This window comes from Lepidothrix coronata, unplaced genomic scaffold (genome assembly GCF_001604755.1).
Source record: "Lepidothrix coronata isolate B3197 unplaced genomic scaffold, Lepidothrix_coronata-1.0 Scaffold80, whole genome shotgun sequence".
Lineage (NCBI taxonomy): Eukaryota > Metazoa > Chordata > Aves > Passeriformes > Pipridae > Lepidothrix > Lepidothrix coronata.
The window spans coordinates 2,199,885-2,344,063 of NW_016690260.1; the positions used below are offsets into that span (position 1 = coordinate 2,199,885).

At 40.4% G+C, this 144,179-nt stretch overlaps 1 protein-coding gene across 15 annotated transcripts; it reads left to right on the plus strand.

Annotated features, from left to right (window-relative positions):
• Positions 1–19,157: 19,157 nt before the first annotated feature.
• Positions 19,158–95,229, plus strand: ARHGAP12 (Rho GTPase activating protein 12). 15 transcript variants are annotated; one of them, XM_017820272.1, is made up of 20 exons: positions 19,158–19,259; positions 20,211–20,326; positions 25,135–25,883; positions 52,687–52,950; positions 58,171–58,311; positions 59,875–59,955; positions 68,376–68,501; positions 72,060–72,134; positions 74,696–74,757; positions 76,374–76,455; positions 78,471–78,593; positions 82,404–82,508; positions 82,869–82,967; positions 85,472–85,580; positions 86,609–86,728; positions 89,581–89,679; positions 91,733–91,810; positions 92,655–92,789; positions 93,059–93,161; positions 93,587–95,229. In XM_017820272.1, the coding sequence occupies exons 3-20, from the start codon at positions 25,218–25,220 to the stop codon at positions 93,759–93,761; spliced, it is 2,643 nt and encodes an 880-aa protein (XP_017675761.1). In that variant the 5' UTR covers positions 19,158–19,259; positions 20,211–20,326; positions 25,135–25,217; the 3' UTR covers positions 93,762–95,229. The 15 variants fall into 15 exon arrangements, with proteins under 15 accessions (XP_017675761.1, XP_017675765.1, XP_017675766.1 ...); XM_017820276.1 differs by having other exon boundaries at positions 86,612–86,728; XM_017820274.1 differs by having other exon boundaries at positions 19,212–19,259; positions 20,242–20,326.
• The last annotated feature ends 48,950 nt before the right edge of the window (positions 95,230–144,179 follow it).

The window sequence follows — 144,179 nt, forward strand, 5'->3', positions numbered from 1 at the left end:
GAATGAGGATGGGAAAAGGCTTTTCAACCTCTGCTGATGAGTGGTGACCTCTAGGCCAGAGACTCATGCTGACTTGACCTAAGAAATATTTACGGATTCTGTATCAAAAGGGAGAACTTGCAGCAGTGGAGCTGAGAGGGCAACAAGAGCTTGCAACACCTCTGGGAGGAGGAAGGGGCTGGACCAGGGGTTCCCACATCTTGGCTGACTAGTTTAACCACAAAAAAAACTACTAAACCAATTGGTGAAAGTAACAGCAATGAAACCTGAACCCAACACCTAAATGAACCAAAACAGAAAGTAATGACTCATGTATGGGTCTACACAGAGGATTCCCTACTCCTGCTTCCCATATACCTTCAAAGAGCTCAAAAACCTCCCCTCTCTTTCTATTTATTTTTTTTTTTTTGAAGATGAGCTTATAAAGAAAGTGTTTCAGCCCTCATGGGAAGCAGTGCTGGGCTCTACCCTCCTCAGTAGCTATTCCAGTGTCTGCCCAGGGCATGCTGCACTCCCTGTGCTGGCTTTTCATGTTGTGGGTAGGAACCTACTTCTTCTGCATCCCCCATGTAGTTGGGATGTTATGAATGCTATTAAAAAATTTAAATATCACAGGGCACTATTGCAGCCTAAATCATCTCCGTAGCTCTAGTCTGTGTTTGTAGCTAGTCGTGTGTAATGATTGTAGCAGAACTGTTTTCTAGGCTTGGAGCCTCTAAACGCCAGACAGAGAAGGAGAGCAGGGCTGTGCATTTAGCTGAGGAGTTAGATTTGTTTTCTGTATATGTTACTGATATGATCATTTGTATTTGACTCAGCATTCACTTAATGCACAGGCATTAACAAACACTCATTAAAGTCAGATAGAAGCTGTCTAATACACCAAATACCTCAGGCTACTCATAGCACTACAAAAAGGTTACAGTATTTATTCAGGTGCATATATATATATATATATATATACACAGATGTATACGTATGTATATGTATGTACACAAAGATGTGTGTAAATACATGCATGTGTGTGTATGTATGTTTGGATTTCTTATTCCTCAAGACAGTTATGTTCTGCTGATCCTTCAATACCGAGACATCCTTGTGGATGCTCTCTGGTTGAAATGACCTCACTCAGTTTGTGCCGTGAGTGTGGGGCGAGGCAGGGCCGTTCTCACTGTTCATGCAGCCCCAACCCATGCAGCCTGAAGTCAGCAGCAGCCCCACCAGTGCCTGGGGAGGCCGTGGCCGGAGTTCCTCCCACTCCAGGGAGCAGAGCAGCTGAGAATGAGCATCCCTCCACATGGCAGGAAGGGAGCAGCTACTCTGCCCCAGCAGGGCATAAACTACATAAAACAACTTGGTGCAGATTAGGCCTGCTACTATTTATATGTCCGCTTCCACGGCAGAGTCTGAGTTGACAACAATCCTGCATGGTGGGCTCCTTGCTGCCCACTCCACGGAGCAGAGTGGACATTCACCAAGTAGCACACAGCACCCTGGAAATGCAGTGTGTCTTTCTAATGCTGTGGTCACACCAGAAGTGCTGGCAGCAGCAAGGCAGTGGCTGCTCCACTGAGGAGGCACCTCGCTGTCAGGTACCGGCAGTGGCTGCTGCCGCTTCTGCACCAGGAGGGTGGTAGGAAGCTTCTTGCTATCACCTCTCTTTCTGCACAAGCATCCCCAGAGCATCAGTAAAGATCTTGTTCTGTACTCCGATTCACTTGGAAAAAGATATCTCACTAAATATTGACTCACTCTGCAGAGACTAATACTTTCCAAACAGCTGCATGTCTCTCCTACCCTCTGAAATATTCTTGTGGGGGAGTGACGTGGAATATGTTCCTCTCTGAAATATTATTTTCATTTGATGTGTGTGCTAATGCGTGTGCAATACTGTCAGTGAGATTATCCCAGACTGTCACGTGTTGGAGACTCTGTACAGTTTGTTTTCTCTGACTCTTACTGCTGAACATTTTAAATTTTTTTTAAACGAAAAGCCGACATATAAATATTGGGAAAGTCTTGCTTCAGATAGAGAAAACAGCTCCCATGGGAAAACCATTTTTATTGTTCTTGGTTTATGAAACACTTCACAGAGGTCAGACTTCTTTTCTGTATAAAGATCATACATGGGGGTGCAGAATGATTTTTTGAGTCTGACAGTATATTAGCAGTAGAGGTAGCATATATGTTATTAATTAAGCATTAAATAATTAATGTTAATAACTAAGATGCTGATGGAAGGGCTGGGGTGTTAGGGCTGTGTTCAGACTAAAGCTCCTTGCTCCTAGTGTGCCTCTTAAACTGCTCTGAAGCAGGTGTACATGACATCTTGCCTCTGCCTGTGTGATTCAGCTGTCCTAGCTGAGTTCTGTCCTAGCTGAGCTCTGTCCTGGCCCTCCCTATCTCACCTTGCAGGCTTTTTCCCAAAGGAAAGGGTATATTAAAAGGAAAAAAAACAAAACCAAAACCAAAACCAATGCCCAAACATCAGGAAAGGGCATTGTGCTTTGAAGGAAACCAGCCTGCTCACCCGCTCCCTGGTGACTCACGTCCTTGGTGGCTGTGAGCAGCAGCCATGGCATGAACCGGAACCAGGATGTTGATGGATACCAGGGACAGCTGTGGGCATGTTTAGACTAAAGGGGAAGTTTGGGTCTTGGGTAGCAAGGCCGTGGCACACATTGCCATTTCTGCCACAAAACAGCCTTGTACCAGACTCAACACAGGTGCTTGGGGATACTGTACTTGCTTTGCAGGCACTTTTTGAGCACCTCTGGCTGTTTGTGACAGTGTCCACAGTGTCACCTGTGCTGGAGCCATCGCCTGTAATTGCTGGATGATTCAGTACCTTCAGAGGTGCAGGAGGCAGCATGAGGGAGGTGTTTAGCAGGGAGGAGCCAGGGCAGTGCTGCCCAAGGAGCAGTGACTCAGTGGAGCGTGCTGCCAGCCCTGAGGCACCCGGCTGGCACTGAGCTGCCCCATGGCAGGCGTGGGTGTGCGCCAGCTGCCACATTGCTTCCTGGAAGGAGCCTCTGCTGCTGCTCCACTTTAAAAGTTATGAAACTAGCTTGTTTGGAAAAGTATTATTTACAGTCGTATTTCACCTGATAAACCTCTGAGTTGGGTGTGATGCCAGAAAAGGTCTGAGGTCAACAAACCAGGGAGTCAAAATCCACTCTTTCCACTTGATGGAAGAGTGTGTGAATTTCACCCTCACACCATGACTTGGGAATGTACCTCCAGCTGGTCCTCAGCCTTTTGCTGGCACTACTTGCCTAAGATTCATTGCAGTTTTATACTTCTTGAATGACTGGCTTGGGTAGAGCAAAATATGTTCCTACCAACACTGTGTGTGTGAACAGGATGAAGTATAGAAACACTCATCAGGACAATAGTAATTAGTTGCAGCTTCTGATTCAAAATGCATAATTAATGCTGTGTCACATACTGAGTATCAGTCATGCAATGAGATGGTTGTGATGGCAATTATAAATTCCTGAGTTTTAAGGCCATTGCTGTGTCAAAAATCCTACTCAACTTGTACAAATTGTCTAGGCAGTATCAATCCTTTGTGCAGCATCCAGCAGAGAGGCTGCTTGCACCTCACAGTAACCCTATTGCAACCCCACCTCTGAAGAAATGGCAGTTCCTCTGTCCTGGAGCACATTTCTGGGTAATAAAATAAGCCTGAGCCCAAGTGAGAAGCCAGCTCTCTCCTTGCAAAAAACAGTCAGTGAATATTGAAGTCCTCCTGCTCACCTTTCTTTGCCTAAAGTCTCCTCCTATGCAAATTCCAAGAGCTCTGTCCCTCCTGCACGAGCTTCTTCCCTTCCACAGAGTGTGGGGAGTGGTCGTGCCACAGGCAGCTCATGGTTCCATCAAAGAGCAGGGGCACAATGATGGCAGCACCTGAGCAGCACTTCCCTGCACCACAGTCACCACCAGGTTTCATGAATTGCACACACCACACTGATGGTATCTCTCCCTGACAGCACCTGGGAGGAGACTTGTCACCTGTCCTATGAATAGGGAGCATGGAGAACCCCCAGGTTCTGTGCTCTGATGTGCTGGAGGGACTCAAAGACTAAAAGCTTCACAAAACCATGCTTTCTTGCTCTAAACATGCCAGTTTTACAAGTGCCAGCAGCCTTTACCTGCCACCTACTGGTTTGGGGAACAGCTCTCAGACTTGTGCATGCCATCAGAGATGTGTGAACAAAACTGAGCTGTGCCTGTTCAACAATGCTGTCACTGAAAACTCCAGGATATGCAGCTTGTCCATGTGTATCCTACCTCCAATGCTGGATGTCCTACACATCCAAAATACCTGTCCAAGGTCTGAGACACCTTTGCAATAACTAATCTCAGGAGCTGCCTACCAATAACATCTGCTGTTGCAAAAGACATCCTGGGCTGATGCCACCGTGTTTGTCCTCTGGTCCTGTCGAAGGCTTCTGACATCACAGAGGCACTGCCAGACACATTTAATCTGGGGATTCAACCTAATATTTCACAGTATTGGGGTTTTCTCAGTCACCGTGAATGTTGGGGCATTTTCACGGTCATCTCTGAATACAGGGAAAGGATGGACCAGCTTCCCTAATGAACAAAGGGGGGACAAAGAAGTGGTGTCCCCACTGAGGCTGAAATTTAAAGTCACATTGCTTATAATATGCTAAGGCATTTAATAAGAGAGGGAGCTCGGTGCTGGTGCAGACAGCAGAGCATGTCCTGTGCCTGTCAGAGGGAGGAGGCGGAGGGGATTAGTGATCTCCCCAGAGTCCCCATTACCATCTCTCCAATTCTTTCTTCTTGATTTTCTAGAAAGAAAACTTGCTTTTGCATCAAGTGTCTCCCTCTTCTATACCCCAAAATCCTCATGGCCTGTTACTGTTTTTCCTAAAGCATTTTGAACTAAATGCTGCTTTCAAATCTGTCCTGAAGCCCTGCTGGTGCTGCTGGATCATCTGTTTTAGCCTTCCACCCCTTAATGGTCCTTTTACAATATTTATGGTTCACACTTTCAATAATGTGAGATTAATCTAACTCTGTACCTTTTTCACATAGTAATTGTAATTAAATCTCCGAATCCTGATGAAATATTATTGAGCAGCTTCTACCAGCTGCTACAGTGGTAGGGCTGGATCCACAGACCACTGATTTCCTTAATTTTGTGGAAGCCATACAGGACTCAAGAAGAATTAAATATTATTTTTGCTGCAGCCTTTCCACAGGTCACTAAACCGATGCCTGTACTAACCAGACTGACATTATTATTCTGAACAGGGAGGCAGCCCCATCCCAGCATTATGAACTGGTTTGAGAAAATTACTGATTTTTTTTCAGTTCAGCAGCTGAACCAAAATGTTACTAAAAGAAACAAAGAGGTAATTATCAGAGTGAGCAGTATATAACATTTGCAGGTGTTTTTTTTAGCTAAAAAAAGCCTTGTCCACAAAACCTATCCTGTTTGACCCAAGGCAAAACACTTTCTTTCCTTGTATTTATTAAAAAAAAAAAAAAAAGAAAAAAAAAGAGAAAAGAGAGACTCCATACACAGATTTCTTCCTACACATTCAAGATGCCAGCCAGCACCACGCTGACAAATCCTCCCTCAGAAAGCAGCTGTGCCCCCACTGCACTGGGTGAATGACAAGGCTCTGCCAGGATGTCATGCTGACCCAAAACGTTGCTGCTGTGTCCAATTGACCAGTAAATAATGTCTTGTTCAGGGATGCTCTCCTGAATAGCCGGGTAATCGCTATTCCGCGGCTAAATGGTCCCTAATGGGTGAGGTTTCCTTTGGAGTGGATGTGAGTCTCTGATGCCTGCGGATGAGGGTTTTTCAGTGGTGCAAACTGAAAGAGCCTCCAAGGGAGTGAGGCCAAGAGCATCCTGCAGAATCCTCGCTCTGTACTGGGGAAAATTGTCACCAACAATTAATCATGGTTTTGTTTGTTTGTTATTTTTCCCTACAAATAACTATTTGGGTCAAAATTTTACAGTTTTTGGATAACTGAATTTCTTTAGGGGGAGAATTTGCAATTTCCTTCTAATTAACTGCTGAGATCTACCTCAGCAGTTAATTATTATTGGCAGCTCTGAGGATCCTTTGGGCAGGTGGAGACAGTGCGGAAGAGACAGAAGTGAGACAAAATATTTTCCAAGCAAAGATATAATTAGGGATTAGACAGACTGATCCTACTGCACAGTATAATTAGGAGATTATGGCGTGGCATTGGCTGGGATTAGAGTTGACAGGAAAATCTCTACCCTGCTATATAAGACCTTCCAGATTTTGAACTGGAAACCTGTTAAAAAAAGTCCTGACTGCCTTAAACCTGTGTCCTGCTGCTGCTAAGGCTTGCATGTTGAGGAATGAATGGAACCTTGTATGGTCTCCTGGGCAGAGGTGGAGAAACTGCTGATGGGAGGTGACCATCAGCTCTGTCTGCATCAGCCAAGCCAGATCCTAAATCAAATGAACATGAATAAAACTGTGAGAATCAGCTACATGGATCACATTTCCTTGTCTCCTACTCTAAAGCATTTCTAAAATCAGTAACTCAAAAAAAAAATAATTAAACTATACCTCTAAATGAATCAGTAGCAGGATAGGCTTGGTGTGCTTTTGGTACACTAGTTGATTAGTTCTTGTTAAAATTCAATAAAACACTCCAGTGAAGCATCCCCCAAAACAAGCAATAAGACCAATGCTGCCATCCAACAGCAGTATTTTTTGTGGTGTCCAGAGATGTAGATTCCCTGAGAAGAAGGAAGTGGAGAACTGTAGTGGCCCCCTGCAGCTCTGAGCACTTTGCCATGGGTTCGTCATGCTCTGTGGTTGCAGCATCAAGGCTGTCCAGTTCTCACAGCATCTTCTTCTCTCTACCACTTTTTTTTAAAATTTTATATAGTATTAATTCTTCAGCACTGGAGCCACCTTTTTACTTTGTTGTATTTACTACCAGCTACTCATGGCAGTGTAGACTGTAAATGTGAACAACTCTGAGTACTTAATTTCCCTCATATTCACCAGCACAGGAGGTGGATAATAAAATAATAACTTCATCCTCTGGTCAATTAACATGAATAAATCTGGGTATGAGATACAGGTGACAAAATCCCAGTGTGAGAAGGTTCTTCAAGCCTCTGCAGATCCATTTTTTGGGTTTTCTTTCTGAAGTTCAAAAATCAATGTATAGTAAAATTTCAACAGCCTTCACAAGAAGATTTTAACCAAATCAAAGACTCTTTTACTTTTAGGAGCATTGATTTTAACAAGGTCAGATGTCTTTCTCTTGCTGTGCAATCACAGAATGAAAAATGGCAGAGTTTACAGAAAATAGAGAGTCATCAGCACATCATCTTGTCAGACTTGTCAGATTTGTCTGGAGACAAATGACTGTCAGATTTCCTCAGCCTAGGAAGTTAATCTGAACACTATCTGTCATCTAGTAATTGTGTTAAACTTCCCAATACTCACATCAAGCCAAATATTCAGGGCACTAAAATGAAGATTAAACATTGATTTTAATCAGAAATTATTCCAGAGCAAATGCTTGGATTCTTAAACCTTTTAAGATATTATTTTGTATTGTTTTGCAATTTTATCCAGCATATGAACTAAATCCTTGTGGCATACCATAGGCTTGTCTAGTAAATGTAATTGTCTCTCCTCTACATTGTATTTTCCTTGGCCAAGATTATTACCCTCTGGAGTACTTCACTTAGCCTTTTTGCTGCCTGACAAGCTAATTAAAAAGGCACTTAAAGTTGCAAATAAAGAAGTAAAAGAAGATTTAGAACTATAAAAGTAATCTGTATGCTTCTATAAAAGCACCTATCTGGGGGATATTAAATTACTACAATGTACAGTCAGGAATAAAAGGTAACACAGTAAATTGGAGCTGTAATTTCATCTCCCATTAAGAGATTAATTAATTTTCTTTTGACAATGACAGCAATTGAACTTCGACATAAGGACACATGATATGAAATCCTAAAAGCTTGTTTTAAAAGTGTGTATTGACAGTCATCTGTCTGAGATCCTACAGAATACAGTATATTTTTCTCCCATGTTTGGCCCAGCAGGACCATTAGGTGTTTTGTCATAGGCTAAAGAAAGTTTCAGGAGCTCCTGAAATCGGAATGCATCTCTGTATCCAGAGTGGGTTTTTTGTTTTGCAAGATGTTGAAGTTTTTACTGACTAAAATACCTGCTTTCTTAGGGGAATTTTAAACGTGAGTCTTCTCACTTGTGCTTGAGATCAATTCACCCCTGGGAGAAAGAAGACTTCTTGCATGTCTAACAAAATGGCCTGAAAAGATCTGTGTTTAAAGCAAGCCTACCAACCTGCCTGACAGCCCAGTTTTGAGGAATAATCCTGTTGCTTGGGGTTCCCCCAGAGCCCCAGGGGCAGCTTGGTCCCCCAAAACTCCCAAAGATGCCACTTGTACTGCAGTGAGCACATCAACCACTGAATTTAAGGGGCCTGACCTTACTTCCTGGATGAGTTTCCCTGTCAGTCCCCCCTGGTTTTCCAGCAGATGGCAATAACCCATAATGGGTTAGTAGGAGGAGGGGGGGCCTGCACAGAGTCGGGGCAGGAGCCCCCCCAGCAGCCCTGCCAAATCCCTACGGTGTGGGGAGAGGGGGAAAGCAGGGAAGAGAGAGCAAGCCAATGAATAATAGATTACTAAGATCTAGCCAGCAAGAAAGTGCATACACAGGAGAGGGGAAGAGTGCATAATTCATCTATAATTGCTCGGGGGGGGATTTTAAATAAAGAAGAGGGACGGGTTGCACATTCCTTTTGTTTCTTTTTTAAGTTTTCCAGCAGTAGAAATGTGTTTTTATTCACCTGTTTTGGCCTTAGGGCTCAAAGGTGACCCAGCTACCATCCTACCATCTGTCAGGTGATGTGGCTGGTCACACATGGGATACCGAGGCGTGACTGAAGCATGACCTAAAAATGACTGTAGGCACAAAGTGGTGAGCGTAGTGTATGCACCTTTAAAAAGACTGGGTCAAAGTTCTGATAGCATCTTGTCAATGGCTATATCACAGCTCCCTGGAGGAATTTCTACCTTGTGATTCATCCTGCTCATTTTGCAAACCATAGAATTTATGTGGGGTTGGCTTTTGTCACACCCGTTTAACTTTATTGTGTTTCTGCAAAATAAACAAGGAAACAGGAGAGAACAACACTGGTTGACTAACCTGGAGTCTATAAAGGATGTTTCCTAGGGAATTGAGCATGTTTGTATCTGAAAGTGATGATTTTATGTGACAACTTACACCCTACATTTGTCAAGATTAAACACTTCAAAATTCTTATTTTTTTTACAGAAAGTCACATAAATATAAGCCCATAGTCTCAGCTCAGGGCTCTGTTTGTGCCAGTATCCTGTCTCTGAATGTTAAAAAAATTCAAGCTCTTCTGGAGAAATAACAAATGAGACAACATGCCCTGGTTTCCTATTCACTGTGGGGAGGAACAAAAGGCTGGTGTCTGCTGTAAAACCTGAGCATTTGTGACTGCTCGCAGCTACCTGTGAAAAATGCCTTTTGTTTTCTCATCTTGCTGCACTCCTGGCCTCAGTGAAAGACTTCGGCAATAAGTTCCATGTTCTAGTTTGTGTGAAAACCTTTCTCAATTTCTGCTTTGTAACATTTCGGTATCATCGAATGTTCCCTTCTTTTTTCTTTTCTTTTTATGAAAAAGTTTACTTAGAATCTTTTGATCTGATTTGTCCTTGCCATGATGATATATTTTGTTCTTAAAGGATGTCCTTGTACTGGTCTCTTCCAAAGATGAATGTTTTCGATGTCTTTTAAAAAAAAAGGTGTAATAAAATGGGAATAATGGGTAATGCCCACTCGTGAAACATGCAAAAAAATACAGAATTACTCTTACAAGAGAAGACGACTCTTCAAATTTCACGTCTCCCTTGCCCTCTTTCAAGAAGAAAATGCAAAGGCTGAGGAAGGCAATTGTTTTGGGTGGGTATGTGATTACAAGAGCAATAGTTGAAGACCTGTAACTGTTAAATATTAGTGACTGTTTATTATTTCCCCACTACTGTATCAGCAGATTTATTTTAACTTCTGCTGGCATGACAGCTTCTCAGCCTCCACAACAACCTGTTTCATGCTTGTTCTTGAATTACTGTGCATCCAGCACCTAACAAGATACTCAATTTGTGGCATGCATGGAGTATGTGGTCCAGACTACCAGCTCTGTGTTTATGTTACTATTCTATTAAGATGATGCAGGGAGGTGAGCACCAGCTCATTTAGTGCCGGATGGACTGGCACAGAAAACTGCACTTTGAGAGACCTGCTCAAAAATAACTGTCTCGCCCTTTATTTTCTAACTAAGAGTTAGAACTTTTAAGGAAAACTTGAGGTTATTATAGCACAAAACAATGTCCATTAAACAGGAGTGGAAACGGATTATGTATTCGCCACTCAATAGTAAAATCACAACAAATATGGCCTCATTCATTCAAAAAGATTTAGATTTGATCTGAATTCATTTGAACGGTGCTGCCTAGGGAGAGCAAAGGAAAAGGGGTGTCACTGCATTCCCATCACAGAGCTGGGGGGGGGAGGTGCCTCTCTTTGAACATTCACACTTGGCATGAAAAATGCAGGTTTAGTGTCTGCTTGAAGGGATTTAAGCCCCCTCTACCGCCGCTTTCTCAGTCCTTCACCGCTAATCGCCACACCATTAAGTATTCTGGGGTGCCTGCAATCCTGTTGCTGCTGTTCCACTTAGCATTAATAATTAAATTTTCACTGCAGAGGGACTGAGCTTCAAATATCTTCCATCCTCAAGGAGTGCTCCAGGCTGAGAGGCATTCACACCCTTTGTTGAAACTGCTTATATATTTTCCACACACCAGAACTGTGGCAGTCAGAGGAACTGAAGGTGGCCCATTTAGAGTGACTTTTATGGTTAGGATGCTAATCTGGAAGAGATTATAAACATGATTTTAAATCCAGTTTCTGCTTAATTTGAACTAAACTACAAGGTCTTTGTTTTGCTATAAAAACTATCACATCCAAATTTGTTTTGACCCAAGTTGGGGCCTGTTTTTAATTTTGCTTTTCCACCCCCCACCCTCCCTTGCTTTTTTTTGTCTCAGCAGGAAGCCTGAGAACTCTCCCTCCCTTTTCATTAATTGCAAACATAATGCTAACAAAACTCTGAGCCAGTGAACATCTCTCATTTGGCTTTGGAGTTTATTCATCCCTAAGGTAGGAGCTATTATTTCATAATTGGAAGCACCTTCTAGGGACTCTTTTATCAGTAGTTTAATAGATACTTACAGCTCTGCCACTACTTCCTCGGGAATCTGCCTTGGTGTTAACAGTTTTTATCTTGGCTCAGCTGTTTGCAACTGCTCTGGGGCCCCTCCCTTCCAGGACATAGTTTCATCCTGACCGAAACCAACATCCTACACAGCATCACTCTGTCATGGGGGCAGACAGGTGCTGCATCATATTTCTTCCCACTCTGCAGGAAGAGATCATGACCTCAGTTATGTAAAACAGCGGATGGAGGGAATATATTATGTACTGGTAATGTCATGACCTAGTATACACAAGGCTTCTAGACTTTCTAATTAGGGACTGAGCTAATTAGAACTGGCTAAAATGCCCATATACTGCACAGGCTTTTATTTTATGGGCTTCAAAAGAGCTATAAGCCTCTAAAAATTTAGCATCTATTAAATTGAAACCTGACTTTTCAAATGAAGTCTGTGATTACATGAATCAAGGATTTTGGTGAAAATAAAGAGTTTGGGGATTGGCTTAATGACTTTGATAAGGGTAAGATGTTTCCATGAATACTTTAGGGAGTGCCAGCTCAGTGAATGGTGGAAAAGGCAGTAGACAACAACTATGGTAAAGAGGTGCAAAACAATGTCACAGATAACACAGTCTTTGATTTCTCCCTTTCTTTATCACAGAGCAACTGTAAGGTCAACCTATGATCTACCAGAAACGTTCCAGGGGATCCTTCATGTCAGTTTGGGGGGGAAACCTATGCTGGTCCAGCCAAAATACAAAAAGAAAATCCATTCTTTCTAATCAATCTTCTATTTTACTATTTAAAAACCACATGCAAATAACAAAGACCCATCCAATCCGTTTTTATCACTTTCTCCCATGGTTGCCTTTCTAGTGAAAAGCTGGAATGACTCATTTCTGGCTAGAAGCAGGTGAGACAGCAGAACTAACAGCAGCATTGACTGTGTCACCTATGGCATTATTGCCACGCCAGCCTTCAAGCAATGAAATACTTTATAAGGGTTTCTTTTTGATTTTCAATGGAAAACAATTGGCCAAACAGAAAGAGCAAGGAAAACCAGTAGAGAACCTTGCAGGAAAGCAAACATGAGACAAAATGTGGACTTGGATTCTTGAGGATATCCCTATTTGAAGAAGGAGTGACTGGATTGGAAAGTGTTTGGGCTCTGAACTCCAGTGACTCCTTGGGAATGGCTACAATATACTGAAATTACTAAGAACTCTGAGCCAGCACATAGTTTCCTTCATACCAGCCCACTCAGGAACTTGAAATAACTTTTTTTGTCAGAAGCAAAACACAGAAATGAAAGCTAGAAATGCAGCTTGTCATGGAAATGTCATGACCTTCTACCTGACTCTTTCTACAGTAGCTATTAGGATACAAGGATTGGGTTTTTTTCCCTTCATGAAGCAGAATTAAATAGAGAAGAGTTGGTGCAGGGGCTATAATGGAACAGAGGAACCGGAGAAGGAAGAACAAAAGGTGACATCTGTACTAGTCAATTAAACATGGTGACAGGCACTGGAACTTGATCATCTATACTGTGAAGTTGTTTGAGCAATGGCTTTGGTCAGAGACCAGCTTGCTGTCTCCCACACATGTCCTGCGATGGGACCTTTCCCAATAAGTAGTTTAGATGTGAACATCTGATTTTGAAGAGGAAGAGCTCTATGACTGGGCTGGTTGGCCTCCCTGTCTGAGAGATGCTCAGGCCTGTTTAACTCATTGGTTTAAGCATAGCCTTAGAGAATTCAGGGACCTTCACTTCCTTCTTTCTTGGACCAAACCACATCTTTTGTCTAAATGTATCTAACAGCATCTTGAAATAAGTTAAGATTTTTTCTGATTCCAGTATTCTCTCTGAAGCCATTCAAAATCTACACTCTACTGTTGACAAGGAGTTAAAAAAAAAGGGTCTCTTCCATGCTGAATGATAAAAAGAGTATTTTTTACCCTTGCTACCACTGGCTACCCTAGTTATTACTTCTATTATAGGTAGAAGGCACCTCCTAATTTCCAACTCAGGTCTATTCACAGCTCAAATAGGAGAGCCACCCTGCACATACAGTACTTTGTGCAGGAGCAGGTTACCCAGTCACATAGACAGCCCTAGGCACTAAAGCTGTGTCTGCACTAGTAAATAGAACTGGCTAAGACTGTCCTCTGGCCATGGTGAACTGGCAGCATCTGTCAGCTACACTCTTCCATCCTCAAAACCAGGGTGGACGTATCCAAAAAGCCTAATGGGAACAGTCTCCGGCGTGTGCTAATTCTCAAACTGCTTGAACATGAACTTATTTGTTTTGGCCAAAAACCATGTGCCAAAAACATGTCAGGGAGCATGATAACAGTTTAACATGGTGGGTGGCCCAGTTTGTTTACCAGCACGGCCGTAGTCTTAGACTGTCATCTGTGAGAATGTTTACCAAGTTGATTATCACAGTTATCAGATGAAATATTTTTCTGAATCACTGGGATCCCTAAAGTGAAACCTCTTCCACCAGGATTGCTCTCTAGCTCAGTTTTCTTCAAGACCAACACCATGGTGACCAAGCAATACCATTTCAGAGAAAATAGCATGCCTATATAAGAAAAGGTTTCAGAGAAAAACTGAAATATAACACGTGAGTGTCTATTTTTCTGGTGATAGGTAGGATTAAATTAATTTTGGGCAGCTGAAAATTAAAATCTAAGTCACTCTTTTTTTTCCCCCATGAATTTGTCTAATTCTTTTTGAACATGAAAACTTCTGACATTTACCAATTCCAGTGATAGTGATTTCCACTAAGTATCTGAACAGACTCTAGAGTGCAATTGCTCTGACCAGAAATGGGAGCCTACTTTAAAATGAGATTAATTACTCTCCAGACTCCTTTTACTGTAACGAATAAAGCTCCACTGAGTCCGAAGGGAGCTTAGACACCTATCTTTGATGCAGATACACACTAACAGACACTCAAAAAACCTTGGGCAGGATGAACCTCTCCCCTGACTCTTATCTATGCCTGTTAAGCTGAGGTGAACCCCACCCAGTCTATCAATTTTTGCTGTTCCTCATAAAAAATATTCAGTATTAACCAGACAACCTCACGTAACTTCACTTTAACTGCCCACTGGGAACTTCACTGGACATTGAGAAGCCTCTGGGGTTGCATGGGTCTAGAAACTTGCAGTATGAGTTGGAGCTTCCAGTTTCAGACCACCCATCAGCAAGCGGGTTGTTTACCAAGTCATGCTGGGCCCTTGCACTGGAGCAGATTCTGAACTTGTGTGATTTGGGGAACCAGAAACTCTCTCTTGTATCTTCCTTAAGCCTGAATTTGGAGCAGTACAATAAAATGAACTTAAAAATGAAAAAAATTTAACACGCAAGGTTTTGTTAAATTTTTTTTTTTGCACAGCTATGTAACATCTTTATTCTGCTTATCAGTGGTTCATAGACATATTTCCTTCCTTTCCACTGGACAAAAATTAATGTATTTAGAAATGAAAGACACTGATGCAGGACTATCCTTAATTTTCAAGGTATAAACAGACATTTACATAGTGCTTTTTTGAATATCAGCATTTTTCATTATAGGTTTATGCCAGGAAAGAGATGTCATTATTTAATGGATTAATTGTGCCTTTTGTATGTTTTGCCTGATTGCTCAGATCATGATGAAATCAAGACACAACTGGCTGTGCAGAGCAGACTAAGATTTAGCTTAGGCAAAGGTCTTAAGTCAAGGTAGCACAAAGAAAATGTCCCACTTCAGCCACTGTCAGCTTTAGCTATTCTGTCAGGAACTTATCCACTACTGTTCTCCACTTTTAATTCTGTGCTGTGACTCAGAGGTATATTTTTGTGCTCAACACACAAGTGATATAGTTTGGAACACCATGCTCAAGGAGACATAAACAGTTTAACTTCACAGGTAAGCAGTGAGCCAGGTCCTGGCAAGAGTAGAATTAAAGGATCAGTTTTACCAAAACAAACCCCGCTTTGTTCTTTAGTAATGCTGACAATCAGATAGTTGTAAAAAACTGTCCTTTACTTGCAAACTGAGACTGCTAATACAAACAATAGGCATGTTTGAATTTTTGTCACAGCTTCCACTGGATGATGTGAGAGAGATGTAAATGCTGAACACCGTAAAAGCCATGTGGCTAATGAACAGAGCAAAGTAAAGAAAACATGTGTTGGACACTGTCCACTCTGGTTAATACGATTTGCAAAAATAATCTGCTGGTAAAATGGAAAAATTTTACAAATTCCTTGCTGATTTTTCACAGTAAAACAAGTAATTTTCTCTGAACTGTGGATAAAAGTTCCTCCTTAAGGCAGAGAACATTCCTTTGTAGTGTCATGGTGAAAGAAGTTCTTTGCCGAACTTCAGAGGAATCTGGGTTCCTTTTTCTATGTTCTTTACTTTAGTTGTTCCCTTGTCAACTGATTTTCCATATAATGCACAGTTATATAAATAAAAATGGCTCATCTGTTAGTTGAGTCAGGAGATGGAGAGTAAATTGTCAAGTTCATGCAAAAAGCCCACAGCATCTGCACTTTGTGAAAAAGTGCTTTTGTAGTACTGAGAAAGAACTGAAAGGAGGGATTGATTGTATGTCTATGTGTAGGTGGTAAAAGTATTTTTAGATAGAGGTGAGAGGCTGGAAGCTGTAAAAAAACCCGAGAGTAGGAGCAGAGTAGACAGGAGATGTCACAGGTAATGTGCTTTATATCAGGCAAATTGAGCCATTTAATAAAATAAATTTTTGAACAGTATTAGAAGTAAAATAAAAATATTTTCTATTTATATCAGAACTGTTTGCTGAGTTAAGTGCATTTGTCTAAATTCAGAATGGTTTCTCTAGTGCATATCACTGCTGAGATTATAGGATCAAATAGAGAAAAAGTCTCTAAAAAGGAATGAAAACCCAGGGAATCATCAAATGAACAAGGTGGATATTTGCAGTATCTGCCTTTTAGATGTGACAAAGCTTCTTGTATTTGCTTTCTCGGTCACTTCCGAAAGAAAGAATCAACATAGTTCATAATGAGATTAGTCTGTTTGGTGAGGAGGGGTGGCAAACAATGAATAAACAACCCGGGTTTAATACTGATCACGTTTTAAGCAGCACATTTCTGCTGGTTACCTAACATCAGTCCTGGCACTATGAGTAATAGGATAGCAACAGGCACTCTCAGATATGCGTTTCAAATTAATTAAAACATGACACACATCTAGAATTACTGAACTGAGGCATAAAATAATGGACAGCTGAACTTGCAGAGATTTGAAACAGAATCAGAAGAAAAAGAACAGAAAAAAAGTAAAATGGGAATTTGCCCTTCAAAATTAGTAGCTCATCTTTTTAGCCATATGACCCTGGTACTTCAGAACTTTGAATCTAATGAAAGAAAGTAACATTTCTATGTCTAATTCAAACACCAGAAATGGATTTTTCCAAGACCGGATTTTCAGAACTATGAAGATTGTTTTCTGTGGATTTGTGTTTTATGATAGATTGTAAGTATCAACTTTTTCTCCAGAATTGCAGCATTTACAATGTCACTTTCTTATGTGGCTTCTTCACCTTTGTATGGCTGACTGCTTTAACAGAACGTGTGGGACCTTACCTGCCTTTAGGACAACTCCTTTTGGCAAACATAATTAAATTTGGACAAAGGTTTTGAAAGTCTGGCCTAACAGAATAGACAGGCACAGTTCAAACTCTGACTTTTTGTAAGGAATCTGTTTATAAATACAGAGATTGATATCATTGTGTGGAAGTTGTTATACAGAACATTCAGAATACAACAGATACATGAACTGTAATTTCTACCATAGCTTGCATATGCTACACAAAGCAATTACAGGTGGCAATGTTTCAATCTGAGATTTGTGGGGTCAATATATGTACTGGATGTTTCCAATTAACATATACATATAGTCCCATCTGAGGTGTCAGTATGACAGCACTCCTGCATCTCCAAGAAAAAAAAAGTCGCAGTGAGTAGAGGTGGTGAACTCCAGCTCCTTCTACTGCAGTGAAATGATGGAGAAATCCTTCAAAGGCAGAAAACATAACGGATGCTAAAATTGGAACCTGGACTGGACAGTTTATGTGTAATGTGGAATCTTTCATGACTGCTCTTGGGCAGGGACTCAAAATTACATATCTTCTGGCACCTTTGGCTCTATTATGCATGTTGATATTGTGTGGGACCATTGGTTCAACATTGACTCAGAGGGAAGAGTGCCTCAGACTGAATCACTAATGCCATATCCTGCAGCACTCTAGTAAAGCCTTGGCAGTAAGGAAGGATAATTACAGTGTGGTTACTATGACTGATTTTTGAGATGCTTTTATATATACCTGAGGCATGTCAGTAGATAAAATGCAGTCAGCTTGCTCAGAAATAATCAAATGTCCCAAGTATATTATTCTTTACCACAAGACTGGACATACAGATAGAATCCTACTAGACAAAAACATCCAGCCAAACACCCTACCCTGAATTACTCTATATCTTTTTCATGTATATGTAATTTACAAAAGTGTAAGTATGAATACAAAACTACTGTCCTTTTACATGTTCCTTTTGCCTTTTAATGATAAATAAACATCCATATACAAGATGTTATTTCCCTTACAATAGAAATGCTGGTCTACAGTTTGTTCTTGAAGACTGTGAATAACTGCTGAAGGAGTAGGTGTGACAGTGGTATCAGACTCACAACATCAACAGAATTTTAATAATGTTTTTTTGTAAAAAGACAGCCCAGAGTCAAATGATTCTTGGTGTGTCAAGGAGACATTCTCAAAAGTATTCAGGCTAAGATACACAGAAGCAAAACTATAAGGTATGTGCAGTGTTTACTGCTTGTCTTACATGTTTGTCATATAACACCTGCTATGAGACATCAAGAAAATATCGATAGTGCAAATTCAGTATGAATTGGGGTTCAATATGAAAATAAGTCCACATGTTCAATTACGCCTATTGATGTTATTTTTTACCTTTTCCTCAATAAGAGTCTGTTTCTCTCTATCTCTTGCTGAAATTCATCTGGTTTCTTGCCATTGCCTTTCCTTCCATCAGCAAACCTGTTCTTTCCACCTTCTGATGATTTTACTGTCTCCTTCCTTCTTCCGTGTGTTAAAATAATCAAAAGAAAAAGTCAGGCCAGCATTAGCCTTCATTAGATTAATGGAGTGCAGACGGTTTACAGTCTCCATGCCATTGTTTCAGGATGTTTGCAGATTCATTCAGATACTGCTGTATCAGTTACAGTCAGTTCATGTTTTCAAGGTTATCTTTGCAACCGAGAGAACTAGACACCATTTTATAAAGGAGAAAGATAAGATTACTCATAATTTCAAAACGCTGTGAAGGCCACTTAAATATTCCCAAACAATGTGTGAATACCTTTAACAGTAAGAGACAACAAGTAAGTTGTAACTGACAAGGTATAACAGACAAGGACTAATTATTTACTTTTTTATTTATTTTATTACTCAAAAAATGTAATTTCTTCAGTTATCAACTATTAAACATTCAGATCGACCCTTGCTTGCAGCGAGGAAGGGGTGGGTGCAGTTTTTGTTTTTCATCTGCTGTTCTCACTGGGGACAGAAAGGCCGAGATGTTTCACATGCTTACTTATTAGATGATGATGGTATCACTGCAGCGGTCGCATTGGGTCGGTTTAGGGGGGTGTAGTAGGACGGACGGCGGGACGGACGGAATGCCCAGTGCGATCCCCAATTTCGGGGTCCGGGGCCCCGCCCCCGCCACACCCCCGAGGCCACACCCCCGCGCGGCCCCGCCCCGGCACGTGACGCGGAGCGGTGACGCCGCCGTGCCCGGAGCCGACACTCGGCGGGGCCGCGGCGGGAGCGGAGCGGGAATCGGAGCGACCGCAGGCGGAGCGGGGCCCGGGGTGGCAGGTGAGCAGCGGTGCCGCGCCGCTCGGCCCGGCGCGGGGAGGAGGAGGAGGAAGAGAGCGAGGAGGAGCGCGGAGCCGCCGGCGGGACGATCGGGCAGGACTGGGTGGCCCCGCGGTGGCACCTCCGCGCCCGGGCCGGCGCAGGGCGGCCGCAGCGCCCCCGGCGCGGTGCCGCCCCCCGGTGCGGTGCCGCCCTCTCGGCCGGTCCCGGGGCGCCGGCGGGAGCGCCCCCCGCGCCCGGCGCCCCGCGAGGGGTCCGGGCGGCGCCGCCCCGCAGTGCCCCCGGCGGCGGCAGCGGCTCCGCTCCGCGGGCGGCGCCGGGAGGCAGCTCCGCACCTGGGCAGTGCCGGCGGACCCGCCGTGCCCGGGGGCAGCCGGGCAGGGCCGCCCGAGCCGCCGTGTGCGGGCGGCGCTCGCTCACCTGCGGGAGACAAAGGGAGGCAGCGGCGGCCCCGCGGCCCTTCCCGGGCGCCCCCGCCGGGCCGGGGGTTCTGGCGCCCTTGTGTGAACTTGAGCGCGGCACCTCGGGCGGGTCGGTGCGGGTGTGCCGCGCTATTTGCGGCCGGCCCTCGGAGTCAACAACTTAACAAAAACCCAGACCGAGGAGCCAGCGGGGCCAGGAGGGAGCTCGTGGAGGTGCGGGGTGCTGCAGCCCGGCTGGAAAGTTGTCCTGACAGTTGTTTGAAATGCATCGCTTGTTCCATATCTGAGTCACGGGGAATTATTAAATGCTTACTTATTATGCCATTAGTGTTTAGGGACGTGTGAGCTCCCGGAAGGTAGTTTACTCCCAGGTACTGCTTGATTTCTTAGTATGTTAGTAATCTCTGAGAAAACAGTGAAGGGCTTAGCTTGTTTTCATAAAGCTTGCAAGTTGTATGCGTTTTGGTTATATATGTTGTTTCCATTTGCATGTTTGCATCTATTTTTATACAACTTTTGCATGCTCTAGATGAACACTTTGCAGATGGTGGTTCTTACAGGCACCGGTGAAGGCTGGTCTGCATGAAAATACTGGCTGAGGAGTCAGGTGTGCTCGACAAGGAGTGGTGCCCCTTGGGAAGAAAGGTATGAATAGGGTTGGATTCTGACAAGGTTATTGTAGGACCAGTCTCCCAGGCAGTGGCAGTGCAGAGTACAGTCTGAACCCTTAGGAAAACTGCCCAGGGAGAAGCAGAACCATGGAATCTATTGAGCTGTAGCCAGGGTATCTCATCTGGCCTGAACTGTTAAGAATTTATCTTAATTTAGCCTCTGTAATTGAGTTTATTTCTGTATCAGCACTGTGAAAGGGTTCATTTCAGCAGTGGGTGAAGTTTGATGCTGAAAATGGAAAAAGATTACACAAGTTAACTGCTGCTGCTTTATAGGACACTGTGAACAAGGTCACACAAAGAAACTTAAGGCAATGAGTTAATAGTGGCGTTTTTAACAACTTATCTTCTTGTATTATAAAGTAAGTAACAATTCCATAGCCACAGTGAGTAAGGGGTTTTTTTCCCCAGAGGAAAATAAAAGAAATATCACAAAGTATTTTTAGTATTTCTCAAGTCAATTACCTGGTTCTGGAAGATCAGAAGAAAATACTCTGTGCCTGATAATCTCAAGAGAGAGGTATGAAATACCTATTGCTTAAATCCTGATTTTTTTGGGGATGGTGGGGAGTCTTGAGTTCTAGGATAATGCTGAAGTTAGGAGTGATCATATCTAATACGAGATATGAGCCTACTGTATATATATCATATATGATCATACTTACAAGACTGTGTCTTACGTAAATGGTCTTAAAGGAAACACGGTCTTGTGTTTCAAGGTAATTGAGTGAGCATCATTCTGCAGTTAAGACTGGATGCTGTAGGGAGGTGAGGGTGCTGCTGCAGGGTTTGGGTTGCCCTAGGAAAGGCTCACCTCAGAGCAGCCCTACAGCTCTCTGAACCCTACCTGTCTGGGGGTGGCTGAAGCTGTCACATCGGGTCTAGATAAACAGTGTCGTTTTGTGGGGACACACGAAATCTAGCTAGAGGCAAATGTTAGCATGCAGAATCCCTGGTGCTACGCGTGCACCCGCCTGTGGGGAGAGCTGCCCCCGGGCCCTGAGTGCGGAGCGGGCTGTGCCATCCCGGGAGGAGCGGAGCTGATCGGGCTGTGCCATCCCGGGAGGAGCGGAGCTGATCGGGCTGTGCCATCCCGGGAGGAGCGGAGCTGATCGGGCTGTGCCGCCCAGGGCAGGGGCGCGGCGGCGCCCGCGGGCGGAGTGCTGGGGGAGAGGGAGGAGCTGACCTCTCGAACACCGAGGGTTGCCAGCCTTACTCAGCCTTAGCTGAGTAAGACGTGGGAACAGTTCCATCGGCAGTCGGAGTCCGAAGGGATCTCTGCCTCGAGTGAAAGACCTGCTCGCCTATCGCTTCCCGAACGTGGCCGGGCTGCTGCACCCGGGGCCGTGCGTGTCACCACCCGTGTCCTCTCCCGCGGGACAGCGTGAATGCTCCATGAAAGACGTGGTTCATGTTTCCACATGGGGATGTGGCCCACCTTAGCTACCCTGTAGCGATTGGGTTTTTCCTCACTAGAAGAAAAGTGAGGCCTGAGTCTGTTTTTTGGTGTTCATGAATAAGTTTTCTTAGGTCTTCATTGCTAGTGAGACCATTTGTTATTATTAACCTCTTAATCAGATATTGAGACTGTATTTGAGGTATTAAAGCTTACAGTAAATGATTTTTCATACTTATTGTCCTCTAATTAGGGTTCTTCAACCTTCTTTACTAAATTGGGTGCCATCAGCGTTACAGGTAATTGTAAAGGAAAAAAAATGCAATGAGGTTACAAGGTCTGACCAGCCATATCACTTCAGTTGTTGATTAGTAACACAATGAAGTCAGTACTCCAAATGTCACTATTGTGCATTCACACCTGCTTCACTGTGAACCCCTCGTAGGGGAGGTCTGATCAAGGCTTCCGTGGCTCTTCAGTCTGTGTTCTCTGAGGCAGCTTCATGAAAGGACATTACAATTAGCCATCCTCTGCGCTGTACATAGAGTACATGTGACACAACAGCTGCATTAAAAAAATTCAAGCAAAATAAAAATTAATGCATTTGAATTAAATCAAGGCCATGGTATTTGTTTACAGACCTCCAGGGTTAATTTCCCACCTATACCATAGGTATCTCTTTCTTCTGTGTTGTGGAGGAGAATTAGAGCCTTTCTTGATCCTGATGATGTGATCTCTTTGTATAACTGCTTTGGTGTTCTGGCCAAACACAGAACAGAGCCTGTCTCTTTTGATCCTATGTTCAACATTACCAAATGTTTGCTATTGACTTGATAATTTTGCAGCTTGGATGAAAGAACAAAATTTCTGCTGCTTATTTTTGTTGTTTCTTTTTCTGTTGTTGTTTTGGAAAGGGATGAGACTGCAAAACTAACTTCAGAAGTGGATAGAACTATTTTTGTAGCGGTTCTGTTTTATTTAACTAGTATTTCTTAAAATGTTGTGGTTTTTTTAAACATAAAATGCAACTTGTTGAATCTCTCTGTCTTGAAAAAATTTTAAGCATGCATTCTCAATAAATAATCATATGGAACTGGCAGAAGAGAAATGAAAAATTCAAGCTTTTAAACACTTGTTAGCCCTGTGGGAAATTGGAGGCTTAAGTTCTGTTTTTGGTTTCTGTGTGGGAGAAAGGGCAAGGACCCATTCACTGTTTCTCTATATTTCAACTTTTGAGGTAGCAGAGCTTTGAGGTAGACTGCAACTCGGTAAGACTTGCATTTTTCTGGCATATGACCTGGAAGCCATGAAAAGTGTTGGTAACAACTTTGAAGAAGTGTTGCAAGAAGTCTGGTTTAGTAACAAGAAAAAAATAACGCTTGCATGGCAGAGCTTCCAGAACTAGGAACAGAGTGGGAATGGCTGCAATTTGTTCATGTTTACCTCCTGCTATTGTTGCTAAACAACTGCAGAGCTGCACTTAAAAATATCTATTTATGTAGAGCAGCAGGTAAGCAAGTTGTTTTGTACCGAGGCTGCAAATAGACTGTAATAATATGAATGTCAACGTACTATTTTATGGTAGAGAGTAAACACCAGAATCCTGGCATTCTTTTCTACTGCTTTGTGTTCCTATTGTCAGCTTTGTTGAATGTGGTACCATCATTCCTTCTGCCAAGTCCTCAATAAAATAGTAAATCTGGCTTTGTGAGTCCTGTAAATGGTGGTCGCTTTCTAGTTACCTGTAGGAAACGCTTTCTGGAAGTAAAAGATGATGGACGCAAGAGAGAGAAAGACACAGATTAAAGATGGGCACTTCTGTCTTGGCATCATACTTTAGCTTTTTACCCTCTACTTTTTCTCCTAAGTTATGTGGCAAATGTATTTTTTTCAAGGCTCAGATCAAATAACAGAAGTGGCAAAAGAAAATTGAAGAACTCTCTGTGGTTTCTGCTTTAGCTCTCCCCAGAAGTTCTTTCTTGTTATTTCTGTCCATAGTACTGTTTAGGAACTGAGTTCACTCTGCATGTGTGTGCCTGCATAGAATTGCATTAGTTCCCCTCTGTGGCAGGGTAAATGCTACAAATCTCATCATACTTGCAGAGCTACAAGTTTCTACATAACTTTTTTTATTCATTAAACATGGATTTAAAAATGAAAAGATGTGTTTGTTAATCTTTATAAGATTAAATGTGGCAGCATTTTACTTGAATTTTCCTGTGTTCTATGTGAATGCTGGAGGTCTTTCCGTTTACTTTCATGCGTTGTTTTTCAAGATTAAAAATCACATCTTTCATGTTAATTTACTATGTTTTGTTCAGTGTAAGTTGGCAAGACTGATGCTTATCCACTCATGAATTCTGACATTAATGCTACATGATTAAATAGAGAGAACTTGTAATTCATGGGTGTGGATGCAGTTGTCTGGATTATAAGGTGCTGAAAGTACTTTTAAAAATTTTCATGTATTATTATCCTTTCATTTATTATCCATTTTGGTTTTGGTTCATAGTCCTTTTTTATTACTGTCGAGGTTTTTGTTTGCATTTTCAGTTTTAACCCTTAAATATTTGGTTAGATCAGGTTTTCTATGAGTTAAATATCACAAAAAGCTCTCTTAAGAGCAAACTTAATATACAGAATTTAAACCAATGTAACCAAAGTATTTGGGAAATGTTGAATACTTTTATCTCATACTACCATGATTCTGGGTGTTGCAGTTATAGTAGCAACACCGATAAATGAATAAGAAAAAGTGATTATACCGCTTGTTTAAAAGGCAGCATGACCTGCAGCCTTAGGCAGCAGGGGTCATGCAGCCCCCTGGTCTCCTGCTCCAGTGAGAAGGCGAGCAGGCTCTCTGGGGTGTGTGGGTCAGGGATTGCCAGCACATTCTGAACCTAGTGACTGGGGTGTAGCATTGCAGGAAGATTGAAGGGATTCTGTAAGGAATGCTGAGCACTCTGAAGGGAGTCCTGAATTGAAAGAGGAATCAAAATAAGGGAATAATAGTCGTCTTTTGACTATTTTGATTAAAATCAGTGTAGTAACACAGTTTCATAAAGAAATTAAGCCTGTGTGTGAGCAAGAGATTGACTCAGACCAGTCCTCCCACCAAACTTCTGATGATCAATCAAGCTTATTTAGTAAAAGAAATAACAAGCCATTTGATAGCAGGAGACTTGTGTGAGTAGGAGAGTTAAATCAGTGGCTGCTGTTCTACTGATTTTTCTGTTTCATCACCAGGAGAGATATATGAAAATACTGCACTTTTCCATCAATTAATTAGTCTAAGGTTGACAGAGGCAGGATTATTTTTGAAATTATTTTCTCCTGTAGTTCTCTTAAACAATCACTTTATTGCATATACGCTTTTTGTCTTACAGCTCTGATTATTAACGAGAAAATAATACTGGAACAGAATGTTGCTTACCTTTTGCCTGAAAAGGTGAAATCTTTTCAAACAGAAATGGCTGATAAGGGTGGAAAGATCCTTCCAGGACAATTGTACATTCAAGTGGAGTACGACTATGAGTACGAGGCCAAGGACAAGAAAATTGTGATTAAGCAAGGGGAGAAATACATCTTAGTGAAAAAAACTAATGATGATTGGTGGCAGGTCAAAAGAGACGAAAATTCCAAACCCTTTTATGTGCCAGCACAGTACGTGAAGGAAATACCCCGAAAAGCACTGATGCCACCTGTTAAGCAGGCAAGCATGCTGCCAAATAACACTTTGAAGTTGACACATGGATTACAGAGATCGACAGAAAATGTGAATAAGTCACCAGAGCTTTCTAGTTTTGGAAAATCTCCAGTTCAAGTGTCTTGCTTAGTTCGAGATGCCAATCAAAATCTGGGACCGAACAATACCCCTGGTCAAACTCTTGGTTTGAGTCTGGACCTTACCCAAAACAATGGAAAACTTAACAACGAGTTGCAATCTCCCAAGGTTTCCAATCAGTTTAGAACCATCTCCATGGGTCATTTCCCATGCCCAGAGTTCTTGGAAATAGAGAAGACCAGCTTTTTGCATGAACAATCTTGTGATTCAGCAGGAGAAGGCTCAGAAAAAATTCACCAAGATTCAGAGTCTGGAGATGAACTCAGTAGTAGCTCCACGGAACAAGCACAGGTAAGCTAAAAAATGGCCCCTGTATGTGATTTGTTTTCTGTCATTATTGCCGTGATTGCTTGCTACTGTTTTGAGATTTATTGCTAATAAATTCAGATGAAGTAAAAATGTCTTCTCTCAGCATGAACTTGCTATTGGAATCTGAACAGTTGATGAGTATAGCTCTAGTCCTTGCAGAATTACTGTGCTTTGGGAATTCCATTTACATTATACTGTGATTGAAAGTTACAAAAACGCTATTGTTCTTTCTTTATTAAGATTGTTTTGATATGACACTGAATTTGGGTTATATTTTCTTTCAGAGGAAGGGAGCCTACTGCTGTAACTCCTCACTACTTGGCTTGTTGAAATAACAGTGCTAGTTACTATTAATTTTTCCTAAGTGTGTACAGATAGCATAAGAGCTGTAAATTAATTTATGAGTGGGTTTTATAGTTTTAAAATGTTACACTTAAGATTTTCATGGAGTTTAATTTCTGGCTTGGTTATTTTATTTGTAGACTTTTTTAATGAGTCAGCCCTGCCAATTCCGCTTCTCACAACTTTACTCTAGATTAAAACTCAAAACATGTGAGTTTGTTAATTAGTATGGAAGAATCTCAGGAATGGTGTACTCCTACTTCAGGCTAAAACTGAGCATTGATGGCCTTTGTCCTTAGTAAAGCAGTTTCTCTCAGTCTTTATTGTTTTTTTAACAGGCCTACCCCACCCCCACCAAAAGATTAGAACTCTGACTTAATCAGGTCACTTCTGGTACTGGTAACCAAGTTAATTAGTGTGTTGTAATCCAGGTTTGTTCTTAAACCAGTGATGTATGTGTACATACACATAATTATCTACATACACACACATATATAATTCCCCCACCTCACATCTGCCTCCCCCGTCTTTCTATAGGGAGATGTTAAATTATTTTAAGTTCTTTTAAACGCTCCCTGGTCTTGAACTTTCTTACTCTGTAGTGTGGAACTGTTGCTATTGTTGCTTGGGTAAAACTGATTTGGTTAAATTCCACTTGGCAGCATGTATTCAGAGTACCAGAGGATCTCAAGTCAAACTTGATGCTAACTTTAGAAATTGAAAATCATTGAGAGCTGTGAATCAGTACTTCGCTGATAAGACACAATGAAGACAAATCTGCTTAGGAATGAGTCAGTGTAGGAAGATCTTAAAGATAGAAGATTTATTAGGTGATTTATGTAGTCTTGAACTGTATGAGCTCATATATATATATTTATTGTAATACTCAGAATCATTGGTTTTTCAATATCCTACTGTATTCTTGGCCTCATTCTTGAAATTCAGAGTTTCTCTAGTTATGGGACTATGCCTCTAATATTTGTATATTTCATGATAATTTTATTTCAACTTCACTCCCCTGCCCCCAGATAAGGAATAAATAGGATTGCTGAATTTAATTTCTTTTCTTCAGTAATGTCTTTTGTATGCAATGAGTATACCAATTGTATACCAATGAGCTTTCTTGCACTTTCTTTACAGCACTGTCCTAGCTCAGTGTAGTTGATATGAGCCAGTTGGAACGATAAAATGATAATTAGATATTTATTTTAGAAGCATGTGTTGGCCTGTTGACTGCCACAGTAATCGATTGCCAAACAGATTATGAGAATATTAAGGAATGCTTAGAAAGTATATCCTACTTTAAATAGTTTACCACATTAAAATTTATACTGCATGTTAGGACAGTTCCTTCTTCTGTGTTGATATAATTTGATGCATTTCCTTCTCTAAAGTAGATGGAATTATTATTACATGGGTGTCTTTTGTGAATAATAAATATATGGCCTGCTGCTCAGTTTTCACTGGACTTTGTACCTGTTGATGCAGTGACACTTGATCTTTTCACCTTTTTCCCCTCTCCCACCCTGCCCCACTGTACTCAGCGCTACAACCGATTTATAAGTTTGGATTTAAATGGGGCAGCAATGCACATACTGTAGACTTCACTGGGTTATAGAAGGTCTGAAGAGGGGAGTTTTCACAGTGCTTAAAAATAAATGCTAAAAATGCTAGATTTGGGCTGTGGAAAACTTGTGGCAGTTTCTGACTGATGTTGCTGAAGAACTTGCCGTTATCGCAGTCTAGGGCAAGGAGAGCGTGGGTGCTCGCTGTGCCTTGCAGTTCGTCTTATTTTGTAACTTAATCTCATTGTGCGTAATCACAAGCTCTTTAAATACAATGAAAATGTTTGACATTTAGTAGCCGTGGGGATTAAAGCAGTGGTAGCACTGATGTCACCGTTAGCTCAGTCTAAATATTCGGAGTGCCAGGCTTCTCACTGGAACAGCCTGGCGGTTTTTTAGAATTCTTTCAATAATGAGCATTGTTTAGTAGAAATCAGCTGTGCAGAAATTAATGGCTCAGAAAGCTGTTTTTATTGCTCTTAGTCTGTAGTGAGAACATCAAGTTCCCGGCTTTCACGCATAAACAGGATTTCACTTCACAAGACTTGACTGTGCTTCTCCCTCCCCTGCCTGCTGTAGAGTTCAGTTTTATGCAGTCTGCATTATAATAAACTCTTAAGCTACAGGTGTTTTCTCTTAAATTTGTAAGATTAGAAGCTAGAATGACCTTACTAATAATACCTTTGTGGGGGTAATTTTTTGGGGGGTATTGAGGTGATAGTATTCAGCTTTAGCCCAACCTTCAGTGTGTTTTCAGAGGAATGCTTCTGTTATGAGATTCTTCTAAGAGGTGGTTACATTATTCCCAGAAGATGACTCTCCTTCTCCTTTGCAGTAATGAAGTGCAGGTTCTGCAGCTGTACAGTCTTGAGCTCATGGGCATGCTGGCTGTGGAAATCCTGGAAAATCCAGAGCCTCCAAAGTACTACATAAAAGATTTTTTTTTATTATTTTTTTAGCAGATGAGATATATGAAATGAAGGATAGAGAGGTGGCAGTGTGAGCAGAAGTATTCGCTAATGGAGATGTGGCACAGGAAACCTCAGGACTGGGAAATGAACGTTCTTCATGTTTTATGCAAAGAAATTCCCACTATTGGGTGCAACTGTGGTGCATAAGGCATTGTAAGAGTCGTGTTAGTTTATGGACTAGGAAGGCTGGAGGTAATTAGAGGAAGTAGGGCTTGACAGGAAACAAGTTTCAGTTTAACCAGATTTAAATCTCTGGTGGAGACAGTAACTGCTGGTAGAACTGGAACTGAATGAAATGGTTCAGGAGCGAATGCACAGCTGGGTGTAAGAATCACTGACATGATGGTGTCACTTGAAGGTGTGAGAATCCATGCAATTCAATAAAATTTTAGGAAACTGTTGTCAGGTGTGATGTGTTGATCCCCTAGGAAGGTCAAAAATACTCAGAGATGCTGGGAATGTGAGGGAAAAGAAAATTTTGAAAGAGGAATTCTTTAGCAGATAGGGATAGTACTTGAAAGAAGCAGATGGGAGGTCCCAGCAATATGCAGTAGAAGGAGAGACCTCAGTAATTGTTCTGAAGAAAAAAAAAATTACATGTTCAGGCATGCCTAAACAGGCAGGAAAAGATGAAGCAAAAGTAGAAGACATTTAAAGTGGTCTTGAAATCAGCCTTGGGCAGAGTTTGCAGGTAAAATCTAATAATAAGTTTTGAGAGAGAAGGTGTGCAGACAGGGAGAGAGTTGGGTAAGTTCAGAGATCATGTCCAGGATATTTAGGTGTTATCTTTGAGGATAATACTTTGGAATAAAGTTGTTACAGAAAGAAATTAGAGTCTGCTAATGCATGACCTATGGGAAATAACTTTGTGTCTGATCAGTGCTACCTCCTCTTCTGTCACAGGAGACATAGTATATATTTAAGAGTAAATACATGCCCGGTCTTAATGTTACTTTTTATGCTTATTAAAAGTTACTTTTAGTAGCAGGCTGGTTTTAATCATTATAAATATAGACAGTGACCTATTTGCAAAGATTGTTCTGTCTTTCATCCTCTTTAGTAATTGCCTATTGCATAAACTGTGAAGCACTAAAGGGGATTATCACTAGGATGACTGTTTTGCTTTAATTAATTCTGAATAGTAAAGATCTTAAAGGGCTCTTCCTGTCTTACCTTTGCAATTTCTGTGGGATTGCTGTAACTTTTTAGTCAAGAAAACAAAATATTTTGTGTTTCTGTAGCTGTCAGAGCAGATCTTCTGGAGATATTGGCATTCTTGGCTTTGTCACTTAGTTTAAGGATTGGTGGCAAATGATTAGTGTTAGGCTGCCTTGCTGGTCAAATATTAAACCTCTAAAATAAATGGCTATCACTGTTTTGTGAGGCCCAGAATTAGTTTGCTTCAATGATAGGAAATTTCATGCTGTTTTTTTCTTCATTCACTTGTTCAAGGGATAAATAATTTGACAGTATCAAGGAAGCATACAAGAACTTTTTTCTTAATAAAACTGAGCATATTTGCAGATTCATGGTGTCACATATAATGTAATATTTTGAATTATGCTTTAAGTACCATCCTTTAATCTCTTAACTCCCTAAAATCAGTATTTGTTATTCTAATGGTGCTAAATGCTGAAATAAGACTATTATAATGAGGTGAAGAATAACTTTCAATGACAAGGAACTAAAAGCTTTCTAGTTTGAGTTTTATAAAACATTAATTTAATTTTTTTTGTAATTACAGTAACTTCAGCCAGAACTTTGTAAACAGCTTGAAATGTTTGCTAAGTTACATCAGTAACTCAAAGGTTCTAGGCAGATGACATTAAGGAATACTTTTCCTGGCTGGCTTTGTGTGTCTTTGTTGTTGGTTGGTTTTTTTTTTTCCTACCTAGTGTCAACAGGTCTGGATAGTTTCACTTTACAGTGGTGCTGTTTGTGATCAGCTTGGTCTCAGTATTTTTAATATGTAAGTCAGATAGCAGATAGTTGTCCCTCTCAGTCTGAGTGAGTAATTCTGAATTTAGATGCCCTAAAATGAGAAGCCACCATGTCCCACAAACACTGCCTGCAGCCCGTATCCCATATACCCCTCTGAACATCCCTGCTGCAAATCAGATTTACCTTCTTTTAAAAAAGCCCAACAAACACAGGTATTACCTGTGTCAGGCAGTTGTCAAAAAATTGTGAACTGTGAGACAGGTTGGTTTTAGTTGTTCTAATGCTGGTATTTGAATGCTCAGCTGAGTAAGGTACAGATCTACTTGTTACATGCAGTTTCGTGTTGAGCTTTTAGAATTGAAACAAACATCTAGAGCACGATTAAAATTCTGCAAGTGCCAACACAGTCTTTTGACTTTTCACCCCTATTTACCTTAATTTCATGCAGAAAACGATAAAGTGGAACTTCCAAGACTTCAACTTACATGAATAAACTTCTGCCTTGCATCCTGCTAGAATTACTTACCAGCTCAAATGAAGCTCAAGCTGCACTGCCTAAGGAATAAGGGTCATAATATGGAATTGATTTTTCTCTTTTTATCTAGAAAAGTGTAATTTCGAGTGTGCAATATGAGTCTTGGTGCCTGCTGTCCCACCTGCCTTTACTTTTGAATTAGTGCAAAGTGCCAGCCTCAGCAGGGTGAGGACAGAATCTTTACAGGTGGTGGAGTAAACGCTTAAACAGAAAAGTGGCCCTAGGAAAAGGAATGGGTGTTTTGTCTTGCTGCTTTCTAAATTGAAAGCAGCTGGAGATACTGGGGACTTGCTTGTTCTCCCTTGGCAGTGCTTCTGTCATTTTAAGTTGGGAACCTCCAGACAAAGAAAAGACTTTGTAGCAGATAAAACTCTGTTTGAGGCTGTTTGAGAATATTTGATCATATCTTGCTCTCGCACATAACTCTGGATATAAACAACTGCATTTGGTATGTCTTTACGTAGTTGTGATCTAGGCAGTTGTTTAATATTGCAGTGCTTGCCTATGGAACAAATGTGCTGTTATTCTGTAGAATCCTAAAGAAAGTGTCATTTGTTTCACAGCAGCGTGACAAAACGGTGGGGAACGTATGACTCGGTAGAACAAAATACAGAACACTTTTTTCCTTTTTTTTTAGACAGCTCTCTGGAATAATAGACATTAGTGCTTAAAAAAAAAGAAAGTAAAATCTATGCATATCTAGTATCCAAACAGCTGACATTTCTCTGACGTGCCCTGCCAGGTATGTTTGGTTTAAAAATGATTGAGAGAAATGGGTTTTGTCTTTATGTGGAGTTTGTTCTAATGATAAGAACAATACTTTTGGCCAAAGCAATCTTTTAGGATAGTATGAACTGAAGATTTTCAGATCACTTTTGCGATGGTGAGTAACCGGACAATGTACTGTTAGATTACAGGTATCAATTTTGAATTTAGCCTATCTTAATATGGCTTCTGAGCTAGTTCTTGGGCAAGACAGTAGATTTCTAGTGGATTTTAGTTCTATTGTAGTAGATTCTTTTATGAAAGTGCTAGGTTAGTGCAGAGAAGCAATCAAATAAGCATGGAGAATGTCAGTAGTAGGAAATGGAGCAAAACAGAAATGCAGCATGCTAATTCAATGGTATTTCTGAATTCTAAATAGCATGCAGTTGCCAGCTTCTCTCATCTTGAAAAGGAGATAATAGTGCTGAAAATAGTGTAGAAGGGGTGAAAAGTAGGAGCAGAGACATGGAATAGGTCTGTGAAGGCTTCATAAAAACCTTCTGTGATAGTCAGTACACATTTAGTGCTGCATACAGAGGACTCCCGATTTTTAAGTTGTTAATGTGCTTATTGTTGCTGACAAGGCTGAGAGATTGTTGAGAACTAAAGCAACCTTAATTTTGGTATTTTTTCCTTTCAACGTTTTTTATCTGCTTGTCTTGTCTTTGTAAATTCTTTTGACAGAGATTTGGAGCTTGTGTACAATGATGCTGTGAAGACTGGCATAGGTGTTCAGAGTCTATATTTTAATTCATTCTAGTTCTCTATCTGATAAAAGTTTTGTAAATGAAAGCTAGAAGTTGAAGAGCTGTCTGAGTTAAGGTTATTGCTTATGTTGGGTTTTGATGTTACATTATCTGTCTTCAACTTCTGTTTGTAATCAAAATCATGATTAGAAACTGACTGGCTCCTGTTTTGAATCTGAAATTATATATTACATTTTTAATATAATTAACATAGTTTTAATTGTTCCCTTTTTTAATGGTTTACCTAGGGCTTCTGGATGATCTTCAGATTATCTAGTTAAATTAAGCAACTTCTCTGTGTTTTGTTTAAACATAGTGCTGAAGAGCAGAGTTTTATGTATGATTTCTGGACACGTCTAGTGTACACAGTTGCCATCTTTTGCTTTTTGTGGATTATTGTTCAGTTGAGTCACTTTGTTGCTCTAGTCACCACCTGAAGTAAATAAAAATATTTACTTCAGTACAGCAGTGAGATGGTGGTGCTGGCCTATGTGATGTTGTGATGAGCATGTCCATTGCCCTTTATTGCAACTTAAGCAGTCATAGTCTAATGCCAAGTCAGCAAATCTGATGGACTGACTTTTTAGTGTCATTGATGTGATGGGACACACATGCAACAAATATGCTTATGTAAAGACATACTGTAATAAAATGTTGTGTCTGATAAAACCAAAAATACAGTTAACAAACTTTCTACACTTTCAACTGCTCGTTCAACATATCCAGGAGTATTGTATACGCTTTTCTTTTCCAGAGGCCTTGAAAGATTGCCAGGATATTGTCTAGAAATTATTCATGCTACAACAGAAACTCTATAGTATTGCACTTAGCCATTGTTTATCTTTTAAGTATTTAGAAGAATTATCCTGCCTTAAAGTGTTGTAACAGTAAATATGAGGTTCTTGAACAACTTTGATTTGACTGCTTTTCCTGTTGAAATTGAATAAAGGTGCTTTCCCCTTGCCACTGATGATCTATCAACATGCTTGGCACTATCCATATCAATTCTTGGTTACCTACATCCAATTGAAAAAGCTAATAGATGTTAACATGTCATGTCATATGTCATGCATAGCTGCATTGTGCTTTAGACATAGGGAACTATATATTTGCATGTGTATATATGTATATACATATATTCTCTACATACAATTATATATATGAGATACAAAAAAAATCAGGGGTTGTTGTTCTGTTTCTTGATAGCACTTTGGTCTTGAGATGCACATCATACAGTGTGGCTACCAACTTTAAGCTCCTTCATGAAACTTTTCTGTTCTCCAAGTAAGTCCATTTGTCCTGGCTGTGACTTTGTTCTTATCATCCCTCCCAGGTGCTGCACTCTAACTTTCAGTGGCATTTTCACGCTACCCTGAGGCTCTGTACTTTTCATACTGCATGTAATGTGTTACTCCTTCGCGCTCAAGCCCCCGGGCTTTGCCTGAGGATGGCATTGCCTCCTCCCAGGCGAGCTTTTCACAGCCAGGCTCTGTGGCTGCCTTGCTTTAGGCAGGGAGCTGAATACTGAGCGCTTCAGAAGAGGCAGTGTGGCCCTGCCCGTGGCCCAGGGGTCACACAGCATTGTCCTCCCGACCCTTTGCTCATCTCTCATTCACTCGCTGAGCTCATCTGCTCGCGCTTGTGCCCGTGGCAGCTCCTAAACCCTCGCCCAGTGCAGCCTTCTCAGTAACAAGCTACAGCCTTCAGCTCCACTTGCTTTCCTTCCTCTTGCCTTTGCCAACCTGAAGGTCATGTGACTGCCTAAGAAGACACAACATACAGGATGAGGGAAGTAAAACTTCAGATACTTTTTCCTGTTATTTTTTCGTACTTCAGTCTCAGAGACACCTGTCTCTGTTTCCCAAAGTTGAGAGCACTTGTTCCTATAGCAGGTTGTGGGTTGTGATGCACCAAGGTGTGAGTTTTAATTTTTGTTTACTTTTCAGTTAATTATATATATAAAAACTACATGTACTTGGACTTGGGGTTTTGGTTTGGTTTTTTTTTTTCCTTCGGTTCTTTTATGGAAAAACAGAAAAACCCAAATCCCAAGTGCTGAGGTAAAGATCTAGCTCTAAACTCTTTTATTATTTTCTTCTTATGTAAATCTTCTTATGTAAAGCCTCAGCAGATTGTGTCCAAACTTAAGGTGTGATGATACCCTGTACAGCATTTGTGGGGGCTGTAAGACAGTGCTTTCTAGCTGCTGCAGGTCTTTGGTATGCTCTTTATTAAGACAACTGAAGAGAACGCTGTGGGGTAAGATGATACTACACTGACAAATTCTTTCTTTGCAGTTGATTTTCTGAGGAAAGTTTTTGACTGTAGCGTGAAGAGCTACATTTAAATTCTGTGCCTAGAGGTGGTCTCAGGAATTCTGTATGCTTATCCTGCTCTCACATCATCTTCTCACAGTGGCTTCTTACTCTCTGTGCAGAAACTGCTGCTTTGCTTCTCAAAGTATTATGTTAAACAGCGATTTGAGTGCCAAGCCAGGCCTCTGTGTTGTCCTTGGTATGGCTGGATCTGGGCTTGAGTACAGCCTCAAACTGTAAAGTAAATAAAATTCCACAAATACTAAGTCTTTTTGTGTCTTCTTAACTGTCATCTGAAACAAAAATTGCTGGTTTAATGTCTAATTTCATTGAGGTAAAGTGGTAGTTGCAGACTTACTTTGTTTTAACATCTTTTTTAATGTTGAAACATGAAATAAAGTGACAGAGGGATACTTATTTGCTTTGGATACTGAATTGCAGAAATAGCTGTTCTTAAAAATGAAAGACATTCTTGCTAGTGTAAGGAAAATAAAGGGGAAGAAAAAGTGGAGAAATGCATGGCTGAGTGTTTCATGCTTTCTGCCCTGAAACTGGGTGCCAACAAACTGTCTGCAAGTAGAGAGAAACAGACTGAGAAATACAAAGAACAAATACTTTTTTTAGTTGTAGGGGGGAAAAAAGAGATGAAACCTGGTTGAGATTCCCATAACAATTTTATTGCTTGCTTAGTTCTGCTGCAAGCAGTACGAATAGCCTATGGCTGAGTATTTCTGGGGTTATGAGATGTCTTCAAATGTACAACTGTGTACTTACTTGCCTTCAACATTTAAAAAAACCCTCAGAAGTGATCTTCAAATATCTCTAACTTCTTGAAGTTATGCACAGTAGGTTGGATGTATTTCTAAAAAGATTCATCCTACTATTCGATATACTTTTGTAAAACAGGATCCGAGTGTTGGAAGTAGAGTTATTGTAGCCTATTTTAGCTCAGTTAAAAGCTGAAAATTAAAAAATATCTTAGAAGCACCATGGCATAATTATGTACAGGCTTTTCTTTGCGTGGTCTTAAACAGCTACTAAGGAAAATATTCCTGCTTTGCTCAAAATTTGAAGCACCTCTTATATAAATATATAAATATGATGTATATAAATATGCCAACTGCTGACACTTTGTTCACTGTATTATGTTTTTTAAGGCATAATTTTAAACTGAAGTCTTGATTTAGTGTTCTCTGTATGTCTTCTCTGGCATGAGACTTGGCTTTCTACTTTATCCTTCATTAACAGACAAAAATGTTATACATGATGTGATAGTAGATCTTCTTTGTCCTAAGTCATTAAAATACATGAGTTTGAGGTGGTTCAAGCAGCCCTAACAAAACTTGAAAGTTTTGCTTGTGTGCTGGGGCATATATATTGTGGAGACAATGTCTTGTGAATTTAGAATTACTTGTGACATTTTGTCTTAATTCTTTATATCTCTCTTCCCTCCAGTATAAGTGATAGATGCTAATATATGTGGAATTTTTATGGTTTGTTTAGAAACTTCAACATGCAAACTAAACAGCTGATGTAGGTATGTGTACTGGAGGTGACAATATGTAAAGAGCCTGTTAAAAGCCCAACTTGTAAAGGGAATTTAATTTTTAAATATTTGTCCAGTGGAGCTCTGGACTTAATTTCCATAAGTGCCAAAATCAGAAGTAATTTTTTTTCCTGGTCAGAGGAGTTTTCAACACAAAACACATGTGAAGTATTGAAAAAACAAAAAGTACATTCATTTTAATGTCAGGCATGTTTTCCCTCTATTGCTTTTTGCCTTAAGGTTTGGTTGCTTCAGGGAGCCCGGTGAATGTCCCATTCCAATGTACTGGGAGACAGTGAGGATGTCAAAGAAATGCAGTGTCCTAAAATACCAAAGACTCCTTTGAAAATGAAATTGTAATCTCTTCTCTAAGTTGTTATACAGTGACTGTCTTGCACCTTGTACAAAATCTTGCTGTCTGTCACGGAACCCACTAATTATATTCAGTGTTACACAGTAAACGTGTGAGAGGATACTGGATCTGAATGCAGATTTAATAAAGGATAATCTAGTACAGGGACTGGTGGTTTGTAAAGACAGGAAGGTTTAATGTGTTGACTGTTGGTTGAAAACTGCCAGGTGAAAATGAGTTTTGATTTTAAAATAATGAAATTTTAGATATCTATTTTAATAATGAGCTAAATGAATAAGTGGGAGCATGACATCTAATTTTAATTTAACAATTTAAAAGATTACTTGTTAACTGAAATTATGTATGTTAAAAATGATGAATAGTGTGTGAAAATGTCTTTTTTATCATCTGTAATCTTCACTGTTTCTTGAGCAAAGATTTATGTGGAGAAAGAAGCTTATGAAAACAAGCTGCCGAAACCATCAATCAGCTTCTTGGTCCAAATAATTTGTTGGGGGAATCTTCTCATAAGAGCATATTATGCTAAGAATCTCATTAAGGGCATACTTTGTGACAAGTGACTTTTTTTTTAATTGATATTTGTAACTTCTTGCTGCTACTAGATGCATTTAGTCATGGCATGCCAGCTAGTACAGCCAAAAGCTCTGTGCTGCCATGGCAAAAGGTGGCATAAAACTTCAGTTTCTGCTCAGAAGGGATGAATCCATATTTTAAAATGTGAAGTAGGTGTTCTTAGCGGAGCTTAGCTGTTTAACATCTCGCTGTGTTCCTCTGAGGGGATTGATGGCTGCAAGGGTCATCTTGAAGCTTGAGGCTTCACTGTAGGTTTGTTACCACTGCTGCACTGTGGCTGTGCCAGATTGCTTGCCCGTCCTCTAATCCCCTATTTCAATGGCAATCTAAAAAGCACGCCTATAACACTTCCAGTAAGTGTTATTTAGAAGATACAGCTCATCACCCTCTCTACTCAATTGCTGCTCTTGTGAAGACAAAAGCATTTGGAGTAATCTTAGCCTAAAGCCTATTCAGGTATTTAAATTTTCCCAATAAGCTTTATGTTTTTAATATAACTGTTGTACTAGATGTGAGTGAACAGCAAAATCTTAACAGTCAACAGGAAGAATAAGCTCTATTAATTGACAGCTGTGCTGTAGAAAGCTCTCTGGGCAGTGCACTGATCAGCTTTCAGCACTGTTACTCTACAGGCCCTCATGGGACCTGGAACCCGGAGCTCCTACAATGTCTGCAGTTGCTATAATATACCTTTTGAGAGGAGCTCAAAGGAAATGTTGCTAGAAAACAGCATAGAAGTCAATGACAAAATATTCTTGTATACAGTAATTTTAAATACATTTGTTTTTCTGGTTGTTCTATTCATGGCAAATTAATTGTTTTTCCTGAAATAGAAATGCTTTAAATGTCACTTGTTTGTGATACTCTGTTTTAGCTAAATCATCAAACAATACAACAGATATCTAAAGGTGTGTCATTTACTGATGACCATTGTAGAAAAATAACATGCCCTTTGCCCTAGTATATGTTTCTCTTGGAGATCCCCAGAAATTTCAGCTTCCATTCAACCTGTGTTTTCTGCAGATGAACAGCTGCTTTCTGTCAGCTTTCAAGAACAGCTTCATGTGCTCGACTTTACTATATGCTCTAGGGCAGAGATTTTTAAAACATACATGTCCTTAAAAGCATATTTTTTTTCCAATAGCTTGGCAGATAGTGCTGCCATACTTTATTATACTTGTAGTTTCAATGAGAATGTTCTCTAAAGGCTGGTGGCTCCAGCTGATCCGCTGAATGCTGAGCACAGAATTATAATTCAGCAGCGTGGGGGAGGGCCACACTTGCAGTGGCGAGCACAGGGCACCGCTGACTGCCTGTTGCTTAATCAGCATGAAACTATTAGCAAATTCTTGCTATCTCAGCTATAATGTACTGCTAATAGGTCTGCTTTATTGCATAGGACAGTCAAAAAAGCCTGGAATGTTTTAGTAATTTTGAGTAGCATAACATTCCTCTTAATGAAGTTTGACAGCATTTTCTGAGCTCCCTCATGCTGTATAACAAGTACCATAAATGCATTCCTGTGTACTAAGTGCTGATAACTTGTGTCTTTCCTAATGCAAGTCTTCTTACATGAAAGCTTTTGACATAATTTTAAATTCTAACGTTTTATAAAAATTAGATTCCTGACAACAAAAGCATCTGTATAATTAGTTCATTTAAACGTGCTCTCTAAATTTTGTCAAAAGTTTTACATTTGTCAGAAGACTCTGTAAGGCTTACTTCAGTTGAAAAAATGTCACAGAACTTGTTCCTTTGAGGTTTTTAAATTTAGATTACCTTTCACCCCTGATATTTTAGAATGTGCTTTGTAATCTGGAGTACGCAGTGCACAGGGGATGTATGTGGTGTGTGTGCTACTGTGGCCTCTTTTGCTGGGATCATCAGGAGTAAGTTTCAGAGAGGACTGGTGTCAGGTATCCAAGTCTGACTTTTTCTTTTGCCTCTCTACCTTTTGTTTTAGGGGCAGTATTTTTTTTTTTAATGGCAGTTTAATAACTTCTTCATTTACTGATAAATCAGAATGGATCTTTGATATCTGGGGCTTGGGATGATTTTCAGTTTTAGTTGTCAGCAGTGAAAGATGGTGTTGTGTGGCAGAAAGACAATTCAATTATGTCAGTTTATTTTGCTTTTAGTAAGTTGTGAATTTGTCTTTATAATCATGGGAAAAGTGGGAAGGGTCACTGTTTTCCTGTTTCCCAGCTTGGTACTGGGCAGTCTGCACAGACAGTCTGCATGGTGGGCAGGGATGTGACAGAGATCTCAGTTTCCTATTTTTATTTCAGGGTCTGGTTTGCTTACAGCTGCTCTCAACTCATTTCTCTCTTACATCTGAGAGTCTTATCTCGTTCCTGGAGCCAGAACTCAAGAGGAGTTTTTACAGTCTTAATCCAGCACTGCTGCTCATAGTCAGAATGGCTCTAGCTTGACTACGGTGCCATCCCTGGGAAGACATAAAGATATGATCTTTATGATCAGTGCATCTTTAGCAGACCTTGTCTGGATTGATCTAACTGTGACAGCAGACCTTTGGACACAGAGTCTATTTCAAATATCAAAATACTTGACTCCCTCCCCACACACACCACCTCCTCTTTTCTGGCAGGCTGTACCTCTTTGTTTCAGCTCTTCATAAGAGGTCTTTCATCCTCAGGACCTGCAAACAAGCAGGGGGATTTCTGTTAAACATTTAATTACAGTAGTTGTTGATACTTGTCTGAAGGAATGAAATCCACACAGAAAGCTGGAGTAAGGCTTTTTTTGTGTGTCTGTGTCCCCTGTTACTTACACAGTTGGCTTCTACATCAAACACAGTGTTATATGTCGAATAGATAGTACCAAGCCTTTGAATTGTTTAGTCGTCCATGCAGGACATAAGGGACCATTGGAACGTGTTCTGACACCTGTTTTGTAACACATACCAGTGGACATAATGCAGTAATTTTCTGTGTGAAACCTGTAACTGTTATGTTTAAGAAAGGCTGTTGAAGGACCAGAGATACTCAGATCTAGTTTTGGCTTTTGAGGGTGGATGGCTGTGCTGAGCTTTCGGGGGAATTGTTGAGGAGCCCATCTATTGTTATTCTTTGAATCTGTGGCACACACCGCTTCTCCTTCCCCCCCTTCCTTTTTTTTTTTACCTAAGTTTCTAGACCATGTGACACCCTGCCTTAGTCCCTTCCCAAATTCTTTTATTGAAGATATAATAGACATGCTGTTTGTAGTATGCATTGATACTATTTTGTGGTTCTTTCTCAGTTACTGTAGCATACAATCCACAGAATTTTTTTTATCCTAATGGCCACATAGAAATTATATTTGAACTCCAAAAATTACAACTAACTGCTTCTGAATAGGTAAATATTGAATTTTAGATTGCACTGCAGTTACTCAGAAGTGCAAAGAAGTTTTTGCAAAAGCCCCAAAGCCCAGTTCACTTAGTTTGCAAGACCCCTATTTTGTATTACAAAATGCAACTTGTTTCATCATTTGCTTATTTGCAACTTCTCAAGGAAGACAAGTGACTTGAAAATTTCCTGTCAGTGCTGCAGCTGTATAAGTGAACCAGGAGGAAATGGCCACAGGTGCCAGTAAAACTGCTCTTCATTAAATGTGTGGTTTGCCAGCTCATAACAGTTTGGGGTTATTTTTGCAAATTGTACCTGGAAATTAAGTTACTAGCTCTGATTCTGAGGGCTGTGAAGTGATAATTCACAGTCAAAGCACAAGCATTTCTACTTGTCTGGCACATTTCAGGATATTGCTTTGAGTGACTTAAGTTCTGTGCTGGAAAGCTTCTTAGTATAGAGGTGATTTTACTGCCTTTGTGATCATCTCTGAAGACAGAAGTGGATTTGTCCACTGTTGAACTTTCTTGCTCAGAAAAAAATGTATGTATTATTATAAAAAACATATGTATTAATCCCACAAAGTATAGCACTGTGTATATTTTCTTTGTTTTGCATGTTACTGATTTTTTGGGGGTTAACCACCTCAATGAACAGGACAGGAGCCACTAGAGGGTCAATGTGATTGAGAATGGTGGCATGTCCTTATTTTTTCTGAAATCTGAGAAGCTTGATTCTCCAAATTTCATCCCTCAGATTTGTGGGGATGTCTGAAATTGGAAGAATGAGTGGACCTGGTGGAAATTTCTTGCTTTATCCATGTCAGTTTTGCTACAGGTTGAAGAAAATTGTCCTCAGATTTTTTCTTTTTGGGAAAGCTGTGTGAGGGGAGGGGAGAAAAAAATCTCCCCTTCCCTTACTGGTATGTTTTTATAACAATTCGGGGTTGTAATTTATTTTGAGTGTTGATATACCCTGGTGGTTTGCAGAGGAGAGGAGAATATAGCATCTTTTCTTGCTTAAATTGAGTTAAGATATTCCCACCATTCCTAACCCAGATTTTTCTACTAAAATTAATGTCAGTAATATTTTTTTAATTTTTTCAAGAAGTGACAATAAGCACTCTGAGTAATGCACTGTTCCTATTTTTCTTGAAAATAAAAATTGACAGATGTAGCAGTGCAGCATGTAGTCCTTTGCCTCCATATGTTTTCCATTCCATCTCATTTGATGACACTATGGCAAAAATATCCCTTTTCCTTCTAGTTCTGTAAGGTTATATACTAGATGCAGACTGATGGGCAGTTTTCTTTGCTTGTCCATGCAGACTGGTGGAAGCCCTTCAGCATTGCCAGAATTGGTGAGTGCCTCACTGGTAAGCACTCTCACTCTAGTCTGTGCCACAGCTGAATTCCCTAGATGGGCTTATTTTGCAGTTACCTTGGTTTGTGTGTTTCCTGAAATAGTCATAATGAGTGATGCTTATCATCAGGTTTTATCAGCCATCGGTGGTGTGTCAGCCATGTATGGTACCCTTTTTCTTGTGGTTAGAAGGAAGGGTTTGTGTGGCTGTGAGGAAAACGTTTTATTTTTTAGTGCATATGTAAAGTGTTGCATGTGTTAAATTTTGTGTTGAAATAGTTTTTCTCAAAATGCTAACAGAGTTCAAAATTTTCATTCCAAGTGGGGGACTTAAGCTAGTAAGCAAAATTATCTTTCTCTCTTCGCCTTTCATCCTACTGCTGTGTTCAGTACTCTGAGGTGGCAGGAAGAGCTGTCCTTGTTCATCTTCAGAATCTTTGTTATTCTCTGCATGAGTTACTTGGGTTGCATGGGACCTCTTCAGGTATGTTCTTTAATGCTCCAGTCGCTATGGTACCATATTGCTCGTTCTTACAGACTGTTAATTTTTCATGAGAAAAACCAAGGATTTAAACCCAACCTTTCTGTTGTGCATACTTGTACAACAAATCAGCTTCTTATTATACACTTTTAATAGCTTCTCCATTTGTTTCTAACTTCAAATGTGAATGTGCTGCCTTTCAGGATTAAGGATACAAATGTGTGACATTGTGAGAGTAAGAAAAATAGAACCACAATGGGTTGTTCTCTTTCTCACTCCATAGAGACAGGAGCAAGAATGCCAAAAGTGCTGTTGAAAGGTGTGGACTAAACTGCACTTAAACTTTCAAGGAAAGTTCCCTGTTTTCCTGATCAGGCTGTTGCAAAGTTTATTTCCTTGTTTGCTCTGTATCTTAGTATTTTTTTTTTTTTCAATTTAGCCTTTTTTGCCCTGTCCCTGGGAGAAATAGACAATTATTTACTTATTATTGTTTCTATAACTGATTCTGTTTTAGATACTTGAAGATAATTCCTTCTCTCAGCCACCTTTGGAATTTATTTATGCACCTAAGTCTCCTTAAGAGCTGACAAAGACCTTCTGAAAGAGAAGGTCCTGTTCTCCTGTCACCTTAGTCAGTCAGACACTTAAAAGGTGTCACTGACTGACCTTGCAGTGACCTACAAATACCTAAGGAATCTAAATATGGGGTTTTTTGGTTGTTTGTGGGGGTTTTGTTTGTTTTGTTTTTAAAGTCTCAATGGGGTTAATATATTGCCTCTTCCCTTTCTTCCCTTTCTTCCCTCAGTTTACTGTAGGGTCACATTGGCATCACAGGGGCAGAGGGCAAGAGAGATGGGACTGCTCCTTTTGATGGCCAGTGGCCAGTAGACCAGCTTAGCTAGACACTAAAAACATGTCAATAACCTTTTATTTTCTGAAATAGATAAAATTTGTGGTTTCTCTTGTTTACTAAACCTGGAGTTGTTGCCTGAGTCCATTGAACTATGTGCTTTATTAATCTGGTGACATGAACTGAATTAGCAAAAGCATTTGCTGAACTTCTGGTCTGGTGTAAGCAGAAGTGTCAGTGTGGCTTCTGCCTTTCTGCACAAAAGAAATTCTTTGCTTGTGTGCATGGGTAGTTAGGGTAACTAATTCATTTAAAATGGCAAGTTACTGTTCTCTTGGCTTCCCTTTCTACTAAGATGAGCAAACCAGTTTTTCCAAAAGGAAAAGGAGAAAAAAAGTTTTTATTTTCTTTTTTAATAGTAGGTATTCTGATGTGTTAAAAAGGATAGCTGTGATAAATTTGCCTGAAATTAAAAACATAGATTTTGTTTGTACAGACTTAAGAACATCCTGAGATTCTTATTTCCTTAACTCAAGTTTGTTTTATATTAGAGTATGAATACATTACTTGATGAACAGGTTTTATCATATTTTTTTTTGACTTTGGGTGTGTAATTTGATTTTTGGTTTGTAAAGGTCTAGAGTTAGCATGACAGCATATAAAATGTAATTCTTCAAATCATATATTTTGAAGTTGTATAGCCAGTCGGGATCCCTAGAACACACTCTTCAGGTGTTTTTCTCTGTTTCTAAATCGGGCAGTGTCGAAACTTGTTTCTCAGATTTTTAATGTAATATTTACGGAAGTTAACGTGAATAGCTACAGCTACACTGGCTATTTTCTGGAGTTTATTCCTGAGGGGGACATTCCCGATGGAAATTACCCGATGGAGATTGGGGTGCATGAGTAGTGTAGTACCTTGTGAATGGTAGTTGCAAGTAATAACTCAGGGAATGCTCGGAGAGGCAGATGTAGAGGGGGCAACGAGGTAGAAAGCGACTGGGTGTTCAGGAAAGGATGGAGTCTACCAGTTACACGACAGAATATATTACTTTTAATATATTAGTAAGGCAAACCAACAGATACCATTCCAGTATCTGGTTTGATACTGTACCACAGTTGCTTCCCACACCAGTTAACTGTTCTTCACTGGGATTTGCCACCTTAATTCCATTATGTATTTCCAGTATCCCAGTAAGTTTGCTCATACTTTAGCATTGCTTGCACTGTTTGAATACCGGTGGTGTTCTGCAGCTGCATATGTTATTAAAAACTTCTAAGCACTGCAGTTCATAAGCTCAAGGAGATATTTTGAAATTATTCTAACACCTAACAAAAGAATACTAACATAACAAATGCTTGCAGAATTTGCTGCCACAAGCAACATTTAGTGAAGCAGAGTTTTACACAAGTGAAATTTGCTTTTACAGCAGAGTAAAAGGACAGCAGCTGTAAATTGTGTGGGAGTTCTGCATTTTCTTGTCAAGTATTTGGAATTAAATACCCTTTCTAACAGAACACAGATTTGATGACTGCTCTGTTTTAGAACGGTCTATTGAAAATTGTTATTTTCTCTATTTTTGAAAAAACCTTCAACTATATATTGTGAAAGTGAGCCATTAATATACACATATATAGTTTTAAAATTCTTTATGGCTCTGGCTTTTTCCTTCTCTTTCAAATAGTAGAATATTACAATTTTTCTTCTACTGAACAACCTACATGGTAGTAGTTAGACTTCATTCTGTTTCTCAAGTGGTTCTCAAGCTGTCTTTTTAGGGTTTTGAGCTAGCTCAGTAGTACAACTTAAGTAAGTTTTGAGTAACCTGGGAATTTTATCAGAGGTGATGTTTACTTTCCCATCTGTACTTTTCATGGGCTCCTGGCTTTACACTTCTTTGTGTAAGCACTGGACCCTCAAAAGTACACTTAAAGGCTATGAGATCTGTACTTTTGAAAATGTAAAGTGTAGAAAAAATTGCTATTCAGTTTGAAGTGACTGTAATGGAAACTTTTCCACAACCTTTAAGCTATTATGAGTTCAAATAACAGCATTCTACACTCCCTTCCCACAGTAATATTTTGTAGGAACTAACGTTTTAGATATGCTGTGGTCCTACATGGACACAACATAGAAGTATTCCATGAAGATGTTAGTAATCTGTCTTTAAAAATACTTTGACATCTCTGAGGCAAATGAGATGTACATTAAAGCAGTTAAAACAGTAAATGGCTTGATAAGCGAGGGCTCCCCACTACTTCTGAAACTTAAAGAGATTATTCTGCTGTAACAGTTCTAGAACAACTGAAGGGCATGCTGTGCTCTTGTGATACTTCCTGTCTGAAAAGCAGTATCTATTGGCATATTACAGGACAACTTCCCAATGGAGAAAGCAAGCTAGGCTTTTCTTATGTTTTCTTAGTGTGCTGTCCTAGTTTTTATAGCAAATTATCCTTGAGAGACATCACACATGATTCCCAACAGCTTTATTCTTCACAAATCTGCACTCAAACATGTACTACAGGTTTCACAGAGCTGACGAATTGTCAGCAGAATAAACTTGTTGTTTCTGCTGGTGTTGTTGAAACATCCTTATTAGAGAACCAACTTGAAATGAACTTCCATGAAAGTGGAGGAAAACTAAATGTGTAAATCTCCTTCTCCATGGCACGTCCAGATTCAAGATGCTGACTAAATTTCTGAATTAGATTTCAGATACTACATTATGTGTGTTGAAAGTATCAGTGTTTTATCTGGTGAAGTGGACAGGGTGAAAAAGGAGGGAAGGAAGTTTGCTGTCTGACTTTTCAACATTGTTAAATTTGGCCACTCTTTCCAAATCAGGGTAAGCTTGCTGTGTAAGCATGTATGACGTAAAGTGTTTCATATGGTATTGAAATTTTCTACTATAGGAAAAGCAGCTTTGTCTATATCCTTGGACAAAAGCTTTTTCATGGAAGGGAGAAGCTAGATTGTGCAAGTGGCAAAGTACAAGTACGGTAAACACTGTCATCTTTGTGCATGTTTTACAAAGGATCCCATTGTAAGGTCTTATTTCCGTTTTTTAAAATATTTGACATCACTGTTGCAATCCTTCAATATACTTTCTTTTATTGCTATAAATTTCCTAAGTTCCTACGTAATAGTTTGCTCATGTAGTGAACAACTGCAGAAATGTGAATGGGAAATCTGCACAGCATGCAGGAAAAAAGGTTTTCCATCAACTTTGTTTGATCGGTCGCTTACAATGAATGACCTGGGAGTGGTCCCTGGTACTCTGAGGCTCAGCCAAGTGCTTCCTCCTGTGGCAGGCTGTGTGGTACCAGAGAGCCCTCCTGCTGCTGCAGCCAGTTTCCATTTCTGTTCCCAAGTGCTTGTAAATGTGCCAGAAGCAGCCACCTCTTGGCTTTTTGTGCTGCAGGATTTTATAGTACAATTAAATAAATCATTGTCTTGACTAGTATGAAAATAAGTCACTTCTTTTGGGCTACCGAGGGAAGGGGATGTATTTAGTTTGAGAGGATTTTTTTGCTATGCATTTAGATATTGATAAAGCCTTACAGTAGCACTAGAAAAAGATTTTATATTTTTGTCAACCTTGTTGTTTTGGGTTTTTTTTGTGTGTGTGTCTTATGAGAGAGCTAAAACAGAAGGGAACTCAAATGGCTGAAATAACACAAGCACATTCTGGCAGACTCTCATGCCCTATGTACTAAGACTTTTTGTTCCATAATCTGGTTTCATAAACCAAAATATTAATAGAGGTATATATAAAAATTAATTGTATGCAGCTATTTCCAGTAATAGAAGGGAGTAATATCTCAGTCTATAATTCAGTGCAAGCAAAATGCAAAATTTACTGAAAGATAAAATTAGCAAAGGTGAATCAGATGCTTAATTGTTTCCAGGCTGATGGAAATTTACTGGCTAACCATTAAAAAAAATTACTTGGAGTCTATCTGCTTAGTTTTTAAATGGGACACTTAGAAAATTTAACTGTTGAATGGCTGTTATTAGGCAGATATATTTGAATTACTTGTATGGGATGATTTTAGTTCTGTATTGTTTTATAATGTCATATTTTTGCTTACCACTTTATAATGGCAAATCAACTGAACACCACAAGAATTTCAATGCTGTTAAATAACATTTGCATTACTAGAGCTTATTTGAAATTTATAATCAACTATTAATGGGCTTATATTTACTGTCATTGTTTTATGTGTTCCTTAAACTTACAGAGTGAATTATCCAGCTAAAGTTGGAGAAGGTTAGTGCATAAAAAATTGTTAGGGTTCCCATTTCAATTTGACTTGTTAAATTAGCTTGCTGTTGTCACTTCTGAGGCAGTAGAGGACTTGCTGAAAAATCTTCCTCATGGATTTTTGGGTATTACAATAAATGTTAAATATGCCTGTATCTGTTAGAAAGAAAATAGAGTCCAGAACATGTTTGTAAAAACATAAGCCAAGGGCAGAAAAGGAAGGAGAAGATGAGCTAATTATTCCAGCTGAAGATGTCACTTTGTGAAAATGAAACTGTAGAGTTTTTGAGATTTCTTTTGTATCACTTCTGTTGAATAAAGCTGGTATTGAAGTCCCAGGGCTTCGTAAAAGGACAGCGGCAATTCCTTGGCAAGAAGCTCAGTTGTTGAGGGAACTCGGATGCTTCATTCCCTGGCTCGGGATACTGAGGGATGTGCCTGTTCTCCTTTCTTCAGCTTGCTGCTGCGAAGAGACAGTATTCCCTTGCTCTCCTTCAGTATAATGCTCTTCTTTCGAATGAGTATGGACAATCTGTTACTTGTAACTTCATAAAGAATATTGAGATTTGCCTTTAAATAAGCCAAAAGCATTTTCAGGTGCTGGTTAGGGAAGACATCTATACTTCTCTTTTTCTCCCAGAACTGATGACTTACCCTGCTTAAGTACACTGAACTTTTTTTTTTTTTTTAGTTTACTTTAATTTTGAATGCTTAAATAAATACTGCCATCTGAAAAAAACCATTTGTATAAGGTAACATTAAAATTTAAGGTAACCTCTGTGAAGCTGATAAGCATTTTGGTAACGAAAAGTATGTTTTGAAGAAGGTTTGCTTTTCATTGCACTGAGCTCAGGTTTTCAGAGGCCTGATAGCATATCTGTGGCCTTTGTTGAAAATGTTGACTGTTCATTCATGAATGATTAACAGGTTGTTTTATTTAAAGGCACGTATCTGCTTCCTACTGTGCCAGTAGAAAATCTGTGTTCTGAAAATGCTGTGTGCAGTCTCTGTTTGAAGAATGCTGTGTGTTGATCCCAGAAACTTTGTCCTGCTTGCATGAAACTCTTTTACTTATCAATTTGCAAGGATTTAGTGCTAGCAGACTTTTCTGAGAGACCGAAGTTAAACGTGGCAGATTTCTATAGTATAATAATACAGAGCATTGCTGAGCTCTGGGAGAGGTCCTTATGTTCTTGAAGTTGCCAGATTGCTTAATGGGGTGTACATTTTCATTCATGTTGTAGTGTCATAGAAGTATTTCTGTTTTCTTATTTTTCTTTATCGCTTTTCTAGCAAGAGTGCTTCACTGTTCTTAGCAGAAGAAAGCAACATGAAAAAGTCTGAAATCCATACCAAATAGCAAATGAATGTTGAAATGTTTGGAGTATAAGTCATTTTGTGTGTGCGTGCATGGGCATGTTGAAGGACGTGTTCTTGTGATTCTGATAGTGAGAAGACAAAGAATCTCTTTTGGCAGATTTAATTCCATGTTTATGAGCATTCAGAGTTTGTTAGTGCAAAAAAGAACCTCAGGGGGGTGAAGTTCTAGCTGGAAGTCTTGCTTAGTGTTTAGCATATATTTAAGTTTCCCTTAACTGCGTATGTCTGGTTTTGGGAAAACAGCCATGGAAGTGGTCAGAAACTATTTTGATCTAGGTAATGCTTTGTCTATTTGGATTTATATATTGGCAGTGAGTAATGGTTTAGGTAAATGAAAGGAATACGGTTAAATTAATCCACTTTTTGGCTTGGAACTATTAAATGTTTTTGCAGAACACAGTCTTGAACTCAAAAAATGGTCATCCGAAAGGAAAGGGGGAGGTGATGCAGGGCCCTGGAGCTCTACAGGGACATCTACTGGGACCTGCCCCTCCTGGACTCCCTTCCCAACGTGGGGAGGTGGGGACGAGGGGGAGCTTGACCTTCCTGCCAACACTGGCGTAGAAAGTACACTAAAGTTAATTTCAGAAAACTTTGAACTTTCCAAAAGCTATTTTTCTTATCAATAAATAAGAAATTCTTGACAGAATTGGCCTTGATAAGGTTGGGTGCTGTTGAACTGAGCGTAATTGTAGACACAACAACAAATCTCATCACATGGCTTGACGTATGAGGAAGTATTGTTGTGTGCTACGTGGTTATTTAAAATAGTTCCTGATAAAGTTGTATCTCTCAAAATGTACTTAAGCTATGTGTTGTTTTCGGATTGGTGGTTTTGCTTTTTTTTTTTTTTTTAAATTCTTTGCTGAAAGCAGTAACTTCCAAGGGCCTTTCAAAAATCTTGCAATTCTCCCTTAAAAGTCTGTCAGAAGAGAGAACAATAGGGAATGAAAGTAGCTGGAGGATTGGCTGGATTGTCTTGTTGCTTAGGACAAAAATTCTGGCTTTTCCTTGAAAATCAGAAGTTGGTATATTGAGTTTGGAAGCACTAAGCATTCAGAAGAAAATCCCTCATTACACTTTCGTATCATGTTACTGTTTTAAACATCACTAATATGCTGCTGGAGTCGTGTGGCAGTACACTGGCTGTGAGCTCCCAGTATTGGCTTAGCACATCCACGTCCTGCAGTTTCATCTGGAGTTGTGCTGGTTGTGTTCCTATGTGCTACTTGAGAAAACGTTCCTAAAACTATACCAAGCATTCTGTGTCACAGCCTATATAGAAAACACTTTTATTAATACACAGAACTGTTCTTTTAATGATGGCATCTAATTAAAACAAAAAAAGCAACTGGCAAGTGCGGTCCAGACAGAAAGCCTTCTTATTGTCTTGTGTGGAAGAGGAATTTCAGGAGGAGGTGAGAGTTGTGCAAGCCACCAGCCTGCCACTGCAGCAGCCAGGGTGCTTAGAGGTGCCACTTCCTTGAAAGAGGGGAAGCAGCGGAAGGTTTGTGTGCTCTGTGGTGCAGGTGTGTGGTGTCATTTCAAAGACAAGCCCTGTGCTTGTGTGGCAGGATGATTTACACGGGAAATGCAGCTCTGCAGGCTATTGGGAAACCAAAGCAGGAACTGCAGTCTTGCATGAGGAGACATCTAGGTTTCTGCCCCAGCATCCTGGGAAATCGAGGATCGTCCCTGAAGGATGATGCTTTGTTCATAGTAGTGCTCTTTATGCTGTCAGTGCTCTCAAGATCAACTCTACCAAAGGCAGCCATTCTACCCTCCTCACATTAAAAAAAAAAAAAAAAAAAAAGAAAAAAAGGCAGGCATGTGTGACCTGGATAGTAGAAAAACAGTCTTTTACTGTTCATCAAGTTTTTTAACAGATTTTTCCTTTGAATTAGTTAGAGGAGGGTACTAATTAGTTTTGGGTCTCTGATTTTGCCAGTGCTGCATTTTTATTTTTTTTTTTAGCACTTGTGGTTTGCTTTAAATGTACTGTACTTGCTATATCTAGTAAGCTGTGTTTTCTCTTTTAAAGGCATGCAAAACAAGTCCATGCCCGTTATAATCTCATTAAGTTCCTCTCTAGCTGTTTCCCCCTTTGGTTGTGGATATTGCCCATATTTGGTTCTAGCTGTGGTGCAATCAGTTTATATCTGATTGTGTGGTATGATAAGCTGTCTTGCCTGAGCAAACCCTGATAATTTATGATTAGATGTGGCCTAGATTAGCATCTTATGATTTTAATGTTTAAAAGTACTTTATAAAAGATCTTTTATAATGCAATAGCAACAAGAGGCACAAGGACTTGCCTACAGCAAAGCTTCTCAATTCAAACCAAGGGGATGGTATGAATTATATAGTTTCTTCCTTTAGAGTGCCTAAATAATGTGCCCCAAAGTACGGAGACGCTATTGCATTACCAAGAAACTCTTCAATTTGGTTTAATAATTATCTGCTTTCACGATTTTATAATCACAGCTCTTGTGAAAACACATGCTCTTGAATTCTGAATTGCATGTTTGTATTATACTTTAAAATTTGAACATCTGAAACTTTATTTCTCTCCTAAGCACCTTAGTGGCATATTTAAAAGTACTCATGGTTTCAGAAAGTGCTGTGGACTTCTAACCATGATTTCTGCTGGCTGTTGTGTAATAAAATTATTTATTAATGAGAAATTGTCAATGTAGGTATTTTTTGTTCTTCTTTTGTGCATGTATATCAGGTGGGTAAGAACATCCACTTAATTTCTACAAGAAGAGAGCAGTAATCAAAACATTTGGTAGTGTTGCCTAAAATATTTTTAAACAAGCATCTGTTTGGAAAGGCATACAGGTAAACTGTCCAGGTGTTTTTCAGAGTTTCTTAGTCACAACATTGCGCTCATCTTTCCAGCTGAGCTTCCTGTTTAGATCGTGCTGAGAAAATAAAAGTACTGCTTTACATTCACCATCATTTTATTAGCAGTGAGGAGGAAAGGTTGAGGAACAATCTTTGCCTAACAAGTGGCATCTGAGAAATGCTACGTTTTTGGGTTTTTTTGAACAAGATCACGTTACTTACAGTTTCTAAGCAATACTTGAACTGTAAAGCTGAAGTTTTCCAGCAAGGCAAGCATACAATTTTTTGATGATGACTCCAGTGTATTTCAAATCCACTTTAAGACATAATTATCAGCTGTCATCTGGAAAAATGCTGAGAAATTGGTTCGGCATTAAGTAAAGAGAGCTTGTGATATCTACCTTAGAATTAACAATCTAATGTTCTCCCACCCCAGCATCTTGTGGCTGTTCTTTGTGCTTTTGTACTTAACAACAAAAAGAGGAGTTTGTTGGTTTGTTTTGCTGCTGTATTCTGATTTGTAAGGGAGCATTCAAAAATTCATTTGCTCTTTAACAGTACATTTCTTCTCTCAATAGCCAACTACTCCACCAAGCCAAGGGAGGCCTGATTCACCAGTTTATGCTAATTTACAAGAACTGAAAATATCTCAGTCTGCACTTCCACCACTACCTACAAGTGCTCCGGTCCAAATAAATGGGGAATGGGAAACCCATAAAGATACGACAGGACGCTGTTATTACTACAACAGAGGATCACAGGAGCGAACCTGGAAACCTCCGCGGTGGGCCCGAGATGCAAGCATTAATAAAGGGGATTCCCAGAGCCATGCAGATCATGAGGTAGTTCCTTCCGAGATCACAAGCGTTGAGATTGTAATGCATATGAATGCTCTTTTGTTGTGGAATTTGGTACCTCTGAGTTTCAAGGTGTCAAGGAGTGTCTTAGTTTCTCTTTTTTGCTACGTGTCTTGGTATGAAGTAGTCAACAGTTTCACTCTTCAGTTACTTTTGTGTACAAGAATGTGTACATGAGCTGTGTACAAGAGTACTAAGTTGTAAAAATGCCTGTAAAAACAGCTCCTCAGCAGGTATTGCAGGTTTTGACTAGATTATCTTCAGGCCATAAACATCTTTTTTAGATATATCAATGGATTTCTTTTCATTACATAAACATTTTGCTTTTGGGAAAGCTTTGCTGCCAACCTTGCTTAAGAGAGTTGAAGCTTACTGTGAAGTTATTTGTGTTAAAAGATAATTTGGGATAATATTTGAGGTGTCAATTTATTCTGTGCAACCAGTTGGTAGGGAAAGCCAGACAGTGATGTCTGTTTATCTGAACTGCAATGGTTCAGATTAAGCAAAGGAATAGTTGTGAGATGTATGTTACTATTTAAATATGCTTAAAATAGTGCTCTTGTGTTCAAACAGTACTTAGGTTAACCAGTTTCCTGATTGAAAGAAAAAGCAAATACTTCTCAAGAAATCTTCTGCACACTTCATTTTTATATACCCTTTTCAAATATATATAGTTTAGGTGGATTTTTTCCTGGGCCAATATATTTATATAAACTATATATAGCATATATAGTTTATATATATATATATATATATATATATCCCAACTGTGGACTGATCAAAAGTTTTTGATTGATGGAAGCCTGTCGTAGAAGTCTACCCCTGGAACAGTAGTAACAGAAACAGGAGAGAAAGAGAAAAAGGAAACCTTTCATTGCCTTTGGCGATGGTCTTCATAGTAGCCACAACATCCTCAAGCATTTAAATAGCCAAATTCTCTTGCCACAGGCTAATTGCAGCAACAGGTAAACAGGTGAAATGTTGATGCCTTTCCCTTTGATATCTCTGGTGATGGTCTATTAATTTATCACTGACTGTCCTTTTGCTGGATAAGATTCTGATTTTAGTCTGGATAAGGTGATTACTTTTTTGAGTAGTAATTCTCCTTGTAGTAAATGGTTTTCTCATTGCCGTCATTCTTCCTTCTTTTCATGGAAGGTCTTGTAAGAATTCTTTCTCCCTTCCCATCCGCAAGTGTTTCCTTTGATTCTTCCTCATACCTCTGTACCATGACTTCATCACATGGTTGCATCTTCAGAATGCTTGATTTTGTTAATTTTTTTTTTTTATTGCCCATAACATCTTTCAGCTCAATTCTTCTGTTTATTTGTGATGCTTGAGGTATCACAGATTGGCCTTCAGACTGTTATATCTATCAAGTTTTCAGTCTTTGTGAGACCAGTGGATGATAATACATGTTTTGATTTTTAACTAGACACTAATTTGTATTTCCAGTAGCATAAGCTCCTTAAGTAATTTGTGTCTTGAATGGATTATCAAAGTTTCAGTCTAGGGAGATACATGTTGCGAAGTCGTCTCAATCCACTTACCAGCAGTCATGTGTTGATTTTGAAGCTGTTTTGGTTTTTGGGTTTTTTTGGTTTTCTTTTTTTTTGGGGGGTTTTTTTTTTGATCTCCCTTCCCCCCGCTTGCCTTTTCTGTTCTGCATTTGAGATTGTACATCACACTCCACTGTTTGTGTTCCTTTTTTGTTGTGAAGAATTAGAGTAAATATGTCCTAATAATTAGTAAAAGTAGATTTAATTTCTTATAATAAAGTTAAGTTGATTTTTACACTAGTCTGAGTTATGCTTATTTAGTGATAAAAGAGCACATGCAGGAAGGTAAAATCCTAGTTGTATCTTTACTGGTTTGTCCTCAGAGGAGCTTGTATCATATTAGGTAGCAAAATGTCAAGGTGATGTAAAAATGAGAACTTTGAATGATCACATATTCTAATATATATGTAATATGTTAGAACATGAAATAGTTTATAGTCAGTCTTAGAACTTTATGGTTAGGAAGTTGAATTTTATTGGCTAATTAAGAAGGGACAGAATTGCACCTAATTTGTCAAAGAAGTTGGTAACAGACATGGCACAAACAGTTGTAGCTTATGACAGTTGTATGGTTGTTATATGTTATATGGCAGGGGTGTGGGAAAGCAATGAAGTCCTATCGACAGGGCCTCTAGGAAAATGTATAAGATTTTGGAATTGCAGATAAAATGTATTAGAGGTAGTGACTTGCTAATATATTTGAGGAAGGAGTGCTTAACAGTAATTGGGAGAAATTTGTCAAGTGAAGTGATTTAATTAAGTTGGACTGTAAAAGGAATGAGAATGTCACCATATCAGAGAAAGGCAAACCTCTAATACCCAGCTAGGAGACCATAATGTGAAGCAGACATCAGTAAATTACTCAACAAGCTGTAGAAAAGCAAAGGAATTTCATTTAAATTCAAAACTACATTTAAAACATATGACCAAGGTGCAATTTCATTCCCTGTTTTTTTTTTTCCAAAACAAACAAATGGTAATATAGGGATGCTAGCTTCTTTAGTTAGTGTTCTTTATTATTTTCACTTTTAGAAGTAGTAGTGACTTTAAAAATTAGACTAGTTAAGTGATAGAAGAGAGACAGTAATTGTTCCTATTAAATGCTTGGTGATGAACTGGTCTCCGCCCCCAAGAATTTTCCATGTAAATGGAAAAAAGCAAAGTGATAATGTGGGGGACCTTTTCAGTAATTCCCTTTAGTGTCACAGCAAGTTTCTTACAAGGTGAAAGGCTGGGTAATTATCTGCTTAAGATGGCTTTATTTAAGTGTGGTATAGTATAATTGGGGATGGGAATGGGGAAAAAAAGCATGGATCATACTTAAAAAGCATATAGGCAGATAATACAGAAAAAGTGTTGAAAGTGAAATTGAAAGCTGTTGAATGTGGTTTGGCCAGCATTCTCTAACCCCTGTCGATACAGCTCTAGCAGTTGTTCCTGCTAGCTGAGCGACAAGGAATGTCTTGGCTTGGCAAGCTTTGTAACAGCTCAGGAATTCTGTTGAACTTTAGGTCTGCGAAGGTACAGGACATGAGTTAAACCTTGAAGCATCTAAATATCATTATATGGATGCCTTACAGATAGACACGTTAACAGTCATTCTTTCTGAACAGCAGTGATTTTTGTAGGAGAATTTTCATTTTTAGGTCTTCTGTTTAGTTTTACATGTGTAGAGTGTTTCTTCGGTATCAGGAGTTGCTTGGAAGAGGCAAATACAAATGCAATATATCATTACAATACCAGCTGATAGTAAAAATGTCCAAAGTCTACTAGTTTGACCATATGGCAATGCAATTAATATTTAACCATTAAAACAAGGTAAACAAAATACATGTATACAATATCATTCATTCACCTTTGAACCTGCACAGTGGATTTTTTAGGTGAGACGCAGCATGCGCGGAACTGGACCCACCCTTTAATCCTAAGGTTCATCTGCCAGGGCCAAGCAAGCTTGGATGCTGGCAGCGAGATCCTTAGGACATTAGAGTGACCTTCTCTTAGATGGATGGCCTTAGAGGGCTAAGTGAGCTCCATCTGCCTGGGTTTGGAATTAGAGTTGTCCTTCTCCTGGGATGACTGCCATAAGGCTAGCAAGCTCATCCTGCCCATGTATACAATATAGTTATATTATAAAACAGTAGTTCAAGTGGAGCCAATATCAGCAACTCCTCAGTCTTAATTCTGCAAGTATAAAAATGGGACTGAAGACTCCCCATAGTGGTTAGAAATTGGCACATCAGAATTTCTCATTATCCCATGTGCAAGAGAGGTAGCGTTGGTTAATCCATAGTTTACATGCTCACATTCTGTAAACTGTGGAGGACACTTAAATTTTTTCATGTTCCTTTATTAATGATCTGAAAATGTCCTGTGGGTTTTGCTGTGCTTGTTAAGCTGGCTCGTGTCAGTGGAGGGAGTTTGTCACACAAGTGGTAAGGTACTCAGAAAAGTAACACCAAAAACCTATGTAGAAGTCATTTGGAAATGTCACTAAACGTGTAGTCTCTAAACCCACTGACTTTTAAAAACCATTTCTGATAACTGAATTTTTTTTGTAAGATTTAAGTTTTTAGGAGAGGTTTTTTCCTATTTAAAACTGAAATCCTGTTGTTCTCCTGCAGTCCTCTCCTTACAGTTTTTCTCAAAACTCTTACGCTAGTGTTACTGAACAGTAGTCAGTATTTTACTGCTGTAGTTTCTGAGTAGCAGGATGTTCCCTCTGAAGTGTTAATGCCTCCTGCTAGCTGAGGATCCAAGACACTGTGAAAGGAAATCTACATTGAATTCCTCAGGAGACCATGGCATAGAGATATTATGGGAGATGAAAACAAGGAGATTTTTTTTTTTGATGCACGGAATGGATGCTTAGACTAAGACTACAATACATTAGCAAGGAGACAAACAAGGTTTACAGGGAACAGAAATTATTTGACGTGTGTGCAAAATCTTTTTTTCTGTATTGCGCACGTCAAACTTGTTCCACACATTATAATTCACTTCTATTTTCAGAGAATAATTTTGCATCTCAACTAGCTATGTCTGGTAGAAAGCCTTGCTTTTGCATTGCTCTTTGTCACGTGTGTAAGAGTTGAAAAAAGGATAGTGGAAATTCCTGGTATTTTAGGATGAATGGTTCAAGTACTGTGAAGTGTCGGGGCATAAAAAGGTGCAACTGGAGTTTCAAGTTGGCCTTAATGATAATTGTGTTTCCAAATGTATTTGAGAAACAAGAAAGGATTTAGGTATGAAAGTTGTGATATTGCCAGAAAACCAAGTTAGCAGGTATCCCAGGTTTTTTGAGGCAATGCAGATTACTAAAGCTAACTCTCTTCATCATTCAGTAATGTTAATTTGTAGGAATAAGATTTAGATAAGCAAAAAACCCTGGAGTTTAAATTTGAGTAGATGAAACTTGGTATAGTGGAAATAAAAAAAAAAGATGGATCAGTATAAACCAGTTGTTCTGAATATACTTGGAATTGTCTGTACTGTGAAAATGCATCTCATTCTCTGATGTAAGATATAAAATGTGAACTCCCTGAATTCATTACTATTCTCTTTCTAGTCAAATAATCTTTGATCTTTCAGATTTTAAAGCACTTTCATTCTCAAAACTGCCTTATATGTTTCTGACTACTTGTAGCATCTTTCATCAGAAGAAAACGACCACAGTTCTTGTTACAGCCAGTCAGATAGTCAGTATGGTTCTCCTCCAAAGGGTTGGTCAGAAGAGTTGGATGAACATGGTCAAACCCTATATACCAATGACTATACTAATGAAAAGGTACTTTTTCTTTCTTCTCATCACGTGTTCTAAATCTTTTCCACTAATTCACTTCTAGAAATGAAATCTGCATTTCCAAAAGTAAAAAGCATTCCTCAGGAGTATCTCCTTTTGTTTTCTTAAATATGCATGAAACTTTAGCAACTGAACTGACTTTTTTTTGTATGTATGTTCTTTGCTATCTAAAAAGTTTTCTTATTTTCAGTTGCATATTAGATGTTATTAAATGAACATATTATGTATAGTTGTAATTTCCACCCTCCCCCATCCTCCTGGTTGTACTTCAGGAATGAACTTCTTGCTGTCCTTTCAGAGCTGCTCTTGTCTACATAGACCTTCCAGTCAGGATGGTTTTGAACTGAATATAATATAATACAACTTTATCAGTTTCATGATTTCCTTTATCAGATATTTTCGATACTGCTTTCAGATTTAGACAAACTTTGTAATTAAACTACAGCCTTATCAGCAGATTTGTGCTCTATTCTTATTGTCTAATTGCTACAGACAACTTACTGTTATTCTGGGCATGTCATAAGAAGTTCTCCCACATAGGATAACGAACAGCAGTTGCCTATATTTGCAAAGCAGTCCATTTTTCTAATTGTTGACTAAAGTTGCATTTTGTTTTTTTAAACTTCAAAAGTATTCACTGAAACTGTCCTTTTTAATCGTATTATAGCACCACCTCTTCTCCAGTTGAAGTATGCAAGTTTTATTTGCAAGAAGTTTTTAAATAATTGAGTTTTATCTCAGTTTTGGAATTTTATCCTGTTTAATCTGTTTCTGATAAACATCTGTAGAGAGCATACCTCTGTTTTAGCAAATATGCTGACATTTTTTTAAATTGCACTGGGATTGATAGAGAACAGTGTTTCTTATCACATTTTATTGGAAGATGATTTTGTGAAACTTGCTTGAGCCAAGAGCCTTGCTGTGAGTGTTTCTGTGCGTATTTTTCTGCAATATTCTTGTAGATTTTTGCTCATCACAATTCTTTCCTTTCTGCATGACCAGTCCCAGTTGTCATGGGTTTACCTCTTTGATTGTAGGAGTTGCTTGTAGAGGTTACAGGAATTATATTGTCTTCATGTTTAATCAAGGAACTGCGTCTCATGTTCCCATTAATGTTTTTTAAAAGTTGTTCAACAAATGCATATATCTCTTGAATTATCAGCAGTTACTGGCTGAGCTTCTTGTAATTTTATGTATAAGATTCTGACACGGATGTGATGGAAAGATTGTGCCTCCTTAAATTGAGAACATAATGGTGATGAGAATGATATATGCCATCTTAAAAGAATATCTATTTATCACAATCTCTTGTATGATATTGCAGGACTGTTTTCTGAGGAGTTACAGAAAGAAAAGATGTTAATGAACCCAATTCAGGATGTTGTTCTCATTGCAATCTAACCTTGGTTAATTAATGTAGGTTGTGCATTAGACACTGCTGAAGTGGATGGCACTTTATTAAAAATTAACTTTAAATCTCAGGTCTCAGAGATTTTGTTTCAACTGTCACTCTGATTACATTTTGTATCATCACATTTCTTTCTGCAGTGGATAAAACATGCAGATGAACAAGGTAGACCATACTACTACAGTGCTGATGGTTCCCGATCAGAATGGGAGTTACCTAAGGTGAGTGACCTAAAAAAGAAACTTTAACAACTTGGGGCTTTCCCCTCCTCCTGAATACATGTTCTATGGGGCCTTTAATGGGACTTATTCACCACAAGAGGACTTAAATATTGCACTTTGTTGTTTATTGCATTTTTGTGTAATTTTTGATGGTGAAGAGGAAAACAATATACTCGAGGACATGAAAAATGGATGTTTGTAATTATTCAGATGTCAAAGGAGATCTTGTATCTCTGCTGAACTGAGCTTTTCATGCAAGGCTGCAGAATAATATCTGTGATTTTGCTGTGATAAGGAAACCTTTATAGGAAAAAAGAAATTTTTTTTGCTGAAAAATGTCCCTGAGAAACTGGTCTATTTTTAGTAGCCTTCTAAATGCTTGTAAGACAACTGTTGAAAAACTAAAGTTTCAGCAGAGTTCTGTGGTATCTTTGAGGATGACAGTTTCACAAGATTGTGTTCTGGTATTTATTAATTTTGTAATGAAAATAGAAATTTGTAGGGAAGTGACAGATCTAGGGACACTTGGTAGTCTGAAGGTGTACCTAATACTATTTCATTCTAATTTTCACTTTGAAAAACTATAGGGCATTTGTCATAATGATATTGTTGTATACATCTTTTCTCCTATTAGGATGCTTGTTCAATCCTACATAGTAAGGTGTGGCCAGTAAAAAAATTGTGTTTCACACGGACTTGTGTGCATAAGTGTATGAAAGAGCATGTTTCTCCATTATTGTTTCATCAGTACAAAAATCAGTGTCCTGAGTCACTTTCACTTTTAAAGGAGCAACCTTAATAGATAGTGCTTTCATAATATTTGTGAGAAAATATTTACATTAAAGTTTATGAGTGAAGTTAAATACTAAGCTGTTTTGTTATGTTAGTAGAAGAATTTGTATCTGAGTCACTGAAGAGTTGAGTTGGGTTTGGGAATTCTCCTATGTTAGTCTGACCTTAGATAACTTAAATTTTGTAACATGCATAAATGTAACAATATAATCTGTACCTATTGGTTTTAAAAGCTATGTAGCTATTGCTTTATTATCAGATTTATTAGACGTCTGAAAATCTGATAGACCGGGTTTCACCAGAAGCGATTATTGGTTCAGTATATATAAATGAAGTTAATTTTGGGGAAAAATGTCTTGGGTACTTCTTTCTATGACTTCTGTAATGCAGAATGTTTTGACTTGGAAGAAACTGGTTTTCATTAAAATGGATTGAGTTTGGATTTGAGCTAAATAGCAAATTGCCTTTAATCCAACTAGAATAAGTCACAAAGATAATCTAGTACTGTTACCTGTGTCTTATTAGGATTTATTCTAGTATTTATTAGTGCATGCTATTTTAGTGATTCTAAAAAAATCTGAGTTCTGTTGTATTAACAGCCACCTCCAGAATGAAACATAGCCTTTGTTTTGGAATTAGTGATCTGATATGCTTTAGTTCTTGTTTATATGAAAGTCATCACATATTACTATTACAAATTTTCCTTGAAAATTATTTATTATTATTCATGTGGGCAGAATGTACTTTTTAATTCCTTCTTGAAACTAGTAAATCTTGGCTGGCAGCAAATGTAAGGTTAACAGAAGAAAATGAGCAGTTGACTCTTGGATTCATGATCCAAGAGCCTATGTATTTCCAGAAATCCTTAGATTTTAACTTTAAATGCTGTGGAATAGATTAAATATTTCAAAAAAAGATTTTGGCTAGTTTATATAGCTATATATTTGGAGATGTTATTCTGTAAGTAATTAAGTGTGATTGAAGATTAGTCTCAAAGATCTTGCTGAAGCTGGCTCTAAACATACTTAGAACAAATGAATTGGAAAGACCATGCAGACCACAAAACTGCTTTGAAGAAAAATAATCTATATTGAAAACTCTCATAAGTAATGAAAGAAAACCATAGAAACACTTTGGTGTTATAACTTGCTTAAATGAAAAGTAAGTTACTAGGAAAAAAACCCTACTCTTGGTCAGTTTTAAATCCCAGTGTATTTAGCTCAAACATTGTCTTCCAAAACTTGTGAAATAAAGTGATGGAATAGCGGGTCATGTAGTGCTGTTAAACCAGAAAAAGAAGATAATCCTTTTGTTAGATGGTTCTTAATAATCTGAACTTCTTTAGAACTAAAAATGGTTCAGAGGTTTCTGGAAATAGCACACTAGCTGAGCTAATACTGTGACATTAAAAATCTTCATGGTAATAGCATTAACTGTAAATGTGCACATGCTCGGGAATAACACAGTATTCTTGTACGTGTCTTAAAAATTATGAGGGTATATGTTGGGAAGGGAGGGCAGTTACAAAACAAATTACTTTAGACAGTCTCACAGAAAGCCCTCCAGTCATGTGAATTTAAATAACATCTAGGAATAGCTGAATGCCTCTGGCTGAAAACGATGTTTCAGATGGAGTAGCTTTGACAACTGCTGCAAAGTCTATTAAGGCTCATGATGAGTGTGACCCAGCTTTCTGTAGTGGAAGAGAAGAACATAGTGAATTAATCCTTAAAATGGGTAATAATATTTTAACCATAGTCTCTACTACATCTTGCAAAAGACTTTGAGTTTTCTGCAATGCAGGATTCTGTTGGTTTTTGCCAGTTATTAGAAAAACCCAAAACAGCCAAACAACAAACCAACTAATAAAAGTTCGTTCCTGTGCAGATCACTATGATAAAATATTTTTATTTCCTCTGTAGCGAATGAACAATACCTAAATCATGCTGAGAAGGGCTATAGCCCTATTCCAGAAACCTAGTTTTCTAATATGAGTTTTATGACTTCAGCAAATGAGAAATCTGTATTAAGGGTGGGGGTAATTAAATTGATCTCAGGAGTGAGAACACTCTAATTTCTAAAGTTTTTAAAAAAGTTAATCTATCAAAATGCCAAAAATGTGAGGAAAGCTGTGTAATAAATAATGAAAAATAGCTCAAGGGGGAGTTAGAGAGGACAACCTAATAAAAAGTAGAGATCAAAGATCTCTCTGATTTTTAAAGTGCATTCGTAAGCTGATACCTGCCCTCCTCCGAGTGAGCTTTCTGATCCGAAAGTATCCTTTGAAAGAAAATAAATGTATACTGTAATCCTCTGGAGTGAACTCATAGTTTTGGTGTTGATATTTACAGACTGTGACATTGCAATTGCATGTTTTCTTCTCACAAGTGCCTGCAGCATTAGCTCCCCTTGCTGTATCCACAGAGGAAGCAATAGGTGGAGGAGCTTAATTTTTAGCAGTCTTAATGGACCAACACTCTGTTAATTCACTCTGTGCACTATCAACGTGGGGTATGAGCTCAGGGGCCTCAGTTCTGGTACTTGGGGAATGATTTTCCTGTTGGAGACTCGAATGCTGTCAGACAGAGCATGCTAGCTGAAAAAATGGCAGTAAAACATGATGCAGGTCATATCAGGAAGATATCACGAAATCATATGGTGAAAGGAAATAAAGATGTGAACATGTAAAGAGGGCTTGGTTGTCTTCTGGTAAATTTGTCTTCTTCTGAGCTGTGCTGCTCCTTTTGAGGTTACAAACTGTGTGTGTTGGCAGTTGTATCTACTGCAAGTCGGTGTACTAGACAGTATCATTGGCAATACTGAATCAGCTTCACATTCTTGTCCTAAAATTTTGGACTGCTTGGTGGAAGTTGAGACAATCTAGCTGGTCCTAGGATCTAAATTGTTTTTGGTGACACTAGTGGCACAACAAACCTGCCATAAGTAAGAGAAGACAGATTCTTCCCCCCCCCTTTATTCCTTTCTCTTTAATATGTATATTTGTACTCTCAAAGCCTGGTCTGGTCTTCCTCATTTGTCCTGGTGTTTGGTGGTTCCCACCTGCTTTCCCTCTTCCCAGATAAGATGAGGGAGGAGGGGAAAGTGCCCCCAGCTTTTGCTTAGGCAAACAGCAGGACCTGTGGCAATCAGTGCTGACTTAGAGCTGCTCATCAAAGATGAGCAGTCTTGGCGATCCTGAGGATTAAAAGGTGAAGCAATGGGCATCCAAGACAGCAAAGCAAACAAAGTAGGTTATCCAGAGGTGTCTTTCAGTCACTTGTATGTTAGAACTAGAGCTGCTTGTCCCAGGGGTCTCTTCATTCTGTGTGGGTTCTGTTCCTTCAAGTGCAGCTGATGCCTCCAACTGCTACCACTCAGGTATCCTATGGCATAGAATGAGGAATCACTTTGCCTAGAGAAGGAAAGGGAATGAAGTCCTTAAAAAGATAAAAGTATTTCTTATTTACTTATGTAGGTAAAAAAAAAAGTATTACTGATTTAGTTGATAAGAAAAGCATAAGCTGTAATGTAGGTGTTTATAACAACACAAAAAAAGTTTGTTCAAAGCCAATGACAGTAGTAGCACTAGAAAGTTGTTTTGTTCTGAGGCAACATTTAATTTTTTTGAAAAAAAAAAAAAAGAATCTTCTATTTCAGACAGTGTATTGGGACAACTGCCAATAACATATGAGGTGCTAAAGGGTACTAGGGTAGCACAATAATTTTTTTAATGCTGCTTTTTTGATCACTGATTGCATGAAGGTAAAATACTTGACTTCAGGTCTTTACTGACTTTCAGTACCCATTGCTTCCCAGTCTTTTCTCCCTTCACTCACCCAGTTCCTTTCATCTGACTGAGAATTCATCAACACAAACCAAGAAGAATATTTTTTCTTTCTTAAAGCTGACATATCTGTGTCATCTTTGTAAGAATGGGGACAACTGCTACAAATAACTTGGAGGTGTTACATTTATTTCAGCCACAATTAGGCTGGGACAGAGCCTTGAGCCATGCCACGTATCAGGTTAAAATTAAATATAAATCACTCAGCCAGTTGAGAGGGTTAGTAAATTTTATACCAAGGCAAAGAAAGCCTTTACATAGACAGTGAGGGTATTGAACAAATTCAGCAATGAAAAGAATACTGTGTGACCTAAATTTGTACCACTGATGTCCTTAACCTACACCAAGAGCTGTTACAAGAAGATGTCTGTTTTACTTGGTGTGTACATTCAGAGAATGAATAAATTGCTCATGTGCTCACTTCATGATAGGAGATGCTCCCAATGAAATGGGGAACAAACTGAGGTTATGATGGGTTCGTGTGATGTGACAAAGTTGAGTTTGTGGAGGATTTTCAAGGAGCATAAGTGTGTATATTTGGAGTTGTGTGCCACATTAAAAAAATGCTTTAGAATTTGGAGAATAACATTGCACCCTGAGAAGATGCTATTAAGGCACACGGCTGTAGCAGAGATTATCCTGCCAGTCGATGTGTAGTCTTGGATGGGTCAGTTTTATTGCAGTGTAGGGCCCTTGCCTGATCTAAAGATTACCCCAAGACTTAGGCCTAGAAAGCCTTCTTAGGGTTATGTAAAAACAAGATTTCCTGCGAGGGGAGGCAAGCCCAACCTAGTTGCTTATTTTTGCTGGTAAACAGTGGTAAATATTGTAAAATGCATGTGGGAGAGACAGCAGTTCCTCTGCAGGTAGGTGTCCTGTAGAGGGTCAGTAAGTGAATCAGAACTGAAACTGTTCTGCAAGGGCTTTTTGAACTAAAATTGAGTCAGAGCAGACCAAAGAGTAGAAGGGTGGTGTCATCCAACCTGGTGAGGCTACTGGCTCTGACTGCTTCCCTCTAGCCAGTGGACTCTGCCTGGTCTAGAGTTCTGTTGGACAATGTGGAGTCTGGAGCAGTGTCTGAATCTCACTCTGATTCTCCTTGGAGATAACAGATCAGTTCATGTAATTTAAAAGTGGAGGTTTGTCTTGACCCAGAAATATATAAGGTTTTTATTTCCACATCACTTCCCCCCACAACCTTGCCAGTTTTACTATTTATAATGAATAAAACAAACAAATGAAAAACAAACCCTGCATAAAGATCTGAGCAAAAAATGTTTACTTGAAGTCCCTATTGTGAGAAAATGGGGCAAAAATGTCAAATGTTCACTTTAAAGACTTGTCAGTTTACTAACACTGTTTGTATCACCAATGCAAATTATTTAAGCTGCTAAGATGCATATAGCTCAGTGTTCCAGAGTTTTTAGCAGAGCTTTGTTGATGAGCTCCATATACTGTTGTTTTGCTTTCTTGTTAAGTATGTTTAATAGAACTTGAATTTCGTATTACAAGTCCTTTCTCCTTCAAGATGGTGTTGTCTGTTAGATAAGTTAACTCCTGATGTCTTGTGATAGTATCAAAGGCACCTTTTAAATATAAAACACCTGTAATTAGGCTTGTGCCCATATCCTAACATAATTTAAGTCTATGTTGAGATATGGGCACATATCTGAACATGTGTTAGGATATGTGCCCATATCTTAGCATAGACTTAAATTCAAGATACATTACTTTAAAATACATTTTTGTTTAAACTTCAGTTCCTCAGGTTACTCAAATGAAAAGTGCACTGAGGATTTCCATAAATAATGTACACCAGTGTCACTAAAGTGTAAATCTATTTCTGAAATAAGAAGTTCTGTTTCACAGCAAGAAATGTGTTTGAATTGCCTACTTAAATAGGTTAGAGCTGCTGCAGGGAATAATGTTTGTTGCAGCCATTTGTGACTTAGACATAGTTTCACTGAAAATTGTTTAGGTTTTAGTTGTAGTACTGATGGGCAATTTTGTTGTAGATTGCTCAGCTTGCTGCTACAGTTTGGGCTGTGGGAGCATCTGCAGAGTGGGTATTACCATAACAAGAAAGTAAGCCAGTATTAGGGCCCTTGCAGCATGAATGGTGGTTCAGCTTTTGATTTAACAAGGAGACTAACAGAGAGTTGCTTGAAACCTCACTATTGTAAGGAAGCATGTTGCCATGTGAGTGTAAATGTGCTGAACCCAGTACAAAGGCAGTGCAGGCTCGGAAGTGAATTTCTGCAGTGACAGCCGATACATTTGTCTGTACATGAGCTACCAACTTTTATTCTCAGTACTGCAAGATCCATTCACCAGGGAGTATTTTTCTCTCTTATGCCTATTGAAATAATTTAATGAAACATTGGAGTTATTTAACTTTTAAGCATCTGTTGACTTATTGGAGCATTAACTCTCTTCATAGTGAAATACAAAGCCAACTCAAGCATCGTGACTACCATGGCAGTAGTAATGCTGGTTCTTTATTTGGGCAATAAATATAACTATTATGCAATTTAGCTTAGATTTAGCATTTATGTTGTTTAGGTTAAACCTTGGCATGCTTTGTTGTTATATGGAGGTATAGGTTATTCTGTCTGAAGACCTGAGGCTCTGAGCTTACAGTAGGAATCAGTAGCAAAATCATAGAACTCAGTGTGCTTGCAAAGATTATTGCTTTAGGCTTCTCAGATAAAAGGGGCACTTGACTTTTCCTTGTTACTTCTTCCCTGGTGGATTCTAGTGCTTTACAGGACTCCAAAAATGCTGCCTTAAATTTCTTTCTGTGTGTAGATTTTAGTTTGATAATGACTAGAAAGAATGAGATTTTTTTAATGACTTGAAAACCCCATATGCTGATGTTGTCTTTTCTTGTTTGCATTTTCAGTATTAAACTTTGTTTAAAATATTTTTAGAACTTTTTATAATGTATGGATTGTTATGATGTAAAATGTCAACACTAGTAATGATAAGTATGCTACAGTTCTGAGATCTAATTAAATGCTGTGCTCTTCTGATGACCTTCACATTTTCTCAGTCTCTATATCTTTGCATGAGTTACTAGAAAACCTATGTTATGCTGAATACAGTCTGTCCTTGGCTGTTACAGGTCTAATAAGTCTTAAAATTATTTCCTGCTAAATATTTATTTTCTATGCTTATGGAATGTGTAGATTTGTACGTTGTGTGTACGTTCCAAACCAGAAAATTCTTTTATAAGCACTTTGGTGTGTTTATTCTGAAAAAGCAAGTCTTCACCTTCAAGTTTTCTCTCCTGGACATCCCAAATCTTTGGGTTAAAGAGGGTTATACCCAGGCAATTTTAAGAATTTAAGTACCGTACCGCAGGATAATAGGGTTTTCTTTTTCTTACACATGAACTGGACAGGTGCTATAGTACTGTCAGTGCAATATGAATGATATTGCACTGAATGAATGATTAAATCTTGTATTTATTGTGAATTCTTGGTAGTTCTCAGTACCCTGTTGGGTTGCAAAATCAGCAGTAAGCTCTTGCACAAGAAATCGAATATCTCTCTGCCAATGGAGAGCTATCCCAACAAGCCAGTCTTAGTTACTGCTTCAAAGAGGACTAAAGGAGAACGCAGAGTTCTGAAGATCAAATGCAAAATATAAAACCAAGGCTGTTTTCACATCCTTGGTGACAGTAGGAATATGGAAGTTTGCACTGTTTAGGCATGAGTGATATGTCCAAGTCTTGTTTGCATGAATCAGATTCTACTTACACTTTTATTTTTCTCTTCTTTAGTATAATGCTTCACCACAGCAGCAGAGAGATATAATAAAGAGTAGGAGTCTGGACAGGAGGCTACAGGAACCAATAGTTTTAACAAAATGGAGGCACAGCACAATTGTGCTGGACACCAACGACAAGGTAGGAGCAAGCTCAACAGCATGCTGAAATACCAGCTGTTTCTGATGTGTGAAGTATTTAATGTAACAGAAATGAATAAGCATGAATTCCTGAAATTTCATTTGTATGTTTTCTTGTATCATGTACAATGTTCAGCAAAACCAAGGGCTGTTCAATAACTTTACTACTGTTACTTTGTGAATAGTAGCTCTTTTCTTGTTGTCCTTGAAGTATTATAACTAGTGTTAGTTCAGGGGTTGGCACGTACAGCAATTTTACTTATGACTGGGAATTTCCCAATTCAGTTTAGGCTATGAATTGTAATTAGGGTTTGTATTTGAGAATTATGGAAGTGGGCAAGGCTCTTCTGTAAGGTATAGTGATATTTCAAGCCTGCATGTTTTAATTGTAGGAAACACCAAGTAGAAATACACTTGAAAGATTGCAGACGAATAATTGAAACATACATAGAATTGAAATAAAAGTTGCATTTGCTAAAGTAAAAACCATGACATAAAGATTTAAATAGCAGTGTTATATAGTGTATTTATCTTTTTAATGATGGTTCCATTGAGTGCCACTGTAATATCTGAAGGAAAAAGGAAAAGCTGTGTGTGGTTATTGCAGAGTTTTAATGCTGTTATTGAAGGGCAGATGGTACTGAAAGTGCTGAAATGCTTGGCTTTGATCCTGTCCAGAGCTGAGCTGGTGTTTAGTCTGAAAAGAGCTGTGGGTCAGTAAAAACAAAAGCTGTTTTCGGCCCCTTTTAGATAGTCTGTTTTGGGCTGCACAGTAACAGATTCTGCTTAGGCCAACAAGGAGATGGGGCCTCTCTCTCCCTTGTTTCTCCCTCTGCCTGTCTCTCTTCACTTTGACTTTTGTCCCAGCCATTTCTGCTTGTGCTGGGACATTCTCCTCACCCACAGGCAGAGTTGATGTGAGCTGAGGAGGGAGGAACTGAAATGGGTGGTGTAGGGTGGTGACTTGCTGGTTTCTTTACTTCACTGCAGTCTGTCCCAAGATTCATAGAAAATGAAATACTTTGTGATGCTGAAATATTAGTACAGACTACTCAGAATGAGATACCAGGAAATGGCATTGTAAACTCCATTTTCCTAAAGATACAAGAAAAAATGAAATGAATGCAGATTTGGGAGTGTAAGGAAAAGCCTGTGAGTGGGCTCGTGTAATCGCAGATGTCAAAAGGAAATTTAAATGGACAAAACACAGTAGTTGTAATGAAAAGGGATCTGCTACTCAGAACTTTACTTGCTTGGCTTGTTGTTTCCAGTACATTTTCATGGACTTCGTTTTCAGGAGTTGACTTAGGTCTTCAGAATAGGATTTATTGGATTTGATCTTGAGCTTTTGAGTTGTCAGTTTAGAATATATCCTATGTGGTGTTTAGGAGGCAGTGGACCATGGTTGGCTGGGGAGTTTGCACCTGTACACATTAGTTTAGGTTGAGCGATTCTGAGATCCCGCTACTGCTCCTTTCCCCTCCTCCTCCTCTTCCTCTGCCCTACACATCCTTCTGTACTCAGTGTGTGTTGTGGCATTGCATGAGAGACAGTGTAGATGGAGCCCTGATAAATCAAAACTGAGTAGACACTTCTAGCTTTATGTGCAGTTTATGCCTCACAGGTATGAACAATTTTGTTGGAGGTAGCTTAAAGTTTTGGCTTTGCTTTTAAAGTAAAACTTTTTAGTTCTTGGCATAAGATTTACTTCTGTTTTGAAAAGACCTTCATGTAGTGGTGCACTGAATGAAGAAGCTTTTGTAACACATTGAATAAGTGGAGCTGTTTACATTTCTTCACATTGCAGTGTTCAGGTATAAAGAACTTGAACACAGTGAAGCAAAGATGAATGTGTATAAATCCTAAGTTTAATAACCAAAAGAAATTGTATACATCAGCCTTATTTGTAAAGCCTAAGGCAGTAGGCTTACATTCCTTTAACAGCTTCAAAGCATGTAGGCAGCATGTATTTTTTAATGGTAAGGAGACTTACAGTTCATATAAAGCACAACATTAGTGCTTTGAGAAAGTTAAACATACGTAGCGGAGCATTAAACTGTTTTGTGGAAAGACAAATAATTTTTAGTGCATTAATGTACCTGTTTTATTACCACTAGCGGGCACACTGTTAGTATATTTGCTTTAAATTAGTATGTGGTTTGTTACCATAAATACTGGGTTTCTTGTTCCAGAGTTGCTTAGTGTGTGAAAGCTATCCCACATCCAGAATGAAATAGGAAGGAAAACAACTGGTATTTGTCTGGGTAGGCACATGAACTGCAAGTTTGCTTTTTAGCTGACTCCTAGGGAAGCTATCTTCTTTTTACTTATTTTGTTTTCCTGGAAAAACAGCACAACTCAGTTGTATGAAAATAGACCATTCAAAAGAGTACTTGAAATGTGTCAGAGTGAAAGTATGGGTTGCTATGGCTCATGAGAATTTGATGATACCAAACATACTTATTAACAGTTTATTGGCTGTGGCACATATCTGTGTATACCCATCAGCTAGAAAATTTCATAAGCAGAGGAAAAAATACCTTCCTGGGAGGGACAGTGTTGCTTTTCTTAAACTGAACAATTTTTTTGTCTTTGCAGACATCTGAAAATATGGAACTTTTAGGCTGTTCTCAGGAGTGCTAAAGCTCTCTGTTATTATGCTACTGAAAACTAGTGGGCCACTTCTGTAGGTAGATTTACAAGTGAAGTTTAAAGCACAGGTTTGCAGAGTGTTATGTAATGCTGCAAAAGCAAACTGAATTCGCGAGAGTTATCAAGGGAGTTAAAAAGAGGGAGTGGGGAAAATGTGTTAATGGTGGCAGAGATAGTGATGTTTTTCTTCCATTTGAAATTCTTTAACAGATTTTCAAGCAGCATATTTGTTCAAAGCAATCATTACTTCAGAGGAAATGCACATGCCTTCGGTTTTTTTGCTCCAGATGGGCAATTTTTCTAGTTTTCAGAGATTTAATACTTTATTTTTATAAGTAGTTAACATTTAGTTTAAAACAAAAACCCAAACCTCTAGAGATTTTTAGTGTTATTGATTATAAGGAAATTAATGATCATGACTCACAAAAATTAATAGAGTTGGTATATGTTTTTCTACACATATAATGATTTATTATACTAATCTTATATTTACTAACCACACAGACATATTTTGTTCTTTAAAATATTAGTATTTAGTATGTGATACCCTGTAATAAGTAAATATGCTTCATAATTTGAGAGCAGTGTCATACAAAAGGTCTGCCCCTTAATAAGGATGAAGGCTTTGCTTTAAGCTGATACAGCATGTATTAACTTTTTTTTCAAATGGTTATGTATTAATTAACCCAATGTGAGTGTTGTCTGTAAATCTTGTAAGGACACTGTTTAGTTAGCAAGTTTAGAATATTGCTATCTGAGAATGTCATGAGTGATGAAAAGAAGTACTTTTTTTCCTAATGTATGAATATGTAAAAAGAGAGAGGGAGAAAGTATCTTTAGGTTTAAAAAAAAAAGAAAATAATTGTAAGAAAAATAATAACTTATATTGAATATTTGAATTTTATAGGAATCATCAACTGCTTCTAAGACCAGCTTCCCTGAAAATGAGTCCTCTCCTTCTTCACCAAAGCATCAAGCCACAGTCAGTATGCAAAGTGTTTAAATAGATAAGTAGATGTTGTAGAAACTGGGCTATTCATGACTAGAGAATTGAGGGCAAGCCTTCTTGTTGTTGGGAAAAATAATGGGATAAAACAATTTGAAGGCTTGATATTTTAAAAGGAATGCTTTACATCCAACTCTACTTTCAGGAAAAAATGTGAATTTCTTTGGTTTAAATGCAATTTAGTAATACGAGATTGAATTAGAAATTCACCATGGAATAAAGTTATGTCTAATTATGTAGAACTTGGTTTACTTTCTCCAACAGTCACCTCTTCTCATCTAGCATCTTGAGAGGTAAAAACAGAAACAGATTCCCCCTCTTCACAGTATCCCTCACTGTCAGTAGTCAGTAACAGTTTGTAGTATTTGATATCTCTAATTTTGACTTGATTCAGTCTCCTTAAAGAGACAGAGGACCTGGCATAAATAAACTCTGTCCTTTTGATTTAGTAAAATAATTAGTGGGTGAAAAACCTAAGCCTGTCAAACTCGTTATGAATGTTTAACAGATTTTTTAATATCAGTTTATATTTTAAATGTGATTCCTTTTTTAACAGCAGGGAATAATTAAAAAAAATGAAGGTTTTATCCTTTTTATTTTGGAACTGTACTACAGCAGTATTGAAATAAGTAACTTGATCAATTTTACCAGCCCTTTAGTAGGAACCTCAGGGCATTAAAGGCACAACTTCTCTAGTTTCATTCTTACTCTGCACGCGGGGAAATGGTTCTCTGGCTTATTCATGATAATCCATTCTTAGAACTCTTCAAACAGTTTTTCACAATAAAATAAACATTGTTTATTGAGCAAGCATAGTTGATAGCCTTACACAAAAGGAACTATTGCTACATGTGATCCAATTTCTTTAAATATGGCTCAGACCTTGCATTTCTAAACTTGTGTTTTTCAGAAAAGCTCACTACTATTCTAGATAATAGAAAAAAAAATCCGTATTTTCTTTAACTATCACCTGGGATTTAAATATTCCAAAGAAAGCTGGTAAATTTTTGAGTATTTTCATCCTTAACTTGCTTTCCACTTCTTTTTCCTGATTACATTAATTTTCCCGTTAGTACCCCCTAGTGTTGCTGCTAAGTAGGGCATTATGATACTTTTTCTGAATAGCTCTTCTGTGGAGCATCCCCACTGGTCCCATCATGAGTAATTTATTAAAACCATAATTTATTTTGGAAAGTACAGGTTGCTCAGTCACTGTGAAAGATGGTGAAAGGCTGTTCTGCTTATTAAAGCCAAAGGCCAATGAAGATATTAATTAAGTAAGAGCAATAGTTACCATTGGACTGAAATAACATCTGATCCACCAGCTAAACACCTTTGTCCTTTAACATGTCCTTTTTGTATTTAATGTGCTGGATCTGAAACATGTAGGTAAAATTTTTAAAGTTCATGAAAAACAGATCCGTGTCTCTGGTAAGAGTGTTGTCTTGGTATTCCAGCAAAAAAAGGTTCTTCAATATAGTATTCTGCAGTCAGGGTCCACTTAAATTTGAGATTTAGAGGAGAATGCTGAAGAAGATTTATCTTGTGTTTTCATTTTATCTAGAATTGAAGTAATTTTTTTAAGGATAAAACTAATTTGGATACTTTCAGTAGTTGATTGTTTCAGCTAATAGCTTAGTTCATAAATGAAGTTAGAAGCTGTTACTGAAAAGGAATTGATTAAAAAAATAATGTAATATTCTTTTAGCACCATTGACTGGGATGACAGGAGAAAATGATAGAATGTGATAACTCATCTTGAGATGATGGTATAAATTAATGGTTTTACTTTTTATCCTAGAATGCTTTTTCAAATGTTCCGTTATATTATTATTTTTGCACAGAAACTAGAAATACTCACTCCAGCTATTTGAAACCTGCAAACACCCTTCTTGTTCAGCAGTGTTCTTTTTCCACCCATCACTGACTGATCTCCAAATATTTTAGTAGGCATACTAATATAGATGGTTTTCATCAACAAGACATAACTAAGTAGTTTAAAATTCTAATATTTTCCTTGGGGATAGGAAAAAAAATCAAAGAAATGTTTCTCTCATCTATTTTTAACATGAATATGTTAGTATTTTCATGCACTTCAACCATGTTTTATTTAAAATATGAAATTGTGTTAAAATTACTTGAAGAATTTGTCAGGGAATTTAGGCTGTTTGTCAACCTTTTTTAGTAAAGGACAAAAACACTAATGTGCTATTACACAAATAATTATAAATTTACGTTCATAATTTCTACTGTTTTCTATCACAAATTATTTAGTTTGGCTTGTCCAAATAACCTAGGTCTTGATGAAGGAAAGCTTTTTACCCTCTGAATGGTAATGAGTACTTCCCCAGAGGAATTTTGATTTTGCTCATCTCTGCATATTTAAATATGCTTAAAGACAGCTTCTTGAAGTTATTGCATGGGTAAAGATGGCTCCTTGCCAGCAATTGATTATTTGGGGGATTGAATTTGGTGATGTGATGTTAATAGAATCAGATTTTCTTTTATGTTTCTTATATCTTACTCTTATCTTACAGGGCCAAGAAAAGTATGGTTTATTAAATGTGACAAAAATTACAGAAAATGGGAAGAAAGTTCGGTAAGTCTTGGACTTCTAGAGGTGCACGTGCTTAAGGTTTGTGTAAAGTCTTTTATGTTAGGACAGCATGCTGGGATTTGCAGCTTCTTACTTTTTGTCTGAATTTGCCTTAGAGGCTTTCCTGTAGGACACAGTGTTAATCTTATCCCATGTGTTTCTCCCAGTGAGCTAAAGAAAATGGACTTCAGAGAGCCAGAGGCTCATGTATGCCAGGACTTCACACAAGGCAGGGAATTCATGAAGGTGTATTGAGGAGCTTTTTAAAATGAGATTGATCGACTGATTTAAGAGAAAATCTGTATAGGCTATAGACTGTCTTGTTCCTTGGATAGAATTGGTGTAAGAGGAGCTTTCAGAGTTTCACTCCATGTCCTGTAATTTCCAAGAAGTGTACATGCTATGTGCTCCTTAATTCTTCCTTCACTCTGCATGTGAAGGGTTTGAAGCAGTGTAACACCTGACATCAGTCTCCCTGTAGGTGATGAGTGACCTCATTTCCAACTTCCTTTCTCTGCCTCCCAGGCAGGCATTTGCACTAGAAATCATAATGTGTAATCAGATAGTGCTGGCTAACATACATTTCTGGTGTTTTACAGAGTCAATGAAAAATACTGCATAAGTGTGGCACATCCTCAGATTTAATTTAGGTTTACTTTTTGCCTTTTTTGCCTTTTTTTTTTTAATTTAATCTTTTAGATCTAATATTGTGGTACCTCTAGTTCAGTGTTTCTGAGACTTCTGGTACATGAAGGATGCTTTTCCTGAGGATTAAATAATCAACACCCAGCTGATATTCTAAAGCCACCCTGACCTAGTCCAGTGGAGCTGAACAGCACATCTGACCTCCAGTTTGGTTCCACAGGGATGCTCCTAAGAGCTCAGTAGGACAGAGTGGACAGTGGCTTATGTAAGCTGCCACTGGTGCAATATACTGTCACCATTTCTGTTGCATCTGTTGGAGTCACTGGTCTGGATTACTGCTGCTGTACAGAAAAATGCAACATGTCCACCCTGTCACTTTGAGAGCTGCTGAGTCATAATTTATGTTTGGGTAATGGGGATAGATATTCAGGGCTTGTCAAGACTTTTTTTTTTTTTTAAAATGACCTCAGGAGGACAGATCCTCAGGCATAAAATCAAATAGACAACTGAAACAACTCATTTGTTCTTAATTTTCTTAATTTTTTTTAGATTTTCAGCAAATATTTTGTTGCCAGTGTAAATAAGCTTATTACATAAATATGGGACACTTGCATTTGAGATGTGATCAATGAATTTCAGAATTGTGCAGTACTTTAGCATGATCTGTTAAGTACACATTAGGCTGAGTGGTCCAGATTAGCCCCTTTGAAATTATAATTGCATGGTGTTTCTCCTGGTGAACTGCTTCCACTACTAATTAGCTTTGTTTGATTTAGACTTTGATGGTCAGGCTGGGACTGTTAACATACATTGCCTTCTACAAATATGATAGTAATAAAGACTTACTGATGCCACTAATGACTGTATATGCGCTTAAGTATATTAACATACAGGTCAGCTGGGCAACAATGATGGGCAGTTTAAATATCTACTTTCAAAGTCAATTTATTTTGTTTGTTTACAATTATTTACAGAAAGAATTGGATGTCATCATGGGCAGTGTTACAAGGGTCGTCACTGCTGTTCACTAAAACCCAAGGAAGTGGAACTGGCTGGGTAAGCTCAGGAACAACCCCCACCCTCACTGAAGTGTTAGTCATGTAAAGCACAATAAATTAAACCTCTCTTATTTGTATGGCCTAGATACCAATATATATACACCTAATTTAGAAAAAATAAGAGCGTGTAAGTTGGCAAGAAAATAGTTTAATGTAACAATTATGATGTACCGTAAGAAGGAAAACAGTTGTACTTCTGTGTCTATATTTGACAAGTAAGAAACTGGTGAAGAGGTCTTCAGGTGCCCTGTAGGCTTGAAGTTTTTGCTCCAGAACAGATATTTTTGTGTTCCTTATTAATGTGTTTGTCTGAACAGTTTGTTTGTTTTACCCTTCTTGGATATCTTTTCATAAACTCCAAGTAATTTTGAATGTGACACATGTCATAAAATAGTCTGACACTTGGCTTCTTGTGTTGGCCTATTCGAGCAATGTCATATTGTTGTCTTATAATTTAGTCTTTGTCTTGCTGGATTCCATATCTTGGTTTAGATCTGCTTAGAGCATGGCAAATACTTGTTTCTATTTTGTTGTCTGATGAAGACCTAAAGAGAAACATCATATTGAAGATGATGATTATTCAGTTTTTTATGTCACCTCTAGGGTAATAGCACAATAATTAAATTGGCTATATTTATCCAGCTACATTCCTACAATAATAGGTATAGAAATGGCTTTTTATCTATGCCTTACTTACCTACTTTTGAAGGTCTGACATTAAACTCTGTGGATCTCCTGCAATAACTAAAGACAGGCCAGATTCAGTGTTGGTTATTTTGGTGTATTATCATATGAATTCCAGCAAAATTGCCTGTTACAGATAATGCTATCTTGCTGTTCTTTACTGATTTTTCTACTTGGCTCGCTTTCTTCTGCTCTTCATTTTGGGTAGTGAATTGGAATTGACAATTCTTTTCTATAGCATTGAGTCCATTTCAGAGCTGTAAACATATTCTTTTTCCCCTTCTGCAGAAAGGGTGGTTGAAAAAATTGAGTGAGGATGGATAAATGAAATTTGGAGTAGAAGAGAATAGAAAGGGTAAAGTTGGCCAAGATGGTCAAGCAGAGGGAAAAGAAAGGAAGGAAAAAACGTAAAGATGAAAATCATGTGAGAAGGTAAATTATGCTTTATGGTAGGAAGTGGATTTTGGTGATTTCTGCAATTTACTTTTATAGCTAAGGTTCCAAAAAGTATTTTAGTTTTAGAGGTGTAAATATGCTTGTTTAGAAAGTAAAACATTTTGCCTGAATAACTAGTCAAGTTCCAGAGTCTTGATTACAGCTACTAATAGTCTTCATCCAAATGTAGCTGTAGACCAAAAAACCTTTTTTTCGGCTATGTGTTATTATCATTAAACACACAATGCCAAAGTGTTCATGAAGGTATGGTAATGTTATGGGTGATGTGTGCCCAAATGAATTATCCATAAAAGATAACCAATAATCAGAGTTGCATGGTTTAGGGGCACCAGTGTAAGTTGTATTACACCATCCAAGTGTAGTCATTTGGTGGGAAAAATAAAAAGGCATAAATTCTTTTGATGATTTGAGTGACACAAAAATACCATAGACACAATATTTTTGTGAGACTGTCAGTTATGTGTACTATGAAGTATTAGAGTAGGGTCAGCAAAATGAGTATCAACAGTATAAACAATAAAGTGAAGCTGGAAATATTAAGCGAGAAACTCTTTCAAGGACTGAGTGTTGTGTATCTGCATACTCACAGTTGGCTTTGTAAATAATTAAGTATTCAGCACACACTCTTTTTGCTCTGTAGGAAATTTTTTTAGGGTATTAAAAATTCCACCTCCCCTCTCAAACTTGGTTCTGTGTGCATATTTTAATAAGGTGACGTCAAGTCTAACAGTTTGACATAAAGAATTACATTTCTTATTCATCTTGCAAGCAGAACATTTATTTAGCATTTGTCTAGTGATTGATATAACCATATCTTCTTTTTTTGTGCATTGTTTTGTGACTTCATCACTTTTCTTCCTTTTTCTCATCAAGTCATTTTGCCAAGTGGGCTCAATTCCTGAGCTCTTGCTCTCGCTGCTTTCTTCTTGGAAAAATGCTCTCAGTCGTCGACCTGCTGTCACCTATGTAAACTCTGCCCAAGTTTCAGCTATCACTGTATGTGTTCTTGTTGCATGCCTCGTGTCGCTGTAAGGCTATTTGCCACTAATCCTGAAAGTAAACTTGAATTTTTCCAAGATTTAGTTTTGACACTTCATATAACACCTCACATATCTTGTTTGCTGTTTTTGAAAGTCATCCAAGGTGAAAATTAACACAAGTGTATTGCAATAATCCTGTAATTGTTCTAATGGAACAAAGCAGAAAGTGTATCTGGTTTATTGGTGCCAGAATTATAATCCCAAATTTGCCTACTATTTGAACCACTAGTGCCTTGACTAATAAGTAGCATGATATGGTTAGTTTTTTAACAGATATTTTATGTCTGATTCTTTCTAACACAACTAATTTAGAATCTTTGTATGGTGCCTATGATAACTTTGATACAATGATGTAACTGTTGTTTGATAATTTTAGCTATAATTGGAATATCCAAAAATGTAAATGTTATGCATAAAGAGATGAAAGAAAAAGAACACAGAGACATTTTTGCTATATTCCACATATAGAAAGCTGATGTAAATTTTGTAGGGCTCTTTTTATACATAATTTAAGCATCTGTAGTTATGTTTTGAAGTCTAGATGCCAAGCACAGAAGCGCTGCTTATCAGAAACTCATAAAATGTTGGTAGCTAATATGGTAGCTTGTTGCTCAAGGTGAATGAGGAGGAATTTATATATTAATACTAGTGTGAAAAGTAAGTTCTGAAGCTCCCTTACCAGCCACAAAGGAGTATCTGTCTCCTCAGCTTTCTTTCTGCAGTCCATCCTTGGGTGAGCAGGACTTGGAATTAAAACATTCCACCCAACTCTAATTAGAAACAGAATTACAAGAAAGCCAGGTGTCATTTGCACATCCAAGGTCTTTGCATAAATAACATCCAGTTCTGTTTCCAAAGAATGCTGGAGTATGTCACAGTACAGACTGTGTGGCTTGTCCTGTGCAGGCGTTCAGGACTTAGAGAAAATCCTGAAAATTATCCTATTTATTGATGTCAGTATACATCTGTCCTTAAGCTGCACAGCATCTACTATATGCAAAGCAAAGAAAACACCCTATTCTTTCTGAAAAATAAAAGATATCTCAGCATAAGCACATCCTGTGACTGTTTTTTTCTTTTTAAAAAAGGCTGTCAGAAGTGACTGTAGGGACAGCTTCATATCTAAGACAGCTGGCAGCACCACGTGTAGACTTCTCCCTCTTTCTGCCTCACACTGCTGCCCTTTCCAAACTTTCTAGACAGCTCAGAAGAGAAATCCGGTAAGGATAAGGTGTCTGCCCAGTAAGAACTGAATTTATCCTGACTGGTGCTGACTGGGTAGTACACTCTGTTTTGAGAAAGCAGACTTAATGTCTGTGTGGCAGCAGTTGCAAAGGGAAAGGCTTTTTTTTTTTTACTTCTGTCAGCAGAATCTACTTGCTTCAGGAGGGTTCAATTGCCTGTAGCTGACCTTTGTAACCAGAGTGTCTGAGCAGCCCTGTTCAGGACTTGCTCCTTGAAGCTTTCAAGGAGGGAAAGAGCTGCTGGCATCTCATTTTCATAGACTCACAAACAGAAAAGAGCCTTGACAGTAAAGCTCATAGGAGAGCCTGCGTGGTCAACTTAAAATGTCCTGGAATAGAAAAGTTAAGTTTGTGAATAATTATGTAATATATTGGTATATCAGAAGAGCTTTGCAGTGAGGCTGAATTATTTGCATGGGTTTACCTATCCTTGGATCTCACACAGCAATTTGGCCACCATTTGAGTGAAGAAGTGGGGGGAGACTTCTTCTTTTTTCCTCTTTTTTAGCTTCTAGTTTTTGCTTTCTTCTGTGCTTCTCTGAAATGCTGGAGTCAGGCCAAAATGATGGGTGGAGTGTAAAGGTGTTGGAGGTAGTGCTGCGATCTCTCAGTTGTGGAGTTCAGCAAGCTAAGTATTGGAGGGCTTTCCTTTTGGTCAGAGCAGCAGTGACTCGTATTTTTGTTGTTGTTGTTGTTGTTTGTTCACTTCACCTGCAGCAGGTCCTCTCCTCCTCTCCTGTGCTGCTCACCATCATCTGGGTTGTGTTTTTAACTCATCACACGCAAACCCTCCCCACTCACAGGCCCACAGTGGACTTTGGCACCAACTTCCTGCTCTCTCCAGTGCCAAACTCTATAAATTGATTTGAATTTTTTTCCAACACGCAGCAATATTGATCTAGGCTGCCAGGAAGTGCGTCTGGGACGCTTTTGTTGTGTGTGCAGCAGTTATGTGACATTCTCTTGCAGCTGCTGCAAGAGCCATAGTGGCCCAGAGATTGTTCCTGTGGACTCCGCTGCTGAGCTGGGCCTCTCTCAAAAGTTCTACTATAATTAACAAGAAATGTTCTTAGATGAGGTATCTGAGATTTAAGTTAGAAAGGGAAAAGTGGTGGAATTTTTTTTTCCCAAGTGCTAATTGGCATTGGGTAAATTAGAAATACTCCCCTTCTCTGATATTTCAGGGGTAAAATAAAGAAGTTAAGATGCTACTTTCCATTCAACACTTCATTGCCCTTAGGACTCAAGGCAGGGAGATTTTTCACTGGTAAACAGCCTTTCTAAAACACAATTAGCATTAATTAACATCCATGCTGGGAATTTAATCAGAAGCAGCAGATTAGTCCTGTTTTCTGAACCATTTTTTTTCTCCCCTTGGATATGGCTGTTCTTGTACAGGCTGGAAGCTTGTGTTTGCAACAAGGAGCTTGTCCTGGGGCTTAGGTCCCCCAGAGCTGTCACAGGAGCAGCATTCACACATCAAAGACTTTTGAAAGGAATAGAAAAGAGCCTTTCTGATGGAGCAGATGCTACAAGATTTCCCTGGAACTACAACATTAAATTTCTGTGCTATAACTCAGTGACTTACAGCTTTTCCTGATCCATATTTTACTCACAATTAAAGCTTTTTGTTCGTATGGGCCGCTGAATTGATTTCCTTCAGGAATTGCATTTCAAAGCTATGTGGTGTATGTTGAAATCCTAGTGAAAGTACTTTATTTAAAAAAATTTAGATAGCTAACATAGATGTAAAAGTAGTAGGTAAAAATAGCTCCCTGATGTTTGCTTCCAAATTCTTTGAAGGGTTACTTGTGGGTTAAATGTTTCAGGGGTTTTTTTGTTCATTGCTTTGGTTATTTGCTGTTTATTTGGTTATTTGCTAGTTTAGTAGCTAGACAGTGAGTTCTGTTTACTTGGTAAGATATGCCTCAGTATTGCAATGGAAGCACTACAGAAAAATATAAAAGCATTGGAGTGTAAATGTTTAAAAAAAAATAAATAAAAATGTATAGATAAATGTAAAAACTTATAGTGCTCTTTCAGTGTGGTGGGATGTGATTTCTGTCTAGCAAACCCACTGTCTGGTTTGATTTTTGGTTTGATATACAACCACTGATTAAGTGACAATATTTGGGGTTTTTTTTGTTCAGTTACTTATTAGCTAGTTTTGTTTAAAGCTTGTGACTATCTTGATTGAAATCAAGCTACAATCAAACGCTGTTTGGACTTCTACCATTTCTGATAGGCAAAAAAGCTCTGCTGGAATCTGATCAGCACTTAGTTATGGAATTTTGAAGGCTTTAATTTGAGCAGCTTGTAATAGATATGCTTACAGGGTGTTCGGTGTAAGGTTTTTTGTTTTCCTGGTATTATGCCTGTGGATTTGTGGCAAAGTACTCTATTTGGGGTAAGTTGTATAGACTGTAAATAACAATGTTGTATTTAGGGGATTGCCAGATTGTGTACCTGTAAGGAATTTCTTTGTTTTTAAGTTTGACATCATTGTTCCTGTTTTTTTCCAGAAGTTTGGTGTCAATCAGTCTAAGCCAGAATTTACAGTGGATCTCAAAGGGGCGTTGATTGACTGGGCCTCAAAGGACAAATCCAGCAAAAAGAATGTTATTGAGGTGAATTATTTCATTTAAATGAAGAAATCTATGTACTTCAATTATTGATGTAAGAGGTTTTTCCTAAATTAAAATCAAAACCTCAAAAAAAAATGGTTTTTTTATCCATTTCTACCAGCTTAAATGTATATGGTATCTTTAGTACCTGCAAGAAACGTCCATTTTAAATATTTCTATATGGGATATGCTTTTCAATTTTAAGCAGATTGTTATTTACTGTTTTCACTGGTAAGTGTTCTTGAGTGGCTATGTATTATCTAAGTTATGCCAGGGAGAAGTTTAATTTGATTTGGATAATTTCACTTTTGAATTGTAGTGTGTTTATTAATTCTAATGGTATCTGTTTTTATTTCTTTAAAGCTAAAAACCCGGCAAGGAACTGAGCTCTTAATTCAATCTGATAATGACGGCTTTATTAATGAATGGTATAAGGTTCTTAACTATACCATCAATAATCAGGTATGTATTTGAGTCATGAAGGCTCTATTTTCAAGGTAATATTATTTAGTAAACTGATTGATGTAACAACTTCTGATGCTCCATGTACATCTTCATTTACTGATCTTCTTGAGAGTGAGCAGGAGTTTGAGGATATGGTGACAAGTGAAATATAATTAATAGTGGCAGAGGAAGAACGATGGTCCACTGGATTAAGAAAGAGAAAGTGTGGGCTGACCTCCATCTCAGAAATGAACTTGCTTTTGTGGCCAAACACTTGTCTGTCTCAGTGACCTGAAAGGTTCTGACAGAGAGGGAATGAAGCAGGGAGGATGGCTGAGGGAATGCTTCGTGACACACTTGTCCTCATTTGATAGTGCTGTTCACTTAGTAAGGCTGCACTAAAGTGCAAATTAAAAGCCCTGGCAAAATACTGTATTATCTCTTCCTGTCTGACAGCATAGTGCTAACTACTTAAATATCAGAAAATGCTTGAGCATTTGATCTAGATATTGCCAAATAAGAAGAACATTTTTTTTAATTCAGAAGGAGTTGGAGGAGATTTTGGGAAAAAATTCCTCTCATACCAAGTTTTACTTCATATGTATTCTTATTTTTTAATAGTTACAGTTTGGCTGCTGCCCATTATCTCCGTTTTATGTTGCTTTCAATGCCACTCAGTGGCCTTCATTTCTCTTGGCTCTGATGTTTTTCACATATGGCTGTTTTCCACCAAAACACAGTAGGCTAATATGAGTAGTTCAGTTTCTTTCCGAGTGCTCATGGTTTAGACTTCTAATCTGCTTTCTCGTGGTATGAAAATGTCATGACCCCTTAATAGCCAGGCAAGGCAGTGACTCAGCGACAACCTTCCTTCTGGCCTGTGTAACACCACTGAGGCCACTTCTTTCCTGCTTAAATGCGAATGGAGATGAAAAGGCTGAGATATGCTGAGATGTGAGTGAGATACTACATGTTAGGTTGAGGAAGTGATAGTGGAATAAGAAGAGTTTATCAGCACTCTGGAAGAAATGGTGATGTATTATTACTGCTGGGAGCTGGTAACCAAGAGACCCAAGATAACAGGGCATAAGTTAAAGTACATCAGACTACCTGATAACTTGGAGCACTGAAGCTTTGGGTACAAATATCCATCAGATCTAAAGCCAGCTTTTAATTTTGGAAAGCTTATGGTAATAGTAGCTGTGAATATTTTTCCCATGATCAAGGCACTAGTTCCTAGTGTGATGAGATCTTCCACAAAAGAAGGGGCAGATGAGATTCTGTTCTCTTTGCTCCTTTGCTGTTGTGGCAGTATGCTGTGCAAGAGGAATAACTGCCTACAAAGGATGTGACAGCTCTTTTTTGCATACAGAAATTTCCAAGTTATTAGATTAGATTTGTTACATAATACAAATTAGATTCCAGGTGATTTTTTTTTTCCCAGAGCAGTTACTAGGTTTAAAATGTGTGAATCCTAAAGAGCTTTGAGGCCTCATGAGGAATGGCGGAGGATCCTTGGGGACATGAATTGGGCAGTTGAATAAATTGGTCTTTGTGTAAAAAGGCTATCCAAAGTTTTCAAAAAGGAACAAGAAATGAAGGTGTTTAAAGCCAACACCTGCCCTTTGAGTTAAAATGCAACTTAGTGAAGTCATGCTGCTACTCACTGAATGCTCTGGAGCACACAACTGTCTTATTTTTAAAAGGTCCTTATGGTCAGATTTTGGTAACTGTGTAGGCAGTCTAGTTCACTTCAGTAGAAGTGAAGTAAGGAAAAATGTGGTTTTGAAAGGGAATATGTTGTCCTGAAACCCGAGGAAGTTTCTTTTCCCTTCTGATGTGCAGTCATGCACATAGCATAGGTATGAGGCTGCAGATGTACAGATTACTCACCTCCACACTTCAATGTGATCTACATTTTCACTTGACAGTGTTGAATGAGAATATGCTGAGATAGCAGTAACACAGGACAAGAATTTTAGGCAGGGGTACATTTAGTTTTTCAGAGTGAATTCAGTGTATGTTTTGATGGTAGTGAAATTTTCCAATTGGTAGCCCTAATTTCTATAAAGAAAATTTTACTTACAGAGATAAGAAATTAGGTAAATGCTCTAGAAGTGTTCAACTCTTATCAGTCAGGCATTTTTATAGCATACCATTAAATAGCTGATGTTTATCTATTGGATTTGGAAAATAAACCTAACCAAAAATAATTTTTATTGTTTATTGGTTGATGTAATGAAGTGTTATCGTGAAGGGCTGGTTGTACTTTGTTCAGTGTCCAGCAAAACTTTCTTTATTGAGTCTTATGATGAAACAGTGTTTCTCGAAGTAATTCACTCTGCCAGAAATGGTATCATCTCTGAAGAGACATTTAACACCTAGAGTTCAGGAAAGAACCAACTGAATATCATTATGGGAGGAAAAATTATGTATTGTAGAACTGTCTACAGGAAACCTGTGTGTTAATGCTATATTCTGTGAACTGGCAAACTGATCACTCTGTATCTTAAATCTAATAGGTAATAGAGCCTGATGAACCATTAGAAGATGAGGTACCAGATTCTCCTGGGGTGGAAAAACAAGACAAAGAGAAAGAGAAGGAGAATAAAGACTCTAAGAAACTTCGTTGTGAGTTGAAATTTTTCCATTCATTTTTTCTAGCAGTGCCAGTTTCCATTTTCTGCATCTTCATTATTACGTGTAAATAGGGAAGAATTCAAAAGGACAGATAAAAATGAAACTACTCAAGTTTGGAAACAGATTTTTATGTAGTTCATTCTGCATCCTAATGCCATTTGGTAAATTTTCTTCCATGATTTATTGATCAAATTTTTTAAAAAAAGTGTGAAATGTCTTTATCTTCTACTGTATCACATATTAAAAATGGTAAAATAAGTGGTGGTGAAATGAATTATTTTTGAGGTGGTGTCAAATGCACAGAAGTAATTAGGTGTTTGTTTTATCTGACTTTTATAAATAGTTTTGAATAAGAATTCTTTTGTTGATCTACTGATTATAATAGTTTTACTTGATTTTTATCTGGGGTACAGCATCTATAAATATTTGCACTGTTAGCTTAAACTGCAATTTCACTAAGTTAGTAATGATGTATTGGCTGATTTAGAGAAACTAATCATTTTTAATTACAACTTCAGAATTTTGGAGCTAAATTTCTTTAAAATGCAGAAATTAACTTCCTGTGCACAGAAAAATTAATCAGGCAGACTGGTTTTTTTTCCAGGTCTTACATGTAATTTTCAAGAAAATATTTATTTCTTTCAAAAATAGCTAACCTAGTGAGACGCAAGACAGGTTTGCAAACATAGCTGTATTTTTAAAATCCCACATCGATTCCTTATGTAGGCTACCATTTAGTTGGCTTTGCAGGTTTTTCGTGGCAGGGTTGTCTTAGTGGTTTGAAAACTGGATGCTATTTACAAGGAGTTCCAAAAAGTTAAGGTAAAAATTGTGGATACATTGCAAATTTGAATAGATTTTTTACATATCTTGGAACTTAATTCTTTTTTTTTTTTTTTTTTTTTTTTTTTTTTTTTTTTTTTTTTTTTTTTTTTTTTTTTTTGTAATGTTGGTTTCTTGGCTGATAAATGCAGTGTTGGTTCTGTGGCTAGTAATGCTAAATGTGTTTGTCTTTTCAGCAGTGAAAGCACCTAGCAATATAGATTCCACAGATCAGAAAAAGACCAAAACGAAGCTCAAGAAGTTTCTTACACGGCGCCCTACGTTACAAGCCGTCCGTGAAAAAGGCTACATTAAGGGTAAATGAACCTTTTTAACAGAGGAAATAATTTGGAAAGCTGAGTTTTGTAGTTCGTGTGTAAAATGGGGGTTAAAATGGTCTAGTTCCAGAGTAAAATACATGTGTATAGTTTGTTTAACAAAAGTCTTGGATGTATAGTGGAACTGGTGATTGACTGTTGTACTTCTTGAGCGCTGCTACGAGCCATTAAACTGCACAGGGGTTTATGAGCAGTGAGCTCTCCTTCAGCTCACTGCTGGCAAAACTGCAGTGAAACTTGAGGGCCTAGGAGCCCATTTGGACTTGGACACTCTAGCTAAGAAGCACTGCATTTCACTCTTCTGAGCTGTGCATATAAGGGAAAGAAAAGCCCTTTGGGTACAAAGCTGGGTGCATGTGCTCACCTGTTTCACAAGGGTGTTTTAGTCTGTGTGGAACCAGACAATTGTGCCATCTCATAAGAAATGAGATATTTAGGCAAACCAGGACAAGGTTAAAGGAATCCTAACTTAAAACATTTTTCCCATAACTTTTTTTGAATGTATACATTGTTTTGTTTCACAAACAATGGATCTTACAGATACTCTTGAGTGAAAGTTATGAAAGAATTGATTTCCTTTTGTCACGCTTGTAGAAACTTTCAGAGAACAGTATTTGCACAGGTTTAAGTTGATTTGTTTGTGTAAATTATTGACTTGGTATTCACTGTAAAACTTCATTTATTTATTTATTTGTATGCTTTAGCAGGACTTGTAGATGGTGCTCTACTAGGGTCAAAATAGCATATGGGTAGGCAAATACCAGACCAAATCCTACTGTAATTTGCCTAACTACATACTTTAACAGGTGTGCTTCTGTTGCATGTGGTGTTTGATATATTTGTGTATCTGCAAATATAATATAACTGTAAATGATGGAAATTTTGTTTGGGATAAGGAGGCATTATTCCCAGACTTCGACATATTACTCTGCTTTACAGCTTAGTATTCATGTCATGGCTCAGTGACGTAACTTTTGACATTAGCAACAGTAAACACTAAGCCAAGTTTAATTTGTACATGTGCGTGCTAATGATTGGATTTTTAATAAAGACATTAAGGAATTAAGAGTTTGTTTTTATTTAAAAGCATGGTGTAAATTTTAAAAGTTGAATCTGCACTGTACAGTTTTACATTTGCTGTATGAATGAAGAATACAGAAGTCTTTATTTAAAAGACCAATGTACTTTTGTGACTGCTGCAGAACAAGCTTAGTAAATGGAAAGCTTGGCAAACCCAATATGAGCAGAAAAAATAGTGAAAAGTTCTAGAAAGAAAAGTCCACTTGAAACAGCATGCACTAAGTGGAGAAGCAACTGTGCTAAAGTTTCTTGTCACATGGAAAAGCCAAAGTACAGAAGTTACTTTTGAGATAAGAAGAAAAAATAGTATTCCTGTGTATGTTGAAATTAATAAAGTCAAAGGCAATTGTAGCAAATTACTTTGTTACATGCTACTATTTTCTTCTGCTACCTAATCTGCACTGCTTTACCTGCCACAGCTGCATGCTAACCTGGCTTTCTACTGTGTGCACTTTTTCAGTCCTTTGCTACTGATTCTGCTTATACAGCTGGCTGCGTGAGTAGCTACAGCAGGGCTCCAGGTGGTTTGGCCTTATATGTATATGCTAATAATATCATTAAATGCCCATTTTCATACTGTATAGTTGGTTTGGTGTGCTGTTTGGATTTCCCAAAGCAGTTGTCAAGATGCAAGAGTTGTTAATGAATCTACTTAAATTACTAAACATGAAAAATGGAAATGAAGTAGATACTATGCATGATGTAAATGCAAGAGCAGTCTCTGCAGAAGCTCTGAAGTAAGATATGCTTCATTCTGGGAAGATGGCCACTTACATACCCTATTTAACAGGTTAAAAAAACAAACAAACAAAAACCTTCTTCCCTTTAAGAGTGTGAGCTTTGCTTCTCTGTCTCATGCATCTGAACAGAGGAGGCCGTCTATTATTTGGTCATCTTTTATGAAAGCCATAGAAATGGGTCTATTAAAGGGTTTGGTGATAACATAATTGAAATAAGAGGAATCAACATTGCTGAAATTCAGAGAGACATTGCAAGATTCTCTTCTCTGCCCAAGCTGTATTTCATTTTGCTCCAGTTTATGATAGAAAACACTCCCCCTGAATTCTGTAGTTTTGAAAACAAGACTCAAATTTATCTTTGACCATAAATATCTATATTTAGATTCTGACCTTGCAGAGAGGTTGCCTATGCATGGTCACATTTGTATCCATTCAGAGCTCTGTTAAGGTTTTTTTACAAATCTATATCAGAACTTAAAAGTGTTAGAAGACTATACATTAAAGTAAATTGATACATATTGCTGTGTTAAATAGTAGGTTCAGTGAAAGAAATTTTACAGGGTTTTTCCCCAAGGAATACCTAAAGCTTTCACTCTAGTTAAAACTTATTATCTCTGTTCACATTTTTAACAAAGATTACAATAAATATATTTTGAAGTCAGAACAGGAATGGAGTGTAACAGGACACGTTTGAATCCATTGCATTACTCATTATATTATTAACTGTATGACTCTTACAAGTACCACCTGATGGGTTAAAATGATTTCAGTAGCAAAAGTTCCTTATTCAGAGGTTCACATTTGTGTAACTGCTGACACTCTTTCTTACTGGGAGCTTTTTCTCGCTGGGAGCTGCTGCAAACTCTTTTCAAAACTTTCCTATTTCCACTCCAATACCATGACAATTGTATCCAGTAGTCTTTGCCCTTTGTAGAGGTTTGTTTTAACCTGAACTAGTTCTGTCACTTGATCCCTGTTCCACCGTAAATCAGTCTCTTTACTTGGTTCCAGATCAAGTTTTTGGTTCAAATCTCACCAGCTTGTGTCAAAGAGAAAACGGCACGGTGCCAAAGTTCGTGAAGCTGTGCATTGAACATGTTGAGGAACATGGTATGGTTGAAGTTTTTTGTTTTCAAATCTCTCTTGCTCACCACTCTTACCTAATTTGGAATGTTTTAATCTTAAAATGCTGTAGAGTTATTTGGGGAAAATAATCTGAAACTTGTATCTGTAGTTAGCACTGGGTTTTCAAGAAAGGGGACATAGGTGGAATTCAAAATGGGAAGAGGGAAAGAAATCTTATATCTGAGCAACTGGTCTGCTTCGGTATATTTCAAGCTGATGAGAAGGCAGAGCAGCCTCCTGGCAGCAAGGCTCTAAGGAAAGAGGGATTACAAGAAGTAGTAATCTTCTCAGATTAAAAGAGAGAAACAAAATGCAACCATTCATTTTTTTGAAGGTTTAAACATGCTAACAATCACTTCTATTAAAACTTCCTTGAAACAAACTTCTCGGAAGAGGTTGTGTTCCTGCTCTGTGTACACACTGACTGCCAGAAGATGAGTCTATCAGTTTGATGCCCTTCAGACAGTTACACCGACTGCTAAATTTTATGCAATTCTGGAGATTATCAGTGCCCACACATTGACTCAATTTTTCTTTGCTTTCATTGCAAATAAGTGTCTCCTACCTAATAACTGAGAAAACTTTGAAAGCTACATGTGACATTCTGGGTTGTCTGCTGTAAAGGACACCTTCAATCTTTGTTGAAAATATGTTGGTTGTGACTCCTGACATGGCTGTAGTCTCTGCTGGTTTTCTTGCTTGTTTCTTGCTGTTGTCATTGCCCTATCTCTTGGAAAAGATGACTGAGAGGGGATTATGGCATCTCCATAATCATCATTCAGATATATTCCAGTCCGTTAATCTGAGAACGTTCTCTTGAGAATCAGGGTAAGTGTTACAGGGGGAATACATGTGAATTCTAAGGCATCTTCATGGAAACTTCATTTGGGATTTTGTTGCAACCTGTAGACCTCTTTCTCAATGCTATTATCTTATGGCCTGGGAGGGGAAAAATAAGTGCTTCCATTGCCTTACTCCAGTTTGACAAACTGCCACCTTGCCTGTGACAGCAGGTTTTATTCCACCTGTGATCTCCAGGTTGTAAGAAAGAGGTTATTCTCTTTGTTCCTTTTTTTTTTTTATTTCTTTTTTATTTTAAAGACAGGACTGCAGTGAAGATAGTGAAGTTTTCCTTTTTTAAATACCTGAGGGGAAGCTGACAGAAATGAACAGCTTTTTTCCCCCCATTTCTCCAACTCTTCTTCCTACTGCCAATACACTTCAAATCAGTTCTTTCTGTAAAGGAATGACTAGTGGATTATGGGGAAAAGGGATATGTCAGATGGTGCTGGTAACTGTGCTCTGTTGCATCAGACAACTCCGTGAGGAGCTACAGGGACTTGCAGGTATTCTGGCAACACTCACCTGCTCAGTGGCACTGACTCACATGCTGCATTCAAGTGACTCTTTAAATAAATTCCTTACCTCCTAATCACTGCTGAGTAACTGCAGTAACAACCACAGAGACACAGTTTTCTTCTTTTCCGGTTGAGTGTGCAATCCTTTAAGGCAAGGGCTACCCATTTTAGTGTTGTAGGCTATTGGGTGGCTCTGTGCATGCACAGCATTCCTTCTCTATGCAAACCTGGTCACTTGACAACTTTGAGATGCTCTCTATGCATGATTTGATTGGATTTCTTAACCATACGTTAAAAAATTGAACATTGTTTCCACAAAATACTTGATTCTTGCATGTTGGACTCCCGTGTATTCTCTGCCCACCCACCAAGAGCATCTTAAACAAGACATAATGAGTCTCACTGGGGAAACTTGGAGCTGTTGCCTCATTTCTGCTTGCATAGGAAGTTCTAGAGACCACTTTGAACTTGGCCCTACCAAACCTGTGTCAGCAAATTAAACCTCTTCTTGTAAACCCTGCCCATCAAAAAAAACTAGTTTAACTTCCCCCCCCTCTTTGTTACAAGGTGGGTTTCTTTTGTTTTTAATTTTGCTGAGTAGACCTATAAAGAAGCAGCCTAATGATTTCAGAATTCAAATATGTGTGAGGTATTAAAATGGATTTATCTCTTTGTTTCAGGATTAGATATTGATGGCTTATACAGAGTTAGTGGCAATCTTGCAGTGATACAGAAGCTAAGATTTGCAGTCAACCATGGTAAGCTTCTTCCAACTACATTACAATTGCATATATTTTCAGATGGTTGAAATTCATAGAAAGCTCAGGAAAAAATTTTCTCTATAACTGTAGTATATCATAAGAAATTACTGCCATCTTCAAAGTAAAGTTACTTCAAAATTGTGGAACTGAGTATGTAATATTCACCACTTGAAAAACCCAATAGCCTGGAGGCTTGGTCTCATGTGGAGCATAGAGGCATAACTAGAACAGAATTCTAAAGAAAGGTGGTAATAGAATTTGAGGAGAGGGGATTATTTCAGGCAAAATAACTCCATACCTTATGGAAAAACAGCAAGCATGTTAACCTTCCACTAGCATTAAAATTGTAAGTTAATGGGTTTTTTTTAGTAAGATTTGCTACTGCCTTTTAGTGTGGAGGGGCTTAACTCCTCTTCACCATGCTCTGTGTAGAAAACCCTTTCATCTGGCAAAATCATAGTGTTTTGTTCGGTGCAACTAGGAAGGGGACAGTAGCCCATCCACAATCTGACCTCTCATTTCCTAATTGACAAGAAAAAAATTTGTGTTATGTCAGCAACTCCTGTTCCCTTCTGGAAAATGCCCTCAGTGTCGGGGAGCTGCATGTAGTGCAGTAGGCAGAGTTTAGCCATCTCTGCCTGTAGCGATTGAGGTTTTGTATCCCTTTTTATGCTGCCACAGCTCTATATCCCAGCATGGGTTACAAAAGGGGCTGAAGTGGAGCAAGTCTTCACTGCTTTAAAAGCAATAGGTACAAAAGAATAGTTAAGTTTATTTAAAACAAAAAGAAAAGCTTTTATAGTTAAATTATTAGCACTAATTATTCATTTTTCTCTCTCAGATGAGAAACTGGACTTGAATGACAGTAAATGGGAAGATATTCATGTCATCACAGGAGCTTTAAAGATGTTTTTCAGAGAATTGCCAGAGCCGCTGTTCACTTACAATCACTTCAATGACTTTGTCAATGCAATTAGTAAGTCTGAAAAATGTGGATGTGGTGTTTGTACGAGTTCTGCTCAATTGTTTTAATTATTTTGGACATAAAATAATGTTTTGATTATAAACAGCGGTAACTACCGTGGAATTGCCTGTCTGCAATGCAGGGGCCCGTCGGGAGGTGGCAGTGTCCTATCTCATATTGCCACTTCAAACCATGGCTTTTAGTCCCAGCCTGTTAAATTTTATGCCAAAGTTTTAAACAAAAATACTGAATTTTTGTTTGTATACCTCATCCTTTTGCAGAGCAAGAGCCAAGGCAGCGTGTCCCTGCTGTTAAAGATTTAATCAAACAGTTGCCAAAACCAAATCAGGACACTATGCAGGTACTCTTTAGACACCTGAAGAGGTAAGTAAGAGATAGAAGGAAAGACTTCATATTGCTGACCCTCTCTTAAAGCTAAATAATCTGATTGAAAGTACTAGATGGCTGTTTCCACTGCATTTTTATTTCCTATATTGGACTTGTTATGAGCAACATGTCAGTCTGTTTTTATGTGAGCTTGCAGAGCACCAAATAGACCTTAGACAGTATGCTTCATAGTTGTGATGTTTACTGCCAAGCCCTTATGTTTGAGGGATTGTGAGAGGACCAGGAATAACATTTCAAAACAAAACTTTTGTAGAGAGGGAAATTACAGCAGCTGCATGTCCTGGTAACAAGACTACTCATTACAAAATACTATGACTAGTCTTTGGCTTTGGATTGTGTCTCTTTCTGTCATCCTATTAACACTGATAAGTCTCTTTTTGTGTATTTTTTTTCTCTTTCAGAGTTGTAGAAAATGGAGAAAAGAACCGAATGACCTATCAAAGTATAGCGATAGTTTTTGGTCCAACCTTATTAAAACCAGAGAAAGAGACTGGTAACATAGCAGTCCACACAGTATACCAGAATCAGATCGTAGAGTTAATTCTACTGGAATTGAATTCCATCTTTGGACGCTGACGTTTTTCTTGAAGTAGAAGCTGGAAGTGATGAGTTAGCAGCAGTACTCCATCAGAAGGAATTATTTTGTGTTTGTGGACCAAGCAGCAACTCATTTTTTGCACTTTTGGGGGGGGGAAGAAACAGGAGAAATGTTTGACCACTTTAATGCAAATTAAAGACAACACTTTGGATTTCTTTGAGAAGTTCAATGTAAAAAGTGAATTGAAAAGCTTATAGTTTGCCTTTTTCAAGTAGCATTGGAAAAATGTAATATAGGTTCTTACACTGGAGTTCTTGGAGAGTAAAGCCATTAATCTCAAACTGGATAATCTGGAATTTAATCTCAAAATTCTTCCACTTGGTAGGGAAAAGTCCTGCCAATAGTATGGAAAAATTCAGTGAAGAAACACCTTAAGCTTGTGTATTACAACCTACTCAGATCTCTATGACACTTTTCCAAGGGGTTTCTGCATGTGGTGCCTGTCTTGGACTTGCGCTAACAGTTTGGTCTAGTTATTCAAATCTAGTGCTTCACTTGGTATCTGCTGCCCCTTTTCCTTCTGTTTTTTTTTTTCCTTTTCCCCCCTTTTTCTGTTGGTTTTTTTCCGCTTCTCTTTGTTTCCTTTTTTTCCCCAGCAACCTTTCTGGAAGTTCTTAGCTGCTTCATAGAGCAGCACACTATTACACTATTTCAAACACTGAAATTGTAAGAATATCCAGCAATGGATATGGCTTATGGCATAACAGAAGTAATATTTAATAAACATGTTCATTTTTTCAGGGTATTTCTTGAGCTAAGTTTTGTGTTATACTGATCTAAATCTGAAGTCCTAAGTAAACACTGACTGTAACACTGTATTGAGTTCATGGTATAATGCTGTGGTAGTGGAAGTTCATTCTTGATGTAAATATGAGCTGCCCTTTTGATTCTTGTATATAATTCAGTCCCTGTATAGTTTAAGAACACTTTAGTCACACATTTCTAATCATGGGTAGATTAGCTACAGTAGCATAATGTTTCCAGTGGATGTCTGGGTTTCAGCAGGGAAACAGGTTATGGGGAGGGAGGGGATCTAACTGTGTGCACTTTTAGATGTTAATTACATTTGCAGGCAAATAACTGTAATGCAAATGGTACTGGAGAAATACTGAGTGTGCTTGCTAAATGGTTAATGCACTACAAGAGGAGCCTTTTAGGTTATTTAATATGTACAGGATACATTAGAAAAATGTATTATGAATTCTAACACCTACAAATAGTGAAAGTCATGTTTTGATAGATAGATAGATATTTGGTGGAATCCATGATGCTAAATTTAAGATTTTCTTTTTACATTAATGTAGAATAATTTGTAAAATTGGTTTTGAAAGATTTTGTTACAGGGAGCATGGTCTGCTGAAGATTTTTTTAAATGTATTTTTCTAGACTAACTGCTGTATCTGACATATTTGTTATGTCTAACCTGAATAAAGAAAACCAATAGTTCTTTTAGAGTTTGCCATTCACACTTCAGACAACATGAACCCCCTTTAAACAAGACCAATGTATCTTACCCCTTAGCATGGGTGGATACCATGGGTGTCATGTATTTAGTTCAGTGTCACGCTGAACTAAAAGATGAATGCCTGCTTTATAACCTGACAATTTTAGGAACTTCCCAGTCCCTTTCTTTAACAACTTAAATGCTAACATAAGGTTCAGAGAGGGCAGAAGTAATTTATGGATATAAATTTACAGTCTTTAAACACATCCTAACGTGGAACCTACTGTACAGAAAGCAGTTGTGTTGAGGAAGTGATTGTATGTCAGTAGCCTTTGATCTGCTGTGTACCTTCCACACACAGTCCTGGCTTACAGCAGAGGGGATGTGTGGTGACGCACTGAGGCGTAATCAGATGAGTGGTACGAGAATTTCATGAGCATAGGGCTTGCATGAAAAGTTTTTGGAGATAAACGAGAAGATTAGTTACCCTGTGGCTTTCTCAGTGTCTTCTTGTGGTAATGGTGAAGTCTTGTGGTTTGTTGCAAAGCGACCTGTGTGAGAGCTGTGAAAGCCCCATCTCCACGGTGTGTCGTCACACCGGAGCAGTACTGAGTGGCTGCCATGTCACAGCCTACTGGAAAATACCAGCAAAGTTGAAATCTGTGGCTGTACGTTGTTCAAATCCTTACTTTGGCTGTAAAATAAGGAAGAATTCCCACTGCTAAATGAGAGGGCTTGTTCACCGGTCACCTTTTCTGTACGAGTGTTACCTTTTTCAAAGGAAGAATGCCTTTTTAAAGCAATTTGATAATGAGGATGTCACACTTTTCCTTGTTTTCCCCCCAAATAAAGCATTTTGTTATTACAAATATATAGTATGGTTTTATGCACTGTTCTTAATATTCTAATTTTTAGTTTGGGGATGGGAGGGTATTCTTTTTAATTGAAAGAGGTGTAGGTAAACACTTAAAACATTTGGGATGAAGTCCAGTTTGATGGTACATTTGTTGTGACCAATTTAAAACTGTGAATATCACTGCACTGGAGTTTTTTACTGCTTGAAAGTTCTTGTCTTGTTCCTGCAGTTAGCATTCTTTTAAATATTCAAAACCAGGGGTTTGCACAGACACAGCTATTTGTATTAGATGAAACATAGTTAATTTTATATATTCCTCAGTTTAGGCTCTAAATCAGATTTGGTTTTGGCTTAAAACCAATTTAAGGCTTGAATATACATTTTTGAGGCCATAAGCACTCAAAGATAGTGGAGGGCCAACATCATATATCGCTGCCAGCTGAGTTTGCTCCAGCACTGGAGCTGTGTTCAGCTCTGTAGTTCAGCTACACAGCATTAGTACCAAGCAACTTGCAGACATGCTTGATCTATACCAGTTATGGGTCTCTTTACTTTGAAACTGGAGAGAGAAGTGGACACAAAAAAGACAAGGTAAATATACAGAGTCAATTCATGTAAACTAATTTTTTTTGAATCGGAGTTGCTTGCAGGAAGCTTTACTTACATGCAAGTGAATAGGTCACGCTTACTGCCTGGGCCCTGGCTTTCCTCCCCATCTTCACAGAAATCCATGATAAATTCCCTTTGTACTGAACCCATTGTATCCTGGCAAGTGAATCCTCGACTGGCAGCCTCAGAGGGAAGGGAGTTTGTAGGTAATAAAGTATCAGTTTATTCCTATGGAGAGCCCAGGCTTTTTCCCCTTTAAGGGAAGAGCTTTATTTAGCCCTAAAGTAATGATATTTTCAGAATCAATTGGTTAATTCATAAGCCATAACGTAGAACAAGCACAGTAGGGCATTCTGCCGGGCCCAGGGGGAGGGACAGCATGTCTGATGAGGCCACTGCAGCCGCTGGGAGAGGAGAGCTCCTCTGAAGAATCTTAATTAGCTTCCACAATTGCGAAGTTTTGTGGGCAAGCAGCTGGTAGGACTGGATCAGGCCTTTACAAAAGTAGCCCTATGTGAATGTGGGACTTAAATGAACATCCCCACACCCCCCCTCCAGCTCCCCCAGCATTCTTGTAAACAGAGCACTTGTAAAACAAGCTCACACTGTGTAACAAACCAACATGAAAGACATTCAGAGGCAACTTGGCCTCTCAGTCCTTTTTATTGCCTTGAGAATTAAATGGCAGCTCTAATATTAGTTTCCTACAACTTCCCCAAATGGATTCAGTTTGGTAAGGTACTCAGCTGCTACTTTGAAAAAATAAAAGATATACGTGTTGAATACATCTAACTCAGAACTGCAAAGTGGAACAAGCAGGAATAGTGTCAGTTTTATTTCTCTTGGTACCTCATCTTGCAGCTTATTGCACTAAAATAAAGTTGGCTGGGGAAGGGGAGAGAGATCCTTAGTGTGGGAATAAGTAAATGCAAAATGCTGAAGGCAACCAGACAAAGCAGGTGTGACAGACAAGCAAGATAGCAAAGAAACAGGCACTCAGAAATGCAGGAATCTTGGCCAGAGACCTGGGAGAGAGCCAGGCTGCCAAGAGTGTGGGTTAGGGTTGTTTTTTCTTTTCTCTTTTTCTTCTTTTGCACTTCTTACAATACAGATGAAGGCCTGGCTATATTTTTTAAGGATAATTTGCTCTGTAAACAGACGGAGTTAAGTAACATTACAAAATGGCAGTACCCAACTTTCTCTGGCTTTTCCAGAGCGGCTTCTATGTGTGAGCTCCTTAGGGGTGTGCTTGTGTCCAGCTTCACTGGATACAAGCACCTGAGTGCTGAAGTCAAGAACTATGTTCCTTCAACCAGCATCTTCACAATACAAAAATAAACTTGTTCTCAGTTTGGGACTGTTACTCTGGTGACACTGAGTGCCCCATCTGAGATCCAACCCTTGTGGCACCAGATTATGAGAAGCACTGTTGCAGCCTCAGCACACCAGAAGAAAGAAATGTATGAAGCTGAAAAGTGAGAGTACGGGCAAAAAAATAAAGCTCCAAGCTAAACCTAGTTTAGATTTGCATACATAGAACAAATCTGTTTGGAATAGTTTGTTAACTCATAGTGTGAAAGAAACTGCTGTCCTCTAAAGAAATAAATACCATAATTAAAAGCTGTCATTTCTTATGTCATGCATTGGAAGATACTCGTTAAACATCGGTCAGCTTGTCTGGTTCATCAAGTGCTGTGGCCAAACAGCTGTAATCAAACTACTGTCGATGTGTTTGCTGGCCACAGATGTGCCAGTGCTCGCTGCCTTTACAAAGAGGGTGTTTCTGAACTGGTGGTGGCTTGTTCACTTCCTGCATGTGAGTGTCCTGACTGGTTACTTGTTCCAGTAAAGGAGTACCTAAACTAGAAACAGAACTGAAAATCACCTTTCTCCAAGAAAATCTTTCCTATCAGCCCGGGCTGGGCAGTGCTGTGTCTGCAAGCACTTGACCTGTCCCTGCCTGCTGCAGGGACACTCTGTCCCTCAGCACTGAGTGGGTACATCTTCTTGTGGGTGCTGGCCTTGACAAGCACACCTGTGACCTGCTCAACTTCACAGCTTTCTTCTGTGAAGAAAAACTGAGACAAGGTAGTGCCTCTCCTCTGCACTCCTTTAAAGTGTTATGTAGGATAAAGGATGCCACCATATTTCCCGTTATGAAAAAGCTGATTCAGAGCTGAAGTGCTGTTCTTGCTGATGTACTAGTCCTGCTCTAGCTTTTCTCTTTGAAGTTTTAATGATGACATTTTTTCCTATTAATCTCTCCTTTTGCTTTATTCATCCACCTACTATTCCTGCTGCACTGGAAGTCAGTCCAGCTTGGACCTTTTGCTTCCTTATTTGTACAACAGCCTGGAGCCTGGGGGCTGGAATGTGCTGTGCCTTGCCCAGAGCACTGCTTTGCCTGCGGAGGCTGAGGCACAGGCCGCTCAGCCATAGACACTTCATTACAGAGCAGTCATCATCATAAAAGCATGGACTAGAGAATTAAAAAATGTCCCTTTACAGGTAATAGGTAAAGCAGGTTGTGTGCTGCTCCCTATTTCGCAGGCTGCGTCTTCTTCTGTGTTGTAGAAATGTACATAAGCTAAGCAATTAGGTGTTATATTTGCCACGAGACTGAAGGAAAGCAATATAATTCCATGCAACCTTTAAATTCCCATCCGCATCACTTGTGTAGGCTGAGCTGTGAGCCAGCTGCCAAAAGGACTGCACAGTCTTCAGGTTTGCATTAAAACACTGCAGTTATAGGCCACAATCATGCTTGTCCCCTTCTTTTGCGGGAGCTTCCCAGCCTACCCCATTCAAATGCACGAAAATAAATTACTTTCTGTCCCCCTTTCCTATTTGTGGAGTACAACAGCTCCATGCAGCAAGCCAAGTGCTCAGAGTGTCCTTGGGTACAGCTTCTTACCCTGTATATACACAATTTAGTTAAGAGGGGGAGAGGACAGTTTATTATAAACATTGAACAGTGGGCGGCATCATTAGCTCTTTAAAATCATAACTAACTCCCCAGGTGGTTGTCCTGGGCTTTCTTTGCATCCTTGAGATAAAAAGAAAGCCTGAGCACATGAGAGCAGGATGCAGCACAATGAAACATTGAGTGCTGCTGTTGCTGGCAAGGCAAACTCCTCTCTGCCAGCATCAGTCTCAGGTGGCAGAAGCACTGCCTATGCTGTATGAGCCAGAAGTGGGGAGACCAGTGCCTTTCCTTCCTTCCTGCTGCCTTTCTAATTTGCTAGGTCATGAGCTAAGGCTCGTGGCGTGTTACAGGCCAGACATCGTGATTATAATGGTCCTCTCTGGTTTTAAAGACTCTATGAATGGAATTGGCACGTAGCCTTCCATTTAGCCATTAGCTTCCTTGTTCCTACTTGGCCATTCATGTGCTATATCAAATGAAAGTGCTTCTCCTGGCCAAATCTTCCTTCCCATTTATCTCCTAAAGTAATGCTGCTCAGCTGAGCAAAAATGACTCATCACCCACAGCAGCACTCACAGCTACGATGTGCTGGAGCATTCCTGGGGACTGGGATGGTCATGGTGGAACCAGGTCCTGTCACTGTCCCCACGAGTTCAGTAAAGTCCAGCTGAAGTTATTCTTTCTTTACAATAGTCTGTGATGCGAGAGTTGGGTGGGACAAAGAAATCCTGGAGCCATGAACTGCTGCCAGGTGCCACCATGCAGAGATCCAGGCACAAATGGACCCTGTCAGCCCCCACCCAGACAGGCCTGCCCTGGGACATGGCACCCAGCACCACAGCCTCTCTCCCAGCCCAGCAAGGGAAGTCCCTCCAGGAAAAACATAGGCAAAGCAAGCACCCAGCACACCTGCTCAGCCCTACCTGGACACAGCAGCACAATCATCCCCAGCCCTTCAGGGGCACTGGAGGCAAATGCAGACACAGAACAAGGCTGGAGTCACAGAGCTGTGTTTCTCCCAAGCCCAGAAGCAGTTTGGGCTTGACTTAAAGACATCCACTGATGGAGAGAGTAGAGCCTCCAGGCAGTCTTATCTAGCACATAACACTCATCTCACTCAGAAGTTTTTCCTTTTGCACATCTAAGTAGCTCTTGATCTGTCCTTATCCGCTACTTTTCCCATTCTGCAATGTATTTGGTGACCTATTTTCCCCTGTGTCTCTAAGCAGTCCATGAAGTGATAAAAGGTTACCATATCTCACTTCTTCATTCTCTAGAGTAAGTAAAGAAAGGGAGAAGGGTGTGCAAATCAGTCTGCTTGATATCTGTAGGGACACGTCCCTGTGAGGAAGCAAAAGCTCAGATAAACAGCTGATATATCAAAGTGCTCCAAAATTTACACATCTACTGAGAAGTGTTGGCAAGGAAAGCCAGCATTAACTAACAGGGAGGACAGTGAAAGCCATCATGGGCAGCGGCACTGGGTCTGTGCAGATGAGGTGTTTACTTTTATCTCTTTCCAGACCAAGATGTTTGCATGATGTCAACATCCAGGTAACTGCAACTCTTGCTGTCCACGTGAACAAAAGCTCTGCTGAAGCACCAGGGACCAGAGCACTGGTAGAAAGTGTTGCTCCAAGGGCTGGGCTATGGGTGAGGATGATGGAGCCTGAAGCAGCACTCACAAACTACCTCCCTTGCTACCACCAGGGCACTGCAAATGGACGGCACTGACCCCTGAAACACAGAGTTTGGAGAGAGAAGAGAAAGAATCACTTTCAGGAGCTGTCACCTAAAGCAGCAGACCTGGCACTACTTGTTGCTGTCTCCTTAGAGCACATGGCAAAGCCTCACAAACATCCTGGATAGGGCCACTGCCACAAAATGGAGCAGACCTTGGGGTTCCCCTCCCCTGCTTCTGCCAGCACCCATCCCTCTGTGTCTCCCACAGTGGTGACCATGATAGCTGCTACATTGTCCTGCCCTAACCTGTAGCTGCCATGAGTCAGGTCATCAGGGCAAGAGCTGCTCCACTAGCTGCGCGCTGGAGAGATAAAGAAAAGTTGGAATTACATTTCTGCTCAGGGCGTGAAAGCCAACACTTGAAGGACAGTGCTGTTAGCTACCTTATGGCATCTGGAAGAGGTTTGGGAGGCAAACATCAAAAACATTTAGCTTGATTATTATTTCAAAGACAAAGCTTGTTGTGACAACTATTTAACTTTGTGCGGGTCTTAGCATCTTACAATTACGTACAAAAGATTAAGGCTCTGAATATTAAGAACCAATATTAAAATAAAAACAAAGTACTAGCACATTTGGCTTAGTCTAGCAGGTTTGCTTGACAAATTAAAAGAACATACAAAGGTGCTATTTATTACTATTTCACCTGAGCTTGTGATCAGCACTACAACTGCGTTATCAGGAAGAGCGTGGCACCCATGAAAAGGCTGTGATTTAAACTCTGAAAAGAAAATATTGTAAAGCCATGCAGTGGTATTTTAGGGGCTAGTAACGATTTCCCCATAGTGCATTGCTGTGCAGAATATGTGCCCCAATACCCTTCCTGACAGATAGCTCAAGGTCTGCAAAGCAGAGCCTCCATTTCCCTTTTTATTTGCAGAAAGCAGTCCCCAAACAAGTCACAAAGCCCTGGGTGAAGTTGGAAGAGCTGGAAATTATAACCCAGGGCAGAGCAGATGGCACAGTCATAGTGACTGAGTTACTACTCCTTTGATCCCACCATCTGGGCCCCTTCCCACCTGCCCTGAAAACAAACACTGGGCAAAGTACTTGCCCTCCCCCAAAGCTCCGTTCCCCACCAAGCTGCCCAGCAGCATCTCACACTCTTCCACAGTCACTTTTTATGGTTAAAAGAGAGGGAAGACACAATTAGGAGGATTCTAATCCTCTTTTTGCAACCTTAACCCTGCTCCTGTTCAATCTGGCAGAACAGCACTGTCACCTTCTCCCAGGATAATGAACTCGGGTCTGTCAGATTCTTTCCTAGGGATGTGAAATATCTAACAAATTCTGGCCCCTGTTACCCATTAAGCACAAGTAGCTCCAGAATTGCCTTGACCTGATCACATCGGTCATCCTTGGTCCTGGTCATCGTCCTCATTACATCTCCTCTGCAGAGCGCGCTCAAGAATGCTATGAGGCTACAAAAATCCCCCCTTTTTATCCTGCTCCTTGAGTCGTACACTGGATGCAGCTCCACATGGTCAGGAAGGCCCCAACTTTTGGCCAAGCCAGCCACAATAGCTAGGGGCAAGGTTCTGGGTTGGCTGTGACTCACCCCACCACAGCCCTCACCTGCACAAGCAGGAGGCACAGCCCAGGCCAAGGGTAGGCTGTATCCTCTGACCGAAGAGTGCCCTGGAGAGGACAGGCAAGGCTCACCAGCACAGGGGCAAATGGGTTTCCCAGGGAAAATTTGGCCAAGTTCTCTCCTTGCCTAAGACCTCATTTTTGTTTGTTTGATTGTCTTGCAGTGGTTGGCTACCAGCAGAATTAAGGTCGCGGCTCGGTCAGTTAAAAATACCCACCCGCTTATCTGTTGGGCCATGTTTATCCTTTATTTTCCTGGCTGCAAGTAGTTCTGGAAGGCACAGGACCACTCGCTTCAACGAAGGCAGCCAGTCTGGACATATGGTCTTTTTATTCTCACCCACTTTCTCCCAAAAAGTGTCGTGTGAGGGCTCTGATCTCCCTTTTAAAGGGGTCTCACAGTTTTCCCTTTGAGAGTGCTGCGAGGTCTCTGCCACGCAGCAATCCCTTCACGGCATAATTATTCTCCTTTAAAGCCTCAGAGACCGTGAGGCTCCTGACATTTTTCATTGCCTGGAGAGGGGTAATTTTTCATTGCTTTCCTGAGGACTCCTGCGCTTCGCAACAGTAATGGAGCATCCAGCTACACTCAGCTGCAGTCTACAGTTTATTTTTATCTCTTGATGGACATAAGCTGAAGGACTTCCAGCTAAGACTGGGAAAATGGGGAGGTATAAGCAAAGCTATTAAGTAAACAGAGGAAGCCCATAGCAAATCACAGACTCTGTCATGGTGGATGTAACATGATTTTGAAACTGTATAATAACAAGATATGCTTTACCAAATACTAAGCAAAAAGTAACAGGAGAGACAGGATCTCGACTTACATTAAAAAAAATAAACTCTGAAATACAATCAGCACTATCATACATGCTTCTAACTTTATCTGTCTCCAGCTACAGATCTAGAGGCCAGATCCCTGCTGCAGCTGGTGTGGGATTGTGTCAGCTGAGCTGCTGGTGAGGAAAAGGCATCACTTCATTTCTGGGATACACACTGAGGAAAACAAAGCCTAGAGACTGTACTTTGGCAGGATCTGTACATCTCCAGCAGTTATTGCATTTTTTCACATAGTCTCTTTAAAAGAAAGTACTTATAACAGAAACCGGTCTTGCAAGGAGCCGGTAAAAAAAAAATCATAGCAAAAAAAAGGGTTGAAATTATAGCACTGATTTGAAATACCATTGCATGCAATAAGTGTTTTCAAATACTTTTGAAATTTAACATCTAATTTAACTTACCGAAACAGATAAACAACAATCCAGAGGCCCAAAAAATAAAAATATCTGAGTTTTGCCAAACCTTTCCAGTGATTTGCCAAAGAATAAGTATTTTAATTTCAAGCTCCAAAAAGGGAATTAGCTCTGAGAATAAAGATGTAAAGTAAAAAACAAACTCTCTTTTCATTTATTTTTCTGGTAGCATTCCCAGTGGTGCTGATGAAAGTGTATGGGTGGTGGGGGGAGGTAGAAACAGGGCTGGGGACACTGCTCTGGGCAGGGCAAATCCCTGCTCCCAAGTCAACTGAACGCCTTCCTGTCCTGCAATTACTTCTCTCTTATATTAGACAGTCCGCACTTAGGTGAGAGAGTAAAAGTCAGTCGATTTTCTTTAGTACAGTCTAGGGCAAAAATTAGGTTGATGCTGCTTTGCTCCAGACAGGTTCTTTGGTTTTGTGGGGGTTTTTTTCTTTTTTTTTTTTTTTCCCTTTCTGTCCTTTCATTTTAAACCCAGCCCTAAAATTCAAATTAGGCTCCAGCTCAAAGCCTTTACCACCAGGGCATGAATGCTAAATAGCCTGTTCCCAGTCCAATCTGTTCACTGCCTGGCTAATGATTATTCTCCATAGAAACCCCACCAGAGTCAGTTATTATTCTCTCCTCATGCACTTGTATCTCTCTTGTATTTATATAAGATTAAGTAGCCCTGTTAAGTTTTTACCTCTCTGATTGGAGCTTATTTTAACCTCAATTAAGCCATCAGCTTGGCTTTCTGAAGGCAGAGCAATAGCATAGCCATTATCATTCTCCCCACCTTTTGTATGAAAATGATGTTGAGGATTGGTTGCTTTGGGGATTGCTCTGTGGCAGGTAACCAACGCTGAGAGTCGGGGAGGATAAATGGTGCCAGACTCCCAGAGGTGCCATGGCACTGTGTAATTATTGTTCCAGACAGCTGAAAGCAGCAGGGTTTCTGGTTCCCCTGCTTAGTTTCAGTCTGCCATGATTGCTGGCACAGAAAGATGCTGATTGTAAGTAAACATTAATTATGCCCTGGTACCCCACTGCTAGCATCGCTGGGCTTGCAAGAAACAGAAGCACAGTGCTGTGCTTGGCTCCTGCTACTGAAAAAAACCATCTATACAGATTTCAATGTCCATGTTTTCATTTTGCTTGGTCAGGGGACATTGCTCCTAAATTTCATCCTCATGAATAGCAAGAGTTATGGTGCTCTTTGTATCACTGCTTATTCACCGCACTTCAATGCTGTTGCTAATATAATGACTAAAGTACTTATTCTCTGAAGAAGGCAAGCTCAGGTGATGCAGCAAGCAATTCTGTTATCTGCTTTGGAGCAGAGGAATCGTTTTAGTGTCTTTAAAAGAAAAAAAAAACAATCAACCAACAAGGCAAGTATAACTTATCAATCATCCTATATGTCAAGGTAATTTTTTTCAGATGATGTGTTTTTGTAAAATGTCAGCCTATTTCTTCATCATTTTTTTACGTGGCTTTGGGATTTCTTTTTTTTCTTTGCTAAAGGAGGCTTAAAAATGCAGAGCCCACACTGTCACAGATGGTAAACACTGCTCCTCAGGTTGCGTGGACAGTTACAAAGCGATTTCCGAGGCACTCGAAATGCAGCCTCCGACGCTGATGGAATTTCGCTGTGCTGTGATTGCACCGCACTGCAGTGAAATAGGTTCAATTTGATTATCTGGCTATTCCATTTCGCCTATATTTACAACCTGCCTGACTTCTGGGGGAAGGGGAGGACAGGCAGCCAGTCATGCTGGAGACATTTCAAAAGGTCAAAGCAATACAGCATTTACCACTATAATTCACAGGCTCTACAATTCAGAGACAGTGCTCTCATGACAAAAATTGGCAGAAGAACATAGTTAATGTAAAATATTTATCCATTCCCAGAGCAAACACAGAAAGTAGAGAATGTTTAAAAAATTTTCCCCTTTCTCCTTTTGGTATGTGATTATGTGCAAGTGCATAAAAGCAGTGTGCAAACAACATCTTCTTTTTTAAAAGTTGCCCTTGGCTAGTGCTGAAAGGTTTGTGTTGGACTGGCTACCTTGTCTGCAGCCTCAGCGCTGATATCAACACATTTACAGCCCCATGGGAATGCTTTTTGAGTGTGTTACTGCTGCCGACACCACTCCCAGATGGGTGTTGCCCACAGCAACTCAACGACTCTACTCCTCTGCCTATGGTCAGCAGTGAGGCCATGACATCCTTCAATGTTGCACCAGCACCTCGGGGGGCTTGGGGGCAGAAATGCTTGGCAAACCTTAATTAAGCTTCACATGCCAACCCCCCGTCCTGAGGTACAGATTCATTAAGGTCATAAACAACCACCACTCATTCCAACAGGTTAGATAATAAAATGGTGTGTTGACTGCAAAACATTATTTTAAAAGTCTTGCATATTTAATACCCAAAAGTCATAAAGTAAGAAAAGCAGCTTCAGGGTCATTCAAGTTTATGGAGCTACCCAGTTCTGAGATTTCCATCCCTCCCAAGCCTGGATCCCAGTTCTGGGTGGGCACACAATCTAGTGCACCTCTTACCTGTTTGTATTTAAACACTGTTTTGTCTTAAATCTCCCCCTAAATAAAGCTTTCTAGAACTACTGGACCTGGACATGCTGTGAGTTACAGTAGTTTCATTTTGAAAACTGGACTGTTTTTTGTTTGGTTTAAAATGAACGCTTTGTATTACATCTCCTGAGAACTCATGTCAATTGTTTTACAGGTTATTGGATTAATGTAGGAGAGAGTGGAGTCTGAAAGGCAGCTCTAAGACCTCCTTCTTAGCATCTTTTATCTTTGCTGGAAAGATATTTGAAAGGTAGCCTAACAGAGCAGAGCTGCTTTAAGAAGGTACTGCCTCAGCTTCATGAATCATCACAGGTCAGCACTACAAAGTGGTTCTCGTAAGGAAGCATTTCAGTTAGATGCTGCATCACATTCCAAAAGGATCACTTGAGGCTCATGCTGCCTCTCCCTGCAGCCGCCATGTGCTCCTGGTCCTCTTAGTCCCAGCCCCTGTGAGTGTCCAGGACCTGGGAGCAGGACATGGTTAGGCAAGGTCCTTGGGGATGTTTCATCCAAGCTCAATCACTGGCACACATTTGGGGTTTTCTCATATAGGAAAAGCTTACAATTTGTCTTTATCTTTAGTTCTTTTAAACAATTCTCTCTCTTTGCCATTTCCTTTCATTTCTTTTTCCTCACCTTGCATTTTATGTTTCACATAGTTCATAAGAATTACTCATCTCCCCATAACCCTTTCCCAAAGCGTCTCAGTATTTATAACTATAAGCAGTTCAGGCAGTCCAAAACTCTTTAATACAAGAATCCAGTGGATTATGAAAGCATAAAAAGCAGAAAAGTTTGACAAGATTTGCTATGTGGGATTTCTGCTTTGGTTCATAATCCTGGAGAGATGCTGTCACAAAACCTGCTCAGAGAAATCTCAGAAGGAGCTCAGGGGAAGACCCTGAGGTGACAGACCTTTGTTAGGGAGAATTAGCACATCTATTGTTCAAGACAGAAATTTAGAAACTTGCCGAGAGATCACTCTCACTTCGTTGATGGGATTTTGTCATTCCACGAAGTCTCTGTAAACTTCCAGACTGCACATGGGCAATAAATGCCAGCTGGAGTTTACCAGCTGAAATGTCTTTGCACTGGACATGCTCCTGTTGAGGGGTCACGAGATGCTAACTGAGCTTTCCACACCTTCCCTTGTGGGGTGCAAGCACTGGGGGGCAAAGGACCAAATTACAGTTATTTTAGCAGCCTTAATCTTGAAGTTCCCTTTATGTCAGTCAGTGCTTGGCTCAACAACCCCACTTGAAGCTGTGCAGACAGACAAGATGAAGACTCCCAGTGTAATGGAGCCACTGGAGAAAATAATATTAGCTGTATTTAAAGTATGCAAAAATAAAGCTTGTGAAGAAACATGTTCATGTTTTGGTTGTCACCAAAAATGTCAAAGGTATGTCTTTATTGTTTGTCAAAATAATTGTTTAATTATTTATAACTCTGCATTGCATTGCCAAGATTTACACACTAGTTCAAATAACAGAGTTGCCTGAAGAGCCAGATGATGTCTTTATAGAAAAAGCTTATGTAATTGACATAAAGTCTTGGCTGGTCTCTATCATGGATTGTCTATAGTATTAAATTACCGGGATATAGGGTAAAAAGGAGATAAGTCCACCAGACTGAAGCTCAGAGTGGGGAATGAGGGAGACAGTGCCTGCAGAAGCAAGTTTCTCTCCTTGAGCAGTTTGGAAACCAGGCTCAGCAAAAACCTTCGTAAAAGTGAAGCAAGGGATAAAAATAACAAGGGCAGGAAAAAAAATGAAAACAAAACAAAAATATCCACGGCAAGAAATGAATGCATCTCCAAAGCAGGATGAGAGACCAACTCCTGGAATTTTTCTGCAGGTAAGACAATTCTGTAAAAAATGCCCAAACCCTCCACCCTGCAATTCATTCACTGGTGATGGGAGGATGAAGGATTGAATGTACTGTGAATGTACTGTTGCTCTTATAGCTTACAGAGACCATGGCTGCTGCAGAAATTGGCCTTCAAAAAGGTGTCAGGAAGTACACAACTCTGCCAAAGCCATCACCTTGAAATGTCAGGCATGTGCACACTGAGCAGAGCCAGGGGAAGGCGACTGGTGGAGCCACAGCCTCCAGGTGTGAGGCGGCCAGAGGGAACCACCCAGGCCAGGTAAAGGAATGCCTGTGAGCCACACGAAGAAATGTCATACAACTAACAAAAAGCTGCTTTTAGAAAGTCTATAAAGGAAAAAATACCCTATTGTGCTTCTTGTTATTAGGGCTCCTTTCCTATTTTTTTTCTATTTAATTCTAGCAGTGAGCAGAGAAAAAAGCTTTGAGAAGAAGCAGAGCAAACCTCTAACCCAGCACGGATTCCTCCAGGCCATTAACAGCTCTCCAGACAAGTGCAGCTACACAGCCTTGTACACAGCCTTGACATTCCTGATCTTTTACAACAAACTGGGCATTGAAACAAGATTTTCCATGTTTGCTTCTTCATGTTACAAAAATTAGAAAGGAACGAAAAATTACAGGCTGCACCAAAACACACAGACCCAGAGGGACATTCCTGGGTGTCCGCCCTGTGTCTGACCCTGGGCTGGCACATGGAACTCGGGCCACTTTGGAAATGCCAGACACACCAGTGGCCATCGTGTAGTTTTCCTGCCAGTGCTAAAACTCCAGCAGCAGGTTGCTGAAGACCCATGACAGGAGCCTTGTGATACAAATGGGCAGTCAGTGCCACCATCCCAGTCACCCATGGCTGTAGGGTCTCTGGAACTTTGCCCTGCTGGAAACAGAGTCAGAATCACAGAATCACTGTAGAGCTGAGGTTGGAAGGGACCTCTGGAGGTCATCTGATCCAAGGCCCTGCTCAGCCAGGGACACCTAGAGGACATTACCCAGGATCATGTCCAGATGGCATTTGAACATCTCCAAGGATGGAGACTGCACTACACCCCTGATCATCCTGTGCCTGTGCCTCATCACCTTCACAGTGAAAAAATGCTTCCTGATGTTTAGAGGAAACCTCTGATGTTTCAGTCTGCGCCCATTCCCTTTGGTCCTCTTGCTGGGCACCAGTGAAAAGAACCTGGCTACGTCCTTTTTGCGCGCTCTCTTCAGATATTTATATACATTGATAAGATTCCCCTCTGAGCCCTGTCTTCTGCAGGCTGAACAGTCCAAGCTCTCTCAGCCTTTCCTCATAGGAGAGATGTTCCAGTCCCTTAATCATCTTTGTAGCCTTTCACGGGACCCTCTCCAGCATATCTGTATGTGTTGGGTACTGGAGAGATCAGAAAAAAATGGACACAGCACTCCAGGTGTGGCCATGCTGTTGTCGTTCCTTCTCAGGTGCACGATTTTGCACTTCTCCTTGTTGAACTTCATGGCACCCCAGGCTGGTCTGAACTGAACCTGTAGCCTTTCATAATCTGACCTGAAGACCCAAATCTGGCATACTCTATCTCCACCTGCTTTCTACTCCTCAGAAACGTGATCTAGGAAACACATCAGAAAACACATCAGCATTTGAAAGTCCCCTTTCCCACCAAATAAGCACTTTCTGGCAGTATCAGTACTGCTGGTACCTCACTTCCCTTTTCTCTGGCTTCACCATTAGAACAACCACACAGCATGGACAAGCCCAGCATTCAGCTGCTTGTCTGGCTTGGAAGGTACCAGAGCCTTCCATGCCATGGATGCTCTTCACTTGTTGATCATGTGATGGACACAGCCACAGAGACAGAAGTCATCTGCTATCACAGGCCACACATCCCAGCATCTCTGCCTGCTCCTCATCCCTCCTCTAGAGCATCCCATGGTGCTCTTCCTCTGGGATTGGGGCACTTTGACAGGAAAACACAGCCTGGGACAGTCCAGTGTTCAGGGGAGCAGTAGTAGCTACCCAAGATGGGGGGAATTATCATCCAAACTGCACTTCTACAACTGGTGCTACTTCTACAGGCAGCACGGGGCTGTGGCCATCCTGTCTTCCTTTGGCCATGTCTGGAAAAGAAGCCTTTTGTCTCAGCCCATCCTTAGTGACTACTTGAGGAACAAGTTTGCACGATGAACCCTCAAAATGGCAGGACCCATAGCTCTAAGCAAAACACCTCCTGGGTGCCCAGTCATGCAACCCCCCTTGAATGCTCCTTTTCTATGAGGGCCACATGCCCATCATAGGGAAAGCAGAGCTAAACAAGGGCTTCACATTCCAAATGGCTAAAGACTGGGTGCTGCAAGAAGTGGTATTGCAGTACCTGAAAGGTTTTGAGTACTTAGGCTTTAGATTCTCGTGAAGAAGCAGGAGCAGAGGGGAATGAAACCCAGCCTGCCAGGGCTTCTTTGGTGGCTGGCAGGCAATGAGTCTCCAGCCTCCTCTTTTCCCATCACAAGTTTATTGACTACTGTAATTGTGGCTGTACCCACTGACAAAGCAAAATGAACGTTCATGCCCAAATTGTTAACAGATGTTGGGAACTTCTCAGAAAACACACGAAGCCCTAAATTGGTCCTTCACTGAGATTAATATTACAATGTCATCCCAGCATGGTGCAGCTCACAGTAATCTGCCAAGCCAAAGAAAGTCAATAACAAAGTTAAGACTGCACTGTAAGTCCAAATAAGGGAAGAGGAAAACAGAGGTTTATCTTAAGCTATCCTTGGCTCACCTTACTCTGCCTAGACATGGCAGGTTGTCAGAGAACTCTTAAGTGCCTTGGGAGCAGGTATGCAGAAGATCAAGTTTTTCAGCTCCCAGCTGAATAAGACATCGCTGGTACTTGCGGGCTGAAACTCACTGTGAACCTCAGCAAAGCATGGTTGGATTTTAAGCCTGTGTTTTTCAGTCTCCTGATGTATTGATCCATGGGGTGAATTTACAAACAAACCCAACACTACAAGTCTTATGCACAAAGGTTTGGGACTTTTGTTACTCTCATGCTGCCTTTTGGAAGGCATTTTGGAAGGGTCTGAAGAATGGCTCACTAGAGAGACCTCCAGGGACCATCCTACCACCTGTTAGCTGATTTATAAAAGGAAGACAGTTAAGTATCAGCATAAAGGCAATACAAAAGCCATGAAGTTTTGCATTGACACTGCAAACTGCCTACTACACTTACACAAAACTCCCCCCCAAGAGGGGGTACATCAGGTGCAAGGGCAAAGATGGGTAGTAGGGTTATGGATTCAACAACTTTGAAAGGAAATGAACGCATCCAAAGAAAAGAACCTGAGCTGTTCACAGAACAGTTCAGTCTTCTACATGCTGGTGCTTTTTGAAGCTACCTTGGTGCAAAAGAGTTCTCTTTAAACACAGGTTTTTAAAGAAAGACTTTGAGATGTTTTGCCTTAGAAATTAGTACCTAATGCAGCAATAGAAGGAGATAACGATGGGCAAGAGCTGGTTACAAAGAAGGAAGAAGACAAAAGCCAAAGGGAGCTGGGAAGGTCAATAAGCACGAGTGGAGCACAAAGCAGACTATAGCAATTACAGCATCATTTTGCTCTTATGTGCTTTAATGTACTTTGAAAACAAGGTGTTCTTCTGTTCTCTGCAGCATAACCCACAAAGTCACAGGCTTGCTGTGCCAGAAACCTTCAAGTTAACATGCTGTATATTCATATCACTAAAGAAAAAAGAGGCCACTTTATTCATGGTATTTAAGCCCATATATTTCAAGATGTAAACGTTTTGAGCGACAAAGCTTAGTCAGGTTATTCCTTAATTGCCTGCTATGAAATTCTTCAAAAGCTTCTGACTGACTGTTGCTACAGACACAGACTGGCACAGCCAGAATACTCGCTATAGCAATGTCTCCATATTTGCACACAGCCTTACGCTCCCCCTATCCCTATCTGAGATCAAAGATGCTGCCGTGTCCTGGTTCACAGTAGGGCAGGAGCTGAAACTGGAAGTGACATGTTTAGAGAGTGGTCATGTAGTGCTAGCACAGGCTTCGTGAGTTTCCACTCGCCTTGATGTTAAACAGGTGCTAAACAGTAGGCAATTTTATAAGTTTCTTTTAACTGGAAACTGTCTTGAAAGCCATGAAAACTTCCCAGAGAAGGTTTTGCGAAATGTCAGAGGGAAACATCTGTTATTCAAAAACCTAATAGGAGGAAAGCACTCCAGTTAGAAATTTCTCTTTTGCACGATTTTCCCATGCTGGGAAGTGCTCCCCTGGGACTCTCACTCTCGCCTGCCTGCAGCGCTGCTTGTTGAAGGCTGGCCTGCAAGAGCAGTAGGATCTAGAGCTGCCAGAGGTTCAGTCAGGACCTGAGCTACCAGAGAGCAGGTGGGATGAAGCAGCTCAGCATCACACAACACTTCCCAGGCACACAAGGCCACACAACAGCTTAGCACCCTTTTGCCTTTAATTTGTTGTGCTTCCAGCAAAACTTGACTTTTAAGCACTGCTGGAGTTCATTAAATTGTGTTGTTTGGCAGAAAAAAAAGATCTCAGGGCCTGTCCCTTAACTGAAGTTTACTGAGGACATCAAGGAAGACTCCAAATACAGGACAGGGAATAACAGGTAAGAATGAATAAGGAGCATTTGCACTATAGACAGATCCATCACACTCCTTCTCTCAGTATCTACTATTGGTCACCCGCCATAGGCCACCGGGCAACTCAGACACAGATTATCCTAAGGGATAGATTTGAGATGGCTCCTGAAAAGCTGTTGTTTCTGTCACAGTTTTAGCCCTGGATGCTTTTCTGAGGTTCAAGGAGGGAAAATGATACTTTTAGAGCATCATGCAGCTGGTGTTTCAGCCTCTCCTGACACGCTCTCCTTTTCTGCTCCAACTTCAGGCACAAGGATGCTGTGGGTCACCAGTTTGTCACAACCTCAGAAACTCTTGACAAGAGCAGTTTGAGAGCAGTGGATCCCAGGAGAGAGCAAAGAGGTTACTTTTCTATCTAGACCTGAGGCTTGGGCTATGACCTGAGTCTGCTGTACACTTCAATATTATTATATACAAACTCAGGAGATCTAAAGTAGATCAGCAAGAAAAGACATATTCAGGTTTCTGTTTCTACAGTCACTTCTTTATTTTTCAACTTAGTCTGAGAGCAGCAGGGTTTGGTATCCTGCCACACTGTGGGAGAGAGGTTAGCAAAAAGACCTGCAAAGTTTTTCCTCTCTGTCCTATGAATAGGTGACAACCAAAGCAGAAAACAAATCCAGTCTTGGGGGACTTCTGTCAGCTCCGTTTGGCTTAGAGCAAACTCTCAGAGCCAAAGACACTGGTTGTTTACTACTGTGCTGTCAGCTTTAAACTGCTCGTGTGACTGTTTTGGGTAGAATAAATAGCTTTTGTTTCACTCCTCTGCTGTCTTTGGCTCCTGCATGTACTGGTTTATTGGATTAAAACATGCAGATTAAGGGGATAAGATAATCAACAAACAGGCACCGAACTCCGCAGGCTGGAGCAGATGGTGATGCAGTGCATAGTACCAGCTTAGCATCCACACCTGGGAGCATCACTCCTCCCAGTGCCTGCCACTGTTGGGATCACCTCAGCTATCGCTGGGGCATCACACTCATGAGCAAGCACCACTACACACACCTCAATGAGAAGTCACATCTGTGTCCTATTCTCCTGGACTCACCTTCTTGTAGGTTTGTGTGGGCCCATTTGGTCTGTGTCTGCACACGTCTAGACATCTCTAGACATAATTTTAGATCCTGACCAAGTACTTTCAATGTCTTTTCTGGAAAAAGCCTCAGGCAAACTCAGTCCAGGGCCCATGACACAAAACTCTATAAATAAGACATGTAGGTATTTGTTGGTCACTCATTTTCATTTCATCTTATTTAGCTAACAACAGACAACCGGCACAGGAGAGAGCTAATGTGTAAGGTAAAACCTTACTAGACATCCCTGCACTGATTTTCATGGGCACAAAGACCATGTGCTGGTGTGCAGGCTGCTGAGAGCATTGAGGCACTGGCTGACACAAATTTTTACAGCCCTCCAACCTTTAAACAGAAAAGAAAACCCAAAAAAAACCTCCTTGTTTTTTCGGGGAAGGGGGAAAGCAACACACATACACACATAATGCACTTTCTTGCCCAGGCATGGGCTCAGTCAGATATGCTGCTTTTCCTCTAAGTAATCTCCAGAGACACTATATGGTTGAGTTATCCCAGCTCTTTGCACAGGCTGTTTGCTGCTGTGTTATATCCCCACAGTATTTGCTATAAGCCAGGCTTCAAAAAGGCTTAGCATGAAGTCCCTTATAGGAAAGTTATTTGACATTCATCTGCTGCTCAGATCCAGGGAAGGTTACCTCGGATAGGCTGCAAAATGATGATGTAAATACGTGTAGCTTTACATTACAGAGCTAGCTCAGCTCAGCTGGGGACCCAACTCTGTGCATGCGGGAGAAACCCAGCAAATGCCTCCACAACCCTCCTGCAAAGTGCTCTGCCCTCCCCGGCAGCAGCAAGGCTGCTGTGTTGGCAGACAGTCCAACCCCATGCCTCAGGCTTCACAGCTGGTGCAGTGCCACAGCCTCCTCCTTCCTGCACCATACATGATCACAGCCATCCTGACTACATTTCCATGCGGCCATCACAATCACACTCTTCTCCCCCACACCTCACAGTCCTATTTCCCACATCCTCTCCTGAACCACTGTGGTTAGAGATATCATTGTACATTCATCCATAATTTGTCCACATGCTGGTTTTAAAAGGAGCACTTCTAATACACAGACATCAGCTCAGAGGGCAGGCAGTGCCCTTGAGCACAGAGGATTAACTTCATGAGTTAGTTAAGAATAGCCACCCCGTCTTCATTATTATTCTAAAAATTCAGAATGTAGCAGGAAATCTGACCTCTGTAATTGCCATTTTCTCCAAGGCAGAAATCACATGAAATAAAAAGGCTCCAGCTTTTCACCCAAGGTCACACTTTTAACCTCCTGCAAATACACAAAGGTGATGCACAATGCCCATATTTTTATTTCAAATGTTGTATTGGGCAGACAGTACAGGCTGAAACAGCTGGATACTGGTTCTAAAAACAAATAACATGTCCTGAAACAGTATTTCAGCATGTGTTCCTAATAGAAACATGGCTGAAAGACAAATCGTAGGTGCACTGATGGACAACTGCGACGTCAAACCTGTGCTTTCCAGAGCCACAGCCACTGCTGCACAAACTAGAAAGCCCCAACCCATTCCTACCTGTGCTGTGCAAGCCACTTTCTCCAGCCGCCACCCCTTTTGTCTCCTTTTGATTGTCTTGATTTTGTGGACTGAAAGATATGGACACTTACTGCAGTAGCCTCTTCCCTTACAAAACCCCCGAGTTTTGAGCAAAGTCATGAGCTTTGTGTAAGCTTAACCTTCACTAATTAGGAGCCCTGTTTTTAAGGATATATTTTTTAGGCTATACTGACATCTGCAGGTGCACCATAATGGATTTTGAAAATTAGGCATGTTATCATCGAAAAATCAGCCTCCAGGTTTGCAATGAAAGTGTCGATTGCACCATTCTGTCTGAAGGGAGTGGAGGAGCAGGGCCAGTTCCCAGGAGAGGGTGCTATGCAGTGCAGTGGCCACGCTCTGCTGCCAAACCCTCACTGGTGCTGCAAGAGCAGGTTTATTCCTTGTTCATGAGATTGTTCTCAGGCCAGTAGATTCTGCAAGGTGCGGATCCTCAGGATTAGCAGAGAGTTGTGTTTGGGTATATTTTTCCTAGTATTCAAACCTGTATCAATCAGTGTTGATCTTCGTTTAAACAATAGGCACAAAAACCTACATTTAGAAAAATGCAAGAGATTGTAGGTGAGAATGAGGGTCAGATTAACTCAAGTCATCGTTACTTGAATATATAAACACCCACTGAAATTCAGCCAGAACATAATGTGCTTTGCAAATGTTCCCAATTTTCTACAGTTCTGGTGTTATAGGGAAGAAGTGAACACCTCTGCTTGCTGCACATATCACTGCAGCAAGATGTCATATGTTCTTCAAAATCAAGAAGGGTTCAAAGTGCCTTGCCTTTAATGAAGCTGTAAACAAAAAATCTGTAAGAGATGCAACTTGAAGTAGTTGAATGACAGAGCAAAGCCCAGGTGCCAAGACAGGTGGCGTAATGCATGCCTGGAAGTTGCAGAACTGCAAGAAATTGCCTGGAGCTTAACTACCCATGTGTAGTAGTATACCATAACAATTTTTCAAGAGTGAGTTGTTCTTAGATAATTTCTTCATTAAGTAAATAAACACACAGAATTATCCTCATTTACCTTCCAAAGACTTTTCTGGCTTCTAAAGATATTATATTACCAATACGAGACTTTTTGTTTTATCTCATCCTGAAAGTATTTCAAGGTATGAGGACTTGGACAGCTATTGTGTTGCTTCTGGGTATTCTTAAACTATTAAAAAAGAATAAATCAATGAAAGCAAGACACAGTCCTTTTAGTTTAAACAGAGAAACTTCCAGTATTGAAGCTGTGATTTGTTTGTCTCACGTCAAATTAAAATTTAGGCTCTTTGCCCACTGGTTAAAGGACCTCATGAGACACCCAGGCCTGCCTAAGCACAGGGAGCCCTGAAGCAGGGGCCTACAGGGAGACAATCCCTGCTTTATCCCTGCAAACCATGCTCATGCAGTCTGTGCTCAAGACTTGCACCTCTGAGCCCTCTAGACACCTTGTCACTCATGCCAGTGGCAGCAGGGACTAATCCTGGAAGATGTTACTTTTTAAGATGAGATTGTCATAGTTTAGTTCCAGAAATTAGGTGTCACACAAATGAACCCCATCAGCTAACACACAAAACAGCAGGAGAAAGTCTGGGATAAAGGCACCACTCTCTTATGCCAAAAGTCAGCCTCTGCTCACTTTGGCTTTCCAGATAGTCCGATTGAAGTTAAAGCAGACACTGGAGAAGCTAAAGAGAAGGAAGTTGGACTGCAAGTGGGCTAATGTTAGAAGATCTCTCCTCCCCCAGCCAAGGCACTGTATCTGTGTGTTGTTTCAGTGTTCATGCAGGTGCAGAGCAGCCTTTGCACCATTTATGGGACCTGATTGATCTGGTCGGTGCGTGGAGAAGGAGATAAGCTGCCATTTCTGCTGTGAGCTGGACAGGGAAGGGGCTCAGGCACATACTCCTCTGCTGAGGACTAAGTGGCCCACCTCACAGCATACACAAGGAGGCAAGTCAGCCAACACAGCTGTCCTCTGCACAGCGCCTGGGAGGGCCGTCCCAGAGCTGGATTGGACAACTTTCAGAAGACTGCAGCAGAGCCCCAGTGTGCGTAGTGGTCAGCTGTGGATCAGGGGTGTGCGAGCATGAGAAATGGACCTCTGCCAACACCACGCTCTCAGTACACATCTCTCAGGGCAAGATGAACAAAAGTGGTTTTTAAGACCTTATCTGCCAACTAGAACCCACTGTCCTTAGTTATGTCCCTAAGCTCTCTGTACACTCTAAGATGTAGAGAGTTAAGGACCTCTGCATAACAAATGATGAAAACTCCTTACCTGCAGGGTAAGGAGTAAACCAGCACAGCAACTAGGAAACACTCAGGTCTGTCTTGTGTACCTGCCTATGTATCCAGAAAAGATATAGAAGTCCTGCAGCGAGAGCAGTGGCTAATCTCCATCTGAGGTTCACACCCTTGAAGCTACAGAGCCTATATCCTCCCAGGCACAGCTGTCTGGGAATTATAAATTCTGCAATGGCACATTGCCCGGTGAGGCAGGAGGCAGAGGTATAGCTCTGCCTGGCTGTAGTGGCTTTGCACACGTCCCTGGAAAGTCCCAGGTGCTCTTGCAGTAAAGATCTGAGTTGAGGGCAATATGGGTCTTCTAGTCCTTGTAGCAGAAGTCTTTTCTTTTGCAGCACGATATAGGACAAGGCTGGAGAGCTGGAGCCAAAGTGGACCAAAGAGACAAAATACTTAGTCAGCAAATCAGGTATGACAGTTCTGTGGCAGACTTCACAGAGTGTGAGCTGAGCTTCTCTTCTCTATCCATTTAACCATCACAATAAACTGCCTTACATGGGGAAAGCTGGTCCTTCTGACTTGGCTGCACTGGGAAGAGAGAAACCTTCAGACATCCTATAGAGAGAATAGAGGTTAAAACTACTTGAATATCAGCAGATCTTCATTGTTTTCTCTGTTTATTTTGGGCATAAGAACAGAGGTCTTGCCCTACATGTGAGCTGTGGAGCAGCTCAACAACCCACCAGACATGTTCCAGAAGTTTTTGACAGCACAGAATCTCCTGAGAGTTCGTCACTTAGCCAAAGCTTTGCCATATGGCTTCCTTGTGCTTTGCATCCTCGTGTTTAAATTCAACAATGCAACAAGCACGCCTCCAAACTAAGCAAACTGGCCATGAACCCATTGTTTCCCCGATACCTTTATACATCTGGAGAGGAAAAAAAAATCTCCTAATCTCTTTGTTTCCACAAAAAAAGCCCTGGGACAGGTAAACCCTGTAGTACATCTGTCACACATTGTGTGCAGCATAGCTGACAGCCATGAACATGGGGCAACCATGAAACAGATAAGGAGAAGATGGGTCCTCTTCCTATACTGCCATCCCAGCAATGGTAGAGACCTTGGAAAGTGGTGCACAGGAGGAACACAAGTACCAGCTTCTTACTTCTGTGTGCCAAGAGGATTGTAGTACAAATCACCTGACAGACAGAAGCATAAAAACCAAGGCCCTAAAGGCCAGAGCAAGCCTTCCTCCTCTTCTGCTATGAAAATTAAACATTTAATAAACCAGGGAAAATTAATTGCATGCAAGACCTGCTGAAGCCCTTTGGCTGAGGACCTTGCTCATTTGATGACATGACACAGCTTTAGTTCAGCAAATAGGAACACGAGAGCAAGTTAAATCCTCATCCAAACCCTACTTGAAAGTGATGTGGAGAGAAGAAAGGAAAAAAAAAACCTGAGTCAAGAGCCAGAATGTATGTTTTGGTTTGTGTTTTGTGATGTTCTAAACCTGAAGTCTGATCTGAAGTCATCTAAAATACAAGGAATTAAAATTCAGGTCCAGACTTTGTATTTGGATCCATTCCAAGCAAAACAAAAAGTGGACTAAGTCTTCTGCTGTCTGAAGATTAGACACCTTTTTCTGCCAAACTGTCTGTTACCAAGCATGAATTTAGAACAATTTGAAAAAAAAAAAAAAAAGGAAAAAAAGTAGGGAGGCAGTAGACTATATTTACTCAATATTTAAGCAGAGATTAAATAGCCTAGATATGAAAATGCCACTTATTAGGACATAAGACGCTAGCCCAGCTCTGAAACTGGGAGTTTTCCAAGCTCTTAAAAAAAACACCTAACACATTGTCAAAACAAGCTACAGACAAACAAGCAAACAACAGGTGAAAAATGTGACTGCAAGGGCTGTGATGACAGTTCTGTTTGCACAATGCATTCATTTCAAGGTACTTGAGCATCTGTTATATATTTAGTTCCTTCCTGCTAAAGACAATAAAGCAGGTGAGCATCACTTACACCTAAGAGACCATATGCTTGTGGGATCCTGGGAGGTGCACTCAGCAGAGGGAAAAGCATTCCCTTCAGGGGAGAGCAAAGCAGACCAAATTTCTTCTTTGCACTTTATTATCATGACGTTATTAATGCAAGTGATTTAAAATAATGTACACAGAATACAGCACCTGGGCTAAATGCTTCCTCTTCCTTTTTGCCAAGACATTAAAAAAGCATCTTGCTTTGGCTTTTGTGGACAAAAGAAATTATGGAAAAGAAAGTTAAGAGTGGCTGCTTTCTTCTACCCTTCCTAGTGAATCCTTTTCTAAATTGTCAGAAGGGGAAATTGGGCATGAATGGTGGCTTTCAAGCAGGTTTCTACTACTAAAGAGAAGCTCACAGGTGCTTAGCTTAAATATTCAGCTAAAGACAGAAAAGGAAGAGGTTACTTTGTTTTCACAATTCCTGTTTATGATGTCCCCATTCCCAGTAACACAGCAATGGCTGCTTTTGTTCCCACTATTTGAAATGCTTTTTCATGTTTTGAGGAAGAAACAGACCAAGGAAAGCAGTGACTACATTTTACTCAGAATGTGTGAGGCCACACTGGGAGTGCCATGTCCAAGTTTGGACTCTCCAGTACAAGACAGACCTTGATATACTGAATTATGCCCAGTGGAGGCCAGCAAGATGTTTGGAGGCTGGTGCATGTGGATCTGGAGAGGCTGAGAGGGCAGGGCCTGCCCAGCCTGGTGAGGGATGCTTGTCAGGGTTCTTGCTGTTGTTTACAGCTACACAGGAGGTGGGAAGAAGGAAGATGGAGTCAGACTCTTTCCAGAATGAACAGCAAAAGGCAATGGATCCAAACTGGAACATGGAAAGTTCCAGTTAGCAACTAAGTTGGACGTTATTTGCTGTGAGTGGAGTTTGGGTGAGATGTCTCGAGGTGACTTCCAATTTACATCATTCTGTGATTCTAAAATTGGAGGAACAATCCACCTTCTTCACACTTCAGGTTGTAATGGGAAATGCAAAGAAAGGGAGAGAAATCATATGAAAATGATGATGTGTTTTTGACTAATTCGTGTACAGGACAATTCAGCTAGAAGGACACAAGTAAAGAAAGTCCCCAATTTCTAACTTCTAATATAGTTCACCCAGCTTGAAAAACTAACCAGGTGAATGTCTCTCCTCTTCATTGACCATGAGGTCTCAGCCTAGAGAGGGGTTATAAATTAAGGAATTAAATTTAGGTGTGTGCACTAATTGGCCAAATGATTTAATATTAGTGTAGGTGCAAAAGCAGAGCTTAAGACCAGTTTCACTGGAGCTGAAGAGGCTGGTCAAGTCATAACAGCAAAATATTGCTAGCTATGAAGATACACAGACTGCTTGCTGAAATGTTTTGAAGTATTTAAAAACCAAATAAGATGATACTCTTCTTTTCCAAGTCTAAGAAATTCAGGTCTACACTACAAATCATAGTTATACTACAAAGACAGAAAAATTATCTCTAAAAGACATTCAGAGAGGACTGTGTTTATATGTGTGTACTGAAGTGCAGATGTGCAAGTGTTATAATGTGACCTTCCACTACAAGTATGTGTAATGGTAACAAAGGGGATATTTTGTATGAGAAAAGCCAATGGATTTACTACCTGAATGGGTTTTGTTTAAACTAAAGCACTGGTATTCTAAATAATACTTATTGTGTAGGATTTTTATGATGTATTAAATGTTTGTTTAGTAAGGAACGAGACAGTTTTGCCTTACTGATGTTAACAGGGACTACTGACACATTCAGTCAATAGCTGAGATCCCTGTAACGCCTTCCTAAAGGACAGAAGTGAAGCCAATCTTTCAGGAAAGGGTTAGACAGACATCCCCAGTAAGGGAGAGCTGGATGGTTACAGTAGGGCTGGCACTGAAATGGGATTATATGGGCATGCAAATGGGGAGAACAATTCCTTTAGCTGAGCACTATCTCGCTGCCTCAGCTTCCTCTTATCAAATCAGGATAATGTCACCCGATCTGTGGTGATGTCCAGCCCACTAGATAAAGACCATGCTGAGTTGTAGCAGTTGGTCAGGACAGAAATTTGCCCTTGGGGGGCCAGCTGGCACAGGAGGAGAAGTGGGAACCACCAGCCAGGCCCATGTCTCAGATCTGCCCCACAAACAATCCTGCTTCTCCATGGCCATTACTGGGGGGCAAGGGGGGTGTCCCACTGACAGAAAGGGCAGAGGAGCAATCTCTGGGAGCTAACCAAACCTGTCAGCACTGTAGGGCTATAGATTTCAGGATGCATCTTTAGCTTTCCCAAACCCTTTGGGACAACAGACAGGCAAGGGCTGAACACCATTTTGCTGGGCCAAGGCTGTGGCTGCCTGGGGTTCTGTGCTACTCCCCATACCAGTGTCCTCACCAAGGCTGTGGTGGCAGAGGGGAAACAGCCCTGGGGGGAAAGTACAGCTACTGGACTGCTCTCATCATGCGGGCTCCTGGGGCTGCTGGAGTAACACATTTCATTGGCCTGGAGCATTTAGTGGTGAGCAACTGAGCTGTACAAACTCCCCAGAGCAAAGCCAGTGTTGACCTTCACTGCGCCCTCTCGCTCACCTGCCACCTCCTCCTCCAGGCCTCCAGCAGCCCAGAGCCCGCTGAGCCCTCTGCCTGCTACTTATTTATTTATCTTGTGAAGATGAGCCTGGAGCGTTTCATCTTTCAGCCCTTCCTGTGCCCTTGAGGGAGGAGATAATGGAAGACCTGGCAGGAGATGCACATGCTCATCAGCCGGGGGATCCCGCCCACCTTTAGAAAGCTCCCTGGGAGGGGACCACACTGGTATCAATAAACATTTGTCAGCACTACACCATTAGTCCATATGCTTTTTAAAATAAAGAACATGAACATAAATAAAGCCGGGGAAAGTGTATATATAAAATTTGCAGGAAGCACTGGAGACCTGGAGTAGCATCTTTCCTGTACTAGTGGGTTTCCTTCTGCATAAACACAACAATAAATAAGAAGTACCTCAACTAGCAGCTATAAATAGCATCTTGTGTGCACACTCAGATGATTTACATGCTTGTCCTGAAGTGATTGGACTGGAATGAGTTGCAGACTGTTCCTCTTCCTACATGGCAGGAGTTCTCCATTACCTAAGCTTCATTGTTTTTTACACTTTTTATTCCAGGGCTTCAGGCATGGCTTGTTTGCTGCTCAGTTCCTTCCTGCGTCCAGCTTCCCTCTGTGCCAGCATTTCCAGCGGTGGAGATGACACCTGATGGTGAGTTGATCAATGGCTGGTTTCCTTCCTCTGAACTCACCCTGTCCCACACACACCACAGCCCATTGGCTTCGCAGATGTTCCCACTTGTTTTGTTTTCACGGAATATTTGAAAACATTTCAAATCCAACAGTGACTGGAAGGAAATAATTTGTGCCTGAAGCAACTGTGCTGATTTTAATCATATGCATCCTATTGTAGAGGGACACATACACACACATATACTATACACACTCTTTTCACAATGTGCATGTGTACATGTTTTCTCATGCAAATAACACATTTCTTCTATTGGTTTCTCTTGGTGTGAAGCAGTATCTTTTGATCTACTGCTGCATAGTACCAACAAGAAAATTGTATTATTTGAATTATTATGGAAAAGGCACTAATAGAAATTTCCCTTGAGAAAATACATGGCACCTGAGATTTCTCTCTACATTAATGAACATATATAAATGAGTCTTGACTGTATGAATTACTAATTGAGAGGATATAGTATAACTCCCCTTGCTATCATAGCCATAGAATTGCATTTGCCTTCTTTAAAGCTTTCCTGACACCTCAACTAAACAGAGGCCAGAGAAATCTAACTACTTTAGTACAATACACCATTGTCCCAGAACAGGAGTTCACAGACTTTGTAATCTGATGTGCCAATTCTCACCTTTTTGAACTGCAGCTCCACAGATAAGTGCCATCTCCTCTGCAACCCACATGTTGCTGGAGGTGATTCAAAGACATATGGGGAGTGAGAGCCTGTTAAAAGGAGCAGACAGCACAGCTTCTGCTGAAGGCCAGACACAAGCCAAATGAGAGCTTGTGATGTACCAAAATGTGCTCTCTTAGCCCGCTGCTCTGTCAGCCCTGGCAACTCCCACAGGCAACCACAGAGTCACAACCATTGAGTGAGAACTGGCCTAGGAGAATTCATCCGCTGCTTTGATATTTCCTGTAGGGAGATATGCAGGCAGACTTCCCAGTTTATCCCTGTGAAGCCCTTGAAGATTCCCATTTCTCAAGCAGCAGTAACAATTGCAAAGAGGATGTGCCTGTGCTAAGGCTCCTCACAGCTGCAGGGTGCTGCAGAAAGGCTGGAGGCACTCCCACTCACAATGACTGTTCGCCTGCAGCTGGGTTATGCACATGGTTGCTTCCAATGTCCACAAAAGGCTGAAGAATGCAGAGAAAACAGCTCAGGCAATTGTTTATTTGTTTTCAAAAAAGGAAAAGAAAGAGACTCTCTCAGTGGAAAGCATCAATTCATGGCCAAGTACGTGTCTTTGGAACTAGAATAAATGGTGCCTCCACCGAAGGAGATGAATGCTGGTATGTCCTGCCAGACTGGGCCATGACGGTACCTCGTGCTTCTGCCTCACCACAAGTGGCAGAACAGCCTCTCCCCGAGTTGAGTTCAGCAGAATTAGGGTCTCAACCTCTTTGTGCATCTGTCAGTAGAGGGCAATGTAGTTACAAACAACTGACCTGCTACAGGTCCACACCCAGAAGAAGACATAGACCTTACCTAGTATTTTATATTGCCCTGTATGATCTAACAGTGCCTCCTGCCTGCTTTGGTGTGTCATGTTTAACATACCAGCAACACTGTGTCATGCAGCTGATACTAGAATTAAGGTCTAGGGTATTTGTTTATGAAGGCAGGTTCCCTTGTGATCTCTGCTATTTGTGGCAGGGGGAAAGGAGGGGACTCAGCACTGGAATGGGTTTCCAGTGGGCGTTTGTTTACTGTACTTTAGATGCACTGGTTTATCAGCCCAGGGAATAAGTTATAGCTTCCCAGCCTGTCTCTCTGGTTACAAATTCCAGTCTGTTCCTCCAGGCTGAATATAGAGAGCAGCTGGCTGAAGCTAAATGAATAATACTGCCTCACAAAACAATAGTGCTGGGCTCAACATGTTGCACAGACATCTATTTTGAGTTTGGATATTTAAAGACTAAGGAGGCATGACAGGCACATTTATGGGGCAGCAATTACCAGCAGCTTGCAAACTGTGCCTTGGATGTGAACAGATTAACACCTTCTTCCCTGTGTGTGTCAAATGCTAAAGAGTTCACCTTTACAAAGAAGGTGTCTCTGAAGAGTTGACAAGTCCTTCCACTTGTACATTCAGCATTTGTCTGTGTGGTAACCTTAAGCAGAAAGTTTCTGTGCTACAATCAATCTTATCTAGAATGAAGAGATGAAATGTGATGCTGTTATTTTACTCCATCCTGTACCTTTCATCAGTGGGAAACAGCAGAAAGATCTAACAAGTCTTTATAGCACATAATTTTCTAATTTCATTCTGGAATAGTGAAAGTACTGCTAAGAATATCCTTAGCACATAAAGTGCCTCAATACTCAAAAGCTGTTCAATACTCATTGCTGTTCGAAAGCTAATGGATAAGGAGGTTATTTTCTGCTTTTCGTGACAATCAGATCTAGAACATAAAGAGATAGATAGGTTGCTTCTGGAGATACTTCAACTCTTTCTGTTTCATTATCTCACTACAACTATGAATGTCTATATATACCTGTATTCCAGAAGGAGACTGAATTCCTGCTTTGGGCAGAACCTGCTAATCTCTATTCATTTCAGATCAAGCTGAATGTGCGCAGAAGAGTGATTTGTACAGCTTTGTGGCCTGAGCCTGCAAGTACGTACTGAAAAGCATAGCCCTCTGTCACACCAGACTAAAACACTCTCATGCAGGGCAGTGCAAGGATGAGGCTTTAAAATGCATTTGTTTTACAAGTCTGTGTCATAAAACGATATACAAGCAGGCATAAAAACTTGCCTGAGGTTTTATAAGCTCGTGGTAGCTTCAGGTACTTGGAAGTTCTAAACTTTGACTATTCTCTTCAGCAGAAAGGAAAAATACTCTCAATTAAATGATGCTTCAGGGAAAAATTCAGTCTTTTTTAACAAGCTCACTGGCCATGGGTTTAGAGAAAGCTCTAGATCACAATGGGATGTTACACTATAATCTAGGTTTAGGGGTTGAGATATAAATGAATATGGGATAAGAAGGCTCCTGGACCAGTCTCCAGCTAATTAGCAATGTGGACTGGCCCGCAGGTAGTTTATGCACAGATGCATTAGTAGCTTCATGACAAGTAACTAAAAATACCTAGTAAAAGATATTGAGATAAATTGATAAAAGAATACTAGGAAGTCCTAAACAGCTATTCATGCATGAGGAGACCAGCTCACCAGTTAGCCTGGACAGTGCCTTAGAAACACACACTAACCTAGGTTGGAAGGGACCTCTGGAGATCATCTTGTCAACCTGCTGTTCAGAAGAGGGTCGACTACAGCAAGTTGCTCGGGGTTTTGACTATCTGGGTTTTGAACATCTACAAGGATGGAGACTTCACAACCTCCCTGGGAGAATTGTTGCAGTGTCAGGACCCTCTTCTGCCCCACTGATGAAAAAGGTTTTCCTACTACCTAATACGAATTTCCCATGTTCCAGCTTGTGGTTATTGCCTATTGCTGCGTACTACTGAAGAGTCTGACTCCATCTGCCCTTTCGGAGAACCTGTCCTGAAATCTTCCCTTCTCCATGCTGAACAAGCCCAGCTCAGTCTCTCCACATACATTGTCTGCTGCAACCTCCTCGCTATCTCCTTGGCCTCCTCTGGACTCAATCCTGTTAGCTGATGTACTGTAGAGTCCAAAAGTGGATGCAGTGCTTCAGATACACTCTTATATCCCTCGGCCTACCATCTCTGTTTCATGCTCACACAGCTCAGTGTGGAGCTGGCTGCCTTTGCTGCAGGGCACACTGCTGCCTCACATCCCACATTTTGTTCACCAGGACTTTCAGATCCTTTTCTGCCAAACTGCTGTCTGTCTGCCTGACCCTCACCCGTCCTGCTATGTGGAGTTTTTCCACCCTAGGTAGCGAACTTAGTGTTTGTTTTGTTGAGTTTCATGAGATTATTCTCAATTCATTTATCCAGGTTGTTAAGTTAGCCCTGAACTGCAGCAGCTCTGTCCTCCAGCATGTAAATGATCCCTCCCATTTCTGTACCCTGCAAACTGTAGGGGATAGAAATAGGAAGTAATTAGTGGGACAACGTGCATCCAAAGCCTCCAAAGAAGCCATGCTTGAGGTCTCCTCTGCACAACACAGTGTAGCAGCAGCCATGCACAGGTCTCCTGCGAGTCAGCTGTGAGGACGGACAGCACCTGGCAGTGCCAGGTCCACTGCTACAAAGTGTCCTGACACTTGCAGATGGCCTTTCTGGGTGCTCTTCATGTTTCAGACAGACAGAAGTGTAGGACCACGGTGACTGAATGTCTGGGGAATGTGTCCTGCTCTATCTGAAGGATTTATTGTTGCAATAATGTAATATTAGGACAGTAAGCAGGAGACAAAATGTCATTATATTTGTTATCAATCCTTTTGCCATCAGACTGCATTGCAAAATTTTTAATAACCATGGGCATGGGAAATAAGAATCCCTAATTGACCTGACAGTTTTCCGTCATTTCAGCAGTTCCCTATACCACTTTTTATCCTGATTTTGAGTGTTTTTGCTGGGACCAACTCTGTCCTCCACTGACAAAGTCGCAGCTGGTCCAAATTAGATGGGTTAAAAGCTCTGTTCCTATCTCTGACAATGTTTTACTGCTCTGGAAACTTTGCCAGGGACATGTCTCCAGTTTGAATGTGATCTAATAAGAGTCACAGTATCTAGATGGTGAAGCAAACTGCGCATGGAACACACTGAGCCCGAGATCTGCTCACCACCTCCACAACTCAGCGGTACCGCACAGCTCCTCACCACAGCCTCCTGCCCAGATGGTTGGGAATGGCTCTTTGTGTCCGGTGGAAGATAACAAACCTCTCCTTGTATCAGGGAGAGCCCTCAGGCACGAACAAACCACTTGTCCTAAGCTCATGCAAATGTTACTCAGCACAAAAGGTTTCCCAGGGATGTGATTACAAAGCCGAGGAGACACACACGGGCTGCCTATCAGTAACCATTCTGCTAATTAGACAAGTCTTCTCCCTAAATGCTGAGTTTTGGCAGTGTTTTGCCACATGGAGCTCCCAGCTTCGCCCTGCAGTGCGCACAGAACTCCCTGAATCCACAACTAACTCCTGCTGCAAGACCTGAGGAATCACTTGGCATTGCTTGCTTATAAATAGCATACACCTAATCCAAGTGCCAAATTATATTAAACTTAAAATATTCTCACAGTCTACACCTGGTTTCCTGTTAATGGCAGCTAACAGCTACATCGGTAAATATTCTTTTCCTCTACCAAAGGTGTCCCCTTCAGGGCAAATCTTGCAGAACTGTTTGCTCGGAGCAAGCATGACTGGGATTGGGGATGCACTCTGTCTCTGCCTCACTCATGCCAAGTCTGCCACCCAAGGAGGCCACCCCTGAAGCCTGCTGACTTTTTTATTTCCCCCAAAGAGGTATACTAAGTTTGCGATTTTTGCATCATGCACGAAGTATCAGCTTTTTCAGAGATGTTGGGAGAGTTTATACTGGGCACTTCTGAAAACACAAACTGGTATTTATTCAAAACATCTAATAGGTCTCTAACTAAAATCTTTCATTTTCTCAGTGACACTCTGAAAATAGAGATTGATGACATGACATTGTGGTTTAAGAATTGTTGCATAACTGTTTCCATGTGACAAATGTTTCCATATGACAAAAGGTGTTGCTTTTTCTAGCACCTAACTTTGGTCTAAAAGGCCACCTGCTCTCCAAAGAACTGCTACAGGAGAAAACAACTACTACCATACATGTGGTTCAGTAGGTAGAGCCTTTGGCTGAGCAGTTTTGTTCAGCTCAGGCTACCACAGCTTCCTTTGCCAAGTTGGATGGTCCAGAAATTTGCAGGACAATCAAAACTGTTAGAAGTGTGAACAGTGAACCACCTGGGCTGTATCCCAACAGGTTCCCTCAAAACAGGAAGAAAACTTTGAAACTTCTGAATAATTCATTTTTGTATTTAAAAAAAAGTAATCATTTTTCATTTTTATTTAACCTTGAATTATGCTTATAATAATGGGCAGGTAAGCCAGAAAAAAAAAAAAAAAAAAAAAAAAAAAAAAAAAAAAAAAAAAAAAAAAACAAAACCAAAAAAACCCAAACCCCAAAGCTTTATCTCTGGTCTGAGGAAATATTTGGGGGTTCACTCTTTTGTAACAGTTTTGTCTGCCAGATTAAAAAAAAAATCCATTATTCACACTGCTCTTTTCAGGATCTCTCAGCCTACATGGCCCATATGGCAAGGTTTAGGCTTTGAGATGCAGTAAATATCAAATATTTGATGCCATTTTGAGGTGGGGGGAGGAAAGAAAGACTAAGCAAGTGTTTATTGTTCATGTTCTGTTTAACTCATGTTAAAAAAAAGACTTTGAAAACCACTGTGTAGGCAGCATTTAATGTGTCTAACTGAGAACTATATCTTCTAGCAAGTTGGAACTGAGTAAGAGGCACTAAAAACAGCCTTCACAAGCTCTATAAAGCCTTTGTACAGTTCCTTTCTGCTGGTGGTTATGCAGCTTTTTCTCAGTGGTGTGGAAGCTGTGCCAAAAACTGCATCCCTGTAACCAGGACTTGACTTCATCACTTTGGAAATGATAAAATAGCAGTAACACTCGGGGCATACAAGGAAATGACAGGCAGAGTTATGAATAACAGGGATAAAATATTAATCACTTGCAAATTGCCTATTATTTGCTGAGCATTGTGTAAAAATAGAGAAGCTGCCTGTTCCTACAAGCGCGTGAACCTTGTTTATTTTAGCCAGTAGCTTGCAGCCAGACTGTTGTGGCTGAAGGGTGAACCACTGCTTTCATCTGCACTTCTCACCAGCAGACTTACACATTAAAAGCTGCTGCCCAAACAGCAGAGCCACCCAGTAGGAAGGATGAAAGAGAAACTAGGATTTTGAAAATGGTCTTTCTGTTCCTTACTTTACCTCAGAGACTGTGGGCAAGCTGAAGGCTCTTGTTCCCCATCTTCTAAAGACTGGTGACAGCACTTTGCTACCCTGCAAGGATGATGAAGATACGTACACTTAATACTCTGAGACTCTCTGGTGCTAAAAAGAGAGAAGTGTCCTAAACGGATACAGAGTAGACAGGCTGCCCTGGAAAGGAATGAGTGAGGAATGTGGCTCCGTATTTGCAAATTAGAGTTGACACTTTTTTAGGACTTAGTATTTTCTGGCAATGATAAAGCTCTCAAAGGAACAGACCTACAGTCTCTTGCAAATCACACACTGAAGCAGATGTCATATTTCTGATACTTTGGTCCATTACATTTATTTTTGGAACTCTAAAAATTCCTAAATCCTCCAAATCTAGACTGAACATCCTATCTGTTTTGTAGCATAAATATGCATAGCTGAAACCCTGGTTATGACTGTCAATACTGACTAGAGAACCCTAATGTGCTTAAATTTAAGCCCACTTAATTTGCAGAAAGCTATTCAGGTGCTGTCAGTCAAGCTGGGAATTCGAAGAATATTTAAGTTGTTGATTAAGTACTTAACATTAGAGGTTAACGTAAAATCGTCTGTCCTACTTTTCTCGTGGTTATATGGTGACCTGTATAAATATTGGAGTTCTGTCTCATTCCTTCCACCACAATCAGATCCATGCCACTCCAAATTAGCCAGGACTAGAGGTGGTACAAATGTGCATTCCTATGCCAGACTGCCCATTATCGACTCCTTTGTGCTGCTCATTAGATATTCATTAGTTGTACATGTGAGACTCAAACAAGGAGGAAGAAGTAGAATGTCCTCTGAGCTGTTCCTCTTTCCATACCTATAGTGAGGTCTTCTTGCATGGGAAGGGAAAAGATCAGTGCCAGTGAAGGTATGAATGGGAACAGGAACACTTTTCCAGGAGCCTTGGAAGAGGGTTTTATTACACCTCTGAAGTGCTGTGAGTCAAGGTGAAACTGGCAACACTAGATCCCTCCCTGCCCAAAACCACTTCCATCTGAGAAAATCCTGACCCTGTCAAGATTTTGTACAGGAAAGCAGGAAGGTGAAATCCTCTCCCCTCTAGAGACTGGGGATTTGTGTGCAGGACAGCGGGTCAACATCACAAAGCAGAACAGAGCACTTGTGCCGCCAGCACCAGAGCTTTCATGGTGAGGCTTTGATTTCTTTTTTCTTGAAGTCATACACTCTGCAACAAGGGTTTACAGGATGTTTTCAGCATAAAAACCCCTAAAATATATACAAAACTCCCCACTAACTTTCTAATCCTTCTTCTCATAGAGAAATGACAGAAAAGATGATCAAATGCCACGTAAGAGACTTCAAATTCAAAAGTCTCCCATCCTTGTTGTGGTCTGTCGTAAAATCTTGTAATTCTAAGCAGATGGACAGGCTGAATGTCAAGGCTGCCAGCACTACTTTGTTGAGCACAACAAAGGCCAGGGCAATTGTGTACTTCTGGAATTCCTCCAGCCACTGTGTTAGCAGAGCTGTGCTACAAAGCTTCTATGCAGGTGTGTTTCTTGTGAACTTCATGTGGAGAGGAAGACCTTAGATGCCCTTTGTCCTCACAGGTCTCACTTGATATGTTTGAGGCCAGGAACAGTTCACTTTTGCCTACTCCTGACGCTGTTTCAAGAGATGAAAAAGATGCAGTGTGGTGGTTGAAACTCATCAACTGGTTGGAGCAGAGATCACCCATCCAGTGACAATGTTGTTCACCTTCTCATACGGTCACAGAACACATCTCATGTTCTTCAACTACTGACATGCCATTCCCATAGCTGCTGCAATTACTTGCTTTTATATGTGACACCAGGAAAGAATGTCACTGATTTCTTGCCTGTTTTAACGGAGTTTAGCAGCTAAAAGAGAGGTAGAACAAATTCTGCATCATCAGCCAGTTCTCACAGATAAGCACCAAATGGTCCTCAAACTGTAACTGGGAAAGCAGCTGATAAAGATGACATGTACAGACATATACATGGACTCGACATGATGGAGGAGTTCCTGGAACTATTTTGGGATTAGAATTTTTGGGGTTAGCTGCACAAACCCTGTGTTTTTACTGAGTTACTTTCTCTACAGTTAAGGAAATCAGATTAGCACCTGCCTATTTGACTCCTGGACTGTTAGGATGCAGTAGGTGTTAAAATAATATATTCTTTAAACATGATACGCATGCTTATAATTGGCCTAAAAATGCAGGTCTAGCAACAATGACACAAGGAGTATGTGCCTTTGTGCTGGTTTAGTCCTAAATGTACCCAGGAATTGAATCAAATGTTGTTCACTACAGTGTTAACGAAAAAAGCTCATGGTTTATCTCTAAGTGTTTTATTCTAGTACGTGATCACTTCCCTAGGAGTTAGTTTTTTAACTGTATTCTCAGGGTAGTCAGGATGTTGGTAAATATTCATTGGCAAAAACATCCCCACATGACTGGAATTCACTCCCAGCAGGCATTAAATTGGAACAGAGGAACAAAGGATATGCCAGACTTGATCAGACCACTGGTCTGTCAAGCCTGGTACCCTGCTTCTAGCAGCGGCCCACTCTTTATGCTCTAGACAAAAGCAAAAAAAAAAAAAAGTTAAAAAATGTACCTGTCTGAAAATGCATTCCAGATACTTAACTCAGACTTACTACCTCATGTTAAAGTAGCTGGGATTAGAGTAACAGAGAATAAAATAACTTAATACGGTATTGCAGGGAATTATTGTATTCACTTTATTTTTGCTGCACTTTATTGATCATTTCATTAGGAGAGATCTTACTTCAATATTTATGCAGTTCTGAGTTTCCCTGACACTGCTTAAAAAGAGCTGAGGCTTCTAAAGATAGTTTTGGTGGGTGAATGTTTCAGAAATCAATCAGATTTCACTGGGGCAATTTGATACACAAAAACTGCCTTTCACTTACGGCTCAACAGTCCCTGAAGTCACCAGCTTGGGTTGCCTTGGCAGAAATAGTTGGATTCCAACAACTAGGTTATGCTTTTATCATTATATTTGATCCTGTATTAAGGCTTCATCAGGCCACTCTGCCCAGGACCCACTGTGGCTGCCCATGCACAAGCCTATCTCAGTTCTGACACCCCTTGCCCTCAAAGGTTTTACTGTCCAAAAGAGAATTTGTGGCAAGAGAATGAAACAGGTAAGCCAGCAGTGAAGGTGGAGGGTGGACTGGTACATTCATCAGGATAAAATTAACAGGTTTCCCCCATACTGGTACAATGACAGACCTGATATGCTCCTTAAGTGTGTGGTTTTATTGGCAGTGTCAGGAGAAAAACTGAGGTTTCAATGACATGGAAATGATCTCAAGTATATTGCCTTCTGGAGAAGATGTGAGGCATACTGATGAAGAAGGTGCTCATTGCCCAGGATTGAGTGGCAAATAATAGAGGCTCTTAGCAAACCTTAGAGACCCACAACTCTGTGTCCTTTATGGGGAACACACAAATAATACAAGTATGCTGTATCTTTGCATGCACGTGTGCAGGTCAAACCTCTTCAGATCTGTGAGCACACAGAGCATCTCTGATTCCAGGTGAGCAAAAAGAGCATTTAGACATACTTCCTTCACATTTTGAATCCCCCTGCCTCAGGCCAGTCTCAAGCACTTCAGCTGAGAAATCTTTGATCCCCACTGTGTTACATTACACAAAATATATGTGTCATGAAGCCCTTGCTTTTGTCCCTAATAAATTGTAACCACGGATGTCATGTGCTCAGTGAAACTAGTGTGCGTGAAAAGCAATGCTCGCAGAAGACTGGTGTGGTGAACGCCAGTGGCGATGAGTGACTGACTGCTGAGGAAGGCAGGCATGATAAAGGACCAGTGCTTTGACCTTAAAAGCTGCTCTGAGCACGTCCAGTCTGTATGGAAAACTCAGTCAAGAATGGACATCTGTGTTTTCGGACTGTTAACTTGTATTTGACAGCTTGGGTTTTGGCAGCCTGAAAAGATTTAAAAAAAAAATGCAGCCCAGCCAAGGCTACCCTTGCACTAAAGCAGATAGCTGCGAGGGGATTAGAGGTGGGAGGGAGGCTGAGACGCCAGACACAGCGGTAGTGGTGGACCCAAAGCTCTGGAACAGCCATGCTGCTCACTTACCCTCAGCTGGTAGCTTTTTGAGGATTTGAGCTGCCTGCCCCTGGGTGAGGGTTTGCAAAGTGCCTGTGTGGAAAACATTTCCATCTGCATTTCTGCACACAGGTGCCAGAGAAGAGAAGCATGGCCTGGGAGTCCAACAGCTCTCTGCACATCCCATCTCCCTCTGGCATGCCTTGGGCTGAGCGGCTTCACCGCCAGATCCAAGCTCTTTCCAGTGCTTTTAGAGCTGGCAGAGCTCTCGCCCTGCCTCTAGGGAGTGCTCGCCCACTGAAGATAATTCAAAAGGGGAGCTCACATATCTGAACGGCAGGGGGTATAAAACTGTCTTAAAGAAAAATGTCGAGCCTCCAATGGGCAACAAATGTTTGAGTCCATACCTGTGGTCTTATTTGCTGGTAAAGTTTTTTTTATTTCACTGCTCTAAGAAGGGAATCAGGATTTTTGCCTGATTGACTCTGTAACAGGACAGCAGATTCAGAGAAAGACATTTGTCAACTTTTTGCTGCTAGGAAGCCAAATGCCAAGAGAGAGAGAGATGCGTACAATACTCACGCCAAGACATTTATTAACCCTTACCACTCTTAGGACTGTGTCAGACCAAAACACTCTGTATCACACTGAAGTATCTAATGGTGATACACTAATGTCAAAAGATTTTGCAGGCATTTTCCTCCCTCCAGGAGCAAAACCCAGTAAGCTGAGACCACAGTGTTGATTTTGGAAAGGCATATATCCTGGCAAAGAGGTACTTCTATGCAACAAGATAGGAGCTCAGAGCACTGTTAAATGTCACTCTGAAAAATGTTGATTTGATGGAGGGGGCAACTTTTGCAACACCCAGCAATGTTGCCTTCTGCTGGTGTGATGAAGGCAGTGGCCAGAAGGAAGGCAGGGATCTGCAGGCTGCACTGCTCCAGAAACTTACCCAGTAGCTGAGCGGCAGCACTAGCTGAACTTTCCAGACCTCTAAGAGCCTGTGACCATTCTAGCTCAAGGTCACTTAGCAATAACACCTGACAGAGAGGGCATTTCTTGCAAGGTAATGTGATTGCAGATGTTTTGTGACCGAAAATAATCCAGTCAGTAAAGAGCAATAGGAAATGCCAACTTAATTGGTCATTGTGATTAAACCATTTGTTGAAATTTGTGACTGGTAAGAGGGTAGGGTTCCATTCCCAACATCTGTAATGCTTATAATGAAGTACGGAATAGAAAAGCACCATAACAGCCCAGTTCTATTCTCCGGCAAGGACAGTGAACGTTTGGAATTATTTTTGATTACTCCTCTAGAACAGCATGCACAGCCCTTATGGAGTGCCCGAGCTGCCATGTGGCTTGTTCAGGGGAGTCGTGAGTGTCTGAGCAGACATATGGTGAGGCGAGGAACCAGCCGGTGCGGGTTGATGCAGACACTGCCAACTCACTTTCTGCCGCTGCTGGGCAATTAGGCACATCAGGAACTCAGCGATTTTTTTTTTTCTCTCTACATGTTTGTAAGTGAAAAGACATAAAGTGTCTGCAGGGCTCACACACACTTCCCCTGCCATTGTCTTCATCTGAGTCTCCCCCAGCAGTCACCAAAAAGTAAGACAAAAATAGCACTGTTTGAGCTGAATGTATCTCTGTGCAGAGGGATCATGTAATGCCCTCCGCAGCATTCAAGCCTTGCCTTGGGACTGCATATGGCTCCTGGGTGAAGCAGCTGCACAAAGGGGGCTGTTGTATTGAACAAGTTCCTTTGGCACAATAAAAGTCTCTGCCATAAGAATAAAGCTGCTTTGTGCCAGGAGCGGAGCATTTCCAGTGTGTAGCAGTGGAAGGAACACCCCTAGAGACTGGGCAGCATCAGGCATCCTTTCCCAGCATGAGGCATCTCTCTCTGATGCTGGAAAGCACACAGCAGCATTTATTACAAAGAGACAGGCTACCAAAAAGGGCTTTCTTCTGCACCTGCCTCTGCCCCCCAGGCCACAGGCCAGCCAAGCAAGGCCCTTGGTAGTCACACTGCTGCATCAGGGAGCCCAGGGGTGCAGAGCTGAGGATTCGCTGCTGCGGGACTGTCTCTGGAAAGATGAGCTGCTGCTGTGGTGCATCCAGGCCATCCTGGGACCTCTGGCAAGAATGCCAGTTATGTGCAGGACACCAGGAGTTGGTGGTCCCTTCTCCTGAGCCCTGCAAGGCCAGGGTTTCAGTTCACATGCAGGCTGGAGAGCTGGAAAGTCCCAAACAAGTGCTCATACCCTAGGCAGAGGTGCCTTTTCTTAAATGTTCTCTTGATGCTTGTCCAGACCCAAATCATGAGCTGAGGGAGCCCCTGCTGCCACTCTTCCCAAATGAAAAGCACTTTGTGCAGGCAGGAGCACTTGTGAGGCCGGTGCTTGAAACCACATCTGAAAACAGACCAGGTCAACAGAATATCAAACCAGACATCAGCTACCTCTGAAACCACATGCAAGGTCTGACTTCAGCTGAGTCTGCCAAATGTGCATGGCAAAATGGCTGGTGTGACCGACCACATTTCCTGTTGTCCTCAGGTCCAAGGTGCTGCAGTGCCATGAAGCAGAGCATTCATCCCAACAGCACTGTCCAGTGGATGGAGGAGCCTCCAGCACCTTGGTACGGATGCTCCCATTGCTGCCAGTGCTCCCCAGCCCCATGGCTGCTCTCCAGCACTACATGGGTTGTCCAAGTGCTCAATCACTGTGCAAGACCTGATTCTATCTACTGTCACTGGTACAGGGCACTTTGCTGGTGGGCAGGGTGGTCACAAAGAAGCACGGGCTGCTAGGCAGGAAAAGCTGTTGGGTGGATGATGGCAGCAGGCTCTGTGGGCACCTTGGCACGTCACTGAGCAGCCCAGAGAAAGTTTTTTTTCTGGCTCTAGTTACAGCAGGAGCTGTGGTGATTAGGAGGTTTCACAGAGGCTCAGGTGATGCAGGCAGAGTCTGTAGGTAAAAGGAAATATTTCTGGATTTCAGGCTTCTCCTTGGTTTGGGGAAGGGATGTTAATGGTGGGAAAGCTGGGCTGAAGAGAGTTCATGACCTGCTGCAATTTCTGCTGTTCACACTGCACGAGACTGTTCAGCAACCAGGTTCCTGTGATGGCAACTGCCAGGGCTTTGTCTGTGAGCAGTGGCTGCTCTGCACCACTGGAATGCCTGGGGAATTTCTGCCTTAAAACCCACCCTGTCTTCAGGGCAATCAAATGCCAGGATGAGAAGGACCAATTAGAGGGACCCGTGGAGATTGGGAGAGACTGCAATGCTATTCACTCCCTATCACTTCAAAAAGGTTTTATTTTCTGTATGTTTAATACGCAAATATTTAATGGGGTGTATTAGAGCATTACAGCCATAACTTGAGACCTTTCAGTCAAGAGTAAACAGGTGCTGAGTCTTTCTTTTCAAGGCCCAGCACAGCTGCAAGTCTGCCCTCCCCAGTACGTGATTATGGGATGCTGCTGGGACTTTTTCCACATCCCTCCCCCACGATGCTTCGTGGGCTCCTGCAAAGACCCTTTTTTTGTCTTTCTGCAAGAGATTGTCCTCGTTGTTCAAAAGGAGCAGGAAAAAAGAATTGTGATTTATTAGCTCTGGCATAGAGGGCAAGCTTTTGACCTCAGGTGTGAATCTGAGAAAAATACTATTTTCTTGACAGCCAGCCCTCTTGGAGTGAATTAAAACTGCTATTGTGAGGAAATGGATTAAAGCCATTTTGGCTTTTATGGTAATACAAGGTGGTTACTTTACAGAGCACCTAGAATGTAGACTCACCCCAAGGTGCTTTATAATCATTGGTTTAAAGGGAGAGTATTTGCCTGCAGAGATGAATCAATGGGTATATTTTATGAAACATTAATGACTGCTTTTGTAGATGTAAATTCGGGGGTATGTGCCTGCATCTTTCTGTGCTGTCCTGCAGCTGCAACTTAAGCTCTTTCGCTGTTAGTGAAGATCATAATCCAGCAGTGCAGTTTTGCTGGAGGAGCTTTACATCATCTTCTAATGTAAACAATATTGTAAGAGAGCCCGACAGCCCCACAGGATTTTCATTGAGCTATGATTGATGTAGAAAGGGATGGAGCTGCAGTGATTCTGCATCAGTCACAGCTCTCGCTTGGCTCTAAAACTGACCCTGTTAGCACAGTCTGACTTGGATCATTTGTCTCAGAAGTACCAAGGGATTTTAAAACAGCTGTGGATTCAACCATTTCAAATGGGAACATATTTTTGGTTTGTGGTAAGAACAACATAAACCGTATGTGTTTCAGAACTCAGGCCTCAGCATTCCTGGCTTGTTTTGTCAGCGCGTCTTTGCTCTCCTCGGTAGCATTCACACATACGGCTCCATGGAGGTTTTTTTTTTGGTTCTATTTTGTTTTTCCACTTCAAGTCTTCCTCCATTATTTTTTCCTCCCATCCCCAAAGAAAGACAGAAAGAAAGAAAATGCATCACCTTTGCTTTTTGCAACCAGGCAAGGTTTAAACTGTGGGAATGCTTAAGCAAAGGGAGCATTTGTTTTTCAGCCTTTGATGTATCCCCCATCTGATGTGTTTTCTCCTAAATGCTGTTGACTACACAAGTGCCCACTGGTAAAAGCAAGTACCAGGCATTGTGGCACTGCCAGCCCTCTTTCTGTGTCCAGATGGGTAACCCATTTCATTCATGCAAAATTACTTAGATTTTCTGCTCCTCTCCCCAGCCCTTTCCATCACTCCTCCCCTTCTCCTTCGGCAGGTTCCTTCCCCAGTGACATCTGTGCCGAGGAATGATGAACTGAGCTCTGAAGCAATTACCACAGTTTGTGTTTTCCGAACCAACTTACAGCCTGTGTATTAAAAACACCAGCACTAAAAGTCAACAGGGTGTAAAAGGTAACAGTGTCTCCCACCTCAAAGCTAATGATGTTTTGCTGTGTGAACAAGAGCTGTGCATCTTAATTTGCTGGCTCCTTTCTCATTTGTACAATTTTAATGAAGCCCACCAGGTTCCCATGATGTGACATTATATTATCACAATGCTCATGTTAAAGGCCTTATATTTCACCCCAAGCACCTGCGGCTGCATAGCAAGGAGGAAAGATCTAATGTGCCAACTTGGATTCAGATTTTGAAGCAGGGAAAGCAGGATTTTGGAAATGCTCCTTTGCCTTCCTTGGGGCCAAGCACAGCAGGGCTTGGGGAGCCAGTGAGCTGCTCGGGGTGCCTGCTGTCCGAGGCAGGCTCTGTGCTGCAGCCAGCAGCTGGGGATTAATATCACAGACAGAGTAAGAGCTGAGTTATTTCCGCAATCCGTTCACATAATGGATGTGAATGTCAAGATGTCGCCATCTGAAGTATGAACACCTTGGAACAAAACAAAAAATTACTGGCAGTGTCAGCTTTCAGGAATGCTTTTCAGGGGTAGTGGAAAGCTGCACATGCAGCACTGACTTTCTTCAGCATCTTCCTTTCTGAATAAAGGGTGACCTCAGGCCCTCTCCCCTTCCTCCACGGGCAGTCACGCACAGGTTTCTTATAAAGTAAACCCTGTGCACACTTACTGCAACGTGAGCAGCTACTTGGCAGGCAGTGTCTCAGGCAGGCACCCTGCTCAGAGTGGTTTTGTGGCTCCAGTGTATGTTCAGACTCTGCCAAAGGGCTGTGAATAGACCTGAGCATCTACAAACCCTGTCTAAGGTTTTTATCCCCCACTTTGCTGCAGACTGCCTGGAGCTCATGTTGAACATGTGACATGGGCTGATCTGGCAGTGTCCCATGTACAAAGACACTCTGAATCTGGAGCTCCAGGACCAAACTCAAGCTGGAGCAAGGTTTAGTGCTAACTAGGAGATGGCTGTAATCACACTGGTACTGACTTGAAGCACTCTGTGCTCTCGAGCTTCCTGGCTGGAAGTTTAAGTACTGTCCACATCATAACCATCACTGCAGTTGGCTGGAATAATCTTATTCTGACTGTGAGCTCTGATTATACTGGAGAGCTGTCTACTTTGCAGCTGTTAAAATACATCTTTCTTGTTGTGGGGACACAGGTAGAGAAAGCTGCCTTGCTCACATCTTGGCCTTGGATGCTCAGCAAGCCTTAGCCCCCAAGACTGTAGTACTACTATATGGCATTAGTAGGAAATTTTGCCTCATATTTTCCGTAGAAGAATGCTACTGACTTTTCTGTGGGTCAGAGTGTGGAAGAATGCTTCTTCCCATTTAGAAGGATCCTGGCCCAAGCCCTGTAAGAGCTTTGTAACAGGACCATGGAGGACAGAAAGGGAGGTTTCCTGGGAACTCCTATATTTGGTGCCTAAACTGAACGGTTACTGATGTCTTGGAAATGAAATAGCCTGCCTGTTACACCAAAAGCGCTGTGAAAATAATAATTTTCTTTCAAATAGACACTCCTGCCCAAAAATTTTGTCAAAGGTCGAGTATCACTCCTTCCCTGCCCCAAGTCAGTTGCAAGGAGATCACTGGTACTGAAAATATTAGATGCGAAGTAAGTATTAGATCCTTGGATCAGCCCCTGTCCATGGCCTCTCAGGATCCTTCAAGGGCTGAACAGTGTTTCCTGTCTCCCACCCCATGTCAACAACTTTCCTATCATGTAATGAAGTTTCATTTCTAGGAGAATGGGAGTGCCTTGGCATTCAGACCTAATTGCCTGATTTGAATTTAGATTATTCCATCAAGGTAATAACAAGATCTGGGATCATAATGTGCTGGAATAATTTAGAAAGCCATGTGAGGTCACTATTGCTTCTTACAAATATGGCTTAGACACAATTTACCTGGCAGTAACTTGACCTGGAAGAGAGAGGTTTATCTTCTTGGCATGCTGTGTCTGAGTAGCTTGACAATCTCTACATAAATTTGAGATCTTTCATTCTCCAGCTGGTTGTTATTACTTATAATCTCTTAATGCAAAAAGTATTCCTTCCAGAGGCCCCTTTCTTTGCCTTTGTTACCTTTGATTTATAAAGAAAAAAAAAAGATATATTGCATACTGTTTTGCCTTCGGATCTCAGGCCCATGCCCTTGCAGTCATTGTAATTTGGTCATTGCAACAAAAACCTCTGTTATGCCTTTTGTTTTAAGTACCTCTTCTCTTCTGAATGTTGCACTGTACTGTAACATACAATTTTCAGGAAACATTAATTAAAAGACCTATGTTGAAAACTTTTCCTTGTGGACATACCCTGTAGCGTTGCTAAGAACCCTTTCTGTGGGGAGATTATAAGCAGAACAAGGGATTACAGTCGAAATCTGAAAAAGCTGTTGCAGGGATTCCTGAGGGAGGCCTGATCCTGACCTCTCCCAGGACAGTTACGGTGGAGTTCTTACACATCCCACTCCGTTCCTCTCTGTGTGTTTAAGGCTGGCTGTGAGTCACTGTCTTCCTGCACTGTGCCCTTCTCAGTGTCTTGGGACACCCTTCCTGTCCCTTGTTCCCTTCCTTGGTGCCAGCAGGGGACTAAGCGGCTCTTCATCACTCCCTCAACTACCTGCCAGCTGCTTCCTTCTGGTGTCTGCAGTGCTGCCCCTTCTCCCTCACCTACTGCTGCTGTTAGCTGACACATCGGGGGATTTCTGCTGCCCTTTAAACCTCTCTGGCTGCTGGAGCATGAAACACCTCCTCAGCATTTCCATGTTCTAGAAAGGGTGGTTTCACTTCCCCTTTGGGGTTTTGAGTTTTCTTAACCCTGGCCACTGGAGCTTCTGCTTGCTGCTGCTTTACCAGAAAGAGCCAGTGCAGAAGAGCTGCCCCATGCTCATGATCAAACACTGTGGGAAGCTCTGCACCACCTTCACCATGATACGGGGAACAAGGAAGAGACGAAGCCCAGCTGGAAGAGACGAAGCCCAGCTGGAAGGGATTTGTGCCTCTGTTGTCTGCCCATCGCCGGCAAGACTCACTGTGATCTGACTGGTGTGTCTCTTCTTGGTCACTGATGGTCCCATAAGCACATGGTGACTGGCCCCATCACTGTACCAGAGCTTCCTTGTGGGAATCCTGGAGGTATGCAGGGCACATGCAGGGTGAGTCCCAAGGGACTGAGATGTTGGGGAGCACGGTGAGGTCAGCCTGCCATGGTGCTGCACAAGACCCAGCTCCTGAGAGCTGGAAGGCAGTAGACCCTTGGTGTCTGGCCTCAGCTTCACTGTCAGAATAGAGTCAGTGCCTTGGCCTGTCTGGCACCACCACCAGGCTTAGAGGATGCTGACCAAAATGCAGTCATCCTAGAAGGAAAGAAGAAGTTCTCTGGAAACAGTTCTGCAGAACATATTTGCCTTCCATAAAATATACTGCAAACATTTGGTTTGATACAGGAATTATAATTGTTGTCTGGGCTAATGCTGTTTCTCTCAGCAATCTTTTCTCTTTCCTGCTCTGAATATCTGGACCCCAATCATTACCAGTGTCTTCTTCCCATTATAATTGAACCTTATTTCAGTAACGTGACAAGCAACAGCAACCTCAGAAATGCCAGTTTTACCATGACTAAACTCTCACCCACGCTTTTAAATTGGGACAGCTGAGAAAGAAAGAGCTTTTATGTAAGATGAAGCAGAGCATTAGAGCCATCCCTCCCCTTCAGGTGTTGGGTGATTTTTTTCCTATTTCTTTCTCTTTGCCTCAAGATGTTGCAATTTTAGCTTATATTTGCTTTTTTTCCAGCTCATGACTCTACTTCTGACTGGAAGGCAGAGCCTCCGAGCAGGGCTCTGCTGATGTCTGTAACATTAGTGCAAGGCTGTCAGGGAGCAGACAGCATGTGATCAGGAGAGGCTAAACTGGGACGCTGTGATTCAGATAACTGGCTTCCCTATTTCTGGCTCTGCTTTGAGGTTCAGGTTCTGGCATTCCTTATCTTGGAGGTGAGGGTGCAGTACCAGCATGGCCCACCACAGCCAGCAGCCGGTGCCCTGGACTGCATGGGAGAAGCACAGGCATGAAGCAGAGCATTGGCTATGAAAGAAGAACCAGCAAGGGGACTGGGCTAGAAACACTCCAAGGAACACTAGTCCTATTGCAGAAGCTGAAGTATTTCCTGCTTCTCCAGCAAAAGGAATTGCTTGCCCTGCATGAGGGAGCTGCTCTGTGCCCTCTGGCTCCTCTCCCACTGCTTTTGCAGTGTGTTTCTCAGCAATTCTCCCAACACACCATCATCCCTAGCTCTTCCTCCCATCGTTCAGTCAAGTGATTCTGATGGATGGAAGGTAGAGGGACGCTCCCAGGGATTTTGTCCAGCAACCATCGAACTAATACAGAACTGTACAACTTCAGCAAAGTTTTAATTTGCCCCTGGAAATTGCAGGTTATTTTTTATTTGAAAAGAGTTTTAATTGAAAATTCAAGGCTATGTCTCCTGTTGGGTTACTACTTATGATGAGTGTAAACACTTAAAGGGAATTTTACTTTTACATTACGGGGCTGTGTCATAGAAAAGAGGCATAATTCCAATGCATTGTCCACAGGCATCTGAGAGCAATGCTCTTCCTACAGAATCTGCCAGAGGCCAGAATCTAAAGTGCATAAATCTA

What these genes read in the sequence shown, in the direction of transcription:
- ARHGAP12 (XM_017820272.1), top strand. Translation starts at nt 25,218, where the DNA reads ATGGCTGATAAGGGTGGAAAGATCCTTCCAGGACAATTGTACATTCAA. An exon ending in TGCTGGACACCAACGACAAG is followed by an intron (nt 68,502 to 72,059) that starts GTAGGAGCAAGC and finishes TGAATTTTATAG; the next exon opens with GAATCATCAACTGCTTCTAA. An exon ending in CCCAAGTTTCAGCTATCACT is followed by an intron (nt 78,594 to 82,403) that starts GTATGTGTTCTT and finishes GTTTTTTTCCAG; the next exon opens with AAGTTTGGTGTCAATCAGTC.